This window comes from Salvelinus fontinalis, chromosome 4 (assembly GCF_029448725.1).
Source record: "Salvelinus fontinalis isolate EN_2023a chromosome 4, ASM2944872v1, whole genome shotgun sequence".
Lineage (NCBI taxonomy): Eukaryota > Metazoa > Chordata > Actinopteri > Salmoniformes > Salmonidae > Salvelinus > Salvelinus fontinalis.
In genome coordinates, this window is record NC_074668.1 from 36,143,413 (window position 1) to 36,263,776 (window position 120,364).

Sequence of the window (120,364 nt, forward strand, 5' to 3'; positions counted from 1 at the left end):
ATGACAAGATCATGTTTTCCTGCCACCCACAGAAGCTGAATCATCTCTGTGTACTGAGACATGTCTCTGATAGTATCTGACTCCTGGGCTGCATATTAAATGGCACCCTTTTCCCGTTATAGTGCACTACTTTGGACCAGAGCCCTATGGTAGTAAAGTAGTGCACTAACAAGGTAATAGGGTGCTATTTTGCTGAGGTAGTGGCTTGTCCACCCGCTCCCCCTGAGCTGAGCTGGGGAAAACAGATGGGGATGCTCATTGATAAGTGAAACAGTGAGGTCGCTGGTAGTGGCTGCCCTACAGCAGAGGTCTGAGGCTTCTGTTCTGGGCTATTTCTATCTACTTTCTCTCTGCACGGTGCTGTAGCCCACACACCACGTCATCAGCTGTTCACCTTGTGGCACTGCTGGAGCCCCCTAGTTCCCAATTAGCTCAGAGGAACAGCTACCACACCACAGGAGACTGCCACCGTGGCTAGCCTACATTAGGTTATATGACAGAAAACATCTATGTTATTGATTGTTACATAAAAATATATAATGAGTGTGATCCTGAATTATATTTTGTGATGATTGTTTGACCGAGGTATAAAGTTGAACACTGAAATGGCTGAGGAATGAAAAACGTTCAGTCTTCTAAAGAGTACATCAGGGGGACTTCTCTCCCTCCAGTACCTCTAGCAGCCACACAGTCATCCATTTTCACCCAATTCCCTGCCCTCTGAGCCATCCATACTCCATACAGAGTGAAAAGAAAGTGGCCATTCCTCCATATCTCTCCCCCTCTCTCTCTCTCCCTCTGGCGGTTTAAGGAGATCCCTCCATCTGTAACACTCAGCTCTGTCACCCATTACAAAGCCTATCCTCAGACAGGTGCACGGCTCTTTTAAGGTGGGCCAGGGAGAGAGAGTCTGCGGAGAGGGGGACAAAGAGAGGGACAGAGAGAAAGAGAGAGCGATTAAGAGAGAGTGTATGTGTCTGTGCCAGGGAGATTTGTTCACTGGGCCTGACAGGTATCTCTTTTCTCTTTCCAGGCGTGTGGATGGATTTTTATCTGTTGATAAACCCTGAAAGTGACCCTGAGACAGGTGTGTTTATTAATTGTCTGTAATGGAGCACTAGTGCAGGTATTACATATTTGATTTATCCCTATGCAGATTACACAAACCCTCATACCTATATATTAAAGCTTTTGATACAGTAGACCATTCCATTCTTGTGGGCCGTCTAAGGAGTATTGGTGTCTCTGAGGGGTCTTTGGCCTGGTTTGATAACTACCTCTCTCAAAGAGTGCAGTGTATAAAGTGAGAAAATCTGCTGTCTCAGCCACTGCCTGTCATCAAGGGAGTACCCAGGTAAGGGTGCTCTCAAGCGGCTGGATGTTCTTTACCATTCGGCCATCAGATTTGCCACCAATGCTCCTTATAGGACACATCACTGCACTCTATACTCCTCTGTTAACTGGTCATCTCTGTATACCAGTCGCAAGACCCACTGGTTGATGCTTATTTATAAAACCCTCTTAGGCCTCACTCCCCCCCATCTGATGTGTGTTTTGTCCTATGCCTTTTGGTAGGCCGTCATTGTAAATAAGAATTTGTTCTGAACTGACTTGCCTAGTTAAATAAAGGTTTAATAAAAAAATATATAAAAATAAAAATTAGGCATGAGAGAGGTGGGTCGTTCCACAAAAGGAGTCCCTTTTGTATCCCTTTGATATTTTAAGTTGAAGTCATTCACCCATATTTAATCTTAAAAGCATGTTATATTAAATTAAGTGTCCTTTAATATAGACCACATTGAGAATTCAATAAATCAGATTTTGTATATGAATAAAGATTTACTAAAGTGCCAAAAATCAGATTTTTGAAATGTGCCTTGTTTTTCCTACTTCTAGGAAGATTTCAACCCACTTAACCCCAACATTTCTTCAAGTTCTCACCAACATTGTAAAGCCCTAGTTATGTTCTTTCTTTGACAAAATCCTTTCTGAAGATCATCATGTACTTCATGTGATTAGTGATTAATTTACATCTGTACCTAATTTTAAGGTTAACCCTGTTATGCACTTGAACTGAACTCTCGTTTTAATATGGTGAAACTATTCCTTTAAAAAAATGAAAACGTAAAATTAACATTGAACATAGAATAGTCAAATCATAGTGTAAAAGCAAGTGAGCTGGTCCTACTCTTTTTGGCCATTTGCTGGTGTTTTGTGGAGGAAAAATGATTGTGTCAAGTATAGCACATTGACAGTGTTACCCATAGATAGACAGACTAGGCGTTTTTTAACAATTTCATTTTTTTATGGAGCTTGTTTTCAAATGCCCCTCCCTGTTGTACACAACAAGCTTCCATTCCCAAAGCCACAAGAGGATTTCTGGCTGATTTCAGATGAAAACCTCAACCCTGTTACGGTCTTTTACTTTAATGGCACATACTATATTCTTTTTTTATTTAATTTTTTTACCCAAGAGATGGGAAAACATGTTTTTTTATGAAGTTGAACATCTGTTCTTTATTACAGAATGTAAACATTTTGTAAAATTAAAAAAATGTTGGACAAATGTGCCCTACCCAAAACGTACTCTATTCATTGAATGACGCAGGTAATGAATGCCTGTCTCGTACCGTTGGCCTGTTGTTCATGCACAACGCACAGCAATCACTTGGCATCAATGATCTGGAAGATAACAGAACATGACTCTGTCCCAGATAACAGATGCCTAACCTGTTTTTTTAAGACTGTTATTTTTTTATAATAATGCCAAAGTGACATGAAGCATGTGGTCTAAATTAGCATTCATCCGTGATTTCATCACTTCACCCACTGTTTTTTCTATTCTTGCAGCCGAGAGGTTTCAGCTCATATGAGCATATGCCAGATGGACACAGAATTAGCCCACATTTTTATGACCCGAGGGTCATCCATCTCATAACTTCATGATTCCCTCAGCCTTTGCTCATTACTTCCCTTTCAATTATTCAGATTTCAGCAATCAAAACAAAAAAAATGTGATTCTGATCCTCCCGATAGGGATAATGATTTGGTCATCCAATATGACCTTTAATGAGGATTAAATGTAATTGTTAGGATTTCAAAACTCAAGGATTTTAGGATAGATTTGATGCCATGTTGAAGCACCTTTGGGAGCGATTACAGCCTCAAGTCTTCTTGGGTATGACGCTACAAGCTTGACACACCTGTATTTGGGGAGTTTCTCCCATTCTTCTCTGCAGATCCTCTCAAGCTCTGTCAATTTGGATGGGGGAGCGTCACCACACAGCTATTTTCAGGTCTCTCCAGAGATGTGCGATCGGGTTCAAGTCCGAGCTCTGGCTGAGCCTCTCAAGGACATTCAGAGACTTGTCCCGAAGCCACTGCTGCCTAAAGGTTGAACGTACGTATCGCTAGGATTGTAAAGAAAATCCATACGTAAATGTTAGGATCGTAATTAAAACCATGCGTGAAACATGGAATGTACAAACCCTATGTTACGACTATGAATGAACATTTACACGTTCAATTCTAACTGTACGTTTCCCTTTACTCGGTTACAGATATTTTTTATAGGTACAAACTTTTGTCAGTAATGTGGCATCTGCAAAGGACATGAACCGAACGTAGCTAGTCAATCAAGCAACTCCAGCCCAAACGTTAGAGTTGCTTTGCAGCTTCCCGGTTTCATTTCCAAAATAAAAGTCGAGAGCTTGTTTTAGAACTGCATTCAATAACAACGTTATACCAGTAGATGGCGTAGTATAGGCTTTGGCCTTCAGCAAATTACTTGTGTGAGAATGATAGACACAGAAGAGCCTTGTTTAGATTCTAGAATCAAATCAAATGTATTTATAAAGCCCGTCTTACATCAGCTGATATCTCAAAGTGCTGTACAGAAACCCAGCCTAAAACCCCAAACAGCAAGCAATGCAGGTGTAGAAGCATGGTGGCTAGGAAAAACTCCCTAGAAAGGCCAGAACCTAGGAAGAAACCAGGCTATGAGGGGTGGCCAGTCCTCTTCAGGCCGTGCCAGGTGGAGATTATAACAGAACATGGCCAAGATGTTCAAATATTCACAGATGACCAGCAGGGTCAAATAATAGAAATCACAGTGGTTGTCGAGGGTGCAACAGGTCAGCACCTCAGGAGTAAATATCAGTTGGCTTTTCATAGCCGATCATTCAGAGTATCTCTACCACGCCTGCTGTCTCTAGAGAGTTGAAAACAGCAGGTCTGGGACAGGTAGCACGTCTTGTGAACAGGTCAGGGTTACATAGGCAGGCAGAACAGTTGAAACTGGAGCAGCAGCACGGCCAGGTGGACTGGGGACAGCAAGGAGTCATCAGGCCAAGTAGCCCTGAGGCATGGTCCTTGGGCTCAGGTCCTCCGAGAGAGAGAGCGAGAGAGAGCGAGAGCGAGAGCGAGAGCGAGAGAGAATTAGAGAGAGCATACTTAAATTCACACAGAACACCGGATAAGACAGGAGAAATACTCTAGATATAACAGACTGATCCTAGCCCCCTGACACATAAACTACTGCAGCAAAAATACTGGAGGCTGAGACAGGAGGGGTCGGGAGACACTGTGGCCCCGTCCGACGATACCCCCGGACAGGGCCAAACAGGCAGGATTTAACCCCACCCACTTTGCCAAAGCACAGCCCCCACACCACTAGAGGGATATCTTTAACCACCAACTTACCATCCTGAGACAAGGCCGAGTATAGCCCACAAAGATCTCCGCCACGGCACAACCTAAGGGGGGGCCCAACCCAGACAGGAAGATCACATCAGTGATTCAACCCAGAATAACTGCCTGAGCTGTAAAAATAGAAAGTAAATATCATTCAGGCTAGGCCTATTCCGCTACCTAAATATGGCGTGTTGTTGTGTGTTATTTAATGGACATATAATTGCATAATTTATTTTTATAGCCGCGTGGGGCTACTGTGGTGATCATGTAACCTAATGAATCACACTTTTTTCTAGTATTTGGGAGCATGGACTGTAGGCCTTATATTAGGCATTTTGACTGTTGTTTTAGTGAATTCCACTCTGTATGTAGGCTTGTTCTAGCCATTTGCGTTGCACAACCCAATCACACAGAGGCTATATCCATATCAATGAATGAGACAAAACAAAATAAGTCTTGGCTATAACCTGTCCTGAGCGAAATAGCCAAGGGGTCCCGAATGGTCAAGACTATCTATAGCCTATTCTTTTTGCCAGATCGGTTTTCCCTATCAGCCACCTCACGGGCTTCAACTATTTTGATTAACATTCATTTAGAGGCTATATTTAGAAGCTAGGGTCTCCTTTTAAGGGGAGCCCTTTAATAAAAAGTTATAAAACACAAATAGAGTTATAGAATTATTCCGCAAAACACCAGTTCCCAAAATGTTAGCCTAAATTGCAATGCCTACAAGTTGAAGGCCTATTTTTTATTTGTGTTGGCCTAAATTCAACATCGAATTGTTAAAGTGATAGGCTAAAGAACTTGAGATATTTGATCATTTTGAATACACACACAAATTTCAATAAACAAATGGATGACTGTTCTACTGTCTTTGATTTAGTTCCTATTTCAACTCAGACAAATGACTGAATGGATGACATACTGACTGACTGAACTGAATGAAGGATGACTTAAATGTTCAAATATGTTGGAATGACGAGTTGCACGCATCATACATGCTGTGCACTTTATTTGGCTAGTAGGCAAATAGGCCTACATTAGGGTATAATGACTCTATGGCTGCATTCCTCTAGAAGGGCATCTTCTGAGGCTGAGCGGTGCTTTTCCAAAGGCGCATGGTGTTGTGGTGCTGCACGGAGATCACAAGCTCTTCAACTGGGCAGCAGTGTCGCGATGGAGGGAATAGCCTATACGGAGACTACCTAAGACCACAGCGACAGAGTTATTGTAAAGTGCCGGACTAAGCTTATGCCAGACTTAGCCTACGTTTAACCAGTGGTGTAAAGTACTTAAGTAAAAAAAAATGTAAAGTACTACTTAAGTAGTTTTTGGGGGTAGCTGTACTTTATTATTTATATTTTTTACTTCAGTACATTCCGAAATAAAATATTGTACTTTTTACTCCATACATTTTCCCTGAAAACCAAAAGTACTCGTTACATTTTGAATGCGTAACAGGACAGGAAAATGGTCAAATTCACACACTTATCAAGAGAACACGTGGTCATCCCTACTGCCTCTGGCCTTGTGGACTCACTAAACACAAATGCATCTTTTGTAAATAATCTCTAAGTGTTGGAGTGTGCCCCTGGCTAAAAACAAGAAAATGGTGCTGTCTGCTTTGCTTAATATAAGGAATTTTAAGTAATTTATACTTCTACTTTTACTACTTATCTACAGAGTACCTAACCCGGATCCGGGAGCACCCCCCCCCCCCCACACACACTGATTAGCATCGCTAGCATAGCGTCACAATTAAATAGTAGCATCTAAATATCATTAAATCACAAGTCCAAGACACCCAATGAAAGACACAGATCTTGTGAATAAAACCACCATTTCAGATTTTTTAAATGTTTTACAGGGAAGACAAAATATGTAAATCTATTAGCTAAACACGTTAGCAAAAGACACCATTTTCTTACTCCAACAGTTTCTTACTCCATCAGGTGCTATCACCAATTCGGCTAAACTAAGATATTGATAGCCACAAACCAACAAACAAATTCATAAGATGACAGTCTGATAACATATTTATGGTATAGCATAGTTTTTTTTTTTTAAATGTGCATTTTTCAGGTATAAATCACAGTTCTACATTGCAGCTGCAATCTGATATAGTGCTGATGCAGCTAGAACAATTACAGAGACCAACGTTATATAACTAATTACTTGTCTTAAAACATTTCAGAAAAAATACACAGCGTACAGACATTGAAAGCCCAACATCTGGTGAATCCAAACAATATTTCAGATTTTTTAAATGTTTTATAGCGAAAACAAAATGTATCGCTAAATTAGCATAACCAGGCCAGCCAGAACCGGCTGGACGCGCCCGACCAGTTCACATGCACGACAGATATATGAAATAACATCGTAAATTGGGTCTTACTATTGCTGGTCTTTCATCAGAATGTTGATCAAGGTGTCCTTAGTCCTGATGAGTCGTTCAATCCATTCACAATGGCAACCTCCCCTCTTCATTTAGCCTGGGTACTGGTCGACTGGCACGGTCCATGTCCAAAGTTAAAAAACTCAAAGAACGGAACACGGCAAAACTCCCGAAAAAATTCTAATAATCTGATTAAACTATATTGAAAAAACATACATTACGGTGATATGGTCACATGTATCAAACAAACTTCGACACGGAGATAGTTTTCATCCGTAACGTCAGCATAACAAAAGACAATGGCACCTCTGAAAACGCGCATCTCAGAAACCGGAAGTTGTCGGTCACGCTAAAGAAATAGGTCTTATTTCACGTCAGTACAAGATAAACAAAAAATTTCTCCTCTGACGTCTTCCAGACACCCAGAGGAAGAAGAAGGAAGTGTGTTTCGGGTCATAGGTCGCGTGACCATATATAGGCAGAGCTTTGAAGCGAGCATACACATCTTGCAATCTTCTTCTGGCTCAGGGAAAGTGCTGTGAAATGACCTGTGTTTGACTCAGAGACAAAATTGGAACGGTTTTAGAAACCATAGCTTGTTTTCTATCCAATGGCATATGGTTATATGCATATAGTAACAGCAATAATTGAATAAGAGGCAGTTTAATCTGTAGAGGCAATTATGCTAATGCGAAACAGCACCCCCTGTATTCTCAAGAAGTTTTAAGTATATTTTATCAATTACATTTACTTTTGATACTTAAGTATATATAAAACCAAATACTTTTAGACTTTTACTCAAGTAGTATTTTACTGGCTGACTTTCACTTTTACTTGAGAAACTTTATATTAAGATATCTATAATACACTGCTCAAAAAAATAAAGGGAACACTTAAACAACACAATGTAACTCCAAGTCAATCACACTTCTGTGAAATCAAACTGTCCACTTAGGAAGCAACACTGATTGACAATAAATTGCACATGCTGTTGTGCAAATGGAATAGACAAAAGGTGGAAATTATAGGCAATTAGCAAGACACCCCCCAAAACAGGAGTGATTCTGCAGGTGGTGACCACAGACCACTTCTCAGTTCCTATGCTTCCTGGCTGATGTTTTGGTCACTTTTGAATGCTGGCGGTGCTCTCACTCTAGTGGTAGCATGAGACGGAGTCTACAACCCACACAAGTGGCTCAGGTAGTGCAGTTCATCGAGGATGGCACATCAATGAGAGCTGTGGCAAAAAGGTTTGCTGTGTCTGTCAGCGTAGTGTCCAGAGCATGGAGGCGCTACCAGGAGACAGGCCAGTACATCAGGAGACGTGGAGGTGGCCGTAGGAGGGCAACAACCCAGCAGCAGGACCGCTACCTCCGCCTTTGTGCAAGCCAGGAAGCATAGGAAGAGAAGTGGTCTGTGGTCACCACCTGCAGAATCACTCCTGTTTTGGGGGGTGTCTTGCTAATTGCCTATAATTTCCACCTTTTGTCTATTCCATTTGCACAACAGCATGTGCAATTTATTGTCAATCAGTGTTGCTTCCTAAGTGGACAGTTTGATTTCACAGAAGTGTGATTGACTTGGAGTTACATTGTGTTGTTTAAGTGTTCCCTTTATTTTTTTGAGCAGTGTATAATGGGATGGTGCAATATTGAATTAGTCATATTTTGATAAGGTGCATGCATGGGGATGCCCATGCTTACATTTACATTTTAGTAATTTAGCAGACACTCTTATCCAGAGCGACTTACAGTAGTGAGTGCATACATTTTCATGCTGTAGAGATACACCTAGCGGACTGAAACTTCACTGTTGTAGGCATAATACAGCTAGTGCTATCTAGACTTGCGCTGGCAAACAAATTTTTGCTAAGCACGACACATGGAGGGTTTATCTGATCACACAGTATAGCCCATAGATATCATTTTCATTAATATGTATATGCTACAAACATATTGTAAATATCCACTGTATTAACCGGAAAGAAATGGCATTTCAATTTGCAACAAACACCTACTCAAGGCGACAATGACTGATTATCAGTGGGTTAACAAAATATTGGCTTAGCTGATAGGCATACACTAGATCTATTCAATACAAGGAATACAGAGATATGAGCAGGTGGAACAAGATATCTGTTCAGTGAAATATGTTTGAGTGAGAGTTGGAGAGAACTAAATATCCAGCTCATGACAAAATTGTCACTGTTGAGCTCAAAGCTCCAGTGGATAGAATTTTTTTAATGATATGTAATAGCTGCCGGATCTACAATGGCTTGCGAAAGTATTCACCCCCCTTGGCATTTTTACTATTTTGTTGCCTTACAACCTGGAATTAAAATAGATTTTTGGGGGGGTTTGTATCATTTGATTTACACAACATGCCTACCACTTTGAAGATGCAAAATATTGTTTTATTGTGAAACAAACAAGAAATAAGACAAAAAAACTGAAAAGTTGAGCGTGCATAACTATTCACCCCCTCAAAGTCAATACTTTGTAGAGCCACCTTTTGCAGCAATTACAGCTGCAAGTCTCTTGGGGTATGTCTCTGTAAGCTTGGCACATCTAGCCCCTGGGATTTTTTCCCATTCTTCAAGACAAAACTGCTCCAGCTCCTTCAAGTTGGATGGGTTCCACTGATGTACAGCAATCTTTAAGTCATACCACATATTCTCAATTGGATTGAGGTCTGGGCTTTGAATAGGCCATTTCAAGACATTTAAATGTTTCCCCTTAAACCACTCAAGTGTTGCTTTAGCAGTATGCTTAGGGTCATTGTCCTGCTGGAAGGTGAACCTCCGTCCCAGTCTAAAATCTCTGGAAGACTGAAACAGGTTTCCCTCAAGAATTTCCCTGTATTTGGCACCATCCATCATTCCTTCAATTCTGACCAGTTTCCCAGTCCCTGCCGATGAAAAACATCCCCACAGCATGATGCTGCCACCACCATGCTTCCCTGTAAGGATGGTGTAGGGTGATGAGAGGTGTTGGGTTTGCGCCAGACAAAGCCTTTTCCTTGATGGCCAAAAAGGTCAGTTCTAGTCTCATCTGACCAGAGTACCTTCTTCCATATGTTTGGGGAGTCTCCCACATGACTTTTGGCAAATATCAAACGTGTTTGCTTATTTTTGTCTTTAAGTAATGGCTTTTTCTCTGGCCACTCTTCTGTAAAGCCCAGCTCTGTGGAGTGTACGCCTTAAAGTGGTCCTATGGACAGATACTCCAATCTCCGCTGTGGAGCTTTGCAGATCCTTCAGGGTTATCTTTGGCCTCTTTGTTGCCTCTCTGATTAATGCCCTCCTTACCTGGTCCGTGAGTTTTGGTGGGTGGCCCTCTCTTGGCAGGTTTGTTGTGGTTCCATATTCTTTCCATTTTTTAATAATGGATTTAATGGTGCTCCGTGGGATGTTCAAAGTTTCAGATATTTTTTTATAACCCAACCCTGATTTGTACTTCTCCACAACTTTGTCCCTGATCTGTTTGGCGAGCTCCTTGGTCTTCATGGTGCCGATTGCTTGGTGGTGCCCCTTTCGTCGTGGTGTTGCAGACTCTGGGCCCTTTCAGAACAGGTGTATATATACTCAGATAATGTGACAGATCATGTGACACTTAGATTTCACACAGGTGGGCTTTATTGAACTAATTATGTGACTTCTGAAGGTAATTGGTTGCACCAGATCTTATTTAGAGGCTTCATAGCAAAGGGGGTGAATACATATGCACGCACCACTTTTCCGTTTTGAATTTTTTTGAATAAGTTATTTTTTTCATTTCACTTCACCAATTTTGACTATTTGTGTATGTCCATTACATGAAATCTAAATAAAAATCTAATTAAATTACAGGTTGTAATGCAACAAAATAGGAAAACCCCCAAGGGGGATGAATACCTTTACAAGGCACTGTATAATTAATCAGGAGATAAATGTTCTGGTGGCAAGGATGTCTTTGCCAGCAGTTGTCTTCCGTGAAAGAAGACAACTGTTTCTCCCAATCATTTCTCCCAATACCCCTTTGAAAGATTTCTGTTTCTCCCAATCATCTAACTGCAGACATCATCTATCAGGCCCATCATCTCTCAGGCCGTTCTCCAACGCCAGGACACCTCAATTATTTAACTCTATTGCCATCTACTGGTGGTACGAGTTTTTGGTGTTGAATGAAAATGGTTGAATGAACGTTAGCATATTATTATAGCTTGTAGGCTTTGTTGTGGGGATCTTAATGCTTGTGTGTAACTGACACTTTTGATATTCTGGATTCCCCTTTATTGTCTATGCAATTGAAATATAGCTTAAAAGGGAAATAAAAGTATTACCAAGGTGTTTAATTTAGTCTGGGAGATGATGGGCCTGACAGGCTGACCAGACCGGTCACGTCGCATGCGTGAGCATTGCAAAATAAATGTACACATACATGCTATTCAATCATTGCACCCACACTGCTAGCACGCGTCAGCGAGCATCTGCGTGGCCAGGCGCTAAAATAGAAATTGGTTCTATTTGTGACGCTCAACGCGCTGCAAGTCCGTCCTCTGCCATCTTCTCATTGGTTTTTAGGAGCATATACCCACGTGGGTGATTGAAAGATGAATTTAGGTCCACACTCTGGTCGGTTGTAGTAATGCTGTAAAGTTGGTTGCCAACAGCCATATAAAGTCCAAAGAAGAAAAAGAAGCCTGAAAGAAGGAGGAGAGATGACAAGAAACAAATTCAGTTTACCATTTTATCTGTGGATTAATTGTTCGGAGTAGAGGACCTTGTGCATTTCAGGTATTTGTGTTCATCCACCTCTGGCCTGCTCGCCTCCCTACCACTGAGGAAGTACAGTTCCCGCTCAGCCCAATCAAAACTGTTCGCTGCTCTGGCACCCCAATGGTGGAACAAACTCCCTCACGACGCCAGGACAGCGGAGTCAATCACCACCTTCCGGAGACACCTGAAACCCCACCTCTTCAAGGAATACCTAGGATAGGATAAAGCAATCCTTCTGCCCCCCCCCCCCCCTTAAAAGATGTAGATGCACTATTGTAAAGTGGCTGTTCCACTGGATGTCATTAGGTGAATGCACCAATTTGTAAGTCGCTCTGGATAAGAGCGTCTGCTAAATGACTTAAATGTAAATGTAAATGTAGGTAAAATAACAACCCAATGTTTATATACCAGGACAAATTAGCTAGCAACAGCAAGCTAGCTAGCTAAATTGCCATAAATGTTTAATGCTTTTTGACCTGTCCCCAAATTAATATAATTGGTTCAGAGTTGTCTTAATTTTTTTTGACCTGCTTGTCCTGATCACTTCTGGTGTGGGTGAACAAAATCAACGTGCGCGGATGGCGTATGCACTTGTCCGGTTTGGTCAGCATGTGAGAGTCTGAGAGATGATGAGCCTGAGAGATGATGTCTGCAGTTGGACCCCTCTAGTTGCTCCGGCCAGTGTGTAGTTTTGTCAATTACCCACCCCCTAAAACCAGTAGAGGACTTTTCTCAGCACTGACTCTCGTGGAAAAATGAAATGGAAATATCTATAGGCCTATTTGCAATTTAGGACTGTGTTACATGATCACCAAGTTAGTTAGTGCTGACTGTCAACATAGGCTGCAGGCTAGGTTATGATACAATAATATACAGGTCGACCAATTTAATCAATGCAGAATGATTTACTCACCAAAATCCAATGGCATAACCTTACAGTTATTACATTGCATAATATTCAACTATGGTTACATTATAATCAGGCAGAACCTAATTTGTGCAGCGGTAGCCTACATCCAATCAACGAGGGCTAAAAAATCGGTGTTTGTCTGGCTGAACACACGCTTGGAAGATCTGAGCCAATCAACCATAGCAAACAATTTTCAAGCGCTCAATCATATTCCAGTATATATACCAGCCTGCTTTCCCAGGAAGTTGATGTGTATGCCAGCTAAGCAGACCTTTAGCTACTTAAGTTATCTTTAGTTTACAAACGATAGTGGGTACTTAAAGACTGATACTTTTTATTTAACATTACACATAGCTTGTTGTATGATTTCTAGTCAAGAATGGTGCAATGTGGTGAGTACGCAGACGAAGATGCTAGTATTTTTGCAGTAGCCTAATTATTGAAAATGCTGCCTGTAGTTAGCTAGCAATCCGGCTATGTCTTGTGTATTGGGTGACTATTTATTTATTTAAATATATTTAGCCATATAGTTACTTACTAGTTGGTTGAATTCATTATTTGGCTACTCATTTAAACACAGCTAGCTATGTTTAACGTTAGTTAAAGAATGCCTGCTAAGTTTTTCGTTTGACATGCACACAACTTACACAGCTATCAAATGAAACAATCATAAATTTTGTGCAGTGGTGTAAAGTATTTAAGTAAAAATACTTTAAAGTACTACTTAAGTAGTTATTGGTGGTATCTGTACTTTACTTTCTATATTTTTTACAACTTTTACTTCACTACATTCCTAAAGAAAATCATTTAATACATTTTCCTTGACACCCAAAGTACTCGTTACATTTTGAATGCTTAGCGGAAAAGGGTCCAATTCACACGTTTATCAAGGCAACATCCCTGGTCATCCCTACTGCCTCTGATCTGGCAGACTCACTAAACACACATGCTTCGTTTGTAAATTGTGTTGGTGTGCCCCTGGCTATCCGTAAAAAAAAACATGGCGCCATCTGGCTTGCTTAATATAAGGAATATGAAAGTATATTTTAAAAGTACAAATAACTAAGTCTATTTTTGAAATTTACTTTTGATACTTAAGTATATTTAAAACTGAGTACTTTTACTCAAGTAGTATTTTACTGAGTGACTTTCACCTCTACGTGAGTCATTTTCTATTAAGGTATCTTTACTTTTACTCAAGTATGACAACGGGGCATTTTTTTCCACCACTGATTTTGTGTGAACTGCTCCTGATTCTGCCTCTCTCCTACACAGCTGTTCCTCGGCTAGCCCAACTGGAATAGATGGGGAATGTGTCACTTGAGAATGGAGGATACCATCATCAGTGATGATAGCTGCATTAACGGTGTGGTGGCGTTACAGCAGTGGCTGTCTCCTTGGCGGATGGGGACTGCTGCTCTGCCTGCTCCTGTGCTCTCTGGTGGCGCTGTTGATGCTGTTGGTGTGGGTGGAGGACCAGTGCTGTGCCACTAAAGGGGATTGCCCAGTTGCACTGCCAGCTATGGGGTAAACTTCCGCTGTCCAGTCCACCAGCCTCACTGTCCCTTTCACAGCCCTCGATCTCCTTCCCCTAAGGGCCAAGCCCAGTATAGGTATGTGTGAAGTTATCATGAATATATTATACTTCTGGTTGTAAGAACTAAAAACATTGGTCGGTGGTAGTGCACTGTTCAAAATAAAACACAGTTGTCACATAATGGGGCTAATTCATTTATGGAGTGCATTGAGGGTGGGGGTAGTGGTGGGAAGATTGATACTAGAGCTCTGATGTGGTTCTCAAAGCACTAAATCAAATCAAATTGTATTTGTCACATGCTTTGTAAACAACAGGTGTAGACTAACAGTGAAATGCTTAGTTACAGGTCCTTCCCAACAATGAAGAGAGGAATAAAAGAGATAATACAACTTATAAATGCGCAATAAGTAACGGTAACTTGGCTATATACACGGGGTACCAGTACTGAGTCGATGTGCAGGGGTACAAGGTAATTGAGGAACATGTGCAGTGAGCTCAAAGTATTGGGACAGTAACACTTTCTTTTTTTGGCTCTGTACTCCAGCACTTTGGATTTGAAATGAAATAACGACCGAGACTGTATTGGGTGAACTTTTTAGAAATTACAGCTCTTTTTGTACATAGTCCCCACATTTTAGGGGACTGAAAGTTTTGGGATAAATTTACTTGTATGTGTATTAAAGTAGTCAAAAGTTTAGTGTTTGGTCCCATATTTCTTGCATGCATTGATTACATCTAGCTTGTGACTACAAACTTGTTGGAGACATTTGCTTTTGTTTCAGATTATTTTGTTCCCAATTGTAAATAATGTTTTGTCGCTTATTAAGAATAGATTGTTTCTAAACACTTCTACATTAATGTGGATGCTACCATGATTATGTTCATACAAATATTTACACATGTTAAGTTTGCTGAAAATAAAGCTGTTGACAGTGAGGATGTTTTTTTTCTGGGTTTACTTCCCCACAGCCAGATTAATTTGTGGAGACCATTTTTATGTCTCGGCGTGCAGTTTGAAGGAAGTTGCTAACTAGCGTTAGTGGAATTCCTAACTATCTTTAACACAATCACAAAGCTAACTTTAACTTACTTCATAGTGCATGCAGACATACAAATGGTATCCATGAATTCATCTGTCTGGGGAAGTAGATAAAGGCCCAAAATCCCAAAGTATCCCTTTAACACACTTCTGACAGCACAGCCTGGTTATGTAATATGCGTGTGTGTGGTTTGCAGAGGCCCAGCTTGAGGCCAAGGCAGCGCTGCAACAGGCTGTGGCGATGAAGACGTGAGGGAAAAGACCCACAAGTTGCTGGTGCATGCGCGCGATGTGAACCCGGGCTTTGTGGAAGCTCTGACAGAGCTGGGGACCATTCTGGAGAAGGAGAATGATGTTGTCCAAGCAGACCACCTATATACCAAGGCCCTGGCCATCTCACCATGCAACGAGAGGGCCCTGGTTAGCCGTGACCGCACACTCCCCCTGGTGGAGGAGATCGACCAACGCCACTTTGGGGTTATTGACAGTAAAGTAAGCAGGATGATGTCCATCCCAAAGGGTAACTCTGCCCTTAGACGTGTCATGGAGGAAACCTACTACTACCACATCTACCACACAGTGGCTATAGAGGGCAACACACTCACTCTGTCTGAGATCCGCCACATCAGTAAGACTCGCTACGCCGTGCCCGGCAAGAGCCTCCAGGAGCAGAACGAGGTCATTGGTGTGGACGCAGCCATGAAGTACATTAACACCACGCTGCTGTCCCGCGCTGCGGCCATCACTGTCAATGACATCCTGGAGATCCACCGGCGTGTGCTGGGCTACACAGACCCTGTAGAGGGTGGGCGGCTGCGTACCAGCCAGGTGTTTGTAGGGCACCACATCCCACCCCACCCACAGGACCTGGAGCGCTACATGCAGGAGCTGGTGCAGTGGCTCAACTCAGAGGAGGCCCTGCAGCTGCACCCTGTGGAATCCGCAGCGCTCACCCATTACAAGCTGGTCTATGTGCACCCCTTTGTGGACGGGAACGGACGCACGTCACGGCTGCTAATGAATCTGGTGCTCATGCAGGCACGCTACCCACCCATCACCGTCCACAAAGTTCAGAGTACTACACTGCTCTGGACACAACCAACAAGGGTGATGTCTGACCCTTCATCTGCTTCATAGCCAAATGCACAGAGATCACCCTGGATACCCTGCTGATCGCCACCACTGAGCACACTGTGGGGCTGCCTGGCTCCAGCCACCACCAGGCCTGTCCCAACTGTAAACAAACCATCCCTGTCCATAACAGTGAGGGGACGGGAGTGAGTGGCGCCTGACTGTTTGGCTTTGTATTTCTCTTTATTTAGATTTGCTAATTTGGGGTTAATCTTGCTCTAAGTGTAAAGATATGTCAGTTGATTTATGGATAAATAGCAGCCATGTGTCAATGATAGCATGACCTTGAAAATGATTACTGGGAGAATGCATCTTTACAGAAATGAATATTCACATATCTCATAGTTTGTTTCCTCATACAAGGTAAAGGTGCAGCTGTTTGAACTAATTATTACGTATGTGCTTTGAATAGAAAACATGTTTTCTGCTTCAGATTGTTGTCTGTAAAGGGATAAGGGTCAAATGTTTATAACATCGAATAAACATAAGGGTCATGAACTTGTTGGCGCACAGACACAAATGGACCTGTTTCCTATAATTCTGAATTTGCATTCCATTCTTCTGAGTTATTTTGATGACTGAATGTGTTACATTAACTGAAGGTGTTACAGTATGTGTACATGTCTGAGATAAGATTGAGTTGTGATTCTACTTTGAATTGTCCCCATTATGGACAAGAAAAACAGTGCACAGTAGATCACTTGCTGTGTGCTGATGAACAGTGACGATTCAACATGTAAAATGTTCTGTGGTCAGGCGATAGGCAGGCCAACAGTCATGTTATTCTGTCTTGTCATTTTGAGAACATGGTTTGCATCAATGTACTGTACAGTATGACCCAGTTGGATGAGCTACTCTCTGACACACTTTCATGTATTACCTGTTGAATGTGATTTCCTTAGTTTCAAAACTCAACATCTATTTGAATTGCTTTAATAAACTTAAGGTCAGAAACTACAACAAAACCACAAGATGACATTTTTACAACATTCAAATGATAAGTGTAAAACTTGGAACAAGCAGTAAATAAAAGAATCACAGAAAAAAAGTAGATCAAGTTAAATCTCCTCACAGGGTTGTGTTGACAATTTTGTAAATAAAAAATAAGTTTTACATGTGTTCTCATAATAAAAAAATGTGAACACCGTGACAATGATTTCAAAATTACTACACAATGTACATACATCATATTGGACAAACAGAAAGCAACTTCTAAAGCTCAAACATTTGTAGTCTCTAACTAGATTAGGCCACTGTGGTGATAGAATGTCGCTAGATATACCTAATAATTCTCAAACATACAAAACTATGGCCAATCACTTGGAATGTGTGAATTCTGAACACACATGACGTTCCCCACTCATCCAAACAGGATAACTGGGCTACAGAATTGTTAATGACCACATTCATTTTAAAGGCAAAGGAGACTTAGGAATTTAGTTCAAACCTTTACATTCCCATGATGTAATTTATTGAACTGATCAAATCTGCCTACAATATGTGGACATGGAGGGCTCTTGGAATCAAAATAGCTGCATAGATTTTCTTTCTCTCAACAATGGTTGATTCACTTGTGGACAAGACTGGTTAGAATGAGATGACAAAAGCCAAGGCCCTTTCGTTTATTCCCTACGCATCTCATAGCTTATTCAATACCTTAGACAGGAATGAGCAAATTGGAAACAATCTCTGGAATAAATGAGAATACACAAAAAAAGTATTCCCTTCTAACCTTTCAGGTAAGACAGCCTAAACATGATAGGCAAGAAAAATGGGGCGTTGGGTTTTAATGACAAGCAGTCAGACAACCTTAAAATTACAGTGCCATCAATAATGAAGTCTTAGTAAGTGAATAAAGGATTAAACTAGTCTTAATGTGAGCACAGAACTGGTCAGGAATGACCTCTGGCCAGCGCATATGCAAATTAATTTGTACAACTGCAGTTATAGGTCATATTGTGTAAAACAAAGCATTAGTCATTCACTGCATGTAAACAAATATTGTTGCATGTAGGGAAAACGAAAGATGAGTGGTATGTTGACACCTTAAGTTTCCTTAACACAAAAAAATCTTTCATTGTTGTAATACATATTTACACATACATCTCAATGTCAAGTTCTTGCATATAACTTTTAAAACATGAGTCACAAGCCGGGTTTTTTATATATTTTTTTATCCCTTTCCAAAACAGAACACACGATAAGTATTATTTATATACACATATGATACGTCTTCTATAAAACACCTTTCCCAATTAAAAACAAACTGAAATTGGTCATTAAAATAGGCACTCACACTTGTTCAAAAGGATGTGGTAATATGGGGTCTGGGGCCAGTTGAGCCAGGGAGATAAAGGCTTTCTTACAGAAAGTGACAAGGAAGATGGGGGCCATTGGTGTGGAATAAAGGGGAGTCAAAAATGTACAGCACAATATCTGCCATCTCTTCTCAACGACACAAGATGGCTTTCCATACAAAGGCAGTTTTTATTATTTTCAGCCCATTTTCACTTTTTGAAAAGCATTTTTGCAAAGTCTGAATTAGACAAGGGCTTGGCTTGTGCTTCAATCCCAGCATCTCCAGATGCGCCACCTGTGGGTTTAGGTGCAGTCCCATTCTCTGCTTTACTTTCTGATCCAGTCTGCCGATTTAGTGAACGAGGGAGTAGTGAGAGCTGGGTGCGCCCTTTTCCCCTCCTGAAAAACAAATCCAAAGGAAATCAGACCTCTCAAATTCAAGTTATTGTTTCACATCTCTTTAGTGGGTGAGAATAGCAGTTTCAAAAAGTAGCTTATGTCTTATGAGTTAGATATAGGAATGAGTACCATGTTAAGGGAAATATCTTTGTCTATTAAATGGTTTTAGGTGCCAGTGTGTGTGAAGAATACATTATTGCTCGATCGTTGGGCAACTTACGATCCATAGACCATAGACCGGGGCATCATGGCTCCCACGGGTCTGCTGAAGCCAGGCTTGTCGGCAGTGTTTCTGCGAGGCGGGTTGCTAATGGCAACAGAGAGTGTGTGTTCCTGTAGTACTGTGCCATCCAACTTCAGCACGGCCTGAGAGGCCTGAGCCTCATCCCCAAACTCCACGTACGCCAGACCCTGCAGACACCACACAGTAGCACATTAGACCAGCAAAATCGAATGACCAATGTGTCAATGGAGCTTTTATGTTTGGATTAGAGATTTGACAAATAGAACATTTAATTAAACTGACTTTGTTGAAATCAGTTTTCCATTAAAACCACGTGAATTTACATTGCAGCTGTGCTGCCGCCAGCAATGGTTTGGGTCTCACGGTGTGTCCCTTTCAGAAGGCTAAGTATTGCACCTCAATTTCACCTCGCAAAGTTCACATTACATTTTCTTTTCATTTAATTTCGCAAAGTATTGCCATAGGAGGCTGCTGTCGCTCGCCTTTCTCTGCCATTTTTCAAACTTCATGACGTAGTGGTGGAGAGTCAACTCCAAAATAATTGACTCCTTGCACATCGACTCCCAACTTCAGCAAAGCAGGGCCTACCATCAATGAACAGGTTAGAATATTGAGATGAGCGAGATGCAACACTTCGCTCTCACACAGTATCTCCGCGTGTGCACGGCTTCACTTCATGCTGTTCTCCGGGTGGTGGTAGCCAATACACCAAAACAAATGAAAAGTTGAGCCTTGCGCATCAACACTGGAAATTGACCTACAATACTGTTCACTTTCTGCATCTACATAAAAAAAACAGTTAGTGCTTTTACTTAATGTTAAGGATCCCAATTTAGTTTAAAATGTTCACACCCCTAGTTGGGGCTCCAGAGTGGCGCAGCGGTCTTAAGGCACTGCATCTCAGTGCTAGAGGCGACACTACAGACCCTGGTTCGATCTCAGGCTGTATCACAACTGGCTGTGATTGGGAGTCCCATAGGGCAGTGAACAATTGGCCCAGCGTCATCCAGGTTAGGGTTTGGCCGGGGTAGGCCGTCATTGTAAATAAGAATTTGTTCTTAACCGACTTGCCTAGTTAAATAATAGTTTGGATGTTTTATTCACATTACAACAAATAAAAGACTCGAGCAAATAACTATTCTTAACATCTGGATAGAGAAAGGATTATGCTTCACCTTGGGTTTGCCTGAGCGGTTGGTGACCAAGCGGATGTCTTTAATGGTGCCATGATCCTTGCACAACTCCTCTAGCTGCTCCTTGGTGCAGGAAAAGGGCAGGCCCGAGATAAAGATCTTGTGTTTCTCTAGGTTTGTGTTGTACTTAAACACCTAGAGGAAGATAAATTAAGTTACTTACTAGCCACATGGTGAACCACCATTCCATTCATCCACCTCTAAATGCAAACTAACACATGTGGGTCTCTTACCTTAAAATCAGGGTTCTTGTTTTTATCCACACAGGGCGATACGAACATGGGCCTGCCTTCCACCTCTTGCCGGTCCATCTTCAGGGCCTCGAGCACAGACGCCTTGCCCTCAAACTGTACGTAGCAGTACCCTCTGAAGCCCTTGGCAGCATAGACGGGGCGCACCGACTGGACAGGACCACAGGGCTCAAACAACTTCTTCAGCCTCTTCTCTGGATCGTCCATGGTGAAGGCCAGGTTACTGATAAACACACTGCAGTCGTCCTTGCGTAGCTCGGGGTCGTCTTCCTGGGTCTTCCATACGGTGGCTGGTGCCACCTGCTGGCCCCTCTTAGCACCAGGGGGTTCCTGTCTGCGGCCGGGGGGGGCTCTCCTCCCAAACAGCCCACTCTCTGTCCCAATTAACCCAGCACCACCGCCTCCCCCCCTGAAGCCTTGGTCGCTCTCCCCTCTGTGCCTCTTTGGAGGTTGCTCTGTCGCACAGAGGTGGCACAAAGATTGAGCAAACACACAGGATAACTTCTATACATGCCACTTTATTAGCATAAGTGGAGACCAAGCAATAATATTCCTATGTTAAATAAAGGTATGATCTTCATGCTTCTCCTTACCCGATTCCTCTCCCCATTCATCCTCGTAATTCTTGTCCTCTGCCTTCCTCTTGTCACCAGGCCTGCTGCCTTTCTGGCCCTTCTTCTGGTTCTTCTTGTCTGCCTTGGCCCTCCGTCGCTGTTCAGTCTTCTCCTCCTCCTGTCGAGCCACATGGGCCTCTTTCTCTGTCACCTGAGAGGGACAGGGATGACGTTATGAACCTGACAGTTCCAGTCCTCAGGAACCTGATTTGTGTCACAGTTTTGCCCCAGCTAACACACCTGAATCCAATAATCAACTAATCATGATCTTCAGTTTAGAATGCATGTTGATTAATCAGCTGTGTTTGCTAGGGATGGAGAAAAAGTGTGACACCAATCAGGCCCCCCGAGGACTGGAGCTGCCCAACCCCTGTAGTACAGCCTGAATTTAAAATTTAGTAAATTTAGATGCTTTGTGTCACTGGTCTACGCACAATTCCCCATTAAGTGGAATTTAGCTTTTCAAAATGTTTACAAAGAGGACAAATGGAAAAGAGTTAAGTTTGCAACCTCTTATGGCAAACCTAAAGCACATTTTTACTCCTGAACTGATTAACAAGTCACATAATCTGTTGCGTGCAATAAGTGTTTAACATGCTTTCTGAATGACTACCTCATCTCTGTACCCCACACATATCATTAATTATCTGTAAGGTCCCTCAGTCAAGCAGTGAATGTTAAACACTGATTCAACCACAAAGACCAGGGAGGTTTTCCAATGCCTCGCAAAGAAGGGAACCTATTGGTAGATGGGTAAATATAAAAAAAGCAGACATTGAATATCCCTTTGAGCATGGTGATGTTATTAATTAGACTTTAGATGGTGTATCAATACACCCAGTCACTACGAATATACAGGTGTCCTTCCTAACTCAGTTGCCAGAGAGGAAGGAAACTGCTCAGGGATTTCACCGAGGCCAATGGTTACTTTAAAACAGTTTGAGTTTAATGGCTGTAATAGGACTAAATTAATTGAGAGTGAAAAGGAAGCCTGTACACAATAAAAAATATTCCAAAACACAAAGACCTACATCTGTAATCGCTGCAAAAGGTGCTTCTACAAAGTATTGACCCAGGGGTGTGAATACTTATGTAAATGAGATATTTCTGTATTTCATTTTCAATAAATTTCCCCCAAAAAACAAAACATGTTTTTACTTTGTCATTATGGGGTATTGTGTGTAGATGGGTGATTTTTTTTTAGCAATTTCTAATTCAGGCTGTGTGCCCCAACAAAATGTGGAATAAGTCAAGGGGTATGAATACTTTCTGAAGGCACTATATCCACAGGCATAACTAGCAGCAGTGTTGTTTTGAGTGTTGCTGTGTCATCCTACCTTGGACCTCTGCTCATTGACTCTGTTCAGCCGTGTCTCAGTCTTCTGCACCGCTGCATCCCAGTCCTCCAGAGAACCTGGAGGTGACACAGAACACACTGCAATGAAACATTCACCTTACTCTCAGACTAAGGTTTACCATTACAGTGTTGTGTTTTCAACAAATAAGCCAATCCATCCCATTAACTGACACTCCAGATACATGTCCACTTATTGAGGGGATTTGATTAAGCTGACTCGGGAGCACGGTTGGTGAGAGTTTGCATCCGTGAAAAGTGATTACATTCATTTTGGAACCGGGCTGCCTCCCGGGCCTGACCTGGGTGCCACGCTATGGCCGACGGCGAAGTCGGCGCAAAACAAAAGTGACACAAGTTAAGTACGTGGAGTAATGAGTAGGATTCTGTGTTTTCACATGCTAAAGTGATTGTTTGATAAAAACGCTTTCTGCCTTCCCAATGAAAACTAGTTTGAAAATACTAAAATATATTTGAATGGAAAATAGATGTTTCTGAACCACGAATCATGCTGCCTTGTTTTACAATATGACCAAGAGGCACAAAGTACGGCAAATTCGCACCTCCCTTGCCGGCTTTGCGGTCACGTGACGGGCCATAGTCCAGTGCAACCCAGACCAGCTTAATCGAATCCCCTCATTCATGACATTTCCATCACGTTGACTTACCCTCAACCCTCTCAAAGGTGAGCAGGACCTCGCACACATGCTCTGGGTAGTCGGAGGTACACTGGACGGCCCTGTGGAGGGCTTTCCTGCAGTGGAGAGCGTCTCCGTACGACCTGCAAGAGTCAGAAAAGATTGCACACAAAATCAGCATCAGATTTGTCACTGATAAATCAATATCTCTAACCTTTAAATCAACAGTTTATAGGTGACGACTAAAGAGTGACCTCACTGACCTCTCCAGGTTATAGTACTCCAACCACATGTTGGCGAATTTGGCGTTCCCTTTTGTCATGATGCTGTCCCACAGTTCTCTGGCCTTCTGCATGTTCTTACAATGCAAGGCCTGGTCAAAGAGAGGAAAGAGGTGGTATAAAAATCACATTTTAATTTGTATTGATGCTGTTTTTGCACTGATAGAAGCAAGTGAACACAAAACGATTGTCATAATCTTCACCCTTACCTCTATCTTTGCCCAGACCTGCATGATAGTACAAGAGGGGTCTCCACTTTCACTAAACCCTTAAAAGGAGCAAGACATGGTGGTGAGTCTCCAACACAAACACACAAAGACAGATGAACAGTACACAGGCTGCAGGTCCACTTACTCTCTTCCACATCCTGTTTCATATAGTCCAGAGACCGGGTGAAGGCTGCCCGCAGCTCCTCCAGCTCTCTGCTCGACTCTGGAAACACATAATGCCATTATCAATAGGGGACTTCTTTCATGTATACACTTGACTCCACTAATAGGATCGTATTACTTATGTTACTTTGCATTACCCAATGTTAAGGTGCTTTCACCTTTGCTGAAATCGACGCGCCGCCTCAGGTAATCGAGGTACACTTCCCAGATATTCACATAATCTGTGGCTTGTATGAAACCAGCATTCAGGGCCTTTTCAAAAACATCTGTGGAAGGAAAAAGAGATGATCTTCATAATTCCAGTCTCATGGGCAAAACAACTCCTGTAACCAAGTTCACCTATTTTCATTGAAACATACATTAAACAAATGTCTTAAAATATTTGTTTACATCCACTCCATGCATAACAGATATCAGTGCTGCCACCATAACCCTCCTGTGGTCCACTGGTTACCTGAGATAGTGTGGTGGTCGGCCCCATGCCTCTCCAGGGCCAGCAGGTAGTTCTTCCACAGGCCCATTGTCCAGGAGCAGTTCCTGACCGCACGGTCGTGAGAGGACAGGACGAGGTCTTTGATCTTCAGTTGGCGGTCCTGAGGTAACAGCAATTTGATTCAGTAGAGTATCCGCATATTATTTTTGATGATATATTGATTCTATGTCTCCAAGTATCGAGAGATATATATTAGTACTAGTCAAAAGTTGACGCCTACTCATTCAAGGGTTTTTGTTTATTTACTATTTTCTACATTGTAGAATAGTATCCAAAAAAGGTATTACACAAATCAAAATATATTTCAGATTCTTCAAAGTAGCCACCCTTTGCCTTGATGACAGCTTTGCACTCTTGGCATTCTCTCAACCAGCTTCACCTGGAATGCTTTTCCAACAGTCTTGAAGGAGTTCCCACATATGCTGAGCACTTGTTGGCTGCTTTTCCTTCACTCTGTGGTCCAACTCATCCCAAACCATATCAATTGGGTTGAGCTCGAGTGATTGTGGAGGCCAGGTCATCTGATGCAGCACTCAATCACTATCCTTCTTGGTCAAATAGCTCTAACACTCCCTGTAGGTGTGTTGGGTCATTGTCCTGTTGAAAAACAAATATAGTCCCACTAAGCCCAAACCAGATGGGATGGTGTATCGCTGCAGAATGCTGTGGTAGCCATGCTGGTTAAGAGTGCCTTGAATTCTAAATAAATCACTGACAGTGTTACCAACAAAGCACCCCCACACCATCACATCTACTCCTCTAGGCTTCTCGGTGGGAAACTCACATGCGGAGATCATCCGTTCACCTACTCTGCGGCTCACAAAGACACGGCGGTTGGAACCAAATATCTCAAATTTGGACTCATTAGACCAAAGGGCAGATTTCCACCGGTCTAATGACCATTGCTTGTGTTTCTTGGCCCAAGCTAGTCTCTTATTTTTATTGGTGTCCTTTAGTAGTGGTTTCTTTGCAGCAATTTGACCATGAAGGCCTGATTCACACAGTCTCCTCTGAACAGTTGATGTTATTTGAACTCTGTGAAGCCTTTATTTGGGCTTTAATCTGCAGTGCAGATAACTCTAATTAACTTATCCTCTGCAGCAGAGGTAACTCTGGGTCTTCCTTTCCTGTGGTGGTCCTCATGAGAGCCAGTTTCATCATAGCGCTTGATGGTTTTTGCAACTGCGCTTGAATAAACTTTCAAAGTTCTTGAAATTTTCTGGATTGGCTGACCTTCAATGTCTAAAAGTAATGATGGACTGTAATTTCTCTTTGCTTATTTGAGCTGTTCTTGCCATAATATGGACTTCTGTATACCATCACTAGCTTGTCACAACACAACGGATTTGCTCAAATGCATTAAGGAAAGAAATTCCACAAGTTAACTTTTAAAAAGGCACACCTGTTAATTGAAATACATTCCAGGTGACTACCTCATAAAGCTGGTTGAGAGAATGCCAAGAGTGTGCAAAGCTGTCATCAAGGCAAGGGTGGCTACCTTGAAGAATCTCAAATATAAACTATATTTTTATTTGTTTCACACTTTTTTGGTTACTACATGATTCCATGTGTTATTTCATCGTTTTGATGTCTTCACTATCATTCAACAATGTAGAAAATAGTAAAAATAAAGAAAAACCCTGGAATGAGGTGGTGTCTAAACGTTTGACTGGTACTGTATATATATAACCAAATAATCACACTCACTACTTCCCAACTATATAACACAATAGTCAGATTCATTACTTACCAACAACAGCTGCAGATTCCAATAAAACTAATGTTACATCACGTTTTGAAGTTCACTTTCCTTGCTTTGTCTAACACTATCATGACTCCAGCAAAGAAATTGTGAGTGCAGTATTTATTTTGTTTTATATTCATAGCACAAACAATTGTTAGCAAGTTTCACACACTGACATTAGCAACGAGGGAAAAGGCCTGCCCCAGCAAGTGCAGTGGGGGGGGGGGTTGCCTAGCAACACATGTCTGAGGGAGTCAATATCTGTACTGCACAACAAATTCCAATGATTTGTGAAGATGTATAGCACGGCAGCTAAAATGGCTTTGAAAAATAAAGATTTCAGCTAATAGGGAGAAGTATCTAACAAAATAACTACATTATGGCATTCACTGATCCTAAACTATTTACCTATAATAGAAATGTTGATACATTTGTGGGAAAAAGTCTTTAATTCTTAGCTGTAGTAGCCAAGACGAATGCGAGCTGAATTTTTGTATAGCCGTCTTTCTGTATACTATCAACAGTAGCCTATTGATCATTTTCAACTATGTTCGCTATTGAAAGTGAACTTTTGTAAATCACTTTCCCTCAAAATAAACAAGCTCGGCGAGTGGATTGATTAGTTTTTTTGCTAGTCTGGACAGCCCGCATGTGAATTATATTTTACATTTACAATTTAGTCCGATGCTCTTATCCAGAGTGACTTAAGATAGCTAAGTGGGACAGCCACATCTCAGTCATAGTAGGTCAAATGTTCATAAATAAAGTAGTCATCAGCAAAGTCAGTGCTAGTAGGGGGACAAAAGTAAAGGGTTAGCCTTAGTTTACGAAGGTTCTTAGTTCTCAGTTCTTTTTGGGGGGGGGGGGGGGTTATTGAATGATTGATTTATCGACTCACCCATGTACTGCTCAATAAAATGCGACTTGCATCAAGTGTGGTGGTGCTTGAATGAACAGCCAATCATATTGCTCAAATATAGCATGAGTTTTCCACGTGTAATCTCAATGCGGTGCACCAGCAGTTTTCTATTGGACTTCTACAAGGCATGTAAAAGTCGAACTGGAACACCAAATGCACTGAGAAGTTACTGGCCCGGTTGGCAAATGACTACAGACTTGATCCTCTCAGTCAGTATATGAAGTGAGACACATTTGATAGACGAATCAAAAGTAACAAATTCTAGTACCAAAATGTTTTTTCATGTTGTAGTATCAAAAAAGTACCCACGTTTCCGTACACCGTGCAACACTATTGACAAGGAACTCAAAGACAGGAAATCTTCTATAATTTCTACCTGGGTGATATTAAGGACATGTTTTTGTTAGGTAGGTGCAACCATGGGATAGCAGAAAGGTTTCACTACGGCAGCTACTGATATTCCACACCTCTGTAGATGTGTTGCTGGTGTAGGTGTTTTCACAACACTGCACACAGAATAATATACTGCCAAACTCCATTAGGCAGTATCATGATTTGATTAATGTGTGGAAGCATATAATTCAGTTAAATCACACTTCCAATGTAATCAATTCCCTGAGTACATGCAGGAGACGACTAGATTTAATCACAGCACTTCTACCGCATATAGCTACCTTGATGGCTTTCTTTATTTCCTTAAATTCTATTAGTTGCTGAGCCTGGGTTCCTATGCGAGACACAGCAAGTGCCAAAACTGGGCTTCTTAAAGAGAGCCTAATGGATTACAGGTTAGGAACCATATGATTAAAAGTAGTTTTTTTTCTTCAAACTAGTAAAACGCCAAGGCTCTGATGAATTACTCTATGTCTGTGTTTGCTATCGCAGCATCTAATTACCATCCCATTAAAGATATTCAAAGGCCCGTGAATACATTTCAGGAGCTGCTGGAGAGAGAGGGAGACGGCTGGCTGTGAATAATTAAAATGGGGGGGGGGGGGGGGGGGGGGGCACACTCACCAGGTATTTGGTGTACTTTGCCCACATGTCTGGTACCAGGCAGTTTTCTGACAATGCCCGCTCAAAGATGATTTGGATCCGTGCTGGGTCACCCTCCTTTTGCTCATAGTCAATGTAAGTCTGATACTCTGCCAGCTTGGGCGGCTCGGCTATCATCTGAAACACAAATGTTGGCATGTTAAAGGCATTGAGCAGACAACCATGTCTAGAATACAGACTCACACAGACTCCACAGAGATTTCACACATAGAAAAAAGCTTTGCTTAAGCACATAATAGTTAAAATGATACATAACTTTACTACTAATCTACTGCTACTTTCTAGGCAGTGTAATTGAATTGAATGCTTAAAATCCATTAAATCCTTCCAAAACAAACAGTATGGTACAAATGTCCAGACTAGAATACAATCAAGGTAGTACCAGAGTCTCCTCATAAGGCTTGCTCTTCTCCATTTGTTTCAGGGCCCTCTTGTACTTCTGGGAGACTGTATCAGACACCCCCTGGTCAGACCACTCCTCATACTCTGCATATGTTCCGTCCATGTCTGCAAAAGAGCACAGTTATCATTAGGAGAAACCTTTCACACTCAACCCCTGAATATGCATACAACAGCCAGCCACATTCTAAGTGTGGCTAAGAATGAAGGTGATTATATAAAAAGCACCCTGTGCGTTTATTACAATGAGTTGAATGGAGACACACCAAAAGTTCCAAATCTCATTTATTGGGATATTGGCTTTTGAAATGTTCAGAGTTCTTCCTCATTTGACCAATAACACACAGCCATGTAAATGCTTGACCGGTATTCTTTCTCTTTGTGCCATCATCTTGTGGGGGTGACAAAACACTGACTGACAGGCCATAGATAAGGAGGGATTATACACTGAGCTTTGGCACAGGTCATAGAAGAGAGAGATGGGTTTAGCCGTTCTAGAAATGCCTCCGGTGGCCGTTCAGCCGTATCAGAAAAAAGGCAGCAGACAATGCCAGACCATTTATCTCTTGGCCAGTCCTGCGCTTGGATGAAAGGTTGGTCAGGGACCACATTACTGGGCCTGGTGAGGATGAGTGCTTTCTCTGTAAACCTCTGTTTAGTCTTTGAAAAGCCACATAGTAAGAGAAAGCAACACACCACAACTCTCCTGACATTGCACTGGCTCTCCACATCCCTGTCCTGAAAAGGTCTTTGCAATGGGTACCTCCCAAGTCTGCCATGATGGACTCTTAAGGACATGCTATTCCATCCAACCGAATCCTCTCCCCCCTGTACAGCACCACCCCACAGAGACGAGCCTTACCCATTAAGGGGATGGACAGCTGGCGGCGGAACAGAGTGTGGATGCGCTCGAGCTGAGTGTTCAGAAGCTCCTGCTGCTCGCGGGTGGGAACGCTGCCAGGGGGCGGCTGAGGAGAAAGCAGGGAGAAAACGGATTCAAAATCCAGCAGAGACTGGTTTGTGTAATATCAGATTGAGTTCAAATAATGCGTTTTTTGTTTCTAACCTAATACTCAGAAATAAGAAAAATGTACCATCATTCATTTAGCAGATGTTCTTATACAAAACACTAGTGATTGGGAAATCGATAGTTACATATCGGCATATAATTTTAGGCGATAAATCATATCGTATTGACAATATCACTATAATTATTGCACTAGTTTGCTGTACGTGCACCAAAACACAAGTATTTTTCCTTCATAGCTTGTTCTCCATCCTCTTTTCAAATAGGGAGGCAATTTGTTTTCGACAATTTTATTTCCATGACTGATCAAAACTTGTTTCTCATGGCTCTCTTGTCCTTCTGCAGCAGACATATGGTCAGCAATATTTTTGGAACATCAAATCACAGTATCGAATCGCAATACATATAGAATCGTGAGAACCGCAATACATATCAGCACCTAAGTACCGTGATAATAACGTATAGCAATTCCAAGCCCTACAAAACAGCCTAAGAAATAAAGACATGGGGAGGTATAGAGAAATGAGTAGCATGTTGCAGCTACTTGAGATCATTATTCTTCAGGGGAGCTCACCTGAACAGTTGCCAGTATGGCATTCTCAAACTCCCTGTAGGCCTCCCACACTGTCGCTCCCTTGGTCATGTGCAGCCCCACGGCTGTCAGGGCTCTCTCGAAGATGGACCTCACCTTCTCCATCCCACCAGGCAGTCCCATGCCCCCGATAGAGTATTGGGCATATTCCAGCCAGATTTCAGGGCCTGAAGGCCACACAAGAATTGCAATGTTTGGTTTACAATAACATCACATCATATAGAATCGTAACACCAGCCAATGAGTGGGGGCAGAACTCACAGATATAATCTTTCACAGCCGTCTCAAAGAGCTCATAGACTTTCTCCCGGTTCGGCTCCTCTTCTGTTAGGTGGATCTCATCCTTGAGCCAGTCCAGCCAAATCTCTGCAGGAGAGGACAAGTCAGCTTTGCATACAGTTCACAACAACATTCAGTATGTTCAAAACAATGAAACCATCCCAACTTTCCACAGGAATGTGTTGAAACAGTAAACCTTGTTCCAAATGATTAAATCATCATCCATAAAAGGCCAATCAAATCACAACAAAAAGAGCAGCAGACCTATTTTCAACAAGTCTTAAATGCTGACTAGACCTGGCATGCGCGTACGCCATCGCGCGCAAGTTGATTTTAATCCACCCACTCCAGACATGATCAGGACACGCAGGTTGAAATATCAAAAAGAACTCTGAACCAACTATATTAAATTTGGGGACAGGTTGAAAAAACAAACAATTATGTCAATTTAGCTAGCTTGCTGTTGCTAGCTGATTTGTTATGGGATATAAACATTGAACTGTTATTTTACCTGAAATGTACAAGTTCCTCTACTCCGACAATTAATCCACAGACAAGTGTAAATCGAGTTAGAGAGATTACTAGAAACTTCTTTCAGGTTTCTTTTTCTGACTTTATATGGCGGTTGGCAACCAACTTTAAGGTGCATTACTGGAGTGTGGACCTCAGCTCATCTTTCAATCAACAGTATACGCTTCTAAAAACCAATGAGGAAATGGGATGGGCGGGCCTTGCAGTGTGTCACTCGTCACAAATAGAACCAAGTTATATTTTAGCGCCTGGCTACGCAGACGCTTGTGAGCAGTGTGGGTGCAATGATTGAATAACATGTGTACATTTACTTTGCAACACTCGCTCATGTGACGGGTGGTGTGGTCAGCACATTAGATGTAATCCAGTCTACTACATGAAGCACTTCAGCTCAATAATAGAAGTAGTAATGCACAAAGCTGTCTGCAACACCGCATCTCGAGGGCATCAGACACCAACCAACCTTCAGTGAGTGGGAAGAGCTCACTCATCTTCTGCCTTGCCTTACGCAGCCGAGGCAGCTCCCCCTCCTGCCTCAGGAGTTTTATGAGGTCCACATGACAGTTGTAATCAAAAGCATTGATGGACAGCTGAAAGTTACAGAGTATAGAGTCAGACCAACAGCCATTGGGGTGCATTTACAAAGTGTATTTGGTAAGCAAACAAACTTACAACGTAACTAACTAAACAGGACTCCACCATTTAATTGTGTAGTAAGTATTGTTTGTGCAATCAACCAAATACTGTTCAATTTTGTTGCTGACTGTCTAACTAGCTGCAGTTCGCAAAAAAGGGCGCGTGTTTACAGCTGCTGCAAGCACGTTGTCGTTGGGGAAATCAACTTCGCAGAAAGCATGGATTTGCTGGCTATCTTGCTAACGTAACTAGCTAGCTAACTCCCTAGAAATCCGTATTTGATATTTACTAAATTCTTAACTATTATATTATTGTGGCTAGGTAACATGCTAGCAAGTTATATATTCACTCACCATTAGCTAGTATAGTAACGTTACATAGTCAACGTTACTCCAACGACGCTAGCTGGCTAATAGTAGCATGTGAACTACCGTTAGCTCGCTAGCTAGCTTTCGTTCTTTTCAATGTAAGCGGTGCAAGTCTGCAAACAAGCCAACTTGCTGTTTGTGATGTGGATTGCTTTCAAATCTCAATGTAACCGACAACGTTGTTGACGAACGTTAGATAAATGGCTAGCTAGGTTTCCATTAATTTCTCAAACAAAGCTAGAGTAAGTTAGCTTAGCTAGCTAAATTTGCTAACGTACCTGCTCCTCCAAACGCTGAATTTCGGCTTCAGTCTCTTTTTCGTCTTCTGATGAATCGTCTATTTCATCGTCGGAATTTTCAATTCCCAAACCCTCCTCTTCATCTGAATCCATTTCATTTTCCATCCCTGCCTCTTCCTCCATCTCTTGCAACTGAGTCTCCTCTGCGTCCCCCGTTGCTGCCATGTTGGAACTTTGTCTGCCTGGTAACAGTCAGTGAGAGCTTTCCAAGGTGAGAAGGGTGCAACTGCATCCCGTAATTCGGGGCGTTCCTGCATGTGGGCATTCCTGCACCTGCAGGAACCCCTCTTTATAAACTCAGCAAAAAAGAAACGTCCCTTTTTCAGGAGCCTGTCTTTCAAATATAAGTAGTAAAAATCCAACTAACTTCACAGATCTTCATGTAAAGGGTTTAAACACTGTTTTCACTGTTTAATGAACATGCACCTGTGGAATGGTTGTTAACAGGGGCGGTTCTAGACCATTTCAACTGGGGGCCAAGCTGGGGCCAGTTGTACTGTTAGAGGGGCCAGTTACATTAGACGTTATTGTTGTAATATCGTTTTCTTCACTGCATTGCAGGCATTAGCAGGCAAAAGACCATGTTCATAATCATCATCGTTGCCACTGTCTAATAGCGGATGTAAAAAAAGAACGATAGGAAAAAAAACATGTACAAATTATTCCGTACCCCACATTTGGGGCCACAAGGGGGTCCAAAATTGTTGTCACAGGAGCACCCCCCCCCCCCCCCAGAACCGCTAGAGGCCGTTAAGACACTAACAGCTTACAGACAGTGGGCAATTAAGGTCACAGATATGAAAACTTAGGACACTAAAGAGGCCTTTCTACTGACTCTGAGAAACACCAAAAGAAAGATGGGGTCCCTGCTCATCTGCCGGAACGTGCCTTAGGCATGCTGCAAGGAGGCATGCAGATGTGGCCAGGGCAATAAACTGCAACGTCCGTACTGTGAGACGCCTAAGACAGCGCTACAGGGAGACAGGACGGACAGCGGATCGTCCTCGCAATGGCAGACCACGTGTAACAACACCTGCACAGGATTGGTACATCCGAACATCACACCTGCGGGACAGGTACAGGATGGCAACAACTGCCCGAGTTACACCAGGAATGCACAATCCCTCCATCAGTGCTCAGACTGTCCGCAATAGGCTGAGAGAGGCTGGACTGAGGGCATGTAGGCCTATTGTAAGGCAGGACATCACCGGCAGCAACATCGCCTATGGGCACAAACCCACCATTGCTGGACCAGACAGGACTGGCTAAAGTGCTCTTCACTGACGAGTCGCGGTTTTGTCTCACCATCGGTGATGGTCGGATTCACGTTTATCGTCGAAGGAATGAGCGTTACACCGAGGCCTGCACTCTGGAGTGGGATCGATTTGGAGGTGGAGGGTCCATTATGGTCTGGGGCGGTGTGTCACAGCATCATCGGACTGAGCTTCTTGTCATTGCATGCAATCTCAACGCTGCGCATTACAGGGAAGACATCCTCCTCCTTCATGTGGTACCCTTCCTGCAGGCTCATCCTGACATGACCCTCCAGCATGACAATGCCACCAGCCATACTGCTCGTTCTGTGCATTATTTCCTGCAAGACAGGAATGTCAGTGTTCCATTGAGCACGTCTGGGACCTGCTGGATCGGAGGGTGAGGGCTAGGGCCATTTCCCCCAGACATGTCCGGGAACTTGCAGGTGCCTTGGTGGAAGAGTGGGGTAACATCTCACAGCAAGAACTGGCAAATCTGGTGCAGTACTTAATGCAGCTGGTGGCCACACCAGATACTGACTGTTACTTTTGATTTTGACCCCCCTTTGTTCAGGGACACATTATTCCATTTCTGTTAGTCACATGTCTGTGGAACTTGTTCAGTTTAGGTCTCAGTTGTTGAATCTTGTTATGTTCATACACATATTTACACATGTTAAGTTTGCTGAAAATAAACGCAGTTGACAGTGAGGACGTTTCTTTTTTTGCTGAGTTTACTTCTATTGGTAAATTTTTAAGTTACTACTCCAGTACATAGGCAGAAGGGCTCCAATACAGTCAATGACGGTAATGCACCATAACATTGAATACCAACCGCATATAAACCCCACAGAAGAGGTGGGGGCAACAATGTAGCTAGCTATACTTTGTACACACCGGTAGAGTGTCCTTTGCCCCTGCCTGTCGGGCACTGTTTTCCCGCAGTTCTGTTAAATATGGCAAGGGAAGGTGTTAAGCAGGAGGACACCGGTATCCACCGGACACCGGATTAGCCAGCTAGTCCTAAGGAGGACACCGGTACATGGAAGGCGGGGGCGACACCGTATTCTACCCTTACAAAAAAGATTGCAGTAAGTGCAGTCGACTGGTATTTTGGATGCAGTAATTGCAGAATAACTGCAGTTATACTGCACTGTAACTGCAGTTACACTGCAAAATTACTGCAGTAAAAAAACATTTTGGATGCAGTATTTGCAGTATACTGCAGTTATACTACAGTTATACTGCACATTGACTGCAATTTTTTTCCGTAAGGGTAGCTAGTTAACTAGCAAGCTAACTAGCACACAGTGTAGCCTCCACCTCCCACCTGCTGTGTACCGGAGAAGTTAGCGGTAGGCGACACTGGTAGACAGTGTACTTCGCTCCTGCCTGTTGGGCAAAGTTTTTTCCAGTACAAAGCAGGCCGAAGGCAGAGGCGCAACCATGTGCTAGCTAACTAGTAAGCAAGCTAGTTAGCACATAGTGTCACTCCCACCTACTGTGCTAGCAGTAGACAGTGTCCTTCGCCCCTACCTGTCGGGCACTGTTTTTCCCGCAGTTCTGTTAACAACGGTGAGAGCAGGTGTTCAGCAGACGGGATCGAAGGACACTGTCTACCGGTGAAAAAACTCATAATACTTTTATTTCCCTTTTGACCCACATTCAAAAGTGTCACACAAGCATGAAGATGTTGTGCTCGAGGGGGGCGTTCATGCAGGAACCAATGGGATGCTCGAGGGGGGGTTCCTGCAGATGCAGGAATGCCCACATGCAGGAACACCGTGAATTGCGGGCTGCAGTTGTTCACTATTGTCCAAGGTAGAGCCTGGCAAGTGAACACACCCCCAGATTCTATGCAAAATTCAAAACGTCATGTAATCTGGTACCTTGCCAAAATATCAGACTTCATAGCTTAGGTGCTCTATTGTGTATTGGTCAGATAGATAGCGAGACTGAGGGGCATCTTCGTGAAGGTATGGTGGTTGAGTGAGGCTCTTTACATTGAAGATTCCCTTCAACGCTTGCTTTCATGAACCAGAGACTTCCAAAATCCCTGGTTTTGATGGATGAGTATAGGGAGTGATGGATGAGTATAGGCAGTGTGGTTTCCACTGTGTAGGTATCCAGCTCTGTCTCTGGCTTTGTGGTGAAGCTGAGGTGAGAAACTTTCTCATTAGGCTGCAGGACCCGTGGACAGATAGACATGACAGATAAGGTGAGGAGCATGCAATGTGTGAGATGTGCTGGCTCAGCATACACCAGGCCAGTGGCCATCTTTAGCCTTCCATTAAGTAGCCACCGGTACAGGATATCACACTCATCCTGTGGCTGAGGCAGAGCTTCTGCAGCCCAGAGAGGGCCCACAATACAGGGCTGGTTCCAGGCCACAGAGAGGACAGATGTGGTGAGAGAGATGGAGATGGGCAGGGACTCAAAGAAGACCATCAGCCCTGGGCGAGGAAGCAGCAGCCCTCGGGGCAGGGGGATGTCACAAGGCAGGCCAGGGGAGAGACACACAGCAATTAGGAGGAGTGGGGGAAGAGAAGGAGAGGGAGGAGAAAGGACAAGGCAAAGTGGAGACAAGCACCAGCTGCAATCTACCTACTAATGACTACTAAATCCTTTGGATAAAAACTACAGCAGCATGCACTGCACTGTCATTGTAAATCTCTAAGAAATAGTCTTAATTTCAGATACACAACCTGTAACTACTACCGTACTTAATAAACCATAATTGACCATTCTTCCAAGGCTCTGTTTCATCCGCTCTTCCCAAGAAGTTGGCCAGCCAAGACGGCTATGATCGATCCATTGTGTGACTGGCTCTCCAGAAACCACCGTCTTTGAGAATTTCAAGCAGCCGCCCATCAAAGTTTGACGATGCCCTTAAGATGCTCTATTACCTGTTTTTTATCCTCTTCATTAATTAATTTTCAAGGGCAGAGAAACAACACTGAAGTCTCATAATAACATAAGAGAGGTAGAACCATGAAAATAGAAACACAGCAATTGTCTCTTTCAGGAGCAGACCTCCCTCAGGTAGCATCCCCTCTACGATTAACATCCAGGTCATAGGACATCCTCCAGCATCCTGCCACTCTGAGAAGCTGCACTAAATGAAGCCAAGCCAGACAGACGCTTTGGGTGGTCACGTCCTTTGGCTGTGTGCCTTCCGTTTTCCCGGTAGAAAGAGTGAGAGTGCAGGAGTAGTATATTGCAGAATTATTTAGCACCTTGTTGAGAAAGAGGGAATCTGACCCTGGTGCGAGGCTCCCTCGGGGCTCCATATTTCAGGCTCTACAAGGTTTGTACTTGCTTTTGGGCTGTTCTGCCTTCTTCTTTGATGTTTGCTCTTCGGTAACTTGGCTCTGAATAACTGGTCAAACTTCCATTTTTCACTTTGAAAACAAATTGGTATTTGTCAATCATTCACCCCCTTTCTGTGGTAAGATATTTTATGATCATTAAATCAAACGTTTAAGATGGTAATCGATTCTTTCTCTGTTTTAACTATGTTCTGTTAAAATAAAGATGGAAATCGATACTTCATCTCCACGTTTTAACTGTTTTGTCTGGCAATGTAAAAAGCCGGTGCTTACAATACTTAAAACATTCACAGGAGGGCAGCATTTGCCTATCTTTAAGAATCCCTGGTACAAAATCATATACAGTAGAAGTGATCTGACTTGATCTGAGCTTGTGTGTACAAATCAGTGTCTTGTATTCAAATACACTCATGTTCCATTTCAATGCAAAGTACATAATGTAGCTGGATTGACAGCTGTTGAAATATTGATTGAATCTTGTAAGGAAGCTAGGGGGCAAGACATCAAGGCTCTGGTCCCTTTCACTGGCTTTGTGTTTGGGCATGTCATTACATGGTGGTGCCAGCCTCCTTGAACTGGCAAATCACCAATGTGGATATGCAGGTGACACTACGGACACATTTCCCATGTAATGTGTGAGTGGACAGAGTATTTCAAAGTTTGTCACCAAAATATTTAGAGTATATATAATATGAACATAAACATACAACTGTAGGCACATCTGTCAATGCAGACAAAGTACATGCAGTGATGTGCATGTCACTATAATTGTCCTTTTGCTTTTTGAAATTTGAGAACAGACATAAACCAGAAAGCTTTTCTTCAAACATATTCTTGGGTAGAAATAAATGAAAATGAGGAGCTCCAAAGTTGTATTTAATGTACATGCAGTATGCCTCATCCCTTGCTTCAAAGGCTGTTTTTACACACCCTGTGACCAAACATGCCAACACTACCATTCAGAGATGGTCAAACTCCATATGGCAATTTATACTGAACAAAAATATATATGCAACATGCAACAATTAAAAATGTTCTACTTTAGTTCATATAAGAAAATCAGTCAATTTAAATAAATAAATTAGGCCTTAATCTATGGATTTCACATGACTGGGCAGGGGTACAGCCATGGGTGGGCCTTGGAGGGCATAGGCCCACCCACTGGGGAGCCAGGTCCAGACAATCAGAATTAATTTTTCCCCACAAAAGGGTTTTATTACAGACAGAAATACTCCTCAGTACCCCCTCCACCTCCCCTCAGACGATTTCCAGGTGAAGAAGCCAGATGTGGAGGTCCTGGGCTGCCGTGGTTACACGTAGTCTGCGGTTGTGAGGCCAGTTGAACGTATTACCAAATTCTCTAAAACGACATTGGAGGCAGCTTATGGTAGAGAAATGAACATTAAATGATCTGGCAACAGCTCTGGTGGACATTCCTGCAGTCAGAATGCCAATTTCACGCTCCCTCAAAACTTGAGACATCTGTGGCATTGTGTTGTGACAAAACTGCACATTTTAAAGTGGCCATTTATTGTTCCCAGCACAAGGTGCACCTGTGTAAAGCTTGTCAGGTAGATGGATTAGCTTGGCAAAAGAGAAATGCTCACTAACAGGGATGTGAAAAATGTGTGTACAAAATATGAGAGAAATAAGCTTTTTGTGCATATGGAAAATTTCAGGGATTTTTTTATTTCAGCTCATGAAACATGGGACCAACGCTTGAGAGGTTGCGTTTATATTTTTGTTCAGTGTATGTTTTAGAAACACTTAATGAACATGGTGAAATCTCACACTCAATGCAAGTCTTTTACACTTTTACACAATTTCCAGAAAAACAAATATCAACAAAATCTCTATTGAAACTGGACAAAAATAAAATAAGATCCATTACCAAACAAAATGACCATAATGTACAGCAGAACTGAGGGTCACTGTAAAACAATCCTTAAAGGGATTCAGGTGAATTTGGGGATTTTAATTTACTTGAGTAATGTAAGTCCATTTTTAATAAAAACTTGCACTGACCTTTGTAACCACATACTCGCACCTGCAAATCACAGTTGTTTTGATGTTCGGGAAAAATAGATAATGTAATACAAAAACAAAAACAAAAGCAGCTCTACCGTCTATCCATATAGCATTAGCAAATTCTCTTCAATATTAATCCACAAAGCACCAAGTGTGACGTGTATATAATTGTAACATTTCTAATGAAGTAAAAGAGAAAAAGAAGTCCATTGCTAAAAGAAAATACATTTTCTCACATCAATCATTTACTGTGTTGAAATCAACTGGCCAGGTTATCCCCATAGAGTTAGCAAACAGAAATAAGCTTGGCTTTCTATCATTCACAGAAGATAACTTTCTTTTTTCTCTGTGATCTACATCTCTTTAGTTAAGCTTAACTGAGTAGTACAATTTCCCAACAGTAATAACATGCAAACATCCTATAAACACTGTCTTGGTATATGTTTTGATGTCGCTTTGAAAGCTATCAAATGATGAACAAATCTCATATTTCACAATGACTGTTTTCTACAACAAGGAAAGTATAGGAGGAATAAATTATCAGATATATCAAAAAGGAGTCAGGGCTGAAATTCATTATGTTTTAAAGGCCTGATAGTATGCTCTTTAGACCTAATTGTACAGTATCTGTATGCTAAAAGTTATCCACAAGGTAAGATTCCACATACAAGTTTGGCACACAGCAACGGACATACCCAGGTAGTTCCCTCCGCACAAGAAAAGGTTTCTCTCTCCTTTTTTTGCTAGTTTACATGGTTGGAGCCCCAACCTATACTTAGTGGTTGGCCTTCCTCAGGTGGCAGGTGCAGACCATAGGCTGGCTGGTGCTGGGGCTGGAGCATTGCTGCACCTCCTCAGCCTTCTGCCCTTTGTGCTTAGGCTCCACTCTCCGCGTCTCCTTCTCCTCTACATCCTTCACTTTCTGGACCTCCTTCGGTTTGGGCTCCTTGCCCACCTTTTCCCCCACCAGCGCAGCAGAAGGGGTCCGCAGATTCTTGGGGGTTCCCTGGATCTGGACCCTCCTGGCTGAGTCAGGCCCGCCGCACACCCTAGTCTGGACCTCACTGGAGGATTTGACTCCTTCCGCCGTGTGGTCCATGTACTTGCTGGGTGAGTTGGCAGGGAGTTTGTAGGCCTCCAACTTGCGCTTTTGGCTCATGGTAGCGGCACAGCAGATGATGAAGATCATGACAATGAGGAGGGAGGTGACCACGATGATGATCAGCATATTATCCTGGAGGAAGTCCACCACCCGGGTGACCATAAAGTCCTTGAGGCGGATCATGGTGGTGGTGATGGTGTTGGTGATGGTGCTGACCAGGGTGGGGGCTAGGGTAGTGGTGGGGGAGACATCAACGGGGCCAACATCGACGGTGGGGGCGACATCGGCGGTGGGGGAGACAGGGTGGTGGGGGCTATCAACGGGGAATATAAGATCCGGCTCCCCTCCGTCACCACTGCCATCCATGGAAATGCTGTAGACCATTGGCACATGCCTGGCACAGCCATGGCCCCAGAGCATAACCAGACTCACACATGACAGGTGAAGAATCAAGTGGTGCCTCATCTTTCTTTCAGAATCCTGTAAAGACAAGAGGGAGACTTTCAATAGAACCTTTCTCAAAATTGCAGATGGTTTAGAAATGTTTTGATTTCAAGAAGATAGGCTTTCATTTTCTGCATCTGTATTACAGCAGTTACTGTAGGCCTACAACAAGCCTCCTTTCCTCTCTACTAAGAATGCAGGGGCAGTTGGGTTTCTAGTATTAGTATGAAGAAACATTAATCTAATGGTCTGATACAGTGTGATGAGGGATTTTGTGTCATAACTCGGAACAAAGTAGAAACAGCTCTGGTGTTGCGGATTTTCCCAATGACCAGATTAAAAATTTTTATTTCTTTATTTTATTTCACCTTTATTTAACCAGGTCAGCCAGCTGAGAAAAAGTTCGCATTTACAACTACGACCTGGCCAACATAAAGCAAAGCAGTGCGACACTAACACAGTTAAACATGGGCTAAACAAACGTACAGTCAATAACACAATAGAAAAAAATCTATATACAGTGTGTGCAAATGTAGTAAGATTAGGGAGGTAAGGCAATAAATAGGTTATAGTGGCGAAATAATTACAATTTAGCATTAACACGAGTGAGATGTGCAGAAGCTGATGTGCAAGTAGAGATACTGGGGTGCAAAAAAGCAAAAAAAGAAATAACAATATGGGGATAAGGTAGTTGGGTGGGCTATTTACAGATGGGCTGTGTACAGGTGCAATGATCTGTAAGCTGCTCTGACAGCTGATGCTTAAAGTTAGTGAGGGAGATATGAGTCTCCAGCTTCAGTGATTTTTGCAGTTCGTTCCAGACATTGGCAGCAGAGAACTGGAAGGAAAGGCAGCCAAAGCAGGAGTTGGCTTTGGGGGTGACCAGTGAAATGTACCTGCTGGAGTGGAGAGCGTGCTACGGGTGGGTGCTGCTATGGTGACCAGTGAGCTGAGATAAGGCGGAGCTTTACCTAGCAAAGACTTATAGCTGACCTGGAGCCAGTGTGTTTGGCGATGAATATGAAGCGAGGGCCAGCCAACGAGAGCATACAGGTCGCAGTGGTGGGTAGTATATGAGGCTTTGGTGACAAAACGGATGGCATTGTGATAGACTACATCCAATTTGCTGAGTAGAGTGTTGGAGGCTATTTTGTAAATGACATAGCCGAAGTCGAGGATCGGTAGGATAGTCAGTTTTACGAGGGTATGTTTAGTAGCATAAGTGAGGGAGGCTTTGTTGCAAAATAGGAAGCCGATTCTAGATGCTTAATGTGCGTCTGGAAGGAGAGTTTAGTCTAACCAGACACCTAGGTATTTGTAGTTGTTCACATTCTCTAAGTCAGAACCGTCGAGAGTAGTGATGCTAGACAGGCGTGCGGGTGCGGGCAGCAATCAGTTTAAGAGCATGCATTTAGTTTTACTTGCATTTAAGAGCAGTTGGAGGCCATTGAAGCGTTGTATGGCATTGAAACTCGTCTGGAGGTTTGTTAACACAGTGTCCAAAGAAGGGCCAGAAGTATACAGAATGGTGTCGTCTGCGTAGTGGATCAGAGAATCACCAGCAGCAAGAGCGGAATCTAAGTTTAATCACTACAGAACATCCACAATATTTCTCCCATTTCACATCTTGTATTACATCTATTTTAACTGTCTGTAGTCATTACTTATTTGGGGTGGAGTCCGTAAGTTTGGTTGAGGTTTTAATTTGCATAGAGAAGAGAGGCCACCCATCCACCACACCAAAGAGGGGAGGAAGCTATATATGCCACAGGGACCAGGGAGGCGTGGGAGACTTGTGACTGTGGCCTCTATATTTACACTGGGCTACAGCAGGCTAACGGCAGGTTACAGGCAAGGATCTGATGGGTTATTTCTGCTCATATGGAAGCCTGCATTCAGCCTGCCTTAGGAACGTGTGGACTTACAGTATGCTCTACAGACAAAGAATCAAAGTGTCTAGAGCATCTAATGCAGTTCAAATTCAGTCTCAGCATTACTTCGCAGTCCAAGCTCTCTCTAAATGTAATGTCTTTCTGCCTCTCTCCCCCTCTCTCTCTTTAGCTCTGGTGAAATTATAATAAGAATATTTAGAGACTTGAAAATCAACTATTGAAGTGTTTAAAAAGGCATAGAACGGAGCTGAACTCAAATCTGTAACCCAGCACCTTCACTGTGTCTGGAAATATATGTAGTGTAATTACTACTCACTCATGAGGATGACTGGCTTCTAATCAGCCGCTTGTTAAAATCAACCTCTGCTTCCTTACTCCTTCCTGTAAATGCTGTGCCCATGTCTGATTGTGTGGTCATGAATATGCATGTACTGTAAACCACAGTCATACTAAAATGGATGGTTATCTTGATCTCCCCACCCATGCATGTGTAGTCAGGGTGGCTACAGAGCCATATGCACTCTGACTGGACCATGGTATTAACCAGCCATAATTACATCTTCAGGAATAGTCATCATTTCTATAATCACTGTAGGCCCTCCACTGAAAGACCATCTAAAGAGAACCATCCTGAATTCCTCTCTCCATCTTCACCTACAAGCTACAAGAACAACAAATAAAACAACTGTATTGGTCATGTACACAGTTTACAGCAGGTATAAAAGGTGTGGCGAATTAAATGCTTGTGTGCCAGTTCCATCAACATTGCAGTACAATGATCAATATCAATAATAAGAGTCGAATACAAAATAACAAGTAATAGAAGAGGTAGTGTCGTAGTAATAGCCTTGTATGTACACGGTATGATATACAGGATGGATACAATAGGATAATAGACACTGAATGTGCTATGTCAATTATGACTGTATTTACAACTATAAAGTGGGTAGTATCTTGGTCGCGCAGTTGGATAAATAGTAAACAATAGAACAGCAGAGTTGACTGTGTGTGCTTGTATGCAAGGGTTGGATGTGTGGATGTATATATAATCTCTAGGGTGCAGGTCATCTCTACGTGCTAATAGTCACTAAGGTGCAGGTCTGTGCCGGGAGACAGCTAGGGTTACCAATCACTTGTGTGATTGTGACTTTTTCCTCTGTAATTATTAAGACCAGCTCTCCGTGACATGCACCATAACATCTCGTTAAAGGTTCTATTCGCTCCAGGTATTGACTTCTCTAACTTTGATATATATATATGAGGAACTTTATGTTTATCATGTTCACGCTACACTTTCCTCAAAACATTTTCTGATGTCTTCACTTAAAAAGGAAGTCCACAACTGTTAGTAGATGACAAACGAAAAGGCATGTAAATGCAATTTCCCCAAAAAGAAAACATCTCCTTCTTGTCAGGCTCTAAACCTTAAATTGACAGGTTTGTCATCACTGTACAGTCTACAGCAATCAAAACAACTTGATTCTTATTATACATGTTCTAACCATGAATTAAACTGAACAAAAAGGTAAAAGGTCAGTACTTACAGATTGTATGTCTGGCTGGTGTCTCCTCTGGACTGAATGGTACTGGGATTCTAAACAGCAGAGAAGGGGAGAGGGAGCGGAAGAGAGAGAGAGAGAGAGCAGAGAAGGAAATTGAGGGAAAAAGAGAGAGAGCATCCAAGTTTCCACCCTTCTATAACTTGAAGTATACTGAAAGTTATTTCTCCAGTTCTAAAAAACAAAAGCCTGCTGATTGCAGAAAGATGTCCATCCCTCTACATTTCCATCTTCTCCTGCTACCTCCCCCAAATCCTCCTCTCCTTGCAGAGGGACATTGGTGGATGCTCACACACTTTGGTGGATGCTTTGGTCAGTCTAGAAAGGGGGGACAGTTAGGGGCTGCCATACTGAATATATTTTCCTTGTCTGTTCCTAAACATTACATATGATGGGAGATTGATGAGGGGGACTGGGACATCTTTGTCCACTACAAATAGATACGTCGAATTATTCACAATCCCTGATTCACTGGTTCATGTGGCAATCCTGAAAGTTGAGCAATGAGGTCAAATACAAAACGAGGCTGAAGTGTTGTCGATGTTAGTGCAGGACTAAAGCACTGGAGCAGCAGCACAATATGTGCAGGACTTTATCAAAAGATGAAAATAAAACACTTCCCCCTTACCTTTACTCATAGTTGAATCAGTATTCTCTAAAATGGAAAATAACACTTATTCTTTGTACATTTTGAAGGTTAGTGGGTATTTTAGTTCTCCACAGGGCGAGTCCCTAGGTTTCTCTGCCTCGCACGGAGTCCTCTAATTACGTGTTCCAGATTACAGCCCGTCTCCACACGGCCTACAGGACCAGCTCACAGGCAGAGGGCCCGTCTTTCATCATATCACACATACAAATCTAACGTATAAACTTTATGGTCTGCTATAAACACGTGCCTCAGAACTCACATCCCTGCTGGCGCTGCAGGGCTTTTGTTCTGCCCACGGCTGTTTGGAGCACCTCGTGGCTCAGCCTTGCCATAATAAGATTTGAAATCATAGGTTGAACAACTCAGTTTGACAGATGTTTTTATTCTCCCCCTATTGATGTATTTTTTGAAGGTTTTGTTCAGTAAGTACAGGAAAGGTCAGGTGTACACATGCTTGGCCATAGTGATAGATTTGGATTTCTCAGAGTAATGCTGAAAGTTAAAGCTTTTTCTGTATGAGAACAAAACATTTGCTATGTAGTTTACAGACTCAAAGCTCTAGTGTTATATATTGTGAGTTTGACTAGTGTTACAAGCCTCCGTCAAGGTCTGGGATGGAGCTGTTGAGTGAGGTTGTCCCCATCCTCTGCTGGACATCAGGGTTACGTTGCTTCTAGGACGTCTGGATCTCCCCTGGCCTCAATCAGTGGTACTGGTGGGGACCATTGCACACCATCTCTGTGCTCTGCCCCTGTAGCTGCTGGCCCGTGTCTGTACCTGCTGCCCCTCAGCTTGGTCAGGATGACGGTGCTAACAATGAACGTCATTACAGCAGCCAGCACAGCAATGGTGATCAGGCACTGAGACCTACCAGTCACTGGATGTCCTGGAGGATTTGGACATCCATTCTGTGGAGGAGTTGATGGCAGTGGTAGGGTAGGGGGTTGGATGCAGGGCTGTTGAGATGGGGGTTCGTTTACCGCTCACAGTGGTGTGGGCGATCTCAGCCTCATGGCCCGTCTCAAAGGTTTCAGTTCTCATTGTTTGCTGGGCAACGGAGACAGTTGTGTTTTCTAGCAGGTCTTTGGTGAGGGCTACAAGGGGCGTTGTTTGATGTGGTAGCTCGGACAGGTTTGGGGTCTATGGGTTGCTACCTCCCTGTGGCTAGGTAGATATTTTGAGACAGCCTTGCTTGAGAAGCAGCAGTAAAACAAGAGCTGGACATCTCCCAGGCCTTGGGGGAAATATAGTGGAAATCTGTAAAGTGAAACGACAACAGCAAATATTGAGACTGAGTTGTACAACTGTTTCCTGGCACACAGACGTTCATCACAAGCACCAAACTTTAAGAGGCATAGATGTGCCCATTTCAAACCATGTTATGAGAAAATGATTAACTTGTTATTCTGTAATATATTGTGATACATTACTGAACACTGCATTGCCAAGCACAATTACCCAATACTTGCAATATGCATTTGCTTCATATTTAAGCTCATGTGTTGCTCATCAACATTACATCACTTGAGCATCTTTAAAGAGATCCATTTCCTTCACAAAGAATATCAGTGACTGAAATAATCATCTGATACAACCATGTCAATCTACCCCATCAGTGATGTCGCAATGTTCCCTCAGCATTTCAGACAAAACCAAAGAAATCAATAAGTGGAGACTGTAGTAACTATACTTTTTTTTCTCTTTCTTTTACACTGAGGAATGTTGGGTATGGTTTCATACATAGGTTTCAGACACAATGAAAGCAAGAATCTCCTGATAAAGAATAACAAGTCTGAGAGAACACTAAATACCTTGGCACATCTCAGATATTGCTTGTTTGAAAATGGCCAAGTCATGTTTGTTTTTTGCAGTCCTCTGCCTCACTCATGAACTCAACACCAGATAACAAACTTCTTTTCATTTCTTTATTAATTTTTCTGATAATGAGTTGATACTTGAAGCAGGAAAAATTGACAAAAATGTTGAACAGACCTCCACAAGAGGCTGAATTCTTGTTTGTTTTTCTTCTGTAATTCATTTAGGTCTTTTTGTATCTATAATACCTGTGACAGAATGGAGATTCTGTTCTGTCATGATGCATTATGGCAAGGACAGGGAACGCAGACAAGAGGAAACATTTAAAACCCACCATAACCAAACACCAGCTCAAAAACAAAACAATTAAGAAAAAGTACAAAGAAAAATACAATTACATGGTCATGTTATTTACAAAGCTTTCAATCATATTCTAGGCCTTTATTTCAAAACATCACATACATCTCTACATATTTCGCCAACCTACAGTGTCCCTTTGAATCGCTATTCACTAATATTCCAAACATCACAGCTCTCACTGCCTCGAGTGGTCCAAGGAGGCTCAGTAGAAGCACTGATGTACATACAGGACACAAGGCCCTAGACAACCTCCCCTGGCCCTGGCCAATCCATATCTCTACAGCACAGTAGAACACCTTGGAGTCATTCTCAACCCCAATAAAATATTCCACAACACCAGACGGTGCATATTCTGTGTCCAATTGCATCTATGGTTATAATCTTAGATACTTGGATTCCAAGATGGATTGATGAAAATGTACATTTCTCAGTGCTTTCTATGCCTTTCTAGCCACTCAGGCAGCCCATTCACTCCCTAACCTGCTAAATAACTCACACCATTCTCAAACCCTGTCTTCCATAAGCACTTCCTGTGCACACCTCTGCGGCACTTTCTGATCTATTCAGTGGTAACAAACTTTAAAGGCTAACATTGAACCTTAACCCACCCCGTCTGGAAAATAAACAAAAATAGCAACAGAACCTACTTTATTATCGTAGTTGGCAACACCATCAAATATTCAGATGATCCAAACGACTCCTTGTTCCTCTGATTCTCTAGTGATGTGACAGAGTAGTTAAGGGTAGCTATTTAAAATTCTGCTAAGGAAGTACATAGTGGGATATCTGCAATGGGAGAGCCGGAGAAGGAAGCAAGGCTAAAACATACAGTATTTAAATTACTAGCATCATCACCACACCATCTAATTCTGTTATCATCGGCCAGAACCTTGGTCACACCCTACGGTGAATCCATTTCATATATAAAATCCCTCTCACATTCCCCATCTGGGAAAACAAAAAGCTCCAACAAGAACAAAGTAATACGAGGCACATATTCACACATCCTGAAAGCCTTGCCTCTCCACGTTACATCTTGTCGTCCATTGTTAACAAACAGAGGTTCAACGCAGGATCAAATTGTTTTAGTTTCAGACACACCCTGTCACTCACTCTGGTCGGCTGTACTGATATGGGCCAATGAGATGGTGAATAGTGAGCATCCTAGCACACGGACCCTGAACACAATGGCATGGTTCAACATTGGGGTTTATGACCTCACAAACGACACACAAACACCTCAGAGGCAGAACAAGTCTGATATACTACTAAAAGCCTGTGGAAATGTTAACCAGCGACATAACCCACAATTCCATTGGTCCTTCTCTGGGCAGCACACAGGTCATTGGCACACGAACCCGTACAAAAGAAGCAGCCCAGGTGACTGCATGTCATGAGTCAGTAGCACTGACTTACAGTGCAGAGCTTACAGTACATACATACCATCTGTGTCACAGGGAGGGGGGACATACTGACAAACAAACAGTGGCAAACTATGACAAATTTCTGTTTCATAAGACTGGAACTAACAATGTTGATGGCAGTGGTCACCTAAATGATTGAAAGGGATTTTTGGATTGGGGCATGTGCATTGTAAACTCCAAACAAGAAACCAGTTTAAGGTGAAATCTAAGGCGACGAGAAGTACAGGTGACATCTAACCTGTCATTTGTATCTAGTTCACTAATACCCTTTCTGTTCCTGTGACACAAAATAGATGGAGATGATGAAAACGGTGTTCAAGTCGTTTACTGTGATAGATGCATACATACGTTATAGAAGGTATCAAATGATATGAAAGGACTTTGTTTGCTGCTTGCTTAGTAAGACAAGCTAGAGATCAAAAGATAGAGAATGAACAGTGGAGCGTTTCTCTCTTGAGTAGAATATCTATTGCAAGCATTAACTCTGGTCAGGAGATGGTAGCAAGTGTACAGACAGTGGTCCCGTTACGATGTAGTCCACTAAGAGGGGAGGGTAAGGGTTGAGTTTCAGAAAAAAGGGAACCGTCACAACACTTACAGCATGAATCATGTCACCACTTCTGTTGTCTTTGATATCTAACAGCTCTATGATACATCAGGATCAATTTCTCTGAGTGTTTGGTGGTCTGTCAGTCAGTTTCTCATTGATGTCTTTTACAGTATTTGATTGATTGTTGAAATCCCTCTCCTTGCATTACCAGCTTATTGCATTGTCCCTTATAGTTCGGATTTTGAATCTTCCCAGAAAACAAAAGAAAAAATATATACCGTCAAGGAGGTGTGTAAACAAAACTCCTTAAAAATTTGGCAAGATAAGAAGTTGGGGTATGGGGGAGACAAAATACTGATACCTACATATAAAAACATTTTGGTTTACCCAAACAGGAACTGTTCACAATGGAATTTTCTAGGTCACAATCTTAAAAAGGAATTTGTAAGAATTTTCATACAAACAAAACTAAACTGCCACTTATTAAAAGGAATGGAAAGGTTTGCCATATTTCATCTGTTTTATCTGAGGGTTAGGGGCTGGCTAAGAAAAAAGTTAAATCTCGGAATGTTGCTTGGGATCGTTACTAGGCAGGTTTCTGGCGGAACACTGTCATCTAGATTGCCAGTGACATGTCCCGCCCACCTCCCCGCCAACGGATCGTCCTGAATTGTGTTGGGGCGAGGGGAGGGTCCTTAAATGGCGATCTTGGACATCTGCTCCTCGAGTTGGATGATTCGCTTCTCCTGACTGCTGACCAGGTCCTTGAGAGATTTGATTTCTTTCAAGATCTCTTCCAGCTTGCCTTCGTTTTTCTGAGGAATACAGAGACAGGAGCAAGACATAAGATACCTTTTCTGGAGAGGTTTGTGCCAGTCCCCCTAACCCCCCGCCGGTTAGGTTAGTAACATTGTCATCTAAAAACAAACATACACTGTTTATATCCACTGAATTTCCCCAGATCCTTATTAAATCCTCATATCAGAGTCTATCCCTGCCGTCTGCTCTGCAGGCAGGCTATGTTACAGGCAGGGCTCTAGTACCCTGTGGCACCCTGGGGGTTAACATGGCGTGCCTGCCCAGTCTGCTATGATTACAGGCCAGAGCTGCAGATAGAAGCTGAGGCCAGGGCTGGGTCCCACACGGGCGTCTGTGTTGTGGACGAGGTAGGGCAGGACGCCCAGAGGCAAAGTGCCCAGAGCACTCTGCCTCTGGGCAGGGGGGGACAATTTCTAGTAACCACCTTATGAAGCCAGGCAGCCGCCCCCTTCTAAATCACACCCTGCCAACATAGTGCCCATAGAGTTTATTTTCATCCTGCATTAAGGCAGGGCTAGTGTCAAATGCATGTTAGTTTGCAATTTTGTCATGTAAAAACTGTCACACTGGCATTTTCCAGCCCTAAAGCCATGTTCAGCAATTTACCAGTCTTCTATCAGCTCGCTTACACTCAGATGGATGGGGTAGAAATTATCCAAAGTGCTAATTTCAGGCAGCGCTGATAAGGATATTTATGACCAACCAAAAGCTGGTTTTAGCAGTAACGCAGTTGGTTATGTCATGAAATGTGACAGTGAAAACGCATCCTATCCAGGCGTGACGCACACTGCCCATATGAACATGGAACAAGAGTAGCTTAATGTGCTTTTGGTGCCTGTTTACTTCGTATGTAGAAACATTAAAAAAAAACATGTTTTCCCCACCATTTTGTTTTATTTGATTATAAACCAAGTATAGCCTCCCCTCTCAATGAAGGCTTTTTCTTTGTCTGCCCAATGCAATCGCGAAAAAGTCAAGACTGAAAAAGTCAAGATTCATCTTCCTGGAATTATGGTGACAACATCTGTGGCGCTTGTGGTGCAACTTCTGGAGATGTGTGAATGCCATCTGACCTCCAAGATGGTTCTGATCATGTTCATAAAACATCATATTTGGGAGCAGTATAACGGTGAGTGGACATTCTCCCTTTCTCTTTGTCCAGCGGCTGAAAAGTTTGGATGTGTGTAAAACCCTCCATAGTCTGCGTTGTTTTAATATTATATGACCATGGGAAGCAATGATGGTGCCTGTTAGTGTATTTAGACATAGCCTATTTAAAAACAAGTTTGTTAATTTTGTTTAGAATTTGATTCAAATTTGCTCTTTTTAGTGAATTTAATATCTTGCTTATTGACAACATTTGGCACATCCATGCTCAGCCATAATGCCATTTACATTATTCTATGCATTTATTTCCACATTGTTCTAAGTAATTGCGTAGCTTCAATGTGGACTGCAAACAGGTTCAATTTAACATATTTAGCAAAGATGGGATAGGTCTACATTGTTATTTTGTTTCTGTAAGCTCTTTAACAAACTATAAATGGACTAACATTGTAATTTGAGTTGATTCCAAGGCAATACATAAAAAAACATAAATACACAACTTGAAGCAACCACACTATTTAGCCATGGAGCCCGTTCTGATTTGCCAGTGAGGGGCCAAGCCTCGACACACCTTTAACTTGTTTATTCATCAAAACCCAGCCCTTTCGCGCCACAGCCGGTAATTGTGCTTGTGAAACACCCCCGGACCTATAGTGCTACCGCCCAGCGCTTAGATTGACCATTGCATTAGGCAGTGGTGTAAAGTACTTTAAAATATTTTTACTTAAGTCGTTTTTTGGATTATCTGTACATTACTTCTTCTTCACTACATTCTTAAAAATGAGGTACTTTTTACTCCATACATTTTCCCTGACACCCAAAAGTACTCATTACATTTTGAATGCTTAGCAGGACAGAAAAGGTCCAATTCACACACTTACCAAGAGAACATCCCTGGTCATCTCTACTAGAGGCGGACTCACTGAACTCAAATGCGTTGATTCAGACTGATCTGAGGGTTGGAGTGTGCTCCTGGCTATCCACAAATTAAAAAAAAACAATTGTGCCATCTGGTTTGCTTAATAAGGAATTTTAAATGATTTGTACTTTGATATTGAAGTACATTTTTGCAATTCCATTTACCCTTGATACTTAAGTATATTTCTAACCAAGTAGTTTTTACTGGGTGACTTTTATTTTTATTATTTCACCTTTATTTAACCAGGTAGGCTAGTTGAGAACAAGTTCTCATTTACTTTCACTTGAGTCATTTCCTATTAAGGTATTTTTTACTTTTACTCAAGTATGACAATTGGGTATTTTTTCCACCACTGGCATTAGGTTTGTTAAAATAGAGCCTTCCATGTTCCATGGCCTTAGCTGCAATAGGCCAGGGCTAAACTAAAGGCCATTAATGACTGCGTTTCAGTGGTGAAGGACGGGGTAGGCATGGTGATCATCAGACTAGTCCTGAGAAAGCACTGTAATCATACAGATGTAGATACATACTGTAGTGTTGGTATACTGATCCAGTCTGGTGTCAACTGGTGTCTGGTGTCAACCAGTCTGGTGTCACTCAAATCACATTGCACATACAGAAGAATATCCTGGCATCTGGTGAGTAGTACTTTGTTCACTGAATTGTATGCACACAAGAGATTGTAACAGTCTCTAGCATACAACCCAGGCATAGTCCTCCCAAGAGAGACAGCAGTACTCACTATGGATGGAGTGGATGAGGCAGACTTGGTGACTGTGCCCGTGTTCTCCGCATTCTTGCTCAGCTTGTTGTCCAGGATGTTTTTCTTGACCACCTTGAGGTCACGGTTCTTGCCGGGGACGTAACCGTTCTTCAAGGAAATGAGGATGGGCTCGCCGTTCCTCCCCTCGAACCAATCCTCCGCCTCAATGGCACAGTCTGGGCCTGCCGTGTCTGGGTACAGGTCATCCTGGAACAGGTCAGACTGCAGGGAGAGAGAAAAAGGGGTATAGAGACGGCTGTTAGAGAACACTGGACCAAATGCATATAATAGAGCCTGGCCTCAAAACAGAGTTTGAGTTAAATGTGGCATTGATTGTTGAAATCATTTGTATATTGAGTGTCTCTAGATCAGAATGAAGAAGCTCACCTTTCTTGGCACAGTCATGATGATCGGTTCACACTTCCTTTCGTGCAGTTTATAAAACCTGTCAACATAGAAGTACAAAGAAGCATATTATCCACAACATCATATAACAGACCTGTCTAATATCCTTTCACACACTGCAGCCCAGCCCAATGCACTTCTACTTCCATGACACTGGCAATACTCTCAGGGCAGCCTCAGTAAACATGGAGCTGTATAAAGGCATGGTACATGATTCTGATTGGCAGGGCCTGAGGTAAACAGATGAGAGCTCCCCTTCAACATCTGGTTCTGTACTGCCTCCTGGTGGACATAGCTGGCCAATAGCTTCACATCACAAGTCAGGTCTTCCTCTTAGACCCTCATCATAGACCCAGCCAAGCACCAAAACACCTGGTTCAACTAATCAACTAGACATTGCTGAAATGAATCAGGGGTGTGCCCGTCAAAGCATAATAACCAGATGAGCAGCCCTAAAATGGCTGATCTGTTTCTTTATCCAGCGAGCCGTACCTGGCGATCTCACACTTGTTGACATCCAGGCCTCTCTTGGGCATATATCCCATTCCCCTCTGGGGCTCCTTGGTGGTGAAGGTGCTGAGGTAGTGGACAAATGGGGCTTCGTCCGTGATCTCAAAGTAGCGAATGCTGCTGTCACCCTACAAACCACAGAAACAAGATAACAGCTTTCTGTGTTTGGAACAGTACAACGTTTTAGTAATGCCTTTACGGCTAACACTTCATCATGCCTAACTTCATGGATCAGAGGCTTGTTGTAAGTTACATGTACAGCAGATCAAATGGATGTGTATGTAATATTTGCCGGAGAAACTCCACTCACCTTACCACACAGGTAAACCACATTGGTATCTGGGTCATAGAAGGGCAAGAGGACTCCATTGCTTGTGTCCATCTCATGCACTGAGATCGCCTCATCCATAGCTTGCTGTAAATGAAACATCGACATAGTCAGTTACTGAGCAGTGCAATAAAATCCTTAAAAATCAGGGGCTGCATCCCAAATGCCACCCTATTCCCTATATAGTGCCCCTATGGGCCCTGGTCAAAATTAGTCCACTATAAAGGGAATACAGTGTCATTTGGGACGAAGCCCAGGAGTAGTGATGGTGAGGAGGACGAGGTGACCCACCGGGTTCCACAGGGCTAGCTGTCTCTCACTCATACGGCTGAAGCCTGTGGTGAACACGTTCCCGTCCGACAGGAAGATGGCCCTCATGGGCCGCGCCCCCTCGTGTGCCTTCTCCTTCTCCTGTGACACAGAGGGTCAACAGTCAACATACTGAGGGTACATCCTAAATCATCTCCTCAAAGAGATCCCTTTCAAATTAGGAAAAGAGTAGTCTCCCTAGGCAGATGGGTCGCCTCCCACAATGTTTCCAATGTTCCAGCATACACGTCAGCGCGTACTGTAATAAAACGTCAGTTTGGCATAGAGGAACCCACATCCCAACACAAAATAGTAGCTAGCAAGATGGAGATTACGGAGGTGATTTTTTAATGAGTGCATTTTGAAAGTGTCTTGTTAAAGTGAAAGTGTCTTGACAGGTGGAAGTGAAAGTGTCTTGTTAAAGTGAAAGTGTCTTGACAGGTGGAAGTGAATTCCACCTGTCCAGGTCATCATAGATTGTCTTGTTGATCTGATCGTTATTCATGTCATAAAGTTTGGGTGTATCTCTTGGTAAATTTACGCCAAGATATTTAATGGATGAAGAGGTTCAGTGGAAGTTATACCTCCTCTTCAGCTCTTCCTGTGGGGTAGAATTATATACTAGGGTCTTGTGTACATTTAGCACACACAAACATTTGGAACATATTCAGGGTCAAACATCCATCAATCTTGGTACACATGAGCCTGGGTCTTTAAGGAATTACAGAACATCAGCACACATGCATATCTTATGTTCTGTATGTGTGTGTTCTGTGTAGGTGTGCATATGTAGTGTATATAGCCTTGCGAGTGTGTGTATATATAGCCTTGCGAGTGTGTGTATATATAGCCTTGCGAGTGTGTGTATATATAGCCTTGCGAGTGTGTGTATATATAGCCTTGCGAGTGTGTGTATATATAGCCTTGCGAGTGTGTGTATATATAGCCTTGCGAGTGTGTGTATATATAGCCTTGCGAGTGTGTGTATATATAGCCGTGCGAGTGTCTGTATATATAGCCTTGCGAGTGTCTGTATATATAGCCTTGCAAGTGTGTGTATATATAGCCTTGCAAGTGTGTATATATAGCCTTGTGAGTGTGTGTATATATAGTCTTGCGAGTGTGTGTATATATAGCCTTGCGAGTGTGTGTATATTTAGTCTTGCGAGTGTGCGTAGTGTCTGTACAACTTTTAGGATCCGAGGGCCCATGCCAAATCTTTTCAGCCTCCTTAGGGGGAAGAGGCGCTGCCGTGCCCTCCACACGACTGTGCGGATGTGTGTGGACCATGTTAATTAAGTCCTTAGTAAGCTTACAAACATGGGTTGTCAAACTATTTTAGCCTTAAACGTCAATTATCTAAATGTGTCAACTTTCATATTGGCATTTGTTGTAGCTTAGAACCTATTTTCCATCTGAGGTTTTTGTGTTGTGTCCAACATCAGTTGAGACACAGCATACTCTTTAATAAAGGGTGGGCATCATGATCGGCTGATAAATGTACTAAAATGGGAATAACATTGAAATTTCAACATTCAAATGTTTTTTTAAAGATAATTTACGTTAAAAAGGTAAAACAATTACATATTTTTGTATAAAAAAAATTTAATTCAAGAAATTATCAAATAGCTTTTAAAATGACACACGCAACTGTTAATCTTTTCCAGCGATGAGGACATGGATGTCTCATGGTATGGTATGCAAAATGGGTCAACTTTGAGCACCTCTCTCTCCTGAATGTTTTAGCATTCAGGTCTAAAGTCACTGACCACTTCTTCCATGGGCAAACATATATGGAAAGTTGTTTAAATCAAAAGGGATGCTGTCAAAAAGTGATTGAATTCAAATGTACTTACCCAATAACGAAAGCGAGTGAACGAATCTTAACTAATCAGATTCGTGGGATTTGATCAATCGTGGCGCTATCCATGGCGCTGAATCTCCACTACTAGGCCTATTCACTTGTTTGTTTAGAGGAGAATTGGATATGTTCCCTGTGACAAAGTCACCACAATAAGCGGGTTGGGCCGACCAACCAGTGCTCCCACACATTGGCTAACCGGGCTGTCTGCATTGTGTCCCGCCACCCACCAACCCCTCTTTTACGCTACTGCTACTCTCTGTTCATCATATATGCAGTCACTTTAACCATATGTACATACTACCTCAAATCAGCCTGACTAACCGATGTCTGTATGTAGCTTCGCTACTTTTATAGCCTCGCTACTGTTTATAGCCTGTCTTTTTACTGTTGTTTTATTTCTTTACCTACCTATTGTTCACCTAATACCTTTTTTGCACTATTGGTTAATAAGTAAGCATTTCACTGTAAGGTAATTCACTGTAATACCGGTTGTATTCGGCGCACGTGACAAATTAACTTTGATTTGGTTATCATAAAGTAAAAACAGCCACAATCTTCTGAAATTCCCCTGATAGCCAGGTACAAGGGAGCGAAAAGGGCCAACTGGCTGACATCTTTCAGTCAAAGGTACACTAACTCAAAATGTTTTCACTAGGTTGTAGGGTAATAACCTCAATATTTTAGGCCTTCATTTAAACTAGGCTACAACAACTGAGTTGATTAAATTGTGACAAATAGCCTACAACAAGAAACCTTTAGATACTAGTCTATATTTCACCAATGACTGTGGTATAATCATTTTCGCTGGTATTATATGCCTTTAAATTTCCTTTATGAACGGGAATACCGGGATGGATCCAGGATGGTTGGAATTTTCTCACAACAATTTTTGGGGGTAAAATACTCAAACCTAGTCAGTGGTGCTCACCCCTACAATCTCTTCCTTGCGGGGGTCGATGACGCGGATGGTCTTGTCCTTGCAGGCGGTGCAGATGAGGCTGCCATTGCGGTTCCAGCAGGCGCTGAAGATGACGTCAGGGTGCATGTCCTCCAACTGGATCATGGCCTCGCCGGTCCCCACGTTCCAGATGATGACCAGGTTGTCACAGCCTGAGAAGAGAGGAACACACACATTAACATACACCCATTAATATACACATACTACACAAAAGAAAAAGGACAACGCCAAATAGCACTGATATGACAAGATAATACCATCTACAAGTCGTAGCTCATTCTGTTTTTGTTTTGACATGGAGGATTAAAACAGGGTAAACGGTCATTTTAAAGTCAATGAGGACAGATGTGCGTTGATCAGGCGTCAGTGTTTAGGGGAAATGACGCAAGCTCACAGCAGGTTGCCCACTTCTCTCAGAGAGAGGAGAAGATTAGGGGAGGGCAGAGAGCAAGGGGGCCGGTGACGCCACAGATTACAACCACAAAAGCAGAGGTACAGAGGCTGAACCAGAACTATAAATGATAACATGTAAGATGTCCACCTCACACAAGTCATCCAGTCATGACATGTTACGAGAAGGGTTTTAAAATGGACAGGAGGACGCCACTCACCAGCACTGAGCAGGACGTTGCGTGCCGTGGGGTGCCATGTGATGATGCCAACCCTTTTGGAGTGCCCCTCCAGGACCACAACAGGCTCAGACAAGCCGGTAACCAGCCCGTTCTCAGGGATCTGCCACACCTGCAGACAGACACGGGTCAAAGGTCAGGACCAGGACATAGCTAGGGTCATCATAGGATCCTATACTGAGGTCAGACATATGGTTGCAGTTTCCCTGCTGTTAGCCTGTGTCATGAAGCTCTAAAATGCTGGACCACAGAAAGCAGTACATTCACATGAACTAACTTGTCTTTTAGATTGGCATCACTGTGACATGAAGTCAGTAGATCACACTTACAACCAAGAGACTGAAGGGGGAAACAGAAACCCAAGGTTACTCATCATATTGGTCATGTACACAGATTTGCAGATGTTATTGCAGGTGCAGCGAAATGCTTCTGTTTCTAACTCCAACAGTGCAGTAATAATACCTAGCCACACACACACACACATCTAAACAGTTGAAATAAAGAAATATCAGAAAGAACAATGCCAGAGTCCGGAATATATAAATAAATATAATGGTGTACGTAGACAGTCTATGAATAGAAAAGATGTGTATAGCAGTTCTATAGGATGAGCCATGACCACAACACAGTACATACATATAAAGTGGGTAAAACAAATGTGACCAGTGTTCAATGACTCGATGTACATAAGGAAGCAGTCTATAAGGTTCAGGGCAGGGTACTGGGCGGTGGGCAGCTAGAACGGTGACTAAGGTTCAGGGCAGGGTACTGGGCGGTGGGCAGCTAGAACAGTGACTAAGGTTCAGGGCAGGGTACTGGGCGGTAGGCAGCTAGAACAGCGACTAAGGTTCAGGGCAGGGTACTGGGCGGTAGACAGCTAGAACAGTGACTAAGGTTCAGGGCAGGGTACCGGGTCGTAGGCAGCTAGAACAGTGACTAAGGTTCAGGGCAGGGTACTGGGCGGTAGGCAGCTAGAACAGTGACTAAGGTTCAGGGCAGGGTACTGGGCGGTGGGCAGCTAGAACAGTGACTAAGGTTCAGGGCAGGGTACTGGGCGGAGGCCGGCTAGTGGTGACTAAGGTTCAGGGCAGGGTACTGGGTGGTAGGCAGCTAGAACAGTGACTAAGGTTCAGGGCAGGGTACCGGGTCGTAGGCAGCTAGAACAGTGACTAAGGTTCAGGGCAGGGTACTGGGCGGTAGGCAGCTAGAACAGTGACTAAGGTTCAGGGCAGGGTACTGGGCGGTAGGCAGCTAGAACAGTGACTAAGGTTCAGGGCAGGGTACTGGGTGGTAGGCAGCTAGAACAGTGACTAAGGTTCAGGGCAGGGTACCGGGTCGTAGGCAGCTAGAACAGTGACTAAGGTTCAGGGCAGGGTACCGGGTCGTAGGCAGCTAGAACAGTGACTAAGGTTCAGGGCAGGGTACCGGGTCGTAGGCAGCTAGAACAGTGACTAAGGTTCAGGGCAGGGTACCGGGTCGTAGGCAGCTAGAACAGTGACTAAGGTTCAGGGCAGGGTACTGGGCGGTAGGCAGCTAGAACAGTGACTAAGGTTCAGGGCAGGGTACTGGGCGGTAGGCAGCTAGAACAGTGACTAAGGTTCAGGGCAGGGTACTGGGCGGAGGCCGGCTAGTGGTGACTAACAGTCTGATGGCTTGGAAATAGAAGCTGTTTCTCAGTCTCTTGGTCCCAGTTTTGATGTACAGTATCATCGTTCTAGAATGGTAGCGGGTGAACAGGCCGTGGCTCGGGTGGCTGAGGTCCTTAATGATCTTCTTGGCCTTCCTGTGACACTGGTGCTGTAGATGTCCTGGAGGGCAGGGAGTGTGCCCCTGATGATGCGTTGGGCTGACCGTACCACCCTCTGGAGAGCCCTGCGGTTGCGGACGGTGCCGTACCAGATGGTGATACAACCCATAGGATGTTCTCAATGATGCATCTGTTGAAGTTCGTGAGGGTCTTAGGGGCCAAGACAAATTTCTTTGGCCTTCTGAGGATGAAGGGGTGCCGTTGCACCTTCTTCACCACACCGTCTCTGTGAAGGGACCATTTCAGGTCCAGTGATGTGCACGGCGACGAACTTGAGGCTTGTGACCCGCTCCACTGCGGCCCCGTGGATGTGGATGTGCCCTCTCTCTCCGTGTTGTCGCCTGTAGTCCACGATCAGCTCCTTTGTTTTGTTGATGTTGAGGGAGATGGGTAAGGTGGAGGAGATAATGGTCCTGAACTAGCATCTCAAAGTACTTCATGACGACAAAAGTGAGTGCGACAAAAGTGAGTGATAGTCATTTAATTCAGTTACCTTTTATGTACATAGTGAGTAGCTTACTTCCTAGTGAGAATACAGCCAGGAGAGACTACTCAAATATGGTAAACATTGCAGAATCAGAAAATGTGCCTACGGAAATGAAGACTAAAGTTTAAAATCATTATCTCTACGAACCCTGACAGCAGTAGACAGACAGTAGTCACACCGCTGCACTGCTACACTAGCAGAGCTCCTACTCTCGCTGCAAAAGGTTACTATGGATACAGAAATCTCAGAAACACAGTTCATCACAGCACTTAATCTAAAGTCAACATTACTTTTAGAGAACCTATTCAGAGTGCCTTTCTAGCCGCAAATGTTCTGAAGAGGAACCTTTGACGGTTCAACTTCTGTAAATACACTTGGAACGCCGTTCAGAGAGTTGCATGGGGAAGCCAATGCCTACAGGTGGGGAAGTGATAGAAGCATACCTAAGAACATAGCACACACTCTGATCACTGCCATTCACAGCCCAAATAAGGACATATAGTATAGCACCAGCCTCAAACAAGTTAGTGACCTCAGCCCTATAAAAAGGCTAAATCATTCCCCACATCTCTCTGGGTCTAATCTAATCCAGACTAGAGTGCAAGCCCTACCTGCACGTACCCTTCGCTACCCTATCACCGTCTAATTCTGCACCCATCCCTACGCTGTCAGTGTCTGGCCTTTCACAATCAAAACTGGTCCTCTGTCAGTTGGAGTCGGTGTATACACTGTACATATGCAGGTAAAGTGTAAACAAACATTATTGTACTACTCCACTGAGAAGGACAGTCTCTGCTGAGGCGTGTGACTGTAAACCTTACCATGACCGTGCAGTCCTCCGAGCCGCTGGCGATGACCTGGTCATTGTGGGGGCACCAGTCGATGTCCAGTACAGGGCCCGTGTGACCACACACTGTGGGGTAGGCCTTGTCAATGCGGCCCGACTGTGGAGAACACACACAGAGACATGAGATTAAAACACCAGAAACACTGAGGTGTATGATCCACGGGGATCTGAGGAAACAACCTGATCTCAGCTGAACTGGAACCATGAAATCACAGGGTTAGAGTGACCAATCAGAGACTATGTACAAACCAATTGGCACTCCAATCACACAGAGAGAGACAGACACAGAGAGAGAAAGAGAGAGAAAGAGAGAGAGAAAGAGAGAGAGAAAGAGAGAGAGAACAGAGGAGATAGACAGAGAGAAAGAGAGAGAGAACAGAGGAGAAGAGAGAGAGAGAGAAAGAGAGAGAGAAAGAGAGAGAGACAGAGAGAGAGAAAGAGAGGAGAGAAAGGAGAGAGCAGAGAGAGAGAGAGAGAGAAAGAGAGAGAGAAAGAGAGAGAGAAAGAGAGAGAGAAAGAGAGAGAGAAAGAGAGAGAGAAAGAGAGAGAGAAAGAGAGAGAGAAAGAGAGAGAGAAAGAGAGAGAGAGAAAGAGAGAGAGAAAGAGAGAGAGAAAGAGAGAGAGAAAGAGAGAGAGAAAGAGAGAGAGAAAGAGAGAGAGAAAGAGAGAGAGAGAGAAAGAGAAAGAGAGAGAAACAGAGAGAAACAACATTCACATTCTCCCTCTTAGAAAATGAGTTTCCCCATCATTCAAACCTTGGGCAGAATCAATGTTAGACAAATACAACTGTGGCGTAGCCTGAAAAGGGGGGGGGGGGGGGGGGGGGGGGGCATGGGGGACTGAATTCTCAACCTCCACAAAAGAGGGAGAATGAGAGATGGCGCGGATGTGAAGAAACCATGCATAGCCCTGTGACTGTGTTGCTGTGTGAAGGAGGCCAGTGACTGAGGCGAGGAGAACAGGAATACCCCTCCAACCAAAAGAAGCGGCGCTCCATCAGGTACAAACCAGACATCTTGACTAGGGCTGAGCACTGCCAGGGACCTCATGATACGATACTTAGGTGCCAATATGTAGTGATTCTCACGGTCGCTGTCCACGGTTCTGAAAAAAAAACTTTAGCGAGCCCTAGAATTAGCACCTTTACCTATGTCGCTATGTGCATACTAGCAAAGTTAACCAGCCTATTGGGATTAAGAACAATGTGGCGTAGGCAGCAGCAGAAACAAGGAAAAAGCCCTTAGCCTAATTGTATTAGAAAATTGAGGCACGACTCTGGTGCATTTATTTATTTAGTGTTGTTTGCATTGTTCCAAATGGTCAGAAAAAAAGATTGTAATCTAACAGCAATTGTTTGGCACATAATACACACAACACTTGCTCATATACCCTCCTTTTTATTAATCTTCAGTCATTTATACAACTAAGTCAAATGTCTCCCACAGATCTGACTTCCACTTTCCCGCCTGAGAAACCAACAAACATTTCCCCCGTTTCAAGTTTTTTTCCACATCCTCCGCATCCATTTGCGGTCGACATTACCGTGTTCATTGTTTGTTATAACCAATTTATTGATGTGATTATGATATGGCCTGACCTATAGCCTATTGGTCACATGCATGCAATGTTTACATGTTTCACAAAGAGAGCAAGGGTTGAGGGAATAGGTCGTGTTTTTCGTAAACAAATGAGGGATTTCGGTAACAACTTTTCAGAAATATGAAAGAAACTAAAATCGCCAAATTGATGATGCTGCTTCAGCACGTACAGCGCAATAAACACTTGCTTTTCTCTGGTGCCTTTTTGCTGCAGTAGGGAGGAGAGCGAGACAACATGCACCAGTCAAAGGCACTCACTGTCTTTTTTTCTTTTTAACAGTGTGGCCATCGGGGTCATTCTTGATTCATTTGTGTGTATTAATTGTTTAAATCAAACAAACAGTGTGCATAAAGCATCAGACAGGCTCAGTGCATATGTAGTTAATTTTATTGAAACACTTAGGGTGTGTGTCTATAGTGCACTCGGAAAGTATTCAGACCCCTTGACTTATTCCACTGTTACGTTACAGCCTTAATCTAAGATTGATTAAATTGTCCCCCCTCAATCTACACACAATACCCCATAATGACAAAACAAAAACCTGTCTTTAGTATTCAGACCCTTGACTCAGTACTTTGTTGAAGCACCTTTGGCAGCGATTACAGCCTCGAGTCTTCTTGGGTGTGACATTACAATATTATGGCACACCTACATTTGGGGAGTTTCTCCCATTCTTCTCCGCAGATCCTCTCAAGCTCTGTCAGGTTGGATGGGGAGCATCCCTGCACAGCTATTTTCAGGTCTCTCCTGAGATTTTCGATCGGGTTCAAGTCTGGGCTGTGAGTCTTGGTAATTCCATACTTCCATTTAAGAATGATAGAGGCCACTGTGTTCTTGAGGACCTTCAATGCTGCATACATTTTTTAGTACCCTTCCCCAGATCTGTGCCCTGACACAATCCTGTCTCAAAGCTCTACAGACAATTCCTGCCCTGTCAACTGTGGGACCTTATATAGACAGGTGTGTGTCTTTCCAAATCATGTCCATCAATTGAATTTACCACAGGTGGACTCTAATCAAGTTGTAGAAACATCAAGGATGATCAATGGAAACAGGATGCACCTGATCTCATGATAAGTTCCTTTTTATTTTTAATACATTTGGTAAGATTTCTAAAAACCTGTTTTTGCTTTGTCATTATGGGGAAGTGAGTAAATTGATGAGGACTAAAAAAAAAAAAGTAATACATTTTAGAATAAGGCTGTAACATAAAAATGTGGAGAAAGTCAAGGGGTCTGAATACTTTCCGGGAGCACTGTATATGGACAAATGTTTAAACATTTCGACAAATCGATTGGTCTAAAGAACAGGACGACTCTCGGTTGAACAATATTTATTTTTAGTTGGGAACAGCCCTAAAATGAAGGCACGTTGTTGGTAATAACGTCCTCATAGACATGCCAGCAGATGCTTCGTTTCTGCTCTTTAAAAGGAAACCCTGAGATAACCTTGAATCTGAGCCCTTATATAAACACCCTTATACAACAGGCTAGATGACCAGAAACAACCAGCTGTCATACAACACACACAACAAAAGGAGCCAGACAAACGGAAGGCTTTCCTGGCCACCCAGCTGACTGACTACATCAGCCTAGCCTGGGAGGGCGGGTTCTATCTTGACCTCTGACCCCAAGTGATTAGAGGATCCGGTGCTCGCCACAGTGTGAAGTCTGAGTAGCGTGAGCTCTGAAAATGCTGTGGAGGTTAGGGTTGGATTTGGGAGACTGACACGCCCTTTTCTTTGCTCCCGTTTGTAGAATCCCCAGCTGGACCACCATAGGGCCTGACAGTCAGATGATGTCACAGGCAGAGAGAGCCCTGCTGTAATGACTGCAGCCCTATTTAAAGTACAATGGATTGCCTCATGAATATCACTCACTGCCCACAGCCATTCTAGCACCATGACAACAATGATTTCAGAGGGGCTAAATATAAGCGCTACATATTCACGGGAAGAGAGGAGCTTTCCAGTTCTCTGTAGACATTAGACAATTCTTACAGGCCCTGTTTTTAGTTATATAATAGAGCCTTTAGTTTAACGTCAAAAGTCAAGACGAATGTTTAGAATGACCATTCAGATAAGTTAAGAGTGTGAAGTCAAAACAAACAGATTCAAGTATGAAGAAGCTCTGTCCTCATGGAGCTGTACTAGAGGCGGAAGTAGACACAGAGAGGTTACAAACAATGAGTGGGCGGTCTAGGCCCTATGTCTAAACGCTTGTGTAATAGCAGGCAGTAGACAGGCCACTAGGACTCAGACAGCCATTCCATACCAGGATATGAGTCAGTATGTTGTCGGAAGACTCCACCATCCTTTCCCTGCCTACTGTGCCACTGAGGAAAACAAAGGACTGGCCAGTTCAACTCTGCTGCTCACATGTCCCAATACAGTCCTGTTGTTGATATTACTAAGCAACATGACTGACTCACTGTCCGATTTGGCAAGGACTAGATTATATGACAGTGGGTAGTTTTGTTAAACTTGCCTATATAAATAAATATATATTAACTCCGTTAGTCACAGGCATTATTAAGGTTTCTCAAATAAAGGAACCATATGAGCCTATTAGGTTAAAACGTGATTACAAGTGGTCAGTGTGTCACAGTAGTTCAACCACTAATTTGGAGAAAGGGAATTTATGTTGGGAGTGCCAGAGATGGACATAATGGGGACAAATCACCTAGTCCATAGATGACGGACAGTCCTCCCTACAGCTCAGAGTCCCTCACAACCTCACCTGACTGACAGAGTTGGGCTATGACACATACTCAAACTCCAAGCTCAGCGACCAAAGTCCAGTCTACGGGAGTTTGCCATACGTGTGTCTAAAATGACAAGACCTCCATGCCTCGCCTCGCCCAGAGAACACTCCCGGAAATACAACATCAGAATACTAAGCACCTGTTCTGGGCCTGTGAGTAACATGCTGACTAGACCGGGAAACACGCGTCCAGAGTCAGTACACGCAGGTTGAAATATCAAAACGAACTATATCAAAACATTTGGGGACAGGTCGAAACATGAAACCTGCTGATGCTAGCTAATTTGTCCTGGGATAAACATTTGGTTGTTATTATATCAAATGTACAAGGTCATTTTTTTCTGGATCTTCATCAAATTTTGACCCATTGAGTCACAAAATCGTGTGTTCCCTACTCTGACAATTAATCCACAGATAAAAAGGTAAACCGAGTCAGTTTCTAGTAATCTCTCCTTCTTTGGGCTTCATATGGCAGTTGGCAACCAACTTTAGGACCTCCGTTCATCTTTCAAATCACCCACGTGGGTATATGCGCCTAAAAACCAACAAGGAGGTGAGAGGCGGGACTAGGCGCATCAAGCAGACTCTCGTTGACACGCGTGGGCAGTTTGGATGGAATTATTGAATAACGTGTACATTTATTGTGCAACGCGGGCGGTGTGGTCAGCATGTCAGGGATACGCTTCTCTGAATACTTAGCCAGAGAGGAAGGAAGACAAGCAGAGCAGGGAGGGAGTCGGTTGTGGAATCAGAGAAAGGTTGGCATGGTTCCAAGCAAAGTGGCTCATATTGCAGCAGTGGCCTGAAAGTGGTTCTCAAACTACCCTTGTTGGGGGGGGGGGGGCTGTAAGCAGCAGGATGTGCAGCAACAAAAGTCCGAACTCCAGTGTGGAGGGACGTAGGCTGCTGGGGTGTGTGAGGGGAAGGGGCTGTCTAAACCTCTATCAGCAGAGGACCAGGAGTGACAGAGGGATATAGGCTAGGCCTATACAAGGACACTGCTCAGTACATCCATTTCTTCTTTCCTGCTTAGGCCTTGCCCAGGTAGACAATATAATGTAGATGCAGGAAGTAAACAGCCTAATGGGTCATTCATGTTGAGCTGCAGGTTTCCAGTAGTTTATTTGACCTTTATTTTAGCCCGGAACCCCATTGAGACCAAGGTCTCATTTTTGAAAGGGAGCCCTGCAGCTGCCAGTAGATCTGATTGTTTATTTACAGGAACAAAGGTATGGAGATGGCAGACTATGACCTGGGTGTGTGCAGTAGATTGGCCTATATGTGCTGACTGTGAATGACCAAACACTGCTATATTATACAGTAGTATCCAATAAGTGCCTGGCTGGCTCACTGGTATTTCCTGCTTGAAATAGTCATGTTGTGTCCTCCAGTTGCCTGCCGGGTCCACAGACCCCAGAGAGATTAAGGCTGTGCCCCAAATGGCACCCTATTCCCTATAGTGCACTACTTGTTTTGGCCAGAGCCCTATGGGCCCTAGATATGGGATAGGGTGCCATGTGCACAGGGTCTGGGGAGAACATCACCACTCTACTCCAGACTCATATTCCTCAGAACAATTCACATATAAACTCTGGCTGTTAGACATCTCACACCCGTGTTCAAATTATACACTTTTGTCAACACTCTTTTGTTGCTCTTTACCAAAAAAAACACAGCAGTACAGTACAGGCTCTCACCCAACCAACATAATCATCTACATGGTTGGCTTGTGAAGAGAGGACATTGAGCCCAGCAGCAGTGATGGCAGCCCTGTGTGTTCGGTATCTGTGAGTGTACTGGAGTGCGAGTTAGCCGGGCCAAACTTGCTCTAGGACTGCAGTAGGCCTGTTACCACCACAGTTCACAGGGTTGCTTGCAGGCCTGTTACCGTCCCCAGGTTCACAGGATTGCTTGTAGGCCTGTTAAACCCCCCGGGTTCACAGGGCTGCCGACAGTGCCGTCCAGCGGGCCTGAGAGCCTGTCATTCCAGACATTCCACACCTCAGCCACAGGCAGCTCTGGTATGGCTGTGACTAATGAGAGCGAGAGGGACCAGGGGTGTTAATCTTGTTTGTGTCTGCTATACACAATAAGGAATTCCACGGTCCGAGGGAAGTACATGAGGATCTCGCTTCAAGCCTGAATAAATATTATTTGATAGCGTTGTGATTATCTACATAAGGCTGGATAACGGGGAGGTCACGGATGGTTAGGAAAGAACTGTCAATCAACAGATCACAGCCAAAAATGTTTCAACATTTCTAAGGCAGGTACGGGCACCACCATGCTGCCTTTTTTGATAAGAGCACAACACATACACGTGGGCTCTCTTACTCTTAACACCACGACTGTTCAACGCATAATGAAAAACAGGCTTACAGTCAACAAAATCAACCTCCTAAATTCTAAGTACTACTCAAGTAGTTGGTTTTAGGCATCTACTTCACTATTTATATACTTTTTACTCCATACATTTTCCTCTGACACCCAAAAGTACTCGCTACATTTTGATTGCTTAGCAGGACAGGAAAATTGTCCGATTTACACATGTATCAAGAGAACATCCCTGGTCATCCCTACTGCGTCTGATCTGGCGGACTCACTAAACACATGCTTGATCTGAAAATTGTGTCTGAGGGTGAGAGCGTGCCCCTGGCTATCCGTAAATACAAAAGAAAAATGGTGGCGTCTGGTTTGCTTAATATAATGATTTTGAAACTATTTACACTTAAGTACATTTAAAACCAAATACTTTTACTCAAGCAGTATTTTACTGGGTGACTCACTTTTACTTGAGTCCTTTTCTATTACGGTATCTTTACTTTTACTCAACTATGACAATTGGATACTTTTCCCACCACTGCTAAATTCAGGTTAACAGGTAACTACACTACATTATCACTGAGATAATAAGGAGCAGTAAGGAGGACTGGCCTGTGGCAACCTACCTTGGCAGGTACAGTATCAAAGACACAGCCAGCCCTGAATCTTGTTACACTGTCATAATATTTACCCCCATGTCATCCAGTAACCACAGCAACTATGTGCAACTGGAAACAGTCCGGAGAGGAAGGTGCAAGGTGAGCACTTGCCAAAGTTGAAGTTAAGGTGAGTGGATAGGCGCTGATAGAGAGAATAGTGCTCTAAGCTAGAGACCAGGCAGAGTTGTAAGAATCCCTACATTTAGGAACACAGTGAACAGCCCCTTTACATGCCTGCCTGTTAAAGTGACATCACATAACACTTCCACGACACAAGGAACACAGAGTTTCTCCTGAAATAGACCAAACCCGCAGAGCAAGGAACGGTTAGCCAAGACCGCTGATCATCATCTCCATGGCAACCAGCCCGGTGGGAGAGACAGGAGACAGGGAAGGAGTGTGCTTCATGTAGACGATGTGGGAGTGGAGATATTTGACAGCCTGTTGAGCAAAACACCGACATGAGTAGAACAGGGCTGAATAGCGCAGTCAATCTTGATGCGAAATTGAGGCAACCCATCAAATAAAGCCTAGGCTAGATTGAATTAAGCATTCAAGACTAATCTCAGTCCCTAACGGTCTACACGTGTTTTGATGTTAATGACCAGAACACCCAGGGACCTGGACTAGGCTCTGTGCTCTATAATATCCTGTGAGAAAACGTGTGTCAAGCAAGCAGACCTGTTGCGTAGCAACAAGTGAAGCTGCACAAAATGTGCTTGAACCTCATAACAAGATACACATTTTTTATGGACAATGACACCAAAAATAACACTTTCAATAACTAAATCAAAGAGAGGCGTCACGCACAAGCGCATCCTTACAAGCAGAACATGTGACGCGTGTAAAAGCCCTCCTAGAGCAATGCTTCCCTCAGAGCACCATGGATATTTTTACTTTTCCACTTCCCTTTGTGAGTTTATGGCCTTGAAAGCACAGCTGAGTCTACAGCCTGCAGACCAGTCAGACCCCGGGCTGGTCTCCATGATTTACTGCAGCACAGAGGGGAGGGTACAGTACAGTCAGGCTGGACACCACAGTTGGGCCCTCTCTCTGCTCTGACTAAATGGCTGGAAGTCTGCTCCAGCTTTAACACAGTAATGGAGGGGTAAAGCAGAGGACAGCTGGCCAGGCATGAGTGACGGCAGGGTAGGAGCCAAGACCAACATGTGGTTGCCCAGTCCCAGTCAGGTTGGGAGAGAGCCTGCAGGTACACAGAGAGAGGGAGCGAGAGACAGAAACTGGACATCTATTGCTCATGGAAAGTGTTTGTCATAGAGATCAAAAGAGGAACGACTCCTGGGCCCACCATTCTTACAAAGCCCACTAACAAAAATATTTACAGCAGTGGTCACCAACCGGTCGATTGCGATCTTTAAGGCATTCCTAGTTGATCACCTACCGCTGTTGGCGGTACCGCTGCTAGGTGCACTTGATTCAGAAGTCCTGTGCACCGGGTAGGCAAACAAAGTGTTCCCATTTTGAACCATTACAGTTGTCTGAAAAGACCAAATCTGCCTACACGGCGGACCGGGAGATGTGTGGCTAAATCGAGAGCGCCTACTGCACTGGCCAATCGGATAGCTCAAATCACCGTGCCTACCTACAGTTTCCACGACCCCGGCCACAGCAAATGTTGATACTAGCCGACGTGAGATTTCTTAACTTTTAAACCCATGACCAGAGAAAGACTCAAAGAATACAGCTAAGAGCTGTTTTTATGAGTGAGTTCATGTCCACGTTTAATTCAGCACGGTCACTGTTTTTATTCAACACTACTACAAAATATTCATTGCAAGTAGAGAAGCGTGTTATGAGTAACCAAGTGTATCGATAGCCCTGTGTTTTTAATATTAGCAGCTTGTTCTGCCTATTTTAAGATCGAGGAGTATTTTGTCAAAGTATCTGGTCAAAGGAACAATGTGAATTTGTGCCCGAGGCAGATGCTACTTGAGTTTCACCATAAGGTGGAAGACTGTCCCCTCGCTCTGGTCTGTCTCACCGGAGGAAAGGAGAGAGCATGGACCGTGAGAGACGGACCCTCTGCTGCTCTCACCCTCTCTCCGCTGAGACTAATGCCATGTTCAAAACAACTGGGAACTCTGAAATCTCCGACTTCCCATTTCAGTGCGTTAAAGAAAACTGGGAGCTCGAAAAAATATATGTTTTTAACTGTCATCCAATTCGGAAACTCTTACTAATAATACAAATTTGTAACAAGCAAGCATAGTCCTAAACCTTAGATTAGAAAACCAATGACACTAATAGTCCCTACTAACCAACAGAACATGGCAATGAGACACCACTTGATTCAAGAATCTCTCATCTAGGTCCCTCTCACCTCACCAGCCTATCCCTGAAATCACAGAGAACTGGCAATGCTAGCAGCCAATGGAAAGGCAGAGAGGAAATGGTCCTGGTAGGCCGTCATGCGGGGAGCAGTGAATGGCCATATATGGTCAAATCTGCAGTCAGCAGGACAGCGGCAGCAGTGGTGACAGCAGTTGCAGAATAGGGATCCTGGAATAAAGATTGAGCAGTGGGGGGAAGACCCTTATAATACCACCCTTTGCATGTGTAAGACTAAGGGTGTGTGTGTGTGTGTGTGTGTGTGTGTGTGTGTGTGTGTGTGTGTGTGTGTGTGTGTGTGAAAAAGTACTTATTTGTGCGAGCACAGTCCACACACCCAGGGATTTCTGATGCTAAACGATTGATGATTGGTCCAAACAGAACATGGTCAAATATGAGTGTTTGAACCACTGGTTTAGAACATGAGCCCATATACAAAGGAGTGCCCATATTGTAGTTTTAGCCCAAAAGATCACCAGAATGGACAGATTAAACCTATTGCCTCAATACGTCTGAATAACTGTCTTTTAACACAAGGACACTGTACATGGAAAATAGCCAGTCACCAAGAAGAATTCAACAAGTTCCTGCTTGACTGAATCAAAATGAGGGATTCCAAGGCTTGGGAATATAAATCAGAACGTGTGGTTCATTGAGATATATCCCCTCTCCTCCAGAGTAGGGCCCGGCAGATTGAGAGGAATAAGCAGGAATGTCCCGCTGCACAGTTCCTACAGCATTCAGTCTCCCACTGCTTCCTCCATATGGAAATGAGGGAATAAATGACAGAGCGTCAGGCGCAGAGACAGAAAGGAGGAGATTGAAAGCATGAGGCTTGAAGACCACATGCGTTTAGTCAGACACGTCCCCCATCTGTCCTGACAGGACACAATGCAGCCAAAGAGACAGGCAGCAACAATGAGGTGCTAAGTCAACCTGGCCTGCCACAGAATCCCCCTCCTACACACAGAACCACGAGACAGAGAAACACAGACGGCAGACCCAGCCCATCCCTGCGCTAGACTGACCAATAGCACAGGCCCCAGCCCAAGTCACAGGCCAAGACCCATCACCGTCGGGCCTCACACACAGCATCGCTCCACAAGCTCAAGACCCATCACCGTCGGGCCTCACACACAGCATCGCTCCACAAGCTCAAGACCCATCACCGTCGGGCCTCACACACAGCATCGCTCCACAAGCTCAAGACCCATCACCGTCGGGCCTCACACACAGCATCGCTCCACAAGCTCAAGACCCATCACCGTCGGGCCTCACACACAGCATCGCTCCACAAGCTCAAGACCCATCACCGTCGGGCCTCACACACAGCATCGCTCCACAAGCTCAAGCCAACGTGTCCGAGCACACTCACACTTAAGACAATAGGCAAAGTGCCAGGAAAGTATTGGGTGTGAATCTAAAAGCCCATTAGTCAAAGCTCAAACCTAAAGTTATTTGGAGGGTTGCTGTGGTTCTTCTGACTTATCACCAACAATACTGGATGTGGATGGGGAGGTAGAACATATGAAGATAAGCGCCACAAAGTGCATATCAGAAGGGTCATATTCTGGGGGTTGGATCCCCCCCACTCCAGCAGGCCGAATGGGCCTGGCTGGGAGTAGGCCTGGGACAAAGGCCCGGAGCAGCTGGCTGCCCACACAGACTGGGAACAGCACAGCACGGGCAGATGGGCCAGCCAGACAGATGCATTGTCACATGGGCTATAGTGTGAGTAGGTGTGTGACCCAGCAAAAGAGCAGAGAAAACAGTGTGTGTGTCGGACAGATACACGTAGACACATTGATCTGAACCCTGCAATGAGGCTGAGAGGTTACAGGCTACCTCTGAACATCATGGTGTGTAGGGGTTGAGTCCCAGTCCAACAGCCATTTACAACCCTGAAACTGCAGTGTTTATATTAATGCAGTCTAACTTCTCTGTTGGCAGAGTAATATTTTCCACACTGCCATAGAGATTCGTGTTCTCTAAGCTTATATGGAGATAGCAGCCAGATGGATCCGTCCTTTCTCTAAAAGATTACTGTCCCGTTTCATTTTGACATATTTTGGAAACAAACGCCACAAGCCAAATATTTCAAAACACAAAATGGCAATTTGAAACAATATTAACTCTTCTTACTTAGAGTTTCAGAGCATGGCCTGTTGATAGGACATTAAAAGAAAATCTCCCACACGATTCCAAGGAGATTATTCCATGCAGCTGTAACAGTGTTACTTCCGTCCCTCTCCTCGCCCCAACCTGGGCTCGAACCAGGGACCCTCAACACATCAAACTGCCTCCCACGAAGCATCGTTACCTATCGCTGCACAAAAGATGCTGCCCTTGCAGAGCAAGGTAAACAACTACTTCGAGGTCTAAGAGCGAGTGACGTTACCGATTAAAACGATACTAGCGCGCACCGCTAACTAGCTAGCCATTTCACACCAGTTACACTGCCAGCCAGTATCTAGGCAGATCTGAAAACAAGAGTTATTTTTTTACTCATAGCCTGAGGAAATTACCCTTTAATCTGTGCATAAAGCCATCACGCTCTCCGTCCACTTTTAATCCACCAGTCAAAGCAGACGATGTTCTGCCAACACACACTTACTGTACAAAGTCAGAGACAAGCCCACAGCAGAATCATCTGTCAGAAGTCAGAGAATCAGAAGCAGATCTGGGACCTGGGAGTGGGACAGGCAGGCAGAAGCTGTATTGTAAAGCTGTGTCAAAGCCAGAGTCAGATGACAAGGCCCACTGCCTTGCTCACAGACCTGTTAACATCAGACAGACAGACACATAAATCACTTACTGTATGTCACACAGGGTATATCAAGCCCTGGTTGGCTGGCTGACACTGGGGCACTGCTGGACCAGAAAAATAGTAACACCACCAAGCAGTGTGTTTGCGCGCATGTTTGTGTGTGTGCGTGTATGTCTGGTGCAGCCAGACATATACTAAACACTAATGACAATGTAATAACACCTAATGGGGTTACTGCGGGACATTCCAGACCAGAGTGCCCCCCCCCCCCCCCCCCCCCGTTGGGTTCAACGAGTGTCTGACCTAAGTGGTCTGAGCTCTTCAAGGACCCTTATATGGAGGTGAGCAGCACAAGGAGGTTCCGTCCCCAGAGGCCTTTGGTTCAGTTTGTGTTGTACACAACGCTATGATAAATGAGAGAGCCAGCCTATGTGAGGTTTCCCAACCCTCAACTCAGGGAGAGCTGACAATCATCCCAGTGGTACAGACACTAACATTGTTCTCCCTGTAACAAAATCTGAAATGCAAATGTTTATTTACTGTATGCAAAACAGACATTTTCACTGGAAAACCACCTTGCTGCTACAAAAGGGCAAAGCTGAAAGCAAAAGCTTGTCTGGATGGCCTTTGGTGTCCATGTGGAGTACCCTAGCTTCCAAAGGCACTGTAACACTCCCCGCCCTGTCCTCCTTGGTCCCCATGTATGCATTCATATTGTGTCCATGTCTCAGACGTCATCTCCTCCTCATCCTGCTTGTATCAAATATCTGACGCCAGTTTGGATGCTTTCCTCTGAAAATACCCTAACACCCCTTAAGTAATATGATCCTCTTACATCATCGCCACTTTAACGACACGTCACGGAGGACGTAGACGAAAGCCAACAGGCAAAAAGAGGAATAAAGGTGGATGATAGCTGCTACAGCATCCTACGGTACTGGTTTGTCCCTCCCTGAGCAAAGACGATAAATGAGATATGAGAATGAACTGTGAATCTTTTAAGACTGGGTCATTTAGAGTCCCGTCATTAAAGCTGAACTGCCTCTGGGCTGACAGGAGCTTCTTTCTGTTCAAAATGTAGAAGAGGTGAAAAGAAGACTTGTCAATATTAAGAGAATGAGTTGATACAAAGACAGCACTAATAGACCCCTTTCCAGTACACGACACAGTTACGTCACGCACGACTCTTGGCTGCAGTAAGAAAGCCATCTCTGCCCATTCAACATAGACTAGATTTACGTTATTACTCCTAAACAAAAATCACTTTTTGGGGTCTCATACGCTTACAATGAAGCTCTGATTCTTGCTTGAACAGTCTAAGATTATAATTTGCTTGTGATCTTTGCAAAATAAATGATGGCTGCAGCAGTTGTTAGCTAGAATGCTAACGCTCACTGACATAGGCTGTAGCAAAAGCTAGCCAAAGAGCCATTTGACTGGGTGAAGTGTATATTTTTTTATTTAACTAGGCAAGTCAGTTAAGAACAAATTCTTATTTTCAATGACAGCCTAGGAACAGTGGGTTAACTGCCTTGTTCAGGGGCAGAACGACAGATTTTTACCTTGTCAGCTTGGGGATTCGATCTTGCAACCTTTCGGTTACTAGTCCAACGCTCTAACCACTAGGCAACCTGCCGCCCCACAAGTATAATGCAGTTGGTTTACGATGACAAACATTATATTAAGCAGGACATTCATACGCACCTTAAAATCCAAAAGTAGTTGGAAACGCACTCATAAGCAACATGTACAGAGGCTGTTTTTTGCTGGCGTTCTACAAGAACTCCCCTGTGTTCTGCCACCAACTTGCACGCATCCCCCTCGTGCGGCAATGTTTGTAAACACAGAAATGTCTCTATAGGATCTTCCCCAGAATATAGAGTTTTGTACCAAAGTGTCAGTCTCCCACATCTGGGCCAGTCAGTCTGCAGTCTCTCTCCGCTGACCACCACAAGCAGGTACTGCTGCCTGCACTGCTTAGCAACCCACCCTGTCAAAATCTTCATCTCACCCACTCAGCCAGGCCACCAGAGACCACAGTCACGCAGCTAGAAATCCCCCCGTCCTCAACCACAGCCTGAAACATGCCTCCGTGATGCTGCTACTTCTTCCTCATGAATGATTAAGGAAAATATGACCGCACACAAAAAGTTGTGTTTTTAAACTGCACGGTTGGAATTTGTAGGTGGCCAATGTGTGATTTCCCCTGGGTGTGTGAGTGTCTATGTCAGCAGTAAATTGTGCTGTGTGTGACATGCCTGGATGTTCCCGGCAGACAGGGCGTGTTGAAACCCAGGGAGCGTTGAAAGCCTGGCCCAGGCCAAAGTGTGTGGGATGGAGCAGGGTTGAAGTATGTTTCAAAGCCACAGACAGTGAGGATAGGTCAAACTAGGCCATAGTCCAAATCTGTTCAGGCAGCAAGTGCACATGCCCATATGTGTCACGTTCCTGACCTGTTTTCTGTTGTTTTTGTATTTGTTTAGTAAGATCAGGGCGTGAGTTGGGGTGGGCAGTCTATGTTATTTGTTTCTTGTTTAGGTTCATGGTTAATTAGCCTTATGGTTCTCAATCAGGGGCAGGTGTCTGACGTTTCCTCTGATTGAGAACCATATTAAGGTAGGCTGTTCTCACTGTTTGTTTGTGGGTGATTGTCTTCCGTGTCAGTGTTTGTACCACACGGGACTGTTTCGTTTGTCTATTCTGTTCCTGTTCGTGCGTTCTTCGTTTTATGTAAGTTCTCATGTTCAGGTCGGTCTACGTCGTTTTTGTTATTTTATAATTTATTCAAGTGTACTTTGTGTTTCGTCTTGTCTAAATAAATTCATCACCCGCTGCATTTTGGTCCGATCCTTGCTCCACCTCGTCCGAGGAGGAGAACGACTTAGACGTCCGTTACAATATGAATGTAGAAACCCTCTGTCGCTTGACATAAGTTTCCTTGTGAAACCCACTGACAGATCCACACAATGCAGTGTTTATAGTCAATAATCCCAGACTCACCTTGTGAAGAGGGAGGACCAGGAAGGCCCCGCCTCCGCTGGCCTCTATGATGATGGCGACAAACTTGGGGTTGACGGCGCAGAACGAGCTGTCCCATGTGACCCTCGACACTCTGATGTCGTCGTAGCACTGGTCATTCTTCAGCGCCTGGCCGAAGACATGACGGAATTTGCTCGCTCGCACGACTCGCCTGAACATATCTGGGCAGTGGACGGAAGGGGGGGGTAGAGAGAAAGTTGGGGTTTAGTTTCAGTGGTCACAGTCAAGGATATAAAAGACAAAACCAAGCAAATTATTTTAGGATAAGAATCTAGGCCTATAAAATCTAATCACATGAAATGGAAATTCTTTCCCCTGGTTACTCTGAGCCCCATTCCCCTCCCAGATATGAGGCTCAGCCTCATATGCATCCAATACTGCACCCTAATCTCTAGGGATGGCAATTGCCAGGGACCTCCAGATATGATATCATCACGATACTTAGGTGCCGATACAATATGTATTGCGATTCTATACTGTAACTGTATTAAGATTCCATGTTCCAAACATATTACTCATATACTGCAGATGGACAAAGAGGAGCCATAAAAAACAAGTTTTGATCAGTTATGGAAATAAATAAATAAAAGTGCTGAAAACAAAATGACTCCCTATTTCAAAAGAAGATGGAGAACAAGCTATGAAGGAAAAATACTGGACTTTTGGTGCAGGTACAGCCAACTAGCGCATAAATAATATTGTGATAGTCAAAACGAGACACGATAAAGTAAAAAAACGAGACACGATAAAGTAAAAAAATGATATCCCGATAAGTAACCGTATTGATCCCACCCCCATGATTACTATTCTCCGTGGGCCCTGGTCAAAAGTAGTGCACTATATAGAGAAAAGGGTGCAATTTGGGACAGAAACGAATGTAATGTTCTCCAGCAGCATTACAGTACAGACAGAGGAACCATGTGGCAGATCAGACTAACACTCCTTCCCCATTCCTCTGTCATACGACCAGGCTGACATTCAGCAGACACGAGCCAGCGTGGGAAAGTTAGAGTTGAGCAATGAGCATAACTGTATCATTCCTTTGATCCACCACCAGAAATACAAGAACTACGCCTACATTGGCTCTTGTGTACTTCCTCATACACTGGCAAGGAGGAACCAGATAATTAGGATAAACTTGCAGAGCGCTGAGAGTAGGGCTGGGCGATAAATTCAAATTCCATGTTTTAGCGCGATGTTCCAAATGTCTATAGCAAGAACAATTTTCTTTCCTTTTCCATTTTTACGTGTACGTATTTTTGGTCTCGTCTCCTTCACCCCTTCTGTAAACTTTAACCACACAGGTTAAAGTGTAATCACAGTCTAATAAAACCAAGAGATAAGTCTTGGCTTGACAGTGATTAAAGGGCATCTTCAACCTCTCAGATACAGTGCCGTGAAAAAAAGGGTTTGCCCCCTTTCTGATTCTCCATTTTTGATACTGAATGTTATCAGATCTTCAACCAAAACCTAATATTAGATAAAGGGAATGAGTTTACAAATAACATGTATTTTATTTCATGAACAAAGTTGACCAACACCCAATATCCGTGTGTGAAAAAGTAATTGCCCCTTACACTAGGGCTGGGCGATATACCATATTTTACTATACACCGGTATTTATGCACGAACTGGTTTGGGTTTTCACCTTGCCTTCTATAACGGTATTTGAATGTTTGGTTTGTTATATGTGATAAGCTGTGTGTAACATCCATTTTTATAGTTTACTCAGTCATCCCTCTCCGCGCTATCTCTCCATGCCGCTTTCCACAGACCTAGACCCACCCCGTCACTCAAGAAGCACATTTGTTGTTGCTTGACCACAAGACACTGTCGTTCAGTCTGCATGGTCAATACAGCACATACAACAATGCTGATGACAACGATGTTGTTCCCACTGTGATCTAAATATAAATACACAAGTGTTCTATAATTACAATATTAGTTTGTGTTTCTTACATTTGCAAACAGCTAGTTTGTATTTTCTTAGCAAGTTAAGCTAAATCGTGTTAGCCACTAATGCTAATCACTAGTTAGCTGGCTAGCTATACTAGCTAATAAAAGTACTGAGTCAGAGCAAACGTAGCTAGCTAATACAGCCTGATACCAGTACTGGTGGAGGCTTAAATCAGCAAATCGTTTGTGCAACAGTATCTTCTAAATCAAAGAGGAATAGACAAAGCATGAATATGTTGGCTATATGAATAAATACTTAATGTAGCCAAAGATTATAAGGTCCCCTAAGACACTGTTAACTAACCTCCAGACGAGCTTCAATGCTATACAACTCTCCTTCCGTGGCCTCCAACTGCTCTTAAATGCAAGTAAAACTAAATGCATGCTCTTCAACCGATCGCTGCCCGCACCTGCCCGCCCGTCCAGCCTCACTACTCTTTACGGTTCTGACTTAGAATATGTGGACAACTACAAATACCTAGGTGTCTGGTTAGACAGTAAACTCTACTTCCAGACTCACATTAAGCATCTCCAATCCAAATTTAAATCTAGAATAAACCTCCTACTTCTCAACAAAGCATCCTTCACTTATGCTGCCAAACATACCCTCGTAAAACTGACCATCCTATCAATCCTCGCCTATGTCATTTACAAAATAGCTTCCAACACTCTACTCAACAAATTGGATGCAGTCTATCACGGTGCCATCCGTTTTGTCACCAAAGCCCTATATACTACCCACCACTGCGACCTGTACTCTCTCGTTGGCTGGGCCTTGCTTCATACGTGTCGCCAAACCCACTGGCTCCAGGTCATCTACAAGTCTCCGCTAGGTAAAGCCCCACCTTATCTCAGCTCACTGGTTACCATATCAACACCCGTAGCACGCGCTCCAGCAGGTACATTTCACTGGTCACCCCCAAAGCCAACTCCTGCTTTGACTGCCTTTCCTTCCAATTCTCTGCTGCCAATGACTGGAACGAACTGCAAAAATCACTGGAGCTGGAAACACTTATCTCCCTCACCAGCTTTAAGCACCAGCTGTCAGAGCAGCTCACAGATCACTGCAACTGTACATAGCCCACCTGTAAATAGCCCATCCAGCTACCTCATCCCCATACTGTATTTCTCTCTACTTGCACATTCATCATTCCAGTGTTTAATTGCTATATTGTATTTACTTCGCCACCATGGCCTATTTATTGCCTTACCTCTCTTATCCTACCTCATTTGCACACACTGTATATAGACTTTGTCTATTGTATTATTGACTGTACGTTTGTTTATTCCATGTGTTACTCTATGTTGTTGTATGTGTCGAACTGCTTTGCTTTATCTTGGCCAGGTCGCAGTTGTAAATGAGAACTTGCTCTCAACTAGCCTACCTGGTTAAATAAAGGTAAAAAAAAAAAAAAATGTAAACCCTGAACATCACTTTGGATCCTACCCTGTCACAATAACTCATCCATGGCATTTTCATTCATTGTCATGTCAAACACTGTATTCAAAGTGCCCACTATTATTTATATTCTAAATATAGCATTATAATAAACATTCTATTTCCATGATTCCAAAAGCTCACCCAAGTGTTTTGATCGAAATCACAATTGCAACATTTGGTTAAAGGCATAGTATTTTTGCCCAAATCGTGGCAGTGTGGAAATTATCTCAAATGAGCGCAGAAAATGCAGAAATTAATGGAAACGCAGGAAATTATTTTAGGTTGAAGTTGAATTGAACAGTATAAAACATTCCAAATGGATAAAGACCCATTGAAAAAATTTTAGAATAGGGTCACGCACTACTCAAAGAAAATGTAGAACTTTTATTAATCAAAAACATCAAATAAACATCAAATACCATCATAAATTTGAAAAATACCATATGATATTTTGGTCATATCGCCCAGCCCTACTTTACGCTCAATAACTGGTTGCACCACCTTTAGCTGCAACGACAGCAACCAAATACTTCCTGTAGTTGTTGCTCAATCTCACATTGCTGTGGAGCAATTCTGGCCCACTCTTGTATGCAGAACTGTTCTCACTTAGCAACATGTGGGTTTTCAAGCATGAACTTCTCGTTTCAAGTTATGCCACAACATCTCAATTGGGATCGCTGTGGAGGAAGTGTGATGGTTTGGGGACGCTATGCTGCCTCAGGATCTGGATGACTTGCCTGAATAAAAGGAACAATTAATTCAGCTCTGTATCAGAGAATTCTACAGGAGAACATCAGGCTGTCGCTGAGTGGAAGGAGTTCTGCATGTAGAGGTGATTTAAATTGATGAATGACGATGGATTAATCTAGTCAGCAACCAGGAGACCAGACCCACACCAAGACCCTCCTCCTGCCACTCAACAACAGAGACAAAATATTGCTTTTCCCCCCCACACGGACAACAAGCAGTTTCAACTCGATATTTGCGTTTGAGCTGACATAAAATTGGTCGTACGGACACAGAAACACATTAAGACATTTTACTGTAATAGAGGAGAACTTAGCCTTTGTAATAATACCATTTATGTTTCAACACCCAAATGTACAAGCAAGCTGACCCTACGGAGTATCAATGAACATGATTGTGGAAAATTAATGCTTAGTTTGTCACGAGCAGCACTGTGGTTAGTGATCAAAGAAAATTGTCACATGCTCCGAATACAACAGGTGTCGACATTACCGTGAAATGCTTACTTTACAAGCCGTTAACGAACAGTGCAGAGTGAGGAAATATTTGCTAAAAAAAAAAAAAAGTAAAAGTAACACAAAATAACAATAACAAGGCTATACACAGGGGATACCGGTATCAAGTCAATGTACAGGGGTACGGGTCAGTCAAGGTAGTAGAGGGCATATGTAGAGTGTAGTGCTACGGGACGAGTGAGTGTAGAGTTAATTGCTACGGGTTGGTAGTCATTTAGGCAGGTTACCTTGGCATTCTTGGGCACTGGGACTATGGTGGTTTGCTTGAAACATGTTGGTATTACAGACTCGGTCAGGGAGAGGTTGAAAATGTCAGTGAAGACACTTGTCAGTTGGTCAGCGCATGCTCCGAGTACGCATCCTGATAATCCGCCTTGCCCTGCGGCCTTGTGAATGGTTACCTGTTTAAAAGGTCTTACATCAGCTATGGAGAGTGTGTTCCCACAGTCATTCGTAACAGCTGGTGCTCTCATGCTTGCGTCAGTGTTGCTTGCCTCGAAGCGCACATAGAAGTTATTTAGCTCATCTGGTAGGCTCATGTCATTGGTTGTGACGCGGCTGGGCTTCCCTTTGTAATCCGTAATAGTTTGCAAGCCCTGTCACATCCGACGAGCATCAGAGCCAGTGTAGTACGGTTCAATCTTAGTCCTGTATTGACGCTTCGCCTGTTTGATGGTTCGTCGGAGGTCATAGCGGGATTTATTATAAGTGTCCGGATTAGTGTCACGCTCCTTGAAAGCGGCAGCTTTACCCTCTACCTCAGTGCGATGTTGCCTGTAATCGTCATCAAAGCACTTAATGATGAAGCTGTTGACTGGAGGTGGTATACTCCTCAATGCCATCAGATGAATCCCAGAACATATTCCAGTCTGTGCTAGCAAAACAGACTTGTAGCTTAGCATCTACGTCATCTAACTACTTCCGTAGTAAGCGAGTCACTGGTATTCCCTGCTTTGGTTTTTGCTTGTAAGCCGAAATCAGGAGGATAGATCTATGGTCAGATATGTTAAATGTAGCGTGAGATTTGCACACGTTACTGCATGTGGAGTAAAGGTGGTCTAGAGTTATTTTTTTTCTGGTTGCACATGTAACATGCTGGTAGAAACTCAGTAATTAGGCTTGTTCGTGAATAAAGTTATTTTTGAACGGATCTTTTCGGTGAACGTTGGGAACTGAATCACATACATACAGCTACTAGTGTTTTGTGGCTCAAAATAACAAATTACCTCCAAATAAATAAAAACAAATCTAAAGAGGGTGAATTCTCATTGCAGAAATCAATAGTGGGGAGAGTGCGTCATTCTGCTCCACACTCAGAGCGATCTATTCATTTATCCATGTAAAAATGTATTTGAATGTGGATTTCACGATCTGATATAATGGAAGACCCCTTTTGGGGCTTTACATTGGAGATTAGCACATTTTCCTTGGTTCTAGATTGATTTTAAGCATTTTGAACGAGGAGCCATTTGGGAGCCTAATGAGCCGCAACGGAGGCTCACCGAAGACTAGGAAAGCCCATCACTAATTGCGGTACCAGGTACCGCTGGCAGCTTTTTAGCCACAGACTTATGTACCTAGCTGTCTAGTCTGTTTTATATACTGAACAAAAATATGAAACTCAACATGTGAAGTGTTGGTCCCATGTTTCATGAGCTGAAATAAAAGATACCAGACATTTTTCATAGGCACAAAAAGGGTGAGCTAAGGAGTATTTCTGTCAGTATTAAAGCCCTTTTGTGGGGAAAAACTCATTCTGATTGGCTGGGCCTGGCTCCCCAGTTTCTGCACCCCTGAGAAATCCATAGATGAGGACCTAATTAATGAATTTCTATTGACGGAATTCCTTATATGAACTGTTACTCATTCAAAACTTTGAAATTGTTGCGTTTATATTTTTTGTTCAGTGTAAATGTGCAATGAGCATAAAATAAGCATTTGTGTAACAAATTGGCAACATTCTCATTCATGTAGCTGGTTCAGCTGAAATTCTCACCCAGTAATTAAATATGTTAGCAGATGAGGGAGCTTTGGAAAAAACACCTTTTCAAAAGTCAAATCTGAGCTCCCAATAAGCAGCAGCCTCCAAAAGCGTGACGATAACCTATTACCAGGCAAAATGGGCCATGTTGTCTTAGTTTAACTAAGCCTACAGTTCCTTTTGAAACAGAAAAGTGAATGCTGCCATCACTCCATCATTGACTGCAAAGAAAACAAAACCCACTGCTTGCAGACAGGTGTGATACTGCAGTGTGGGTCTGTTCTCCTGGTTGCTGATTAGATGTTGACATTCATCAATTTAAAATCACCTCTAGACCCGATTTGGCAACTAAACACTGACTTAACTTCAACAGATCAAATACAGTGTTGCTGAGGCAACCAGGTAAGGGAGGAGACACTAGGTCCTACACGATAGAGCCAAATCACTTCTCCGGGACATCTGTAACGGCTACATCTTTGTAGTTTTAGTTTAATAGCCTTCGGAGTTAGAGTCTCACTTAACTGACCTCCCTGAACTTCAGATCTGTGTATTCTAGCTCTGATCTGCTGATATGATGCAAGACTGCCTGGCCACACCAGGCTATCTACAATTCACACACTTTACTACCCATTCTAATTCACTTGCAAAGAAGGGCATGTGGTGGTGGTGTGTCTGTCAGGCAGGAAGTTATTTATGTGGATGGGAGTGGCACACTGACACAGGCAGATATGCAACACTACTCTACTGATAATAACCCGTGTGGAATACAAGCCCAGATCATGGTGTAGGTTAGGTTAGACTTAACCTCCCATCACCAGCCTCAATATGCTACAGGCACACAGCTCACGTATGCCCCCCATGCTGGAGCTAAAAGAGGGAAGAATCTTGGCAGTAGGGCAACCAACAGTGTATACATTAACAAATCAACCACCATTTCCTCTTGTCCAATCCCTAGTCCACAGAGTCATAACCAACTAGAGGTCGACCGATTAATTAGGGCCGATTCCAAGTTTTCATAACAATCGGAAATCGGTATTTTTGGACGCCGATTTAGCCGATTTTTTTTACACCTTTATTTAACTAGGCAAGTCAGTTAAGAACACATTCTTATTTTCAATGACGGCCTAGGAACGGTGGGTTAACTGCCTTGTTCAGGGGAAAAACGACAGATTTTTACCTTGTCAGCTATGGGATTCAATCTTGCAACCTTACGGTTAACTAGTCCAACGCTCTAACCACCTGCCTCACGAGGAGCCCGCCTGTTACGCGAATGCAGTAAGCAGCCAAGGTAAGTGACCTAAACTGGGATATGCTTAACACCCCGGCAGTCCTACAATCTAAGCTTGATGCCCTCAATCTCACACACATCTTCAAGGAACCCACCAGGTACAACCCTAAATCCGTAAACATGGGCACCCTAATAGACATTATCCTGACCAACTTGCCCTCCAAATACACCTCTGCTGTCTTCAATCAAGATCTCAGCGATCACTGCCTCATTGCCTGTATCCGCCACGGGTCCACGGTCAAACGACCACCCCTCATCACTGTCAAACGCTCCCTAAAACACTTCTGCGAGCAGGCCTTTCTAATCGACCTGGCCCGGGTACCCTGGAAGGATATTGACCTCATCCCGTCAGTCGAGGATGCCTGGTCATTCTTTAAAAGTTACTTCCTCACCATATTAGATAAGCATGCTCCGTTCAAAAAATGCAGAACCAAGAACAGATATAGCCCTTGGTTCACTCCAGACCTGACTGCCCTCGACCAGCACAAAAACATCCTGTGGCGAACTGCAATAGCATCGAAGAGCCCCTGCGATATGCAACTGTTCAGGGAAGTCAGGAACCAATACACGCAGTCAGTCAGGAAAGCAAAGGCCAGCTTTTTCAAGCAGAAATTTGCATCCTGTAGCTCTAACTCCAAAAAGTTCTGGGATACTGTAAAGTCCATGGAAAACAAGAGCACCTCCTCCCAGCTGCCCACTGCACTGAGGCTAGATAACACGGTCACCACTGATAAGTCCGTGATAATCGAAAACTTCAACAAACATTTCTCAATGGCTGGCCATGCCTTCCACCTGGCGACTCCAACCTTGGCCAACAGCCCCGCCCCCCCCCCCCCCCCCGCTGCTACTCGCCCAAGCCTCCCCAGCTTCTCCTTTACCCATATCCAGATAGCAGATGTTCTGAAAGAGCTAGAAAACCTGGACCCATACAAATCAGCTGGGCTTGACAATCTGGACCCCCTATTTCTGAAACTGTCCGCCGCCATTGTCGCACCCCCTATTACCAGCCTGTTCAACCTCTCCTTCATATCATCTGAGATCCCCAAGGATTGGAAAGCTGCCGCTGTCATCCCCCTCTTCAAAGGGGGAGACACCCTGGACCCAAACTGTTACAGACCTATATCCATCCTGCCCTGCCTAGCTAAGGTCTTCGAAAGCCAAGTCAACAAACAGATCACTGACCATCTCGAATCCCACCGTACCTTCTCCGCTGTGCAATCCGGTTTCCGAGCCGGTCACGGGTGCACCTCAGCCACGCTCAAGGTACTAAACGATATCATAACCGCCATCGATAAAAGACATTACTGTGCAGCCGTCTTCATCGACCTGGCCAAGGCTTTCGACTCTGTCAATCACCATATTCTTATCGGCAGACTCAATAGCCTCGGTTTTTCTAATGACTGCCTTGCCTGGTTCACCAACTACTTTGCAGACAGAGTTCAGTGTGTCAAATCGGAGGGCATGTTGTCCGGTCCTCTGGCAGTCTCTATGGGGGTACCACAGGGTTCAATTCTCGGGCCGACTCTTTTCTCTGTATACATCAATGATGTTGCTCTTGCTGCGGGCGATTCCCTGATCCACCTCTACGCAGACGACACCATTCTGTATACTTCCGGCCCTTCCCTGGACACTGTGCTATCTAACCTCCAAACGAGCTTCAATGCCATACAACACTCCTTCCGTGGCCTCCAACTGCTCTTAAACGCTAGTAAAACCAAATGCATGCTTTTCAACCGTTCGCTGCCTGCACCCGCACGCCCGACTAGCATCACCACCCTGGACAGTTCCGACCTAGAATATGTGGACATCTATAAGTACCTAGGTGTCTGGCTAGACTGCAAACTCTCCTTCCAGACTCATATCAAACATCTCCAATCCAAAATCAAATCTAGAGTCGGCTTTCTATTCCGGAACAAAGCCTCCTTCACTCACGCCGCCAAACGTACCCTAGTAAAACTGACTATCCTACCGATCCTCGACTTCGGCGATGTCATCTACAAAATAGCTTCCAATACTCTACTCAGCAAACTGGATGCAGTTTATCACAGTGCCATCCGTTTTGTTACTAAAGCACCTTATACGACCCACCACTGCGACCTGTATGCCCTAGTCGGTTGGCCCTTGCTACATGCTCGTCGTCAGACCCACTGGCTCCAGGTCATCTACAAGGCTATGCTAGGTAAAGTGCCGCCTTATCTCAGTTCACGATGGCTACACCCACCCGTAGCACGCGCTCCAGCAGGTGTATCTCACTGATCATCCCTAAAGCCAAAACCTCATTTGGACGCCTTTCCTTCCAGTTCTCTGCTGCCTGCGACTGGAACTAATTGCAAAAATCTCTGAAGTTGGAGACTTTTATCTCCCTCAACAACTTTAAAAATCTGCTATCCGAGCAGCTAACCGATCGCTGCAGCTGTACATAGTCCATCTGTAAACTACCCACCCAATTTACCTACCTCACCCCCATACTGCTTTTATTTATTTACTTTTCTGCTCTTTTGCACACCAGTATCTCTTCTTGCACATGATCATCTGATGATTTATCACTCCAGTGTTAATCTGCTAAATTGTAATTATTCGATTTATTGCCTACCTCATGCCTTTTGCACACATGGTATATAGATTCTCTTTTTTCTACCATGTTATTGACTTGTTTATTGTTTACTCCATGTGTAACTCTGTGTTGTTGTCTGTTCACACTGCTATGCTTTATCTTGGCCAGGTCGCAGTTGCAAATGAGAACTTGTTCTCAACTAGCCTACCTGGTTAAATAAAGGTGAAATAAAAAATTAAAAAAAGTTGCTAGCTAGCATTAAACTCATCTTATAAAAAACAATCAATCCCTACACATGGTTGATGATATTATTAGTTTATCTAGCGTGTCCTGCGTTGCATATAATCGATGCGTTGCGCATTCGAGAAAAAGGACTGTCGTTGCTCCAACGTGTACCTAACCATAAACATCAATGCCTTTCTTAAAATCAATACACAGAAGTATATATTTTTAAACCTGCATATTTAGCTAAAATAAATCCAGGTTAGCAGGCAATATTAACCAGGTGAAATTGTGTCACTTCTCTTGCGTTCATTGCACGCAGAGTCAGGGTATATGCAACAGTTTGGGCCGCCTGGCTCATTGCGAACTAATTTGCCAGAATTTTACGTAATTATGACATAACATTGAAGGTTGTGCAATGTAACAGGAATATTTAGACTTATGGATGCCACCGTTAGATAAAATACGGAACGGTTCCATATTTCACTGAAAGAATAAACGTCTTGTTTTCGAGATGATAGTGTCCGGATTCGACCATATTAATGACCTAAGGCTCGTATTTCTGTGTGTTATTATGTTATTACTAAGTCTATGATTTGATAGAGCAGTCTGACTGAGCGATGGTGGGCACCAGCATGCTCTTAAGCATTCATTCAAACAGCACTTTCGTGCGTTTTGCCAGCAGCTCTTCGCAATGCTTCAAGCATTGCGCTGTTTATGACTTCAAGCCTATCAACTCCCGAGATTAGACTAGTGTAACCGATGTGAAATGGCTAGCTAGTTAGTGGGGTGCGCGCTAATAGCGTTTCAAACGTCACTCGCTCTGAGACTTGGAGTAGTTGTTCCCCTTGCTCTGCATGGGTAACGCTGCTTCGAGGGTGGCTGTTGTCGATGTGTTCCTGGTTCGAGCCCAGGAAGGAACGAGGAGATGGACGGAAGCTATACTGTTACACTGGCAATACTAAAGTGCCTATAAGAACATCCAATAGTCAAAGGTATATGAAATACAAATCGTATAGAGAGAAATAGTCCTATAATAACTACAACCAAAAACTTCTTACCTGGGTATATTGAAGACTCATGTTAAAAGGAACCACCAGCTTTCATATGTTCTCATGTTCTTACCAAGGAACTTAAACGTTAGCTTTTTTACATGGCACATATTGCACTTTCTTCTCCAACACTTTGTTTTTGCATTATTTAAACCAAATTGAACATGTTTCATTATTTATTTGAGGCTAAATTGATGTATTATACTCAGTTAAAATACGTGTTCATTCAGTATTGTTGTAATTGTCATTATTACAAATAATTGTTATATATAATATTATTTATATATATTTTTTTCTTCTCTCAAATCGGCCGATTAATCGGTATCCGCTTTTTTTGGGTCCTCCAATAATCGGTATCGGCGTTGAAAAATCATAATCGGTCAACCTCTATAACCAACACAAACAGAAGCACCTTCTCCTGTTAATCCCTTCATCCCCTCTGTTCTCATGCTTAAGGCTCAGCCGAGGCCACCCTTTTAGGGAATAGTAGGTTAAAGATATTCTCCGATACTTTTGTATACTTTTTAGCCAGTAGTTCTGAAAGTAGAGCCCACGAGCCAAAAGTGTGCACCACGTCATTGCGCGCTCTCTGGCACTACTGTGTGTGATTCTTATTATCTGTCACTCAAATGTTGAGGGGCCGAAGCTCATTGGCTAAACTAAATTGCTAGGGGGCTGGCCCACGTCGGGGTAAAGGTAGGGGAAAAGCAGCTTCCAGAAAACAGGCGCTTTTAAAGTAGGGATTTCGTGGCTAATTGAGGTAAGGCAGTAATTCTGCTCAGAGATTAGCCATGCATGAACTAAACATTGATACATCCAGCCCAAAGCAGGAGGTTTAAAAAAATTAATTAAAACTTACGTCACCAAAGGTACCAGAGCATGTCTAATAGTAACACACACAAAACAAACCCTTTGAGTGTGTGTGTTCTGAGAGACTGAGCAGAGCAAGGAGGACGATATAAGGAGGGTTATCATGCATGGATAGATAACATGATGCTTATTCAGCTTTCCACAGAAAACTCTCGGTGAAAAGTGATGCCATAACAGCGAGTGAGAGAAATACCATAACAGCTGTATGGAACAATATGGCCACAACACAACACTTAGGCTAACGCTTCAAGATTTGTTCCATGCTCCTCTATGTCTTTTCACACAATATGATTGTGTGCTGCTGATATATAAACTGATTGAGTGAAAGAGAAAAGAAAACTGGTAATGTAAACAATCAAGCGTATTGTCCTGCCAAAAGCATAAACACACTGTAGTGAGTGAAATCGGACAGGCAAGAAGCCAACTGGGAGCTGTAGGGAATTAGCACAGAATTTAGACAGAAACTTGGATAGAAAAAATGCCTAAAATGTCCTTAATGACGTTTTGGCATGGCGGCCATGTCAGCCTGCGCAGCTTGAGCCCTCTTGGTGTGGTCTGAAGGTTGCCTAATACCCATCAGCTTTAGGTTCAGTCACAGCGGGCAGTTTTCCCCTTTTTCACACCGTAATGCCGATCTAGACCGTACTGTACTAGCGCAGTAGGCCTACAGCTCCTCGAACCAAGCTGAGGACATACAAGACCCCAGTCTCGTATGTCCTCATTATCCAAGACTGAGGGAACACAGAGAGGAAACAGCCTGCTTACAGCAGACCAGTAGAGAGCATTGCAACAACCTGTATGAGTTTCCATCAAGCTGCCTGAACCTGCAGATTCCATACGGACAGCTTGCGATCCAATGCAGATCACACACACGCCAACTCCAGAAATAACACTATCTTAAGAAGGTATGATAAAGGAAGACATGTAGACGCCAGACATTTTAGTCCTCTATGGTGCCAAGATGTCAGTGTGGTAGAAATTATGCACAAAACAGCTTTATTCAGGAACAAACCGTGGCGTCCATGTTTAAAGCTTTTGTTTAAACCGGGTTTGATGGCACCATATGGTCCCTTGGCTGAAGGAAGCCAACTCTAGAATGGGGAGGCAATCATTGACTGGTAGTCCACTGAACAGCAGAGCTCACCAGGGTCCTTGCTCAGTCAGAGCAGAGCCTGGTTGGTCCCCACAGTGTGTGAGGGACCATGGCTAAACAGTCAACTAAAATCAGTCTCGTTAGAGCGCATAGATGCCGAGTGGGTACATTTGATACCCGTTCCATTACGACAGAGGTACAGTTAAATAAATAAAGTCAACAGGGTTCCTCTCCGTCTGCAGTGATTCATCTGCTGCTAACAGACAACACATTCCAGGTCTACTACACATCATACACAGATGGATGAGTAGGATGAAGCGATGCATGGATAATGAGCGTTTTGTTCCTGCAGTGACAGGACCTCCACCAGCAGAGCAGCCCCAGCTACCCTCCTGCTCATCACAGGCCTCGTCTGTCCAACCCAATGAACTATAGACCCCCCTCATAGTCAGACAAACATCCTGCTGTTCCAGTTTGGTCTCCACACTGGTCTGCCTGACCTGAATGCATAATGACCACAATCTCCATCCCTGGCGAGGAGCAATTCATGCTGGGACATTCTGCTATGTGTTACGGCCCCTGCATCAGGGGTCAATGCAGGGCCACAGCTACAGATATTGTCAGTTGGCAGATATGCTGCGAGCTAGGGGAGGCTGGGACATCTTTGACTGAGACAGCGAGAGCGAGGGTGGAGAAGCGTTTTCTCAGTTCAGTAAGGATGTGCTTGACAGGCTGGCTCTGTTTGGCCAAATGAACCAGTTGTCAGCTTTAGCCTAATTTGTGAGTCAGCCATCCCTATAGTTGAGACTTGGTCGAGACTGAACGCCCTGCCAAGTCACAGCAAGGTCTCCAGGCCATGTTTACAAACACTGAGACGCTGCTTAGCAACATCAGTAAAATACCAGCCAAGGAATGTTTAAAAACGTAACACATGAGAGAAGATGCAGCCATAGACAAATAGCACAGTGAATTAAACCGTATGTCCATGAGTAGTATTTTAAGGCAAGCTGCTGTCAGATCAGTTCTGTTGAACAGGTATTATATCACATAGAGTGGAATGCACAACTTCATGCCATGAATTAGGCCTCACACTTTTCTCCAAACAAAAAGACAGGGAACGTTTTGATAAAAAGGCTATTTGACCTCTAAAACTAAGAAGAAAAAAAAAGTTGTTTCATGGCAGTATGCAAACTTCTCCACACGTAAAAGAAAACATTGAAGGGGCTACATTAGGCTACTGCTCTGAGGACAACAGAGAGCCGGACTGGCAGTAGATTGGTGTGATATACAGTACCAGTCAAAAGTTGACACCTACTCATTCAAGGCTTTTTCTTTATTTTTACCATTTTCTACATTATGTAATAGTGAAGACTTCAAAACTATGAAAAATACATTTAGAATCATGTAATAACCCAAAAAATGTTAAGCAAATCAAAATATATTTTATATTTGAGATTCTTCAAACAGCCACCCTTTGCCTTGATGACAGCTTTGCACACAGCTTGGCATTCTCTCAACCAGCTTCACGAGGAATGCTTTTCCAACAGTCTTGAAGGAGTTCCAACATACGCGGAGCACTTGTTGGCTGCTTTTAATTCACTCCGTGGTTCAACTCATCTCAAACCATCTCAATTTGGTTGAGGTCGGGGGATTGTGGAGCCCAGGTCATCTGATGCAGCACTCCATCACTCTCCTTCTTGGTCAAATAGCCCTTACAAAGCCTGGAGGTGTGTTGGGTCATTGTTCTGTTGAAAAACAAAATGATAAGCACAAACCAGATGGGATGGCGTATCGCTGCAGAATGCTGTGGTAGCCATGCTGGTTAAGTGTGCCTTGAATTCTAAATAAATCAGACAGTGTCACCAGCAAAGCACCCCCACACCATAACACCACCTCCTCTATGCTTCATGATGAGAAATACACATGCGGAGATCATCCGTTCACCCACGCCGTGTCACAAAGACAACGACGGTCGGTTGGAACCAAAAATCTCAAATTTGGACTCCAGACCAAAGGACAGATTTCCACCGGTCTAATGTCCATTGCTCATGTTTCTTGGCACAAGCAAGTCTCTTCTTATTATTGGTGTCCTTTAGTAGTGTTTTCTTTGCAGCAATTCGACCATGAAGGTCTGATTCACGCGGTCTCCTCTGAACAGTTGAGATGTGTCTGTTATTTGAATTCTGAAGCATTTATTAGCAATTTCTGAGGCTGGTAACTCTGCAGCAGAGGTAGTTCTGGGTCTTCCATTCCTGTGGCGGTCCTCATGAGAGCCAGGGTCATCATTGCGCTTGATGGTTTTTGCGACTGCACTTGAAGAAACTTTCCAAATTTTAATTTTCCGTATTGACTGACCTTCATGTCATAAAGTAATGATGGACTGTATTTTCTCGTTGCTTATTTCAGCTGTTCTTGCCATAATATGGACCTGGTCTGTTACCAAATAGGGCTATGTTCTGTACACCCCCCTACATCGTCACACCACAACTGATTGGCTCAAACACATTGAGGAAAGAAATTCCACAAATTAACATTTAAGGCACACTGGGATTTTACAACTGTGGTATGTGACAGTGATAGCTAAGTGTGCGGGGGAGGTTAGGTGTGTAACAGAGCTCGGTCAGACAGTCTTGCATGACGGAACGCCGTAGCCTGGCTATCCTATCCTCTACAGGAGGATATCACATACTTCCTGCTCCACAAAGCATCCTCAGTCACCACTGGTGGTGAATAGATTAAATCAACCAGTTTCCAGGCTGGACCTGCACTACTGTATTCATTCCTAAAGGGGTCTCATTGAATGCATACGTCAATGTTCACAAATACAATAGAGCACCAACATGAATAGAGGTACTGATGCTTGATAGGTTAAAGTGATCCTTTGGGATTTTAGCAATGAGGCCCTAAACTTCCTCATACTGGACAGACATAAAAGTGGTAACCACGAGTTCATCAGGCTCTGGGGAAGTAGATAAAGAGCCTCATTGCCAAAATCCCAAAGGATCCCTGTAAAGGTTAGCCAGGGCTGGGTTCTCCGATAGCGATGGAACATAGGCTTACGAGTGTTTAATTGATGCATCGTTCCTACAATGGCCCAAGATATAACATGTTTCTCAAAACACCACGCGGACAGAACCTTCGCGAAGTGCATCGTTGAAGTATGTGTCAAAACTGATAGGATTGAAAGATAAAGCTGATCCGAGAGCAGCGCTCTCTATTAAAATATTGCTTTAACATTATAACTATTCCACAATACTGATGACAGATCAGCTCCGAGCTGCATCAAGCTAACTAGTGGCAAGAGCCGACCAGAGTCTGGGCCTCATCTGCCTAGTAACCCCACCAGCTGGGCGACAGAGGGTTGTCACCGATCTGAGTCTCAGCCATGTGTCACTGTTCCTGAGGGTGCCTTGTCATTCCCTCTACTGTCTCCTGGGTCATGTGGTTCACTGATCGTAGAACAGGCCAGTCAGATCACAGGGGAGGGGTCGACCTGCCCGTCTCCTTGACACCCAGCAGGGCTGAGACTGATGTTGAGAGACAGAAAGGAGGACCACCAAGGATCACACCATGGCTTTGGCTGCCACTGATAGGCCAGGACCCTCAGCCTAAGGAAATGATTAGCAGGAAATGGAACCAGTGTGACTTTTTTGAATCCTTCCCTGCATACCACTACTCCCCCCACACACACAGAGAGAGTTTGAGGGATAACCTGTATTGATTTCAGTTAAAGCTGCAAAAAATCTGAATTTCCTGGTTGCTCAAATTTTAATAGTTTGCGACTAAACAAGCTGAGAATCATTGTGCCATCTAAACCGCTGTGAAATATATTTTCTATTACCCAAAATATTGTATTTTCAGTTTGAAGCTGGTGTCCAAAACAGAAAGTAAAAGACAAAAACCAAACTTAACGGCTTCACGGGAAGAATAGAAATAGTGTGCATAGAACAGATCCGCTTCTTAAACTTGCTTTCAATGAGAATGACAGATCTATAACTGATTTTTATGTGAATTTAATCAGGTCGCCCAAAAAGTTACATATTGCAGATTAATGTTGCACAGCTCTTTCTGAGTGGTAAACTGAATGGGTTACATGCCAGAACACACCTGATATTTTATCTGTTTCCAGTTACTTCCTTACAGATAAATGATAACTAAGAGTTTCACACTTCTCTTACCTGTCCATGCAGGCCCCCTGTCCTGTGTCAGTGTCATCACACAAAGTGCCTTATGAACCAGGGAAAAGAATGCACACAGAAAGAACTGGCAAAATGTCACCGACAGACATGGCAGCTCTGCTTCTAGCTTCTAAGAAACTTTGTAGTGTTTTGGGGGGGGGGTGAATTGTTAGATATTACTGCACTGTTGGAGCTAGGAGCACAAGCATTTCGCTACACCCGCAACAACATCTGCTAAATATATGTGTATGTGACCAATAAAATTTGATTTGACTGAGCATAGCATGTGAAGTAAAATCAGTTATAACTGAAAAACAGCCTATTCCCCCTTTCCTTGAGAGCACAGAGTTAGAGGACTCCTCTCCTCTCCACCAAACAGTCAAAGAGGAGTGCTGGGGAGTGGGGACTGCTGCCTTCTATTAAACCAAGGCACATTGTTATACTCTGACATAAGGCTGGGAAGCAGTTACTGAAAAGAGGTGAAGAGAGTCAAAAAGAGGAGCGCGAGACCTTGTAGTTGCCCGGAGAGAACGCCTTTTATTTCCCTTGCAGCTCAGTCACAATCTAACACCATACATGGTTATGTTCATGCATCACAATTAGGCCTACTACTACAGGTTGTTTTCTGCATAGAAATTCTCGGGCAGGCAGCCTATTGTCTGAACAGTAAAACTAATTTGGAATGGAATAAGGTTCCGTTTAAACTTAAGACTAAAGCCAGACAGATGTAGAAAATATCAAATGGACCTATTTATTTTGAAATAAGACCATCTTTGAGAACTAACAAGTCACCAAAATAAAAGCAAGACGAGAATTTAAAATCCCTATTTATTTTTTTTACAATGTTTGAGTCACTCAGCATACGGCATGGCATAATGTATTATTGCAGGAAATGGGCTTTAAAACGGCTAAATTTTGTCACTGCGGCTAAAAGGAGAACCTCAAATTTCCAGTCAGTGATTGCACCATTGGCCACGCCCACGGTCACACCCCTATCACACCCCATTTTGATGCAGAAGAAAACCCGGTTCTAGCAGCATGGTTACCTCATTCTGTCTACGGTTATCAGTGCCAAAACTGGTTTGTCAATAAGAAGCCTGCCCAACTAATACGGCCCCACCCAGACAATGTTCCACAGGGATCGCTGCAAAACAATACAAACAAGGAAATAGAGACAGTATCAGTCTGAGGTAAAGGTTGGTTTACTGATCAATCTGAATCCTGAGTACAGGGAAATTGTACACAGACAGGGAAATGAGGAGGAAGGGCCATATCCTGTTTGATCCCAATCCCCCCACCCACACTGACAGATCAGGTCAGCATCCTCTCTGCTTTAAAGTCCCATCATGCCTCTCCCTCTACCTGTGAGAGACACTGACAATATAAGACAAGGGACTTTAAAAAGTACATGGTACAGTACATGGGGTATTGGCAGGAGGTCAACCAAAGCCAAGGTGAACAATGTCAATCCAAATAGAATTCACAATGTTCTTTCAACATACCGTCACTACATAGTGGTTACTTGGGAACCACACCGGTGCTGATGTTATCAAGCACTCAATTTCATAGCTCACTGCAGGGATCCCAGCCAGATTTGACCAGGAAATCCCAACAACACACACAGGCTCTATGTGAAGAAGCGAGGGGTAAAGTCAGCCAAGGAAAAAGATCAAAATTAGAAAAGGATCAAATATGATGGAACCACTTCATAACACACATCATCAAAATTTGAATCTGTTCAATCACTAGGCTATATTCACATTTCACAACACACCTTGGTACTGATTCAAACTCAAGAGAAAATCTTGCCAAAAGTGGCCAATAAAATAGGACACATAAACAGAGGAAGAAAAAGAGCAATGACCATGTTTTTCAAACACCTGACATGTCAGAATTTAACCAGCAATGTGTGTGTTCTTTACAAGTTATGAAAGATGTTCCATTTGGTAATTTTGTCAATTGAAAGCTATTTGCCCAGAGGATACTAGTGATTTACAAAGTTAAGCAGAGAGAGCTTATTTTGTTGACAGATAATAGGCCTCGCTTCCTCAACTGACAGGACGAGCTAAACGGCTATGACATCAAGGAAAGCAATGTCACAACCTATTTGATGATGAAATGCATAATAACTACACCACATGCTATAGCTGTATGGTATTTGTTTGCTATCTGTTTGTCAGTGAGTGCGCATTAAGTATCCCTAATTAAATAACTTACCAACAATTAACCACATAGCCACCACACTGGAGTGGAGGCCCCTCTCTTGCCACAGAGTCTGCCATCTATGTTGTCCCAATGCTTTTCTTTCTGTACCATCACCTCAATGCTCTCCATGTACTTTTGCCACACAAAACGCATGGAGAGATACCAAACATGAAATCCCTTTCCTGTAACCAAAGCCACAGTGAACCACTGTAATCAAATTCCACCGCTTTTCCACCACTTTTCTTAAATGAGATAAGGTGCTGCTTTTTCACCTCTCTCTGCCCCTGGGTGACCATGTGGCCTGTGCTCTGCTTGTTGTAAAATACCATGCGGGTACAATGTCTGCAGCGCAGTTCAATGGAATGTTGAATTATTTTTACAAAACATGGGTCTGGGAGGACAAAGGCCAAGAATAATGTATCCTGCAAAATACAGACAAAGCCAGTGCAAAAAGACAAAACACTGGAACTGATCCACTCATTTCCCTACCTATCTAGGCTTGGACGAATCAGATATTCAAACGGCACATCAAATGTCAAGTAAGGACAAGGCAGCATTCGCCATTTCACCTTGTCTTTAAACTGGAACGTCAGAATCTGATACAGGATCTTGCCAGGGTCTAGCCTAAACTATAACAATGAAAGATGTAAAACGTCTCAAATGAAGGCCTTCATCTAAGCATGTACTAATCCCACTTCATTCCAAGACTTGAGAGCCCACGCCACCAATCCTATAAAGCTACTTAAATCAGGACAGGCTTTAGACAGACCACCTAGGCCTAGTTTAAATGTTCCCATCACAGCACAGGATTTTAAAGTGCAAGGTTCTGTTGTGTTACATCCGCCAAGACAATGAACCCCAGTAAATGAGGTCAAAACATTAAAATAAACTGTGGGCAATAGTTGTGATGAAACAATCATTATTTTGACCAGAAGAATACACCACAGAAATCATGCTGAATGGTGTGCTCATCCAATCCGTGCATGATCCTGGTCACTTACCAAATAAGTCACATCTACAGTGCATCCAGAAAGTACTCACCCCCCTTGACTTTTCCCACGTGTGTTAGAGTATTATATATAGATCGTTGAATCCCACCTAAGTCAAAGTGAAAGAAACATTAACTTTTTGTTTCTTTTTTTACATCTTGATTACATGTTAGAATCATCTTTGGCAGCAATTACAGCTGTGTGAGTCTTTCTGGGTATGTCTAAGAGATGTGCACACCTGGATTGTACAATATTTGCACATAATTTTTTTAATTCTTCAAGTCCTGTCAAGTTGGTTGTTGATCATTGCTAGACAGGCATTTAAGTCTTGGCATAGATTTAAGCAGATTTAATTCAAAACCGTAACTAGGCCACTCAGAAACTTTCAACGTCATCTTGGTAAGCAACTCCAGTGTGTATTTGGACTTGTGTTTTAGGTTATTGCCCTGCTGAAAGGTGAATGGCTCCCAGTGTCTGTTGGAAAGCAGACAACCAGGTTTGACCTGTGCTTAGCTCTATTCAGTTTTAACTCCCTTGGTGATGACAAGCATACCCATAACATGATGCAGCCACCACCATGCTTATAAATATGAAGCGGTACTCAGAGATGTGTTGTTGGATTTTCCCCAAACATTACACTTTGTATTCAGAGCATAGTTGATTTCTTTGCCACATTTTTTGCAGTTTAACATTAGTGCTGTTTTGCAAACAGGAATATTTGTATTCTGTACAGGCTTCCTTTACACTCTCACTTAGGTTAGTATTGTGGAGTAACTACAATGCTGCTGGTTCATCCTCAGTTTCTCTCCTATCACAGCCTTTATACTATGTAACCGTTTTAAAAACACCATTGGCCTCATGGTGAAATCCTTGAGCGGTTTCCTTCCTCTCTGGCAACCGAGTTAGGAAGGACACCTGTATCTTTGTAGTGACTGGGTGTATTGCTACACCATCCAAAGTGTAATTAATAACTTCCCCATGCTCAAAGGGCTTTTCAATGTCTGCTTTTACCAATAGGTGCCCTTCTTTGCGAGGTATTCGAAAACCTCCCTGGTCTTTGTGGTTGAATCTGTGTTTGAAATGCACTGCTAAACTGAGGAACCTTAAAGATAATTGCATGTGTGGGGTACAGAAATTAGGTAGTCGTTCAAAAAATCCATACTACTTATTCTGACTAAAGAAAAATGTATTCTTAACATATGTAGGGGTTGAATACTTTACATTGCAGCTTTTCATTTTTAATTGTAAAAACATAATTCCAGTTTTACATTATGGGGTATTGTGTGAAGACCAGTGACAAAACATCTCAATTTAATCAATTTTAAATTCAGGCAGTAAAAACTAAATGTGGAAAAAGTCAGGGAGTGTGAATACTTTATGAAGGCACTGTAGAGACAGACACATCACATGCTATCTTGCCATCACCCTCAAGTTCAACAAATCTCAGAGCAGGTTTGGCAGCACACAGAAGAGGGCAAAGGAAATGCAGCGGACAAAAAGACCATTATGCTGCTTTTAGACGAGGGACGCAAAAACCATCATAGCAGTCGGTATAGCAGGACAAGAAAGCAAGAAAGAGGGTGACGGCAAAAGCAAGCCAGCACAACTGTATGCATTGCTATGGTGATTTCAGTAAACAAACAGTGCAAATCAACATCCAGTACAAAACAACGTTATGGCAGATGGCAAAAGTTGAAATATTTGAACTGGCGGCAAGTCCAGTCTACCGTGGCGGCTGACGACATTCACCACCAGCCTCAACGGCATTTACCACGTGCCTCTCATGAAAACAATGACATCCGGTTCGCCGTCTATCTCATACCATCTAAAAACACAGCATTACAATTGGCATCCCACAAAACAGGAGGAGGATACTATTAGCAAGTCACCAACACCTTTCCATGATGGGTCATGTTTACGGCACCAAGGTCCAAGTGCCTAAACAAAGAGACCGTCTCCATCCTATTTTAAACACTTATGTAAAACTCCTGCTGGCTATGCTGTTAATCACTGAATGGGATACATTTATCATATGCCTGTGTGAGGGTTAGGAGTTACAAAAACTGCTTGTCATAGTGCATCATGACTGAATCATTAATGGTGTTGGGTATGATAATCTCATCTTTAAATCTTTAGTAATGTTGTATACAAAATCTCTGAAAGTCATATCTAAACATACCCTATGTTTTTTAAAATCATATTTACTTTAAATCCATGATTAGACCAGCTTTTGTCTGTTTTGCTTATTTATTTTACTGTTTTTTTTTACAAGTTGCCTAGTCTGTTTATTTCAACAAGTGTTATTTCTGTATATAAAACATGCCCGTTTGGTTTAAAAACATCTGAATAAAATAAATCTGTGTTAGTACACAAATGAACAACCAGCAAGAACTCTGAGCACAGAGCAGGTGTGCATGATGATTTGACAACTCCACAGGGCAGAAAAAAATTGGCTGAATAAACCACCAAATGTAATGTATAGGGCTGAAGGCTTAGTTAGTTGCTTATGTGTACTCCAAATCGTTATCAAAATCCTATTTAAAGTTGAAGCCTTTAATTTTCCTGTACAGGAGTCATCATAACTTCATCACCTTGGGGATATGGACTCAGATGCACTTTGCACAAAGAACCTGACACTAACTTAATGTAGAACATGGTTAACAGAGTTTTGAATTCTAAGTTACCAAAAGACACAATTGCTACCTGAAAATGTGTGCGCTCTTGTGTTCTCGTGAATTTCTTAAGGACCTTCATCTTGGAATCCCTTCATACAAATGCGGTTGGAGAAGAGGGGTGTTAGAGGACTCAACGTCGCCAACCCCACTCTCCACGAATCCCAAACCACCCCCGCCCCTACCAAATCACTCAGAGGACCATTCGTTGTCACGTGTTGCTGACGAAACTCAACAGGGTGGTGACTTCCAGAGAGTGGCAGGGGGATCAATAAACCAATCAGCTTCGGGGGACATCGTGACTTGAATGGTGCAATTAATGTTCCACTTTTAAATAATAAAAGTATGGCATTTTAATTAACAAATTGCTTAAACTCCAACCACATCGTGGTGCATGTCGAGATAGCTCTGAAGCCTACAGCCTTGATGGCTTGGCGGAAGAGGCTATCGGAGGGTCTAATTATTACCCTCGATAATGTTCCCTCACTCAGCTTTGGGACACTTGTGCATTATGGTGGAGGCGCACATGAATGCGCAAATGGAAGGGAAAGGGAGTGATTTGGGATCCAGTACCTCTCCCTGCTGCATCCTCTGTAGCCTAACACTTCCTTGCATCGCACGCTTAATTTCCCTCCGCATTCTGACCCACTTCCTCTCCCAGTTGAGCTATAGGAGGCAGGGGAGAGACTTCTAAGGAAACGACGGTGTGATCCGAGGGGCCAGCCAGCCCGAGGTTGATGTGTCCTGACATCCAGACCAAACATGACCGTGGTGTTAACATGCGCCCCTCAGGTCCGACTGACAGCTAGCAATGGCCAGTCCTGCACCCATGACTCACACTCAATCTCTCCAATGGAAGGGAACTCTCAAGCTACTTATGAACAAAACGAATTGAATAAAAGTGTGTTGAGGATCAAGGCTAATAATTTATAGGCAAGTCAGTTTGTTCTGTAAACCAAAATCCAGTAAAAATCTAATTGGCCTGTTAAAGGTCAAAATGCTAATTTAACAGACTGAAAAGTGTAAATGCTGATAAAAGCTATGGCTGTTCAACACATCTAGCCAAGTCACACAAGTAGGTTGGCATTATACATGGACATTCATGGTGACCCATCACCGCCCGCCGCTGCTAGAAGGCAAGCAATAGAGGAATGTTTATGGGGATCAGATACAAAAGGGGGATGCATAACGTCTTTATGGTCTCACTAAAAGATCTCTTTCTCCACTTAATTTGACCCAATCGGTCGTTGAAACATAGCTGTGTCGGTAGCGCAGCTGTGCTTTGCCTTGACCCCCCTTCCCTTTTGCTGAGCATTATTCAGCTGCAACTAACGTTAGGCTTGCTAGTACATTATTCATTCTCCCTTGGTCCTCCTGACTACACCAAACAAATTCTAATTACAGAATATTATTTTTCCAGACATAACATAAGACAAGTCTCATCTCAAGAAAGCGCCGTCAGAATTACATTTATCGTTATTAAGCCTATTCCTCTAACTATTTAAAATAAATAGTGGTGCAAATATTGCAACTTTGTTCTTAAATTATCGACACTTCTGCGGGTATAATGCGCTTCGGTCAGGGAATTATTTTATCGGTCGACAAAATACTTTGATTTGATTGTGCTCAAAATTGTTGCAAACACACCAAATGACATTGTGAGCTGAACGCTGAATGAACCTCGACTCTCTGAATCAAGACTTTCCAGTTAACTAAATATTCTCCCATTTCGTTCAGTTTGAGGCTAAATTAAATTACCGTCTTCATCCTCTTTTTAGTGGAACCGCAGGTTAGTTTGATTCATCAGATACGATGACGTTGTCGTGGCTAATATACCCCACCCCAACTGGCTGCTCGACTGGCCATTCATTCCGCATGGAGGCTATCATAAATATTAGAGAAACAAGGTAGCTAACTAGCAGACATCACCTAACCTAGCTAGGTAGAAAACTCCTTGACGTTGAAAACGTGGCGATCCTAATTCAGCTAGCCAATGTTAACTGTACTAGCTAGCTAACCTTAGCTTTCTTAACTGAACCCAAGCAATTGCCTCGCTAACGTCACTTAACTAAAGCATAGACGGCACAGTTGAATACAATCAACCAAGCAGTTATGTCGCTGACTGTGTGTACAATATTAGTAAAGATAACGCAACAAGACGTACCTTCCAGATCAAAGAAAAAATAATATCCCTGACTGTTGAATTCTCAAATAGGACTGCCGACGTTTATCCAGCTGAAGTCGCTGACAACTCGCCTGTGCTCTCTTTTCCACTGTCACTGCTGCTCCGAATACAACGCCCTCCCCCTATCCCCGCTTCAGTTATGGCATGCCCAGGCATTTTTGGACAAGAGCACCCACGGTGGTGTCATAATACCCATAAAACCTAGCGGTCAAACTGGGAAATGGGGCCAATCGTTTTTCCCTTAGAGAATTTTAGAAACACTTAACATAAGGTCTGTGCTTAGTGTAAGCTTACCCTGGCATGACGTTTTGATAACCATATAAAATCTCTCTCGGACAAGGTGACTTATCAATATATTCAGCTCTTTTTACTCTCAGATTTGAAAATCTAATTAGCATCGAAGTAGACCTCATGCAAGACTACAAATCCCTGCAAACTCTTGCACGTCATCTCTAGCTGACACCTTTGCTAATTGGTAGTGTCAATTTTAAACTTGTACAAGCCATTTCAAATAATTGTCAATGTAAATAAATACATTACTAAATTTAGTTGATAGTTGATCCAGAGATTCTTACATTTACCTCGATTCGCCAGTCTCGTCCAGATCATAATGACAAATGTAGTTCTTTATGATAGCCACATTAGCAGCTAATTAGCGTTTCATTTTTGGAGGGTAAATGCAGGCGAATAAATTGAAAAGTCACTTTGTCCTAGAGAGATTTACACAGTTATCAAAACGTCACTCCAGGGTAAGCCTCCAGGAAACACAGCCCTTATTTTAAGTGTTAATAAATTCCCATATGGGAAAAATGTATGGTGTAAAAACGATTGGAACTATTTCCTTGTTTGACTGCTATGTTTTATGGGTTTTATGACTCATACTGTGGTACTCTATAGGTGAGCAGCAGCCAAAGCCACCAATCATTGTTAGAGCTGGGTCTGGTATAATTAAGCAGTAAGGCCGGAGGGGGTGTGGTATATGGCCAATATGCCACGGTAAAGGGCTGTTCTTATACTCAACGCAGAGTGACTGGATACAGCCCTTAGCCGTGGTATATTGGCCATATATCACAAACCCCCGAGGTGCCTTATTGCTATTATAAACTGTTTACTGACGTAATTAAAGCAGTAAAAATAACTTTTGTCATACCCGTGGTACACGGTCTGATATACCACGGCTCTCAGCCAATCAGCATTCAGGGCTTGAACCACCCAGTTCATAATAATACATACAGCATATGTATTGTTTCAGTGTGATAAATGTTAACGCCTGCCACGATCAAACTTGTGGAGCAAAAACCATTGCATAATCCCCCCTCTCTTTTCTTTTAATGACAGACGTTTAACAATTTGAAGACATGGGAGTGGTTGGTGAACTGTAGCTATGCAAATGTCATCCAGACTCACGGTGTGTTACTATAACAGCTACCTCTGCAGCTGTTGACAAAATATTTTAGGCATTTTAGCTATTAGATTTAATAGATCATGAATTGAAGATCGAAATTCGGGAGAAAAAGAGTTGTCCAAAAAACAAAAATGGACCTCAGGACTTTTTTTCTAGTTGCCACAAGATGGTATCATTTTACAAAGCCACATTTAGCGGAATAAGCCACATTCTACAAATATTACAAATAGCAGCTTTATCCTATCAGCACACCAAATGTTTACCCGAGCCACGTTGCTTAGGGCCACTAGATGAAGGTAGATCTGAGGGTATTGGGATACATCACATAACTAAGTAAAAAATATATAAACAAATTATTTATATACAGTACCAGTTAAGCGTTTGGACACACCTGCTCATTCAAGGATTTTTCTTTATTTTACTATTTTCTACATTCTAGAATAATAGTGAATACATCAAAACTATGAAATAACACATGGAAAGTGTAAAACAAATCAATGTTTTACATTTGAGATTCTTCAAAGTAGACATCCTTTGCTTTGATGGCAGCTTTGCACAATCTTGGCATTCTCTCAACCAGCTTCATGAAGTAGACACCTGGAATGTATTTCAAGTAACAGGTGTGCCTTTGTAACAGTATAACTTTAAACCGTCCCCTCGCCCCGACACGGGCGCGAACCAGGGACCCTCTGCACACATCAACGACGGTCGCCCACGAAGCATCGTTACCCATCGCTCCACAAAGGCCGCGGCCCTTGCAGAGCAAGGGGCAACCCTACTTAAGTCTCAGAGCAAGTGACTTAACTGATTGAAATGCTACTAGCGCGTACCCGCTAACTAGCTAGCCATTTCACATCCGTTACACCTTGTTAAAAAGTTAATTTGTGGAATTTCTTTCCTTAATGCATTTGAGCCAATCAGTTGTGTTGTGACAAGGTAGGGGTGGTATACAGAAGATAGGGCTATTTGGTAAAATAGCAAGTCCATATTATGGCAAGAACAGCTCAAATAAGCAAAGAGAAACAACAGTCCATCATTACTTTAAGGCATTTAGGTCAGTCAATACGGAAAATTTCAAGAACTTTTAAAGTTTCTTCAAGTGCAGTCGCAAAAACCATCAAGCGCTATGATGAAAGTGCCTCTCATGAGGACCGCCACAGAAAAGGAAGACCCAGAGTTATCTCTGCTGCAGAGGATAAGTTCATTAGAGTTACCAGCCTCAGAAATTGTAGCCCAAATAAATGCTTCAGAGTACAAGTAACAGACATCTCTACAACTGCTCAGAGGACAGCGTAAAATCAGGTCTTCATCTTAAGATTACGCCGACAGAGGGCTGCCTCGCTTCTAGTCCTTAGCAAACTTTGCCAAATTGTGTTTTTTAATGTATTATTTCTTACATTGTTAGCCCAGAAAACCTTAAGTGTTATTACATACAGCCGGGAATAACTATAGGATATCAGAGCGACGTCAACTTACCAGCACGACGACCAGGAATACGACTTTCCCGAAGCGAATCCTTTGTCCGAACCACCCAGGGCATTTGAACTGATTCCAGAGGCTGACCCAAAACATCGCCGCCGGAGAAGAGGCAAACGGCTTGGTCTTCTGGTAAGACTTCAGAGGTGCGTACAACACCCACCGCTTCTGAGTATATTAATTGATAATGTCCTGTCTCTAGATAAAAAGGTAGACAAAATTAGGGCAAGGGTTGCTTTCCAGAGAGACATCAGGGATCGTAACATACTCTGTTTCACAGAAACATGGCTCTCGGGATATGCTGTCGGAGCCGGTACAGCCACCTCTATTCTTCATGCGTCGCACCGGCAGGAATAAGCATCTCTCCGGGAAGAAGAAGAGCGGGGGTGTATGTTTCATATTTAACGTCTCATGATGTAATTGTAACATACAGGAACTCAAGACCTTTTCTTCACCTGACCTAGAATTCCTCACAATCAAATGCTGACCGTATTATCTACCAAGGGAATTCTCCTTGGTTATTGTCAGAGCCGTGTATATCCCCCTCAAGCCGATACCCTGACGTTCCTCAAGGAACTTCACTGAACTTTATGCAAACTGGAAACCATATATCCCGAGGCTGTATTTATTGTAGTTGGGGATTTTAACAAAGCAAACTTGAGAACAAGGCTACCTAAATTTTATCAGCATTTTGACTGTAGTACTCACGCTGGTAAAACACTGGATCACTGCTACTCTAAATTTCGCAATGCATACAAGGCCCTCCTTTTGGCAAATCTGACCACTCCATTTTTGTTCCTCCCTTCCTATAGGCAAAAACTCTAACAGGATGTACCCGTGCCAAGGGATATTCAACCCTGGTCTGGCCAATCGGAATCCAAACATTTAAGATGTTTTGACTAATATTGACGTATACGCTGATTTGGTGAGTGAGTTTATAAGGAAGTGTATTGGAGATGTTGTACATACTGTGACTATTAAAACTTACCCTAACCAGAAACCGTGGATAGATGGCGGTATTCACGCAAAAATGAAAGCGCGACCCACCACATTTACTCATGGAAAGGTCCATGGGAATATGACCGAATTCAAACAGTGTAGTTAGTCCCTCCGCAAAGCAATCAAACAAGCGAAATGTCACTATAGAGACAGTGGAGTCACAATTCAACAGCTCAGACACAAGACGTATGGGGCTGGGTCTACAGATAATCACGTACTCCAAAAGGAAAATCAGCCACATCACGCACACTGACATCTTGCTTCCAGACAAACTAAAACACCTTCTTTGCCCGCTTTGAGGATAATACAGTGCCACCGACGTGGCCCACTAACAGGGACTGTAGGATCTCTTTCTCCGTGGCCGATGTGAGTAAGACATTTAAACGTGTTAACCGTCGCAAGGCTGCCAGCGCAGACGGCGCCCCTAGCCATGTCCTCAGAGCATGCACAGACCAGCTGGCTGGTGTGTTTACGGACATATTCAATCAATCCCTATCCCAGTCTGCTGTCCCCACATGCTTGAAGATGGCCACCATTGTTCCTGTACCCAAGAAGGCAAAGGTAACTGAACTAAATGACTATTGCCCCGTAGCATTCACTTCTGTCATCATGAAGAGCTTTGAGAGACTAGTCAAGGATCATATCACCTTACCAGTCACCCTAGACCCACTTCAATTTGCTTACCGCCCCGATAGGTCCACAGACGATGCAATCGCCATCACTCTGCCCTATCCCATCTGGACAAGAGCAATACCCATGTAAGAATGCTGTTCATTGACTACAGCTCAGCATTCAACTGGCCCTTGGTCTCAACCCCACCCTGTGCAATTGGGTCCTGGACTTCCTGATGGGTCGCCCCCAGGTGGTGAAGGTAGGAAACACCTCCACTTGACTGATCCTCAACACTGGGACCCCACAAGGGTGTGTGCTCAGCCCCGTCCTGTACTCCCTGTTCACCCATGACTGCGTGGCCATGTACACCACCAACTCAATCATCAAGTTTGCAGATGACAACAGTAGTGGACTTGATTACCAACAACAGCGAGATAGCCTAAAGGGAGAAGGTGAGAGCAGTCGGAGTGTGATGTCAGGAAAACAACCTCTCACTCAACGTCAACAAAACAAAGGAGATGATTGTGGATTTCAGGAAACAGCAGAGGGAGCACCCCTCTATCCACATCAACAGGACAGCAGTGGAGAAGGTGGAAAGTTATGTTCCTCGGCGTACACATCACAGACAAACTGAAATGGTCCACCCACACAGGCAGTGTGGTGAAGAAGGCGGAACAGCGCCTCTTCAACCTCAGGAGGCTGAAGAAATTTGGCTTGTCACCTAAACCCTCAAACTTTTACAGATACACAATTGACAGCTTTTGGGCTGTACTTAAAAAAATATTTTACCTTTATTTAACCAGGTAGGCTAGTTGAGAACAAGTTCTCATTTACAACTGCAACCTGGCCAAGATAAAGCAAAGTAGTTCAACACATACAGAGTTACACATGGAATAAACAAACAGTCAAAAATACAGTAGAAAAGTCTATATACAGTGTGTGCAAATGAGGTAAGATGGAGGGAGGTAAGGCAATAAATAGGCCATGGTGGCAAAGTAATTACAAAATAGCAATTAAACACTGGAATGGTAGATGTGCAGAAGATGAATGTGCAAGTAGAGATACTGGGGTGCAAAGGAGCAAGATAAATAAATACAGTATGGGGATGAGGTAGTTGGATGGGCTATTTACAGGTGAGCTACGCGCAGGTGCAGTTGCAGTGATCTGTGAGCTGCTCTGACAGCTGGTGCTTAAAGCTAGTGAGGGAGATATGAGTCTCCAGCTTCAGTGACTTTTGCAGTTCATTCCAGTTATTGGCAGCAGAGAACTGGAAGGAAAAGCAGCCAAAGGAAGTATTGGCTTTGGGGGTGACCAGTGAGATATACCTGCTGGAGTGCGTGCTACGGGTGGGTGCTGCTATGGTGACTAGTGAGCTGAGATAAGGCGGGGCTTTACCTTGCAAATACTTGTAGATGACCTGGAGCCAGTGGGTTTGGCGACGAGTATGAAGCGAGGGCCAGCCAACGAGAGCGTACAGGTCGCAGTGGTGGGTAGTATATGGGGCTTTAATAACAAAACGGATGGCACTGTGATAGACTACATCCAATTTGCTGAGTAGAGTGTTGGAGGCTATTTTGTAAATGACCTTGCCGAAGTCAAGGAACGGTAAGATGGTCAGTTTTATGAGGGTATGTTTGGCAGCATAAGTGAAGGATGCTTTGTTGAGAAATAGGAAGCCAATTATAGATTATTTTTGGATTGGAGATGCTTAATGTGAGTCTGGAAGGAGAGTTTACAGTCTAACCAGACACCTAGGTATTTGTAGTTGTCCACATATTCTAAGTCAGAACCGTAAAGAGTAGTGAGGCTGGACGGGCGGGCAGGTGCGGGCAGCGATCGGTTGAAGAGCATGCATTTAGTTTTACTTGCATTTAAGAGCAGTTGGAGGCCACGGAAGGAGAGTTGTATAGCATTGAAGCTCGTCTGGAGGTTAGTTTACACAGTGTCCAAATAAGGGCCAGAAGTATACAGAATGGTGTTGTCTGCGTAGTGGATCAGAGAATCACCAGCAGCAAGAGCGACATCATTGATGTTTCCAGAGAAGAGAGTCGGCCCGAGAATTTAACCCTGTGGCACCCCCATAGAGACTGCCAGAGGTACGGACAACAGGACAACAGGCCCTCTGATTTGACACACTGAACTCCATCAGAGAAGTAGTTGGTGAACCAGGTAAGGTAATCATTTGAGAAACCAAGGCTGTTGAGTCTGCCGACAAGAATGTGGTGATTGACAGAGTCGAAAGCCTTGGCCAGGTCGATTAATATGGCTGCACAGTATTGTCTCTTATTGATGGTGGCTATGATATCGTTTTAGACCATGAGCGTGGCTGAGGTGCACCCATGACCAGCTCTGAAACCAGATTGCATAGCAGAGAAGGTACGGTGGGATTCAAAATGGTCGGTAATATGTTTGTTAACTTGGCTTTCGAAAACCTTAGAAAGGCAGGGTAGGATAGATATAGGTCTGTAGCAGTTTGGGTCTAGAGTGTCTCCCTCTTTGAAGAGGGGGATGACCGCAGCTGCTTTCCAATCTTTGGGAATCTCAGATGATACGAAAGAGAGGTTGAACAGGCTAGTAATAGGGGTTGCAACAATTTCGGCAGATCATTTTAGAAAGAGGGTCCAGATTGTCTAGCCCGGCTGATTTGTAGGGGTCCAGATTTTGCAGCTCTTTTAGAACATCAGCTATTTCGATTTGGGTGAAGAAGAAATGGGGGAGGCTTGGGCGAGTTGCTGTGGGGGGTGCAGGGCTTTTGAACTTCTTCCATTTTCTAATAATTGCACCAACAGTTGTTGCCTTCTCACCAAGCTGCTTGCCTATTGTCCTGTAGCCCATCCCAGCCTTGTGCAGGTCTACAATTTTATCCCTGATGTCCTTACACAGCTCTCTGGTCTTGGCCATTGTGGAGAGGTTGGAGTCTGTTTGATTGAGTGTGTGGACAGGTGTCTTTCATACAGGTAACGAGTTCAAACAGGTGCAGTTAACACAGGTAATGAGTGGAGAACAGGAGGGCTTCTTAAAGAAAAACGAACAGGTCTGTGAGAGCCTGAATTCTTACTGGTTGGTAGGTGATCATACAATGTGATTTTCTGGATTTTTGTTTTAGATTCCGTCTCTCACAGTTGAAGTGTACCTATGATAAAAATTACAGACCTCTACATGCTTTGTAAGTAGGAAAACCTGCAAAATCGGCAGTGTATCAAATACTTGTTCTCCCCACCGTATGTATGTATGTATGTATGTATGTATGTATGTATGTATGTATGTATGTATGTATGTATGTATGTATGTATGTATACACACATACCATCTATTGCATCTTGCCTATGCCGCTCTGTCATTGCTCATCCATATATTCTTATTCCATTAATTTACTTAGATTTGTATGGATTAGGTAGTTCTTGTGGAATTGTTAGATATTGCTGCACTGTCAGAACTAGAAGCACTTCGCTACACTCACAATAACATCTGCTAACCATGTGTAAGTGACCAATAACATTTGATTTGATGGGCGAATTGCTGCAAAGAAGCCACTACTAAAAGTTCACCAATAAGAAGAGACTTGCTTGGGCTAAGAAAAATGATTAGTCTAAATTTGAGATTTTCAGTTTCAACCACTGTCTTGAATTCAAGGCACACTTAACCAGCATGGCTACCACAACGATACGCCATCCCATCTGGTTTGCGTTTAGTGGGACTATCATTTGTTTTTCAGCAGGATAATGACTGAAAACACTCCTCTAGGCTGTGTAAAGGCTATTTGACCAAGAAGGAGAGTGCTGGAGTGCTGTATCAGATGACCTGGCCTCCACAATCACCCAACCTAAACCCAATTGAGATGGTTTGGGATGAGTTGGACCGCAGAGTGAAGGAAAAGCAGCCAATAAGTGCTCAGCATATACAGTTGAAGTTGGAAGTTTACATACACAGGTTGGAGTCATTAAAACTCGTTTTTTAACCACTCCACAAATTTCTTAACAAAATATAGTTTTGGCAAGTCGGTTAGGACATCTACTTTTTGCATGATACAAGTAATTTTTCCAACAATTGTTTACAGACAGATTATTTCACTGTCTCACAATTCCAGTGGGTCAGAAGTTTACATACACTAAGTTGACTGTGCCTTTAAACAGCTTGGAAAATTCTAGGAAATTATTTAATGGTTTTAAAAGCTTCTGATAGGCTAATTGACATCATTTGAATCAATTGTGTGTACCTGTGGATGTATTTCAAGGCCTACCTTCAAACTCAGTGCCTATTTGCTTGACATCATGGGAAAATCAGAATAAATCAGCCAAGACCTCCGGAAAAAAATTGTAGAGTCTGGTTCATCCTTGGGAGCAATTGCCAAACGCCTGAAGGTACCACGTTCATCTGTACAAACAATAGTACGCAAGTATAAACACCATGGGACCACACAACCGTCATACCGCTCAGGAAGGAGACACGTTCTGTCTCCTAGAGATGAACGTACTGTGGTGCGAAAAGTGTAAATCAATCCCAGAACAACAGCAAAGGCGCTTGTGAAGATGCTGGAGGAAACAGGTACAAAAGTATCTATATCCACAGTAAAGCGTGTCCTATATCGACATAAACTTAAAGGCCGCTCAGCATGGAAGAAGCCACTGCTCCAAAACCGCCACAAAAAAGCCAGACTACGGTTTGCAACTGCACATGGGGACAAAGATCGTACTTTTTGGAGAAATGTCCTCTGGTCTGATGAAACGAAAATAAAACTGTTTGGCCATAATGACCATCATTATGTTTGGAGGAAAAAGGGGGAGGTTTGCAAGCCGAAGAACACCATCCCAACCGTGAAGCACGAGGGTGACAGCATCATGTCGTGGGAGTGCTTTGCTGCAGGAGGGACTGGTGCACTTCACAAAATAGATGACATCGTGAGGAAAGAAAATTATGTGGATATATTGAAGCAACATCTCAAGACATCAGTCAGGAAGTTAAAGCTTGGTCACAAATGGGTTTTCCAAATGGACAATGACCCCAAGCATGCTTCCAAAGTTGTGGCAAAATGGCTTTAGGACAACAAAGTCAAGGTATTGGAGTGGCCATCACAAAGCCCTGACCTCAACCCTATATCAAATTTGTAGGCAGAACTGAAAAAGCGTGTGCGAGCAAGGAGGCTTAGAAACCTGCCTCAGTTACACCAGCTCTGTCAGGAGGAATGGACCAAAATTCACCCATTATTGTGGGAAGCTTGTGGAAGGCTACCGGGAACGTTTGACCCAAGTTAAACAATTTAAAAAGGCAATGCTACCAAATACTAATTGAGTGTATGTAAACTTCTGACCCACTGGGAATGTGATGAAAGAAATAAAAGCTGAATTAAATCATTCTCTCTACTATTATTCTGACATTTTGCATTCTTAAAATAAAGTGGTGATTCTAACTTACCTATGACAGGGAATTTTTACTAGGATTAAATGTCAGGAACTGTGAAACTGAGTTTAAATGTATTTGGCTATGGTGTATGTAAACTTCCGACTTCAACTGTATATGGGAACTCCTTCAAGACTGTTGGAAAAGCATTCCTCATGAAGCTGGTTGAGAGAATGCCAAGCTGTGTGCAAAGCTGTCAAGGCAAAGGGTGGCTACTTTAAAATATATTTTGATTTGTGCAACTATTTTTTGGTTAGTAGATGATTCCATGTGTTATTTCATAACTTTGATGTCTTCACTATTATTCTACAATGTAGAAAATATATATATATATTTTTTTTAAACCCTTGAATGAGTAGGTGTGTCCAAACTTTTGACTGGTACTGTATATATTGGACTTATGGATCAGAAAAGCCTGTGGTTACCAAATACTTTCAGCATAGAAATCATTCAAATATATAGTGGTGTAAAGTACTTAAGTAAAAATACTTTAAAAGTACTACTTAAGTAATTTTTTGGGGATATCTGTACTTTACTATTTATATTTTTGGCACCTTTTTACTTAACTACATTCCTTAAGAAAATAATGTACTTTTTACTCCCTGACATCCAAAAGTACATATTACATTTTCAATGCTTAGCAGGACAGGAAAATGGTCCAATTCACATACTTATCAAGAGAACATCCATGGGCATCCCTACTTCCTCTGATCTGGCGTACTCACTAAACACAAATGCTTTGTTTGTAAATTGTTGGTGTGCTCCTGCTTATCCGTAAGTTAAAATAACAAGAAAATTGTGCTACCTGGTTTCCATAATGTAAGGAATGTGAAATGATTTGTACTTTTATTTTTGATACTGAAGTATATTTAAAACCAAATACTTTCAGTAGTATTTTACTGGCTGACTTTCACCTTTACTTGAGTCATTTTCTTTTAAAAAGTTATCTTTACTTTTACTCAAGTATGACAATTGGGTACCTTTTCCACCACGGTACATTTCTCATTCATCCACATGGTTCCATAATATCTTTCTTCATCCCCACTTACAATAGGCTGTCACATAATGCACATTTCAGATGATAACTTGTAAAGCTCCTACCTTTTCTCACAGATGGTTTCCTCTCCAGTGCCTTCTCTGGGGACTTCTTGGGGAAGTCAAAAGCCGCCAACATCTGAGCCACCTTCACAGACTGGGCTTGCTCCGAAACCCAATCAGGCTTTGCTGCCAATGGCTTTGTCAAATCTGGATGCTTCAGCTTTTCTTGTAGTAGAATGTTCTCCTTTATGAGTTCAGAAACAGGCCTCGATTTAGGAGTATCCTGGTGTTTGTCACACTCTGAGGCAGTTTCGTCGTTGTCCTGGGTAGACTTTTCATCATAATGTACTGCAGTGGTGCGCTCTGTGACTTGCTGTGACACAGGCTCTGTTTTTAAAGTCTCATTTTGAGACTGAAGCGTCTCATCCATACTCCCTTGGCTTTCTTCTGATAGAGCCATCCCAGTTCCTACTGAGGCCGGGGTAGCCTCTATAACTACAACTGGGATGTCTGTTATTTGACGAGGGTCCTTATTGGTCTTAGCCTCCTCCATAGAATCATCATGCAAGGCCTCTGAGGTGCATAGGCTAGGTGTTGTCTTCCCCGCAGTGATATTTTCTATTTGTGATGGAGGAATCTCAGTGATAGGGATAGTGCTGGGTGATTCATCCATTTTGTGCAAAGGCAGGGGCTCTGTGGTTTGATCATCCTCTTTGTTGCAGGATGTAGACTCTGTAGACTCAGTGATGACCTCAGACACTGAGGAAGATGCAGGTTTTTCTGCGATGACATCACTCCTAGAGGAGGGCCTGCCCTCAACAGGTGGACTCTGTGAGCTCTCTGGTGACTGCGTTTCAGTTGGGCGTGTATTTTCCATCGTCTTCTCCTCGTTTTGGGGCGAGGAAACTGTTGTTGCCGAGTCCTGCTCTGAACCTTTACAGTCAGCCTCATCCATTGGTGTGGATGTCCCCACTTCTCGTTCAGTGACAGATTCAGTCTCTAGAAGTGAAGCTGGTAGACAGATTATATCTGTGGAGTCCTGAGCAGTTTTCCCTGCCTGCTCACTCTTTGTCAGACTTTGTGGATGATCCTCCTCATGGCAGGGCTTGGTGTTAACTTCTGCTCCAGGGGGTCTCTCTGTTGCACATACAGAGGATGATGACGACATGGTTTCTTCCTCAACATCGCACTGTAATTCAGGGATATTCTTATCTGATGGAGCTGTCTTTGCAACATCAGCGGATGATTTTGGTGTTTTCATTACGACATGTTTTGGTGTTGTTTCCTTCACGGCAGGTTTTGGTTTTGTTTCCTTCAATGCTGATATTGGTGTTGATATGGCCCCCGTCTCAACACCCTGTGGATAAGGCTTTGTCTCAGATGTTTTCAGCTGGTCATGGTCGTCAGACTGGTCCCTTGACACAGAGACCACCTTTCTAACTTTGGAGAGATCTGGAGACGCCTCATTTTTGTTTCTTTTAAGTAGCTTCTCCAAAATAGAGCTTGGCTCTACTACAGGCACCATGGGCAAGTCTTCTTTGTCCCCTTGATTGGGAGGGTCAATTGTAGGGGATCCTGCCCTGTCCAGCTCACTTTGTTTGTGATTATCATTCCGGCCAGACTGGAATGAGATGTCACATCTTGCTGCCTCTGACGCTTTATTCTCTTTCTCAATGTCACCCTTGTTTTCATCGTCATGTGGCTTTACCTTTCCCACTGTTGGATGGTCATGGTTCAAGGTCCTACCCACAACTGACAGACACTTTTTCCCTTTGGTCTTTTTCAATGATGATTGATGTTTAGTCTTATAGGGATCCGTCAGTTCTCTCAAACCGCCTACAGCTCCATCAGTGCACTTGGTGTCTTCATCCTCAACTGCCTCGGAGGTTCCATTTTTCATTTCCTGGTCTTTCTGAACAGGCAACTTCTTTCTTCCTCCCTCTTGTTCGACGTTATCAGTAGTTCCCGTATTAGTCCCACCCTTGCCAACTTCCACAGAACCCTCCTTCTTGTATTCCATGGTGGCCTCACCCATTGAAACTGTGGCATCAGTTTTCTCCACAGCTGTATTATACATCTGCCCAGTAACTTCCCCTAAAGCAGAGCAGAGGTTTTCTTCCTGGTTTTTCTGATGTGGCGCTGTTCTCTCATCTCGACGATACATCTTGGCAGTTTTACCCTCCTTCTTCTCCTTATCCCTCACGTTTTGGGTGGATTGTCTGGGTATTCTGGCCTTCTCCTTACTCTGTGTGTGACTCTCTGGGCTCTGGCTATTGTCCGGATCCTGTGGAGTCAGTAGAGCAGTCCTGCCTCCCTCCTCTCCTCCAGCCCCTTCCTCTCTCATCTCCCCCTCCGTGGAAGGACTCACCCTTTTCTGAGTGCTAAGGTTTTTCTCTGCCGAAGGTGTTATTGGCTCCCTGCCTGGGCCTTCATCCAGATTCTCAGCGGCTGCTTTCCCTGGATCCTCCCCGGCGTTACCGGCCTCCTCACGGGGGGTTCCTCCCTCCATGGCACCGCCTGTGTCCCCACTTGCATCCCCCAGGTCGATGCAGGGCCCCCTCTCCTCCGCTTCTCCACCGCTGGCCTGTTTATCTCCCTCCACCTTATCTTGATTCTGCCCCATGCTAGTCTGTGGAGAAAGACAAGCCATTACCATCCTCACTCTTATGTAGCAGTCTACAACTGGCTTTGGCATGCCAGTCCACCACCGTTTATCTAACTGTAGACACTGTGCCCTGCTCTCCCACTGTGCCCTGCTCTCCCTGTCTCTCCCACAACCACTTTATTTCACAGCGGAGTGTTTGAATAAATACATGTCCCACTGAGAACAGGCAGAGGTGGAAACATCAGCTGGAAACATGAGGTAGAGACAGGAAAATGAGCAGTGTAATTAGATATCAGGCACAAAGCCAGATTCATTTACTGTGAAATAGCTCAAATCTGACTATGTGTAGACACAGTGCAGACAGTATATACCACTATGACATTATGTGAGCTAAAGGAGAGCAGAAAGTCACACTAAACAGAAGTAATTTACATGGTCTGCTCTGGCTAAGCGTCTTATGACCACAATCACTCTAGATTGTTCATGTTCTTGCAATGTTAACCCGTATTGGGTCAACTTAAGAAAAATACATTGGAGTCACAAGATTTAACTGAAACCTCCCTCATTTTCCCTCTGAGGATGATCATGTCAGCAGTCAGCACGTAGGACCTTAGCCAGGATTGTCAAATTCTGATGTATGTAAATGTGGAGGTAGGACATTAGTGAATGAAACAGCAGCCTAACAAAGTGATTAGATAATCCTGAAATAATATTTAATAGTAGGGTGAACAGAATGCAGGATATAGCCCTTTGATTCCAGGCTCTTAGATGATCAGAGGGAAACCTGATTCGACTGCAGATGAAGCCCAGGCACATAAGGCCATTCGATATCTAAAGCCACAATGAAAATAATCCCTCTCTCTCTTTGGGAGTTTATGACGTTTTTGATAAAGTTGCTAGAGACTATTGTCTGCCTTTTCTGAACAAAATGTCTTTCTCAAGATTGGATTAAGTTATTTTTGTTCGATTATTGCAATTCAACCAATCACCGGATATTTGCTCTCACTAACAGTAGTTGACCTATTCTATAAATGAACGCCGGAAATCCAAAACTGTATTTCACATATTTTAAAGCAGGATTTTCATACAATAACTTACTGCTTATACATTTTGCTTTTCTCTTTGTTATTCCAGTATTCCATCCATTGCTCTTTAGCAGGCTGTTGTAGGGGTATTATCAATCTTAAAAAGTATATCTGGTGTTTGTTTCTTGTGTGTTTAGCTAATGTTTTTAGTTGTTTGCACATGAGTACGTCCAATAGCTACCATTGCTACCCATAAGTGATCTAGGCCTCCACTCCTGTTGCTAGAGTATGTCAGTTTGTCCACCATGTTACAGAGCTCATTTTCTCACACTGAACTGCAGGGGTAAGCAGAGAAAATAATGAAGCACAATGGACAGAGCTCTAGAACAAGAGTCTGTTTCCTGTCAATGCCCCCTTTCTCTTCTCTCCCTGTCTATCACTGCTGTGGCTGCTGCTTCCTTATCGTATGACTGCTGAACATTTACCAGACAGACAGAGACATGACTGGGTGAGAACATCTTATCTAACATTCACTCGCTGTGTAGAAATACAAACATGTTGAAAAAACATTGAATTCTCTGTGCGTGTATGCATGCAATTTAAAATTAAAATTACAGAACAATATATTAAAATGTTGAAATACATGTTTACATTACATGGTATATACATTATATATATCACTCAGCTCTAAGTCCAGTGTTAGAGTATTGTAGCTGAAATTAAGATAAGTGTAGCCTACCATCATTTTTCCTCTAGAGAGAGAGAAGGTTTCAGACTTGATCGTTTCTATAGCATTGGCACTGTACATCAAACTCACTATGGAGTCACAGCTAAACTGAACTCCTGTAGACTGTATAAAATAATTCCTGTGTGAAAAAAAAACGTTCCTTACATCACACTCCAGTCATGTGAACACTGATTACTACAAAGGCTCACCCTAAAAATACCCTCAGCTCAGACCCCTGAGAGTCCTGCAGGCCCCATCAGCACCATGAGGAGGACCCCTGCCTCAATGCAGCCCATCGCTGGCTACAACTACCCCATTGTCCTGCACCCTTCAGCCGTAGCGCCCAAGGCAGATCACTTGATCGCCTTGTGTTCTGCTGCTCCAATACACCCTGAATAAAGGGAAGTCAAACCAACAACAAGCCAGGAAGCACATGCAAAAAAAGTTATTCTAGTCTTACAGTAGCATCCTGAATAAAGGCAGTTTACAGTAGGCTACCCATTCCCAGCACTCTGGTAAGCTGACTGGTGCAAGCAGGGGTAGCATAGTACATTTAAATCACAAACACTCTAATTAGTATGATATGTTACGTTTCGTATGGTGTGTATTCATTTGTGTATGTCCATCATCCATTTCGTATGATATGTTACAAATTGCAATTTGTACAATATGCAAATAAAATTAATGTGTTACTTTCCAATTTGTTGTGGCTAACATTAGCTAGGTGGCTAATGTTAGCTAGGCTAGGGGTTAGGAGTTAGGTTCAAGGGTTAAGGTTAGCTAACATGCTAAGTAGTTGCAAAGCTGCTAAAGTTGTTCGTGATTAGATTCGAACATGCAACCTTTGGGTTTCTAGACATTCACGATATACACCCACCCATCAACCCCAACCAATGACCCTACTTTAATTTTTCCCTTAAGTAACCTGTCTCATGTAACCATACCAAACGTAACATATCATACTAATTTGAATGTCCCGGATTTACATTTACTATGTCACGTCTAGTCTATGAGACCAGTCTGACTGGAGAGGCAGCCAGGGTTAGGCCTGGTTCCTTACAGTCACTACAGTGAGGTGTTGAATATAGTTTTGATCTGTCCTGTGTGTGTTTGTGTAAGAGCGAGACGGACACTCACCGGTTAGTTGTCTCCCAGCCGATTGCTCTCCCAGGACTGACAGAGCACTCTTTGTTGGTTGGTTATGTTGAGTCCTCCCTCAACTGCACTAGCAAGGGAGGCTTATATTCCAGCCTTGGGACGTCACAGCACATTTGCCTAATACAATAAGTGTCTTGTCAAGGTTTATCAATTAAGGCCAAACTCCCAGTTTCTAATTTCCATGCTGTGGTGAGATACAAAACACACTGAAACCTGTAAAATCTATAAATCCACCATGCAGAGCCCTACTCCTCATCAACTCATTCAAGATGTGTTTATATTGAGTTCTAGAGCACCTTTCCCCCAATTCTGGACATATTGAGCTGTTCCTTACTAGACGTCTGATATCCCCTTATCATGGTCAGGTATAATGCATCCACAATGCTTCAGGTATAAGTTGGAACAAAGCATAGGCCTACACGAAAATAAAAATAAATAGCTTGTTAGCAAAGAGCAATTTCTCAAACAAGAATTTTGGTAGAACTGACTGAGTGGGGAGGAAAAAACTGAAAACTAGCTGTTATTGGCAGAGAGGTTTGGAACTCTCTTTCTTATTGGTGTATTAACTAATTTACCACCTGGTGATGTCACCAGGCAGGCCAAGACTCCATCCCACCAAAACAGGCAGTCTTTTCAAAGAAATCTCATTTTTATCTGCACTGGACCTTTGAAGACCCAGATTTAGAAACATCTCTGAGCGTGATCTTCACTTGTAGGGATATTCAATAGGGCACAGACAGAGTAGGCTATGATTGTGAGTGGATTTTTCAGAGCAGAGTTGCTAGTCTCCTAGGAAACAGCATGAGGGGTCTGGTTCAGCAGACGAATCCCAACACCATGAGCTATAGAACTCCTTAACCTATACAGACTGTTAAGATGAGGAACGTCCTCTTCCTTACCCAATTGTGTTTACATACTCCTACCGCATGCCGCATATGAATACACGCCAGAAAACTGTTTTAAAGAGGGAGAGCGTGAAAGAATGTGCATGTGTGTGTTTATGTGTGTGAGAGGGTCAGAGGGTGAGTTCCTCTCCTCTGTGTAGAGTATGGCTGCAGTAAATGGCAACCCAAGGCCCCTGACTAACCAGGAGGGAGGCAAGAGAGATGAACAATAGCTGAGAAATGTCTCTGTTTTCCCCCGGTCTCCATAGTAACTTCCAAAACAGGATACTTACTCAGATAATAAAACAAAGGGGGAGGTATGGCAGCCAAGAATTCACCAGCAACATATGCTGCAGGAGCAGGGGAAGAAGGGCCAGCCGACAGCCAGCTAGCATTGAGTCTGAGGGCCAGTGCCACTGGCAACCGGTGCCTGTTTGCGTTTGAATAGTGTGATATTACACTCTAGGGAGTTTGCGTCATTGCAAAATGATGCCAACTCCTCATCAACACAATCCACCTCCCACCATTCTGAAATCTGTGAGCATAGCAGTCGGCCCAACTGCAAAGGGAGTCAAAGGGAGACTGCTAACCTGTTAGCTGACCAAGGATGACATTTGACGCTGTCTACCACCTTTTACGGCCTCCCATCAAAATCAGCACAGAACATTATCATGGAGCTCAAATGAGTTACAGTTACCTGAAGATCTGATCTCATGTATGTTTTAAGGGAGTGTAAAAAAAAAACATATAGCAAAATATTAAAGTCTTGTTGTTTTCAGACAACTATACCGAACAAACATATGAACGCAGCATGTAAAGTGTTGGTCTTATGTTTCATGAGCTGAAATAAAAGATTCCAGAAATTTTTCAGAAGCACAAAAAGCATATTTCTCTCAAATTTGGTGCACAACTTTGTTTACATCCATGTTAGTGAACATTTCTCCTTTGCCAAGATAATCCATCCACCTG

At 43.3% G+C, this 120,364-nt stretch overlaps 3 protein-coding genes and 1 pseudogene across 5 annotated transcripts; 1 reads left to right on the forward strand and 3 right to left on the reverse strand.

The window, feature by feature from the left end:
• Positions 1-12,959: 12,959 nt before the first annotated feature.
• Positions 12,960-17,311, forward strand: LOC129853648 (protein adenylyltransferase FICD-like; annotated as a pseudogene).
• A 66-nt stretch (positions 17,312-17,377) lies between these two features.
• LOC129853647 (squamous cell carcinoma antigen recognized by T-cells 3-like) lies at positions 17,378-32,676 on the reverse strand. 2 transcript variants are annotated; one of them, XM_055919926.1, is made up of 19 exons: positions 32,447-32,676; positions 31,628-31,754; positions 30,616-30,720; positions 30,337-30,521; positions 29,598-29,703; positions 28,719-28,843; positions 28,298-28,453; positions 24,579-24,717; positions 24,283-24,390; positions 24,087-24,164; positions 23,942-24,000; positions 23,715-23,824; positions 23,482-23,594; positions 22,797-22,873; positions 21,439-21,610; positions 20,828-21,300; positions 20,577-20,729; positions 19,378-19,568; positions 17,378-19,157 (listed from the first exon to the last, which is right to left on the reverse strand). In XM_055919926.1, the coding sequence occupies exons 1-19, from the start codon at positions 32,630-32,632 to the stop codon at positions 18,968-18,970; spliced, it is 2,853 nt and encodes a 950-aa protein (XP_055775901.1). In that variant the 5' UTR covers positions 32,633-32,676; the 3' UTR covers positions 17,378-18,967. The 2 variants fall into 2 exon arrangements, with proteins under 2 accessions (XP_055775901.1, XP_055775900.1); XM_055919925.1 differs by having other exon boundaries at positions 24,262-24,390.
• Positions 32,677-37,958: 5,282 nt separating this feature from the next.
• LOC129853651 (transmembrane protein 119-like) lies at positions 37,959-46,555 on the reverse strand. Its single transcript, XM_055919929.1, has 2 exons — positions 44,060-46,555; positions 37,959-40,659 (listed from the first exon to the last, which is right to left on the reverse strand). Exons 1-2 carry the CDS (start codon positions 44,192-44,194, stop codon positions 39,853-39,855), a joined length of 942 nt encoding a protein of 313 aa, XP_055775904.1. The 5' UTR covers positions 44,195-46,555; the 3' UTR covers positions 37,959-39,852.
• A 79-nt stretch (positions 46,556-46,634) lies between these two features.
• On the reverse strand, positions 46,635-115,285 carry LOC129853650 (coronin-1C-A). Of its 2 annotated transcripts, none has more exons than XM_055919927.1 (11): positions 113,060-115,285; positions 76,083-76,282; positions 60,599-60,721; positions 57,466-57,595; positions 56,825-57,006; positions 54,015-54,134; positions 53,706-53,810; positions 53,378-53,523; positions 52,868-52,925; positions 52,460-52,702; positions 46,635-49,687 (listed from the first exon to the last, which is right to left on the reverse strand). In XM_055919927.1, exons 1-11 carry the CDS (start codon positions 115,158-115,160, stop codon positions 49,568-49,570), a joined length of 3,528 nt encoding a protein of 1,175 aa, XP_055775902.1. In that variant the 5' UTR covers positions 115,161-115,285; the 3' UTR covers positions 46,635-49,567. The 2 variants fall into 2 exon arrangements, with proteins under 2 accessions (XP_055775902.1, XP_055775903.1); XM_055919928.1 differs by lacking the exon at positions 113,060-115,285 and adding an exon at positions 102,049-102,211.
• Positions 115,286-120,364: the final 5,079 nt, after the last annotated feature.

What these genes read in the sequence shown, in the direction of transcription:
- LOC129853647 (XM_055919925.1), bottom strand. Translation starts at nt 32,632, where the DNA reads ATGGCAGCAACGGGGGACGCAGAGGAGACTCAGTTGCAAGAGATGGAG. An exon ending in TTCAGCGTTTGGAGGAGCAG is followed by an intron (nt 31,755 to 32,446) that starts GTACGTTAGCAA and finishes TGTAACTTTCAG; the next exon opens with CTGTCCATCAATGCTTTTGA. An exon ending in AGCCTTATGAGGAGACTCTG is followed by an intron (nt 28,454 to 28,718) that starts GTACTACCTTGA and finishes TTTGTGTTTCAG; the next exon opens with ATGATAGCCGAGCCGCCCAA.
- LOC129853651 (XM_055919929.1), bottom strand. Translation starts at nt 44,194, where the DNA reads ATGCTCTCTCTCTTTTTCCCTCAATTTCCTTCTCTGCTCTCTCTCTCT. An exon ending in ACCAGCCAGACATACAATCT is followed by an intron (nt 40,660 to 44,059) that starts GTAAGTACTGAC and finishes TTGTCTTTACAG; the next exon opens with GATTCTGAAAGAAAGATGAG.
- LOC129853650 (XM_055919927.1), bottom strand. Translation starts at nt 115,160, where the DNA reads ATGTATCGTCGAGATGAGAGAACAGCGCCACATCAGAAAAACCAGGAA. An exon ending in CAACGTCCTGCTCAGTGCTG is followed by an intron (nt 57,007 to 57,465) that starts GTGAGTGGCGTC and finishes CTCTCTTCTCAG; the next exon opens with GCTGTGACAACCTGGTCATC. An exon ending in AACAAGTGTGAGATCGCCAG is followed by an intron (nt 52,926 to 53,377) that starts GTACGGCTCGCT and finishes CTATGTTGACAG; the next exon opens with GTTTTATAAACTGCACGAAA.